Here is a 142,682-nt window from a genome sequence, read left to right as displayed (position 1 = left end):
GCGAGTTCCTCCTACCGTCCTTCCTGCACCCTCATGGTGACCCACCAGGGTCACTACTGTCCTCGGAAGACTTCACCAGTCCTGTCTGCCTTCCAGAGGGCAGGAAGTGACAGCCACATCCCCTGGGGTTGGTCTGAGGCTCAGCCTTCTGTATCTGCATATTCAACCAACCAGACTTAGCCCTACAATAGTTGCCACCATACTGCATCTATACAGGCTTCACTTTTTGCCATTATTCCCTCAACAATAAAATACAACTATGACTTACATTGCATCTACATTGCATTAGGTATTGTAAGTAACCTAGAGATCATTTAAAGTGCACTGGGAAATGTATATAGATTATACACAAATCCTTCTCTATTTTACATAAGGGACTTAAGCATCCTCTGATTTTGGAATCCATGGGTACTCCGAATAAGTACAGAGACTGTACTTGTAAGCCAGCAGGGGAGGACAGCACCTTGTAGGATCTTCCACCTTCCCCCACTCTTCACCATAGTGAGGAGTCCCCTCTAGCTCTGTCCACAGCCGCCATTTAGCCTTTGCTAAACTCTGAGCTTCTCTAGAACCAGTTTCTCCCTCAGGTGGTTCACCTGTGGATACTGTAATGATACCTACTGCTCAGAGCCATGTGTGCAGGCTAAGGGACCCACTGAAGACTCTTCTGGCACCCAGGGTAATGGTTTATATCTAGCTTTCCCCCCGCCCCTAAGCCTCAAGAACTCACAATGGGGCTTTTGGGAAATGGCTAGATCATGGGTGGGTGATAACTGGATTAGTCCACTGACTGGATTAGCATAGTTCTGGGTGTAGGTGATGGGAAAGCCCAGTCTAGGTGTGTGTGGCACCAAGCAATAGCCTGGTATCCTGAATGGGATAAAAAGGGAAAGGAAGGCTTGCTGCTGGCTGCCTCCTGCCTGATACACCATGAGCTGTTTCTCCTCTGCGATGCCCCACTGCCAATGACACCCTGCCTTGGAGCCAGCTGACTATAAACTGAAACCTCTACAAACTGTGAGCTGAAAGAAAACTCCCCCTTGTGGTTATCTGATACTTTGTCCCAGAAATGAGAAAGTAACTAAGAGGGAAGCCATGACCACCCAGAGGCCTACAGGTCTCAGGGTAGAAGGTGTCAAGGAGCCCCTTAGACCTGGACCCTGGGGAGGGCCGCTGTAGTCCTGGAGGGCTGCCACCTCTGCAGAGCAGGGGGAACAGGGACAGATATCCCAGCCTCTTTCTCCTCCTGCTTCAGTCTTCTGCTAAGCTCATTCTGAAGCCAAGTGTGAGGGAACAAGGTAAGACAGCCCACAGGGGTCAGCCTTGCTCTGATAGACATCTGAATGCTGTGCTTATGGGGTATGAGCTAGTGCAAAAGTGTGCATGAAACAGATTGAAATAAATATGTTTGGTAATCCAAAGCAGCAGGCCATTCATCAGAGAAACGGCCTTCACCTTGACAGAGAGCAGACACATTGGATTATACAGTGTTTTTGACAAGATTTAATTATTTGAGCATATACCTATATCAGAAAAATCTTAAACCATGGAAACCATCTGATGGCTTTGAAAAAGAGCCTAGTTTGGAACTTTAAATCTTTATGTTTCTAGAATGTTCTAGGAACTCTGCATCCTATCTTAAATATAGTCATTATAAAAGACAAAAAGGAATATGCAGTGGAATGAATTATGAAGTCTCCAACTTTTCTGAATTTTTCATTCCCCCATGCAGTCTGAATTTGTTTGGTGATGGTGGTTGTTTTACATATCAAAACACACAGGGAATCCTGGCAGGGTGTCTCTGGGTCAGCCAGGGTGAAGGGTAGCTGGTGAGAGAGCTCCTTGTGGGTCCCAACAGTGACGCCCCAGCTGCTTGAGGGATGTGTTTGTGACTTTTGGACTAAGTTCCTGCCCTGTCCAGAGAGTGTTTGGCCAGAAGAATGGTACATGGGAAGAACAGGAAGGCAGCTTGGAATCTGGTAAATAAGAAACAACAGTTCCCCAGCACATAGCTTTAGTTGTCCAACTAGTCCATGGAAGCAGAACACTAAAGGAAACCCATGTTCCCTTGTCTTTGCTTGCCTGTTTACCAGGAGGTATGGCATAGAGGCTATGAGGTCTGCGTTCCCTTCAAATCCAGACCTGGCCAATATTGCTTTACCTCCCCAGCCTCCATGTGCCATCTATAAGATGGGAATAGCAGGTGCACTACTTCACTGGTTAGTAAGATTACATGAGAGCATATAAATAAAGCTCAGTGTCAACTAAGTAGCCTGCATTCATCCCTCTGTACCATTCTCTCCCCTCTTTCACCTGGCCCTGTGACCCAGATCCCATTGGCTTCCAGCTGGGCTTATCCAGCAGGGATTGGAGGGTAGGAGGAGAGAGGGGCCGGAGTATTTAGTTCCCGGCTCCTAGGAAAGTCACAGCAGGCTGGCTCATGCTTCTCCTAAAGTCACAGCTCCTGGAGGGCTGTCCCCCCTCATGCTAGGAACCATGCTTTCCCCTCACTCTTCCATGCATAGGGCCTCTTGACCCAGATCTTTTATTATTTCTTGTTGGTTTACCTGAATTCTGCTCACATTTTTATAAAACATCTCTTTTAAATTTCCCAAATTTAAATTTTCCAGTTTCCAAGGTGGAGACCTGATGGTACAGGGTCTTGGCATACAATTCCTGGCGCATGGTAGAAATCTAATACATGTAAACTGCTCATTTTTGTTACCATCAGATAAGCAAAATCTGAGTACATGTGGAGGTTATGGAGTTGAGCATCTTTCCCAGGAGCTGGTCCACAGGCAACTTGCACTGTTGAATGAAAACCACAGCAGCCTTCCTCAAAGTGTAGTCCATGCTCCCTAAGGGGTCCATGAGGTCAATGCAACTTTCAGAAAAGTCCTCAGACATTGTATGCCTCCTTGCTGTATTGGCATTGGCACTGATGTATCAGTAGGTAAATGCCTGGTGCCTTCCCAGAGATCCGGGCAGCAGTACCCACTGTGCCAGTGGATACTGGGTCCTTTACCACCACACACTCACAGTTACAAAAATAAAATGTTCCATAAGTACCAGCTTCCCTGAAGAATGTGCTGATAAAGCAGGAGAGAGGGGTCCACCAGGAGCACCCAGGCAGCACTGTGCTGCATGACCAAGTCCAGTGGTTTGCACACACAAACACGTTTGTGCAACTGTTGGTGGCAGGGACTGAAGTAGTCATACTGTATGTACATATTTGGCAGATAGCTTGAAAATGAGCCAACCAAGCTGTCACTCAAGGAAAACAATGGACAGGATTTGTTGCTAAATAATATGATCTGAGCTCTCTGGAGGAAATTAAGATTTTTGGAAAACTTGCATCTGCTACCATGCGGTTGACCACTTTGGGTAGAGGGGCACACACCTGAAATGTCCAGCTACTTGGGAGGCTGAAGCAGGAAGATTGTAAGTTCAAAGGCAACCTGGGCAACTTAGCAAGACCATCTCTCAAAATAAAATTAAAAAGGGCAGGGAAAGCACCTAAGAGATGACACACCTTTGGGTCTGACCTCCAGTACTGCAAAACTAGAAAATAGAATAAAATGGCTGAGGGTGTAGTTTAGTGGTAGAACCCTTGCAAGGCCCTGGATTCAGTCTCTAGCATAGCAAATATAAAAAGACTTTACTGATGAGATCACCGGTGATATTAACAAATCTCACCAATAATATACAGCACCTTTTGTGATTAGATGCTCATTTGTATCCTTACTTATTTAATCCCTGTCTCACTCAAATAACCAGCCAGTGCTTTTGTTTTGTTTTGTTCTGTTTTGTTTTGTTTTGTGTTGTGTTGAGAAACATGTTCGCTTTATGTTACCCAGGATGGTATCAAACTCCTGGACTCAAGCAAGCCTCCTGTTTCAGCCTCCTGAGTAGCAAGGACTGCAGATACATGCCAACACACCCAGCCCAGTTAGATTTTTTTTTTTTTTTTGTAGCAGAAAGCAAAATATCCCTGATCTATGACTTAGTGCCTAGCACACAGTAAGAGCTCGATACAACTCACTGGAGAAATGAATTAATGAAATACCTGCTGTGTCACTATAATCTTACCAAAACCTCCTTGGAACATTTCTCAACATCTGTGTCAGTCTGCTCATTATAACAGTTGAGGCCAGAAGTACATAAAAAGCATCAAAAGCAATATCTATTTCACACTCCTAAACAGCAGCTGAAATCATCGTTGAAGAAAAACAACCAAAATAGACACACAGGGAGAACAAGAGAAAAACCAGCGCTGGTTTCCATGACATCTCACTATTTATTTAAAATGTTAGGAAAATGAATATGCCACAAAGGCCTAAAAGAGATCATTACTCAAAGATGAAAAGCCAAACTGCAAATCTGCTAAAAACCACAAGTTCAACAATTGCATTGGCTGAGTTAGAAATGACCTGGCATTAATGATAATCTCAAATGTTCCTGGACTGAGAAAGAAGGGTTAGATGGAAAATAGGTTCTAATTTCTTTAGATTCCTTTTGACAAGGGGGTGGGGAACAACAACACAAAAACCAGTATTTGTGTTCCATGTCAGATGCCAACTGCAATGACTCTAAGTAAATAATTTCCCCATAACTGGAAAGGAAAATAATTTCCCAGTAGTTAGAGTGGAAGTAGACCCTTCCATGCAAGTAGACCCATTCAAGTAGAATCCCAGTAGACCTTTTTGATGACCCTGGAGAAGTACGATAATGAAAATTAAATACCCACCAGAATCTGATCTGAGAATCATAAAGTGGACAGTTTAATCTATCTACCTAACTATCCTCTAGGCTGGAATTTTTTTTTCCCAAGAAGACAAAATCCTTTCCTGTGATATTTGGGCAGAAGTAGAGGCCCATTAACATTGTGGAAGAAGCACAAGGTTCTGAGTTCGATCCCCCATACAGGAAAAAAAAAAACATTTTGGAAGAATTATTTTGCTCATTGTTAAAAGCAAAGTAATCACATAGGTAGGAGGATGGCTCAGAACTTAACTGGGGCTCTCAGGTTCTGCCTTACAGGAAGGCAGATCAGCACTGGGCGTGATTAGCATCTCAGCTACTCTGGACTATCTTTGAGATCTTGGGGAATAGGAGAGGGTAACGGAGTTACTATTTACATTTGTCAAGGGGCTAAACATGAAAGCATATATTATGAAGACTACTTACAATAAAGCTAATATGATTTATACTTGCCCCACAAGAACATTCCAGAAAAGAACATGGGCCAAAATGGCAGGCTTCCTAGAAAGGCAAATTCCCAGGCACACAAGGGTTTACAAATACAATCACAAAAGTCATCATTTAAGCTTGAATGTCATCTTTTTAGAGAATTTCCATGGTTCACCCTCACATTTGGCAAACAATGTGTTCCCTAAAATTGGGGAATATGAGGAGAAGTTTAATAAGTTTAAGTGAGCGGATAGAAAAGATTTCTGTGAAATAACCTCCAGGTTTGACAATTGACTTGTGTTGCACAAAACTGCCCCCCAGGAGAGGAGCAGAAAAAGGAATGGAAATAAGCATGATGAGTATTTTGTAGATGCCAAGAGTATGCTGATGCTGGGGACCCAGAAGTGAAACATGCTGCCTGTCTCCTCAAGGAACTTAGAACGGTCTAGCAGGAGAGACAAAAATGTCAAAAATAGCAACACTGTGCTGCAAGTGCCATGGATTCACTAGGGAGAGACAAGGCAACAGGAAGGCCTCTCAAGAGGGCATCAGTTAAAGTGAGTCTCTGTTGCTGAATCAGAGTTAACTAGGTAACCAGGAGCAGAAGAAAGAAGTACAAAGATAAGCTGCTTCTCTCCATAGATGTCCAAAGTCAGTGAACGGAACTGCACTGCCCATACCGAACCCTGCGAGCCATTGTTTATCCCTCCTCCTCTCTCCCCTCAACGTCTCCTCCTGCCCCAGTGATACCCAACTGTCTCCAATTGAACCCCCATCATCCTGCTCCCATGATAGCGTCCCCTGGAGACTTGTACTAAAATGCTCTCTGGGAAGACAGGGACATAAAGTGTCAAAACTTTGCACATGCATGAGCGTGTGTGTGTGTGTGTGTGTTACTGAGGATTGAACTCAGGGTGTGCTGAGCTATGTCCCAAGCCCTATTTTGTTTTATTTTATTTTACTTTGAGACAGTCTCACTAAATTCCCCAGACTGTCATCAAACTCAAGGTCCTTCTGCCTCAGTCTCTCTAGTAGGTGAGATTGTAGACATGTACCACCACACCCAGCTAAATTGCCAAAACTCTTCTGCAAGTTAATTTAAGTATATAAGAAATGCTTTTAAAACATTCATCCCTTTGGTTCTAACAAGCTATTTCTGGAAATATATTCATAATACAGCATTTTGTGCAATAAAAAATATTCAGTGTTGTTTATACAGAAAAATTTTGGAAATGAGCCAACTAACAAAAGAGGATGATAATTCAGTAACATCAGGGTTGTAGTTTATAATAATATGAATGTATGTGTTATAACATTAACAGAAAAACCAGGAAGCAAATGTGCATATGCTATTTTTTAAAATATAAATAAAAAGACTAGAAAGAATTATATTTTCAAGTGTCAATGTTGTGTTCAAGGAGAGGGAATGGGATTACAGCTGATTTTCTTCTTTCAACCTTCTTGCTTTCTAATTTTTGCTATAATAAATGTGAATGTTTCAAATTTTTAATTACACAAGTAATACACAAACTCATTAAAAAAAACACATTGTTGTTTAAAATTCAAACATCAAATGTAAAGTTCAGTAGATTTCCATCTACAAACCTAGTCTCCCCAATGAACTGATACAGTTAACAGTCAACTGGTGGTGCACTCCTGTAATCCCAGCCCTTAGGAGGCAGAAGCAGTAGGATTGCCGTGAGTTCAAGGCCAGCTTGGGCTACATAGTGAGCTCAAGAACAACCTGAACTGCATAGCAAGACCCTGTCTCAAAAAACCAAAATAGAACCAACAAAAGTCAACTGATTGTCTCTGTAGGCCTTTTTCTAGAAATTTACATGCTGTTATGGTTTAGATCTAGGATGTTCTCCAAATTTCTCCTGTATGTGTGGAGGGTGACTGGATCGTGGGGTGCTATACCACGCTCATGGATGGATTCATCCTCTGCTGAGTTCCATGGCCCAAGTGTGTGGTCAGGAGGTGGGGCCCAGGTAGACCTGGGGGTGTGACCCAGAAGGGTCTATCTCCCTCCACAGCTGCTAACTTCTCTCTCTGCTTCTGGGCCACTGTGAAGTGAGCAGCTTTTCCTCTGCTATGCTCCTCTACCATCCTGTTTCTACCTTGGAGCTGACCATGGACTAAAAATGTGAGTCTAAATAAACCTTTTAAGTTATAGGTGTGAAGTATTATGTCCCGGTGACAAGAAATTATCTAAGACCCATGCATCTAGATATGCGTAGGCAAATATACAATATTGTTTTGTGAATACAGTCATCCCCCACTGTCCATGAGGGATACATTCCCGACCCCTAGTGGATGCCTGAAACTCTGAGTAGTGCCGAGCCCTATACGTCCTGTTCCCTGTACATACAATGCCTCCGATAAAATTTAATTTAAAAACCAGGCAAGGCAAGAAATTAACAATAATAAATACTAAGATAGAACAATTATAACACCATGCTGTAATAAAACTTATATGGATCTGGTCTCCTCTCAATTTTTTTTCCCTTGGTGCTGGGGATCAAACACATGCTAAGCAAGCATTCCACCACTGAGCTGCAGCTCCCAAATATCTCACTGATGGTCCCCACTCTCCTTCTGGTAATGATCCAAGGTGGCACAGTGCCAACATGATGAGATGAGATAAGATGCAAGACACAGGCATGGAGACCTAGAGTCAGGCTACTCCGTCAAGCTCTCGTGAAGACCAGTCCTACAACACCGTGACTGTGACCCGCACTGGAGAGGCTAAGAAGGTGACTCACAGGCGGGCAGCAGAGGCAGTGTGGATTCGCTGGACAATCCCCGGCAGGAGGAAGCAGGAGAGAGCAAGTTTTCATCATCCTACTCAGAATGGTACACAATTTTAAACACATCAATCACTCATTTCTGGAATGTAATATTTAAGGGCTGATGTTGACGGGGAACTGCAGAAAGGGAAACAGCATATAAGGGGGAACTAACGGACAAGGAGGGTAGCACCAACTGGAAGAAGAGGAAGAGCATGACACTGGGAAAGAAGAGGTGCCAGGCGGAGCTGGGGCCAAGGGTATTGCAGGGAAAGAGGAATCTGTATGGAAAGGTGCTGAAACCAGAGAGCAACGGAAACTCTGGGTGATGAGAGCAATAGTCACCTCAGGTGGGCAGAAGTGAACACACAGGAAAGGCATGGGGCTATCGCGTCTCCAGTCCAGTGTACTCAGCCTTTGTCCTTTCATTTTTTTTATATTTTAAGAAATATTTATTAAGCCGCTACTTTTTTTTAAAGAATCTGAGTTAACATCATTAGTTAATGTCAAACACTGTGCCAACCACTTTGCATACATTCTCTCATTTCATTGTCTCAGTGAGCTTAGAGGAAGGTATTATCATTATTATCATCATCATCATTATTATTAATTTTACCTGTCTTACTTATTTTCTCATCACTGAGACACAATACCTAACACCCACCACTTAAAGAAGTAGAGGTTCACTTTGGATCATTTTTTAGGCCATGGTTGGCCAGCTCCAAGACAGGCAGCCATGGTGGAAAGGTCTAGGTGGAGGAAAGCAGCTCACATCATGGAGGCCAGGGAACAGCTGAGGGAGGAACTGGGGAAGGAAATACTCCATACCAGGCCCCGCCCCCAGGGACCCTCCTCTTCCAACCAGAGCCCACCTCCAGCAAGCCAGCAAACTACCTCATCCCCATAATTCAATCATCTTTCAAAGGTTCCACCTGTGAGTGCATGAGGTTTTGCGAGGACATCTAGATAAAAATAATACCCCATTTTATAGATGAGAAGATTGAAGATTTAAGAGAAGTTAAACAATTTGACCTCAGTATGATAGCCAGTAAGAAGTGAGCCAGGATTCAGAAAAGGCAACTATGGCCCACTGTTAATTACTACCCATGTTGTTTTTGTGAAAAATCTTACATATGGTTATTAAAAATTTTTTTTAATTGGTTGCTTAATGTCTCCCAAAATTTTGTGTTCATTTGGGACATATGAATGTAAACTTTTTTTGAAAATGGGGTATTTATAGAAGTTATCAAATTAAAATAAAGTCATACTGGATTAAGATGTTCTAGATCCAAGGACTATCTACTAAGTGCTATTTTTATTTTACAGAAAAGGGAAATGTGGACACACAATCACAAAGGAAGAAGGTTGTATGACAACAGAGATTGCAAATAATGCAGCTGTAAGCCAAGAAACACCAAGGATGGCCAGCAGCCACCAGATTCTAGGAGAGGGGCATGGGACAGATGAACAGCTCTCCCTCCGTGCCCCTGGAAGGAGCTAACCCTGCCAACACTTGGTTCCAAATGCTTTCCACACAATAGTTCCTTCTAAATCAAGGGTTCTCAGATTCCTAACTCCTTCCTGCCTGTGCTGTTAAGATGTGAACCCTCATGGCAGTTCTGACCGCCAGCCTCCTTCCTGACCAAAGGTCAGTCTCAATGGCTTCTCATGACCTGCTGACAAATGGAGGCCATCATACTTCTTGCTCAGATTTGACTATGAGTACATGGCCTGCTGCTCGGTTAAGGAAATAACATGCATGCCAGTGATTGGTATTAGTAATTTTGCTTTCAATAAATCCATGAAAAGGAAAGAAAGCAAGAACCAGGGAGAGTGACCTGATTAAACAGTAAGTGGAGGATGCTGAAGACTTCTGGGCACCATGAGAAGAGGAGGCCCTGGGTTTCTTCAGGAGACCCCCTCCTTTCTACGTGCCTCTAAATAAGCCCCTCGGCTCCCCCCCACCCAAGATGATATTCTGCTGCCCATGGCTCTTCCTCTGAGTTTCAAACTGCACCAAGAAACCAGGGTCACCCTAAGGCTCTGTCCAGAACCCCAGAATATGAGACCCGGAATGAACCTGCTAGGTCAGATTCTAGGCCAACCTCTGCATCTTGCAGATGAGAAAACCGGGCTCTCGAAAGAGGAGATGACTCGCCCCCAATCCACATCTAGCTAGAGGCAGACTGTGGGTGGAAATAGTGCTGCGTGGAATCTTCTTTCTAGCTCACTTCCACCCACTTCATGGCCTGAGAACCCCTCCACCCTTCAGGTCCCTTCTGGGGAGACATGGGCCCTGGGAAGCTCTCCTATGCCCCTTGTCCTGCTAGTTAAAGATCAAGGCGCTGGCCCCTCAGAAGGCACTGTCCCCTTGTACCAGACAGCCCATTAGAGGAGTGGAACCAGGCTGGGACCCTCGGGTTCCTCCACACAATGGGCAGCTTGAATGAGGATCATCACAGTGCTCTTTCCTTCTCCATGCCCAGAGCTTGGAAGGGTACAGTCCATGCAAAATCTAACTTACTAGGTCTCCGTCTTGATCGGCACCCACTACTCAGCCCTTACTCTGTCTAAACAGTGTCTAAACAACTAAGATTCTTGATCTCCACACTGCTCACTTCAACATGGACTGTTTTCTAAATGCTTTTGAGTTCCCAACTGGACCACGGATTCAGTAGCACATGTAGTTGATTGCTCCCAGAAGGCCCAGCACAGTGGTTCGTTCCCAGCCTTGATACATGCTGGTACCTCTGAGAAGCTTCAATCCTACTCCCCATGCATACATCTAGGCCACCCTCCTGGGAGTGAGATCTTGACATCAAATATTTTTAATTCCCCAGGTGATCCAGCCAAAATTAAGAAAACTTTTTCTAGAAAAATATTACACCAGAATCTACTCATTGTTTGCTGGTGTCATTGTGGGTAAGAAAGAGACACACGTGATGAGGAAGACAAAACTTAAAAAAATAAAGCCTAAGTCATAAGTTAGATAAAACCCTGAAGGCCATAATTAATGCTCTCTGCAACCTTCCCTTTAATCCTCCCACTCCCTGTGGCTGCTGTTCTTTGCCCTGACAACTCCGTTCCAATAGATAACAGTTTTGCTACATCCTGCTTTTAAAGGAGCCTGTTTCCCTTTCTTCACTGGTCCAAGGACACCTAGATGTGCTAAGTTACAAACTGTCACTGCTTAAATAATTGCCTTTGTTCTGCTTCTGTATAAAAGAAATCACATAGCTACTGCTTGGGGCTCAGAATTTGGAGTGGCAAACTCCTCTGAGCCCACTGGCATAATAAACCTTGGTTACCCTCCACCTCTCTGAGTGCCGCACAGTTTATTTATTCGTGCGCTGTTCTTATCGTTACACAGAGTGTCACAGAATAAATGAGAAAGAGGCTACTTGGCACTCTGTGGTCTGCATGCCTCACCCTCAGCCCTACTGACATTTGAGGCAGATAATTCTATGTTGTTGGCCCCCTGTGCACTGTAGAATGTTTATCCGCATCCATGAGGTGTGCCAGCCACTATAGTTGTGACAACCAAAAATGTCTCCAGACATTGTCAAATGTTCCCAGAGGTTGAAGAGCAAAATCACCCTGGGTGACAATTGCTGGTGTAGATCGGCCACCAAACAATTGTGTATGTATTTTAATCATCAGTTAGAAGTCACAAGACCGCTTTTCCAAACTGGACTGTGTGCCTGATGATCCTGTACACCAGGGATGAGCAGGACCAAGGGCTTTACAGACTAGGGTGGGAAATGGTTGAGGGGTCAGCAGTCAGTTCTGTGTCAGTGAGTCACAGAGAATCCAGGTCAGGCAGGCAAAAAGCCATTAAGAGGAGTAGGTGGCAGTCAGGCCTGTAAAAGACTGGAACAAGCAGAAAAGCAGCCAGAGCATCAGCAAAATTACAAAGGTGGAGGCAAGAAGAGTGTCGTGTCATGGAGGATTAGGACAGGTGGTGACCACAAGGTTAGAGAAAGGAGGGGAAGGACCCACAAAGCAGGGACTGGGGAGACAAAGTCTACCACAGCCTGCGGGCTGGCCTAGCAACAGGTGGAGGCAGGGACAGGAGGCAGGAAGTGGGGCTGCAACCTTCAAGCCTACCTGCTGCGGATGCCTACGACGCAACAAGGCTCTTACTCCACAGAGCTGGGTGCAGCAGCTTCACAGCCCCTTAGGGTTAGTGGCACCTGGCACAGCAGTGACTGCTTCCCAGGCCCTCGACCAGCTTCCCCTGACACCACACCCACAGCAAGGCCAGGTACACACCACCCCACCCCTGATTCCGGGCATCCCCTCCCTGTCTCTCCTTCCTAAACCTTTGCCCTCGCTCTGTGAAAGTCAGGACAGCTGCAGCCATGGGAGGAGTCGTACACTACGCAAGGGCCGCTGAGAGCTCACAGGGCAGAGGTGAACCCACGGACCAAAGTCAGAGGAACAAGATCAGGGCAGGCATCTGAGGCAGCTGAGCCCAGAGTCTTCTGGCCCAGGCAGATGGTCGCTCACATCAGCTCCCTTAGAACCATTCTGGGGGACCCTCAGCAGCCCACTTGGGGTCCCGGGACTCCCACTGGCCCCGCTATTTCTATCTTAAATACCCTGCTCACAATAAGTGAGTCTAGCTGGCACCTCCAGAAGAGAAAACACGTGTGCAAAGGGTACAATCGCAGGTAACTCATACCTGAGGCCTTCACAGGGCTCCCATCTCCCAGCCCGTGCTGGGACCAGCACCAGGTTAGCTCAGAATGAAAGAGCACATGCATTCATTCACAGAATAGAGAAGATTGGATACAGGACCTTCCCACTGAGCTACATCCTCAGGCCGTTTTTTATTTTATTTTTTGAGACAGGATCTTGCTAAGCTACTAAATTGCCTAGGCTGGGGTGAAATTTGCAGTCTTTCTGCCTCAGCCTCCTGGAGTCCTTCCAGTGGGTTAAGGTGTGCACTACCACAGCCAGCTAATAGCATTTTCTTCAACCCGGCCAGGGCCACACACTCACCCTCATTGGCTCGTCGGGAAATCCAGGCTTGCTCAGCCTGTCCTGTCTCCGGGACCTCAGGAGCCGTTTAGCCTCTTTTTCCTTCAGAATCGGGGAGCCCTCTGAAAAATGAAGGAAGGTCTTTAGGGTCACTCACACCTGAGCTTCTTGCTCCATCTCCATGACCCAACACAAAGGATTTGGAAGTAGAATTTTGTTGCTGTTGTCTGTTTGTTTGTATTTATTTTTCTGGTACCAGGGATCAAACTCAGGACCTTGCACTTGCCAGGCAGGTGCAATGCCACTGAGCTACATCCCCAGTCCTGGAAGTAGAATTGTGGTCAGAACACAAAAGTTCTTTCCCAGAGACCTGCCCCAAAGGGTGTGACATTCCTCACAGAGGAATTTTCAGTCCTTTCTCATAAGGCCAACAAACAAGGGTTTAACAAAAGCTACACAATTTAAATCTATTTACTTTTTGCAATGGCCCTTGCATTCCTTTACAAGTCAGCATTCATTTATTGACTGTGTTCCTTGAAACATATTTTTTCAGTTCTCTAGTCTGCGTTTCTCTTCCTTCAGTTCTGCTTTAATGGGATTTTCTTTTCTAACTTCTCAATAGACAAAATCAGGGGCCTGGGATGTAACTCAGTGGCATTGTGCCTGCCCAGCAAGGGCAAGGTCCTGAGTTCCATTCCCAGTATAAAGAAGGGGGAAAAAAAGAGCTTATTCAATAGACAAAATCAAATTTGAAGTTGTTCCTGGAAGATTCCCAGTCACAACATGATTACATTAAACTCAGTTGTCACAACACTTCTCAAAGAAGAAATTATGATAGTAGAATTAAACTATGATAATAGAATCACATGCAAATGCTAAAAGAATTAACATGGCAAAAGCATATCAGATTTTGGTGATCTATGAACCCTAAAGGAAGGTAGAGTTGAGGATTTAGCAGCATTTTTGACTGGTTGGTATTGGTGCTCCAATACATTTAAAGATTTTTTTAAAAAAATAATAATATGCCTGGGATTTAGCTCAGTGGTTCCACCTCCTGCCTCTCAAGCGCAAGGTCCTGAGTTCGATCTCTGGTACCAAAATAATAATAATAATAGTAATAGTAATAATAATAACAGCAACAACATACCCCTCATGATAGTAATCCTAGAACCCTGCTCTTAAGGAACAAAAGAAAAAGCACTGAAATATCTATGCAATATATACTACATATTATTTGAAATGAGAAAAGAAAGTACCAAATACCCTATTATTGCAGTTTATCATGTTGGCCTAGAAATAGGCTGTGCTTTTTGAGCCGGTTCCCACCTGTCCCAAAAGCCAGCCAGGTGAGGGTGACGAGGACCAGAGCAGCCAGTGTCCCCATCCTGCTGCCTGCTGTCTCCACCTTGGCGGCGGAATGACTTCTCTGGGCGGAGCCGGCCAGGCTGAGGACGCCACTGCAGGCTCACACTTGTTTATACTCCAACTAGCAGCACTGGCCCTGTGACACTAAGTGTGTGTGACTCTGTCTTCCCAGGAATGACTGCTAAAACGTTTTCCTCTGAATTCCTTGAATTTTTAATCCTGGGGAAGGAAATCTGACTTCCGGAAATGACTTTAAGCAGGCTGCATGCAATATCAGCATCATGTAGACAGAAAGATCCAATATGTTCTGGCAGTGGTTTCTGAGTGTTTGTTCATCCATAGCTTTTCATTTCACTGAGGTTTGGGGTTTCTTGTATTTTTGTCTTTTCTGAGACAGGATCTACTATGTGTAGTTCAGGCTGGCCTTGAACTCCTGGTGATCCTCCTGCCTCAGCCTCCCATGTGCTGGGATTACAGGCTGCACCACCACTCCCGGCTGATTTCACTATTAATCATCTCTTGCATTTGCATCTTCTGTGACATTTTTCCAAAGCCTATCCATCAGTCCAGTTTGAACCTTCCCGTTGCCCTCAATAATTTCAGAGGTAGGCAGGGCAACTAGCAAGAGGCATCATGAAGGGGGAAAGCGTTTTCTAGCTGACTTTGGAGCCAGAAAGACCAGAGTTCAAATCCCATCTTTGCCTCTTACTTGCAGGATGTCTTTAGGTAAGTCAGTTACTCCTTCTGAACTTGTGTTTTCTCCTCTGGGAAAAAAAGATAACAGTGCCTGCCTGTGGGGTATGCGAAGGTGGAGGGATGAGTTGTGGGCTCCATGTTAGCTGTGACCCTCTCACATCCATCTGCTTTGCACAGACAGGGAAAGTGAGGTCCAGAGATGTGTAATAAAGTTCAAGTTCACCCGCTGCGGATGCTGAAGGAGAGCTTACTAAGTCAGTCTTCTGTCTTCAAACTTACAACGAGTACTGGGTGTGGTGATGTACGCCTGTAATCCCAGCACTCAGGAGGCTGAGGCAGGAGGATCACCGCAAGTTCGAGGTCAGCCTGGACTACATGGGTATGGGAACCACCTTTTGGAGGTGGTGAAACCTTTAGGATGCGAGCCTCGGGAGAAGCCCAAGGTCAGTCACTACAACTGTACCCAGGAAAGGGGTTATGGGATCCAATCTCCTTCTTTTCTCTCTTTCACTCCCTGGCTGGTGATGAAGCTGTTTTACTCTACCACGCTCTCCTTGATGAGCCAGCCACCTTGCCACAGGCCCAAAACAATGGGTCCAACTGATCATGGACCAGAACCTCCCAAACTGTGTGAAGAAGCGTCCGTTCCTCTTTACAGTGCTTAGTGTAGAGACTCTCAATACGACTATAAGCCCCAGAACTCTAGAATAAGGCTATTTTCATAAAGATAAGAAAAATCTCAATATCCTGAAGTCCTCTTCAATTTATCTATAAATATCACATGAGCCAGGAATAGCGGTACACTGCTGTAATCGAGGCACTGCTTGGAAGGCTGAGGCGGGAGGATCGCAAGTTCTAGGCCAGCCTAGGCAACTTAGCCGCACCCTGTCTCAAAAATAAAAAGGGTTGAGGAATATAGCTTAGTGGTAGTGTCCTTGGGGTTGATCCTCAGTGCCAATCAATCAACCAATCAGTATCACATGATGATGTTATTAAATATATTACAAATAGATCAGGAAGGGATGCAGCATGTATTTGGATAAAGCTCTCTGGACAAATGAGCTGATGTTTCTGTGGCCACTTTGCCAGCTCCAAAGAAAAGAAAACCTGATCTGTAGTTGTCAGAGTTCATGCTAATGCTGTGTAACTGACACCAAACCAAAATGTTCTGCCCACTCAGTTGGTATAAAAATGTTCTGAGAAGATTGTAAACCAGACCAAAAAGAAAATCAAGCATTGTTAGCAAAGTTCCCCTACATGTTAATTCAATTTGGCCTTTGGTTTTATGCACTCCATGCTATTAAAATCCTCTGGTTTCCTATAGATTTCAAGAAGCAAGGAATTTTAGGACCATTATTTTAGGAATATATATATTTGTCACTTCAAAGTCTTGGGTTATGTGCATATTCATATTTTACATTCCTTTTCTAGAACACTATGTTGTTTTGTTATATCAGATAAACACCTTCCATGGGCCAGAAAAAGAAAATCTAATCCTAACTAGAAATTTCTAATGTGGACAATGTAAGTTGACTCTCAAAGTATTTTTTTCTTTTTTCTGTATTTTTTTTTATTTTTTTCCTCTTAAAAGTTTTTGTTAATTTAGAAATTTTTGTTGATATCAAGACTGTCCAATAAAATCATAATACAGATGCGAGCCACATAGATAATTCAGATTTTTCCAGCCAGGCATGATGGTAGCACACACCTGTAATCCCAGCTCTCAGGAGGCTGAAGCAGGAGGACTGCTGTGAGTTCAAGGCCAGCCTGAGCTACACAGCAAGACCCTGTCTCAAAAAACCACCCTCAAAAAACTTTCAAGTAGCCACTTTTTTATTTTTTTCTTTTATTTTTTTTCCTTAAATTCTTTTATTGGTACATTTTAGGTATACAATACATTTACATTTATCATTAGGAACTTGTACCTTTACATGAAGTAGCCACATTTTTGAAGGGTTGACAAAAAGATTAATTTTAAATATTTTTTTAACACAGTGAGTTATCCAAAATATTATTGCTTTTTTTTTTTTTTACGGTACCGGGGATCAAACTCGAGTCCTTTCACTTGTGAGGCAGGCAGTGGCACCACTGAGCTAGACCCCCTCACTACACACGACTGACTTTAGGGTGCTAAACACTTTTTGTGGCAAGTCTTCAAAATCCACTGTGCACCATGCACATTCACATTTTCAACGCTCAGCCGCCCCAGGGGGCTCATGGCTTCCATGCCAGATGACCAGGCCACTGTCTCCTCTCACCCACTTCTGCTCTGGGCTCCTGCTGGCCTCCCAGCTTCCCATCTGTCTCTCCAACTCATCCTCCATGCAGCAGCAATAATAATCTAATAATCATAAAACAGAAAAAAGCTCTTTCCTACCTCAGGACCTTTGCACATGCTCTTTTCATGATTGCATCCTTCTCATCCATCAGGTTTCAATTTGAAATCTCTCCCATTGGGGCAAGTCTGCCCTTCCTTACCTGCCTACTTAATCAAAGTTCCTCCCCCCAGGGCCACCACCATTGCTGTTCTCATAGAACTCACCATAATTTATTATGTATTTAAATTTTTTAATCGGTCTTCTCCATGGGACTATAGCTGTAAGTAAACTTGTGTCACTTTGCTAATGAGCCGGAGAAATGACACTGGGAACTAGTCTTGTATCGCACGCTGGGATGCTGGCACAACGTCTCAGTTGGAAAGATATCCCTCTGCTGTGATACTGGAAGTGCCTTTCAAATGCCCTTTAGCTTGGCCACTGGGGATACTGCCCCATAGCGGGGAGCTCTATTAAGAAGAAAGAACAAGGTCCTTGTGTGCAGTCACTCATACAGAGAATTCCTTGCTACCTCCTCCCCAATAAAGTAGCAGTTGGGCTCTCAGTAGAAGACGCAATTCCCAACAAATCCACAAGGTGGCAGAGAGAGTAGAGAGAAGAATCAGGGACACCCAAGGTCTGGCGAAACAAGCTCAAGGGCATCAAGGTTCACTAGTTGTCGCCGGGGGTCCCAGTGAATCCCTGGGAGTGAGCAGACTGGTGGGATCGTGCCTAAGTCTAAGACTAAGATGTTTTAGTGTGTGCACTACTTGAAAGTTTTCATCACATGCTAAGGCTTGAGAATGCTGTTACCATTTTGACAATCTATAACAATACATAAAGAATGTCACCGCCCATATTCGCAGCACTCCAACCTAACCTAAACTTACGGGGGATGCTAGAGATCAAACCCAGGGCCTTGTGCACCTTAAGCAAGAGCTTTATCACTGATTTACACCCCCACCACTTTTTTTTTTTTTTAAGATAGGGTCTCACTAAGTTGCCCAGACTGGCCTTGCACTTGTGACCCTCCTGCCTCGGCCTTCAAGTAGCTAGAATCACAGGCATGCACCACCACACCCAACCTAACTAATATTTTCATTCATGTGAGTTTCTCATTTATTTTCAAAGAAATTCTCAAATCACACAGATGTTTAAGGATCATCAAAGCAAACACCATATAGGATTCTCCACAATCTCACACTAAATACTGTTTTAACTGAAAAAGACAGTGATTTCAAATTATATAAGCTAAAGAAATTTCTGGGACATCGGAACTTTCTTTTTCCCTTTTTTTTTTTTTGGTATTGGGGATCAAACTCAGGACCATGCAGTGCCACTGAGCTACATCCCTGGCCCTGGAACTTTTTTAATATAGAAAGATATTGCATTTGGAAACTGGGACTGTAGCTCAATGTTAGAGCACTTGCCTAGTATGCATGACTCCTAGGTTTGATCCCCACCAAACAACATATAAAGCTGTGTATATGAAAGAAAGAAAAAGAAAAAGAAGGATACTGAATCTATCCCAATCAAGAGAATTACATGTCCATATTTTTTAGGCCCAGGGTCAATTACACAAATTCTAACAGTTCCTTCCAAGGTTGTTTTTATCTTTTTTTATTATCTACCTTTCCAACTAGATTATAAACTCTGTATTTTTACCTCGGACATATAATTCTTTTCTAATTGTTAAAGTAGTGACAGCAGCTGTGTACCCTGCATACACGAACATGCACACACTGATAGATAACTGCAGGCAGATGTTAGGTTTGGGGAGGCGTAGCAGGCTGCGTTATCAGCATCAATTCTTCACCGCATGCACCTTGACTTTGACCTGGACTGGGTGCTTTGGATGATGGGATGACAGCAGATGTGAAAAACAGGAGCATAGAATATATTTGTGAAGTTAATCCACTCAAGCCAGACCAGCCTAGCTCAACCAGCCTCCGGCAACCACAACTTGAAGCAGAGCCACCATCAATCTGCAGACCTGTGAGAATAAATTATTCTTATTATTCCCACTAAGTCTAGGGATGGTTTGCTCTGCAGCATTGTTCTAACAGTAGCTAACTGATAGAGAAGATTGTAATAGGATGCTTAGTGTGCCCAAATCTGGATGCTACCAGGTCTAAGATATCAGTTGGGTCACCATCCTCATCATCATCAGGTTCTGCAAGAATATCATTGAAAAGCAAATGAGTACTTCCTGTACAGGCCGTGTGGTATCATAGTTGAGGCTGTGGACTGTAGCATCCCCGATAGACCTGGGCTTGACTCCTGGCTCTCAAATGTGTGGCCTGAGTTACTAGGAAACGGTGCACCACTGGACAAATTTCCCAACTTTCCAAGCCACTGATTCTTCTTTTGTTAAAAAGAAGAAGAATTATGGGCCAGGGATTTAGCTCAGTGGTTCCGGCGCCTGCCTCGAAAGCGCAAGGTCCTGAGTTCAATCCCCGGTGCAAAAAAAAAAAGAAGGAGAGTTATAATAACACTTACCCTTAAGGTTGTTTGAAACTTAGATAGTATACTTAAAGAGCATAATGATTGGCGTCTAGGACTCGGAAATCATTATTTCTATTGTAACCATCATTGCTTGAAAGTCTAATACTGTACATAGAAATCATTGTGACTGTCATCATCAAGATTCCTCTCCCTCCTCTATGTGAAATCACCCTGATGTGTATGTACACACTCACCCCCTTCTCATACATGTTACAGAAAATGTGTACAAAACATTGTAAAGGACCAAAGATGGCAGAGATGAATTGCACCTATTAAGATACACAATTTATATGTTGTTTAAATAAAAATACATCTTTATTAGAATAGAAAACATCCTCCCTCCTTAACACGAGCTGCTTTGCCCCTCTCACATCCTGCCCCCATCCTGTGACCCTGGTTCCCCTTTGCTTAGCCTCAGCAGGGTACACACCCACACCTTCCTGTTTGGAGCAATACAATGGCAAGATGTTTGTCCTTGGACAGGGCCCTTTCCTGCCTGCTGTGTGCTTCTGCAGATAGACTTTAATTCTTCCAGTGGGCCCAGGACATTGGCCTCAGTGGGTGTGTATCCAGCCATTGAGGACAGCCAAGGTCAACAATGGGCCAGAGCCAGGCTGCTGTCCAACCTAAACAGAAACACAAGGATGCTGGCAGAGGGGCAGGATGTCAGATGGGAAAAAATGACTTCTGAAGGGGAGGGGAGCATGGACACCATGATTTGTGAAGCCACTTCACAGGCTAGTGTCACTTTACATTTTATTCAGGAAAAGCACTAGGCCTTTAGCAGGAAGAGACAGCATGAGTTCTGGGGAAAGTACTGACACACAGGTTGTTTTTCCTCTGTGGAACTTCTGCTGGGCTGTGAAAATTTCCAAGAGGTCAGGAAGTGCAATGGTGGTTCTCAAACTTTAAAATGTAAAAGAATCACCTAAAGGTTCACAGACATCCGAGGAAGAGAAGCAGAAAGAAAGAAAGAAAGAAAGAAAGAAAGAAAGAAAGAAAGAAAGAAAGAAAGAAAGAAAGAAAGGGTAACATCCTCTAAGAGATAAAAGAAAATTTTGCTTCCACAGAATGTGAACAGCATGATGAAATAAGAGAATACTCAGAAAACAACTCAAAGACAACAAAAAATTCTAGTTGGGTGTGGTGGCACACACCTGCAACGCTCACACTCTGGGAGGCTAAGGCAGGAGGATACCAAGTTCAAGCTCAGCTTGGGCAATTTAGCAAGAGTCTGTCTCAGAAAAAAATAAAAAATAGGCTGGGAGCATAGCTCGGTGTCAAGGCCCTGGGTAGAATCCTTAGTACTAAGAAAAGAAAAGAAGAGAGGAGAGAGGAGAGAGAAAAGGAAAGAAAAGAAAATTCTGAGCTGGACAGAATGGTGCATGCCTATAATCCCAGCTACTTGAGAGGCTGAAACAAGAGGATCCCAAATTCAAGTGCAGCCTGGGCAACTCAGGCCTGATCGAATGAAAGAAAGAAGAAAAGAAAGAAAGAAAGATGGATTCTTAGTAATTTTTCAAAAAAATACAACAGCAGGGCTGGGGATTTAGCTCAGTGGTTCCACCGCCTGCCTCGCAAGTGCAAGGACCTGAGTTTGATCCCCGGTACCAAAAAAAAACCATGGGTGTGAAAAAAATACAACAGCAGGGCTGGAAATGTGGCTTAGTTGTAGAACATTTTCCTTTGCCTAGCACATATGAAACCATGGATTTGATCTGCATCATTAGAAGGAAGGGAGGAAGAGAGAGAGGGAGGGAAGGAGGAAGGAACAGGAATTCAAAACATAATAAAAAGATTTAAGGATAAAACTAAATAAGTATCTTGAGATTTTTAAAAATAAGAGAGAACAAAAGATGGTGGAGTGGTAAAGAGCAGAGAAAGAAGCTCTCTAAGCTTTGGTGTCATCATGAGGAAGAGAAGGAGGAGGGAAGTGGGTCCTTGGAACCCAGCAAGGATCTGAAGCGAGAACTGAAGTCCACAAGGAGAGTGATGAGAGACTTCAACAAAGAAGAAAGGTGGTAAGTGGCACACTCTCTTCCTGAGCCCTGACTCACTGTGTGGGAGAGGCAGCTGGAACCTGCAGATGCACAGTGACTATTGGTGACCCCAGAGGCCTCCACAGAGAGATGAACCAGTGGAACAGAGCAATGGATACAACAGACTGCTGTGGCTAGTGAATTTTTGGGGTTCAGATGTCCCCCCGGAGAGGGCAATTGGCTGGTCACCATCTTGGAGAGAGGCCAGTTGAGCTCAGAACTCAGAGCAGCTGCAGGCTGGCTCCATCAGGGTGAGGCAGAACAAAGTTCAAGTCAGCAGAAGTTCAAGGATCCCAGTTCAGGCTGGCAAGGAGCCAAGTTAAAGCCAACAGGAGACACACCCCAGACTTTCAGCACACCAAAGGCAAACCCAGGGAACAATGAATTGGAACAATTTGAAACCCACACTCCTGGACTCTCTGAAGTGGTAACAGTGGAAGTAACAGAAGCAACAAAGCAAATGAATGGGGCTCTAAAACAATTCAAAGCAGGGGCTGGGAATTTAGCTCAGTGGTGCCGCTGCCTGCCTTGCAAGCACAAGGTCCTGAGTTTGACCCCCAATACAAAAAAAAATTCAAAGCAGAAATATTTTATCAGGTAACAACAGAGATGGTGACCATAAGACTTGATTAGTGACTCTACAGCAGATATAGATTTTAAAAATAGGGCCAGGAATTTAGCTCAGTGGTTCCACTGCCTGCCTCACAATGAAAGGACTGAGTTCGATCCCTGGTACCAAAAAAAAATTTTTTTTAAATAGAGGAACTTAGGGAAATGATGGAAACCATGAATGTCCAACATAGGGAAGAAATGGTCTCCAAGAAACAGGTTCAAACAGATATCCAGGAAATTAAAAGTTTAATAAAAGCCAAGCATGGTGGTGCATGCCTATAATCCCAGCACTCAGGAGGCTGAGGCAGAAGGATTGCTGCAAGTTTGAGGCCAGCATGGGCTACAGAGTGGAATCAAGGCCAGACTGAACTACATAGTGAGACCATGTCTCAAAAAAAAGGTCCATTGAAAGTGTACTCTGTAGAATGAGCCAATGTGAGGATTGTAATTAGTGATCATGAAAAGAAAAATTTCTTTAAAACAGCAAGGGACCATGAAAAAATCAATCCACCAGTTGCTAGATGATACAAAGAGGAATAATATAAGATTGATCAAGTTGATGAAAAAGCAAGAGATAGCTCAAATGACATTTAAAAAATCTGTTCACAGAAGTAATGGCAGAAAACTTCCCAAGCATAGAAAAAGAATTTGACATACAGATAAGTGAGGCATATACAACTCCAATTAGCCATAATCAAAAAAACAGTCTTCACCAAGGCATATAATAGTCAAGATTCCAGAAATTCAACACAAGAATAGAAGACAAAAGCTGTTAGAGAGAAGAAACAAATCACCTATAAAGGAAACCCCATCAGAATCACATCAGACTTCTCAACACAAACCCTCAAGTCAAAGAGAGCTTGGAGTAAAGTATTTCAAACCCTAAAAGAAAACAACCTCCAATCCAGACTGATCTACCCTACAAAACTGTCTTCAAAATTGATGGAGAAATAAGATACTTCCATGAGAAAGAACACCTGAGGAAATTCATGACCACCAAACCAGCAGTACAGAATTTCTAAAGGACATCCTACAAAGAAATAACAAGGACTACAACTCCATGAACTGCAACAAAATGAATCCACCAAGCAAGACAAGTAATTAAACGGAGCAGGGGGGAGGGAACCAACAACAGGAAAATAAAATGACAAGGATAAGTCAATACATATCAGTTATAACCATCAATGTTAATGGTCTCAACTCACCAATCAAAAGAAACAGACTGGCAGAATGGATCAAGAATCAAGACCCAACAATATGCTGCATACAAGAAACACATTTTAATTTAAAAAGAAACTCACAGGCTGAAAGTCAAAGGATAGAAAACAATACTCCATGTGACAGGAACCCAGAAAAAAGTTGGGATAGCTATTCTATTTGCAGACAAAGTGGATTTCAAGCCAAGACTGATTAAGAGAGAAAAAGAAGGTCACCACTTCTTGTAAAGGGAACAATCCAAGGGGAAAAGATAACAATCATAAAGATATATGAACCAAATACTGGTGCACCCAACTATATAAAACAAATATTAATGGACATAAAAAAAATCAAATAAACACTAATATAATTGTAATGAGGGGCCTCAATACTCCACTGTCACAAATAGCGGATCAATTAGACAAAAAATCAACAGAGAAATATCAGAACTAAACCAAACATTTCAACAAATGGACTTAGTAGATGTCTACAGAATGTTCCATCCCATAACATCAGAATATGCATTCTTCTCAGCTGCACATGGCACATTCTCCAAAGTAGACCATACTCTAGCTCATAGAACATGCTTCAGTAAATGTGAATGAATTGAAATTATCATATGCATATTATCAGACCATAGTGCAATGAAACTGGAAATCAATAGCAAAAGAAACCACAAGAATTTCATAAACACATGGAAATTAAATAACACCCTCCTAAATGGGTCACAGATGAAACTGAAGAAGAAATCACACAGTTTCTACAATTAATAATGCTAGTACAACATACTAGAACTTTCGGGATGCAATGAAAGTAATCCTACCAGGGAAATTTATAGTGGTGAATTTCCATATGGGAAAAACAGAGTAAGTTCAAATAAACAACCTAATGATGAACCTCAAGCTTCTAGAAAAAGAAGAGTAAGTCAAGCTCAAAGCTCAGACGAGGGAAGAAATTATAAAGAGCAGAGCAGAAGTTAATGCAGTTAAGACTAAGAAAACAATACAAAGAATCAATGAAATAAAGAGTTAGGGGCTGGGGATTTAGCTGGGCCAGGGATTTAGCTCAGTGGTTCCACCACCTACCTCGCAAGCACAAGGTCCCAAGTTCAATCCCTGATACCAATAAAAACAAACAAAAAAAAGAGTTGGTTCTTTGAAAGATTAAATAAAATTGATAAACCCTTAGCCATTCTTATCCAAAAAAAGGAAAGAAAAGACTCCAATCCATGCAATTAGGAATGAAAAGGGTGAAATCAAAACAGATCCTGAAGAAATTCAGAAGAGCATCAATACCTACTTCAAGAATATATATTCTAGGGCCAGGGATTTAGCTCAGTGGTGGTGTCACCTGCCTTGCAAGCATAAGGTCCCAAGTTCAATACCTGGTACCAAAAAAACCAAAAAACTCCATATTCTATTAAGATGGAAAACACAGAATAAATGGACAGATTCCTGGGTACACATGAATTACCATACCTGAATCAAGAAGATATAAAAATTCTAGTTAAACCAATGTCAGTCAATGAAACTGAAGATGTACTTAAAAACCTGCCAACAAAGGAAAAGCCTGGGCCCTGATGGATTCAATGCTGAATCCTACAAGAAATTTAGAGAAGAACTAATGCCACTACTCCTCAAACTCTTTAATGAAATTGAAAGGGAAGCAAGACTCCCAAATTCATTCCTGGAAGCAAACATTACCATGATACCAAAACCAGAGAAGGATCCAACCAAAAAAGAGAACTACAGGCCAATCTCTCTAATGAACATAGATGCAAAAATCCTCATTAAGAAACTGGCAAACTTGGGACTGCAGGGCGGCCGCTCCTGACCCTCTGTGGTGGGGTGTGGTGAAGTTAGAGGAGCTTGGGGGTGGCACACAGGCTGCAGTCTTCTCTAGAGTCGGGGCTGCACCTGATCACAGGCGCCACCGCATGGGCATTCACCCTCTGAGATCACTGCAGCTGTCGGGCAGACTGAGGTCAAGGACTCCGTAGTGCTTTAAAGAGGACACATGTTTTAATGGAGAAAAAAATAGCTGGTTTCTATTAATTGTACAGACAGTGAGCAAACCTGAGTACTTATGGCTTCTTTTCGGGACTAGTTTATTTTGTCAGTCCTAGTCCTAGATCTACTTACTGCTGGTACAGTTGTACTCCAAGATCTGTATTTGATACTCGACTCACAAGGAGCGCGGGTGGCCGCAGCTGTCAGGCGGTGGGCAGTGGCCAGCGCCACCTCCTCTGCGCATCCCCGCTGCCTGGCGACACACCCCAGGGAGCCGGACGGTGTCTCCCAGCTCCCTGGGCGCAGGCTGCTCCCTCGGCTGACCACAGATAGCTGACAATCTGCGCCATGGCGTTGTGTGCGCTTCCTGGTGCGTGGGGCCAAGGCCGTGTACATTCCTGACTTCAGTTACGACTGCATTTATCATCTGCCATAGCCACAGCTACTAACTAGACATTAGCAGCACCCAAGACAGACAGGGCTGTGGGTGTCTCACAGCTGCTGCTCCTCGTGGTCAGTGAGCGTTTCTGTCCTCGCCCCCAGGGTCTGCAGCCAGCCTGGCCCCCTAGGGGGCTTGGGATGTCACCTGCTCGGGTGACACGGGGTGGCCAGCCCAACTGTGAGGCGTTAGGGGCTTCTCCCACAGAGGGACAACGCCAGGCCCACTGTTGCGTCTGGGGTGTGGGTGCAGGGTTGCCTGGCTCTGGTCCTGCTGGTCAGGCTGCCGGCCCTCACGGAGTGAAAGGAAGCCCCTCTCCAGCCTCCCAGTCACTCCCACTGTACTGGGCTTCCAAGCTTTGGCATTCAGGCCCCTATATTTTCTGTAGGAAAAAAACCGTTGAGAACACTTTTTTTATATAGGTAACTTTAAGACCGTCATTACGCTGTGCGTAAAGAATGTACAGAGAAATTTGTGGGTATTTTTTGAAGAACAATTAATTTGTTAATGATATGTAGCTATTTAATTTTTCCCTTTCCTATCGTAATCATTCATTTTTTTGTTGTTTGGAAAAAAAGTTGATCTTTTTTGGGTCGTGGATGTGTCCGTAAACGTGCAGGAACACAGGTACTCTGAGACCGCCATCCGCATTCAGAGCCACACGTTTGTTACTGCTACAGGCTACTGAGCGCGGGCTGGAGCTGCTGCCGCCGCGGACCCTCCCTCGGCCTCGCGGGGACGGAGGTGCTGGTGGCCGGGTCCCCGCGCCGACCTATCTGGGATAGGCTGTCTCCCAGAGCCGGGCCATCCGCGGCGCGTTCTGACTCCTCTGCTATGTGTAAATCTGTAAGATACCATTCTCTGTGGCCTGTTTTTCCTGGAAGAAGAAGAAAAAACGGTTTGGCAGGCCATCTTTTTTTGTACTTAAAAGTAGCCTTAAGAACAATAATAAAGTGCCCTTAAACCAAAAAAAAAAAAAGATACTGGCAAACAGAATTCAGCAAATCATTAAGTAGATTATACACCATGACCAAGTGAGATTCATCCCAGGAGTGCAGGGATGGTTCAAAATATGCAAATCAATAAATGTAATATACCACATTAACAGAGCAAAGCACAAAAACTATATGATCCTCTCAATAGATGCAGAAAAAGTAACCCAATAGCCATAAAGAAGGTTATAAGCTTGAGACATTTCTAGCTAAATGGATCCACCTTGAGACCATACTTTCAGGGGCCGGGGATTTAGCTCAGTGGTTCTGCCACCTGCCTCACAAGTGCAAGGTCCCAAGTTCAATCCCTGGTACCAAAAAAAAAGAAAAAGAAAAGAGACCATACTTTTAAGTGAAATAAATCAGATGCACATTTAAATATCACATTGTTTCTCTGGTGTGAGAAACTGAAAGTATAAATAAGGACAAAAATGTACAATAGATATTGAGAAATGGGAAGAAAATGTTCAAATGAGAAGGGCAACAAGGGAGGAGGGAAGGGGAGAGGAAAGAAGGGACAAGAAAAAAAGGAGAAATAGAAAGAGAAAAATGGAAACAAATCTTTAGTAAATAAGGAGTGGATGAGGGGTTGAAGGGTGGGTAGGGGATTGGAAAAAAAAGAAGCAAGATATATTATGTACAGGTAGAAAGTCCCTATGATGAATGTTATCATTATGTATATATAAAATGTACAAATAAAATTTAAAAGAGAGAGAGAGAACAAAATATTTTTAAAAGAGAAGACATCAGCAAGTCTTGGTGGCATACACCTCTAATCCTAGCACTTAAACAAAGGTTTAATCAGGAGGACTTGAGTTCAAGGCCTCCCTGGGTAATTTATTAAGAACCCATCTCAGAGAGAGAGAGAGACAGAGAGACAGACAGAGAGAGACAGAGACAGGGACAGAGAATGAATTTACCCAGATGGGTTGAAAACTTACATGTCCACATTAAAAACTGCTCGGGGGGTGGGGGTTCTGTGCCTGGGTGTTCACAGCATCTTTTGCACAAGCGCTAAAACTTGGAGGCAACCAAGATGTCCTTCCAGAGCTGACTGGATAAACTGTAGCACTGACCATAGAATATTATTCAGCACTAAGGGGAAATGAGCTATCAGCACACCAAGAGACGTGGCCAAGGCTCCAGTGCTCGTCCTTAAATGTGTATGAGAAGTGAAAGAGGGCCTGAGGATGCAGCTCACAGATAGAGCAGTTGTGCAGCACGTGCAGACCCTGGGTCAGTGCCCAGGACTGTGGACACACCCGGGCACACACGCACGCACCCACAGGCTCAGTGGTAGAGCACTGGCAGAGACGGTGAAAGGAGCCAGTCTGGGCCAGATGCCTGGTGAGCCTGGTACAGATTCACACCTACATTTGGTGGAGGTTGACAACCAAGAGCTGGTGAGGGCCCTGCTCTCTGACCCCCCAACCCCACACGCTATTCCCTGAATCAGCTTGAAAACAGTCATTTCTCCCTGAGAAGAATCCAGGTTAACCGGTCATCTGAGCGCTTGAAGGAGGTCCTAAAGAGCTGAGATGGGGTTTGCCAGTCGTTGGAACCTCAGCCCATCTCTGATGTGCCTCACGGATGGGCAATCCGCCCAGGACCTGGCCCGCTGGCTTCCCCAGGTGAGAGCTGATCTGGGAAGTCGAATCCAGACTCTGTCCCAAAGACATTGGCTTACACCTTCCGGGGAACAGTCACATAACAATGGCTTTATTGCTATTTCCAGAGAGAGCCAGGATTGGGCTTGCTCTTCAGTCTTTTGAAACAAAACCATATTGTTTAGGGATATTCTCAGGAATGTAAACCTGAAGAAAAGCAAGGAAGCAAAGACGCCAAACCTTAGGCTAGGCAGTCCCTCTCTTGGGGGTGGAGGTAGTAATCAGACGGGCTCAGGAGCGCCCCCTAACGTTCACTGTGTCCCCCCAACCCAGGCAGTGGGTACACAGGTATTTGTTTTGTTACTCTTTGAACTGTGTGCATATATTTTATAAACTCTCCATAGATGATACATTTCAAAATGTAAACAAAAGAACGGTTTGAGTAAATAAATAAAAGAACGACCTCGGCAACGGGTAAGAAAGCAGATTTCTAGCTCCACTGCAATTCGGCTTCCGCGGACCTGCCCAGGACCTGGGAGTTCACATTTTTAAATGACACTGATGCAGTTGGTTCAAAAACCACACCCAACACAACCTGCCTGGGTTAGGAGCGTTTCCGGCTTTGGCTCGAGACAAACCTGGAGCTAAAGCCCCAGTTCACTGGACTCCAGGCTGTGTGAAATCAACCAAGCTTTCTTCAGTGTAAAATGAGGACCATAGATTCAGCTCAGCTTCCAGTGCAGTGGTGGAGAAGCTATGGCATGTGCACCACAGCGGGCTGTTATCATTGAAAGCTCTAAAAGGTTCCCCAACCCTGACCTAGAACCTACTAATCAGCCAACACAGTTGGCTATGATGATAATAAAATAATAATAATAATAGTAATAATAATAATAATAGAGTGGAGATACAGCTTACCGGTAGAGTTGTATCCCCTTAGAATGCATGAAGTCCTAGGCTGGATCCCCAATACCCCCCAAAATTATTATTATCATTATTATTATTATTGCTTTTGGTGGAATGAGAGTGTATTTTCTCAGATGTGGTAAGTTCTTTTCTTTTCGCCTCTCTTTTCTTTTCTTTTTGGCAACACCGGGGATTGAACCAGGGCCTTAAGCATTTGCTCTGTCACTGAGCTACAACTCAGCTTAGATATGGTAATTTCTCTAATTTTGTAAATTTTCCAGATAATTTTCACTTAGGAACAAGAGACTACTGTTAAAAACTTTTTCATAAGCCTTAAACTTTTCATATTTTTAGCTAAATATGAGAATCTAAGAGAATCCTAAAAGGAGGAGTCGTTTACAATTACAAAATACTAGAGGCAACTTAAACTACCAACCACAGAAGTTAGGTTACATAAACTGGGAATTATATTTATAGAATGTAATATTATGCAGCCAGTAAATAGGACTTTTAGAAACATGTAAATTTTATTATATAATAATAAATGTTAAAATAGCCAGACAGAAAAATATCTACTATTTGATCAAAAGTATGTATGCTAAAAAATAAGCCACTATTTCCACACAAAATAGTGGAAGAAAATGGGCCACAATGTTCAAACGCAGTTTCTTGGATGAGAGATGAATGGTTTTTGTTTTGTTTTGTTTTACTTTTCTGAGTATTTTCCAAATATTTTACAATGGGAATGGGGTGAAGCAATGTCACCTGTTAGCCAGACATGGTGGCGCACACCTATAATCCCAGCACTTGGGAGGCTGAAGTAAGAGGATCACTGCCATTTCAAGGTCAGCCTGGGCTACAGAGTGAGATCAAAGACAGCCTGAACTACATAGCGAGACCCTGTCTCAAAAACATTTTTTTAAAAGGCGCCTTCTAAAAGTGTATCCTTGGGTGAGGACCACTCGACACGTCCACCAGCCACCCGCGTAGCAGCGCGGGCTGAGAGGTCCCTGGCCGGGTGGAGCCCCACTCCTTCCGGCTCACCACACCTACCTGCGACCAGTGAAATGGTGAGGACCCCTCGACGCGCCCAGGGCACCTGCAACCCCGCCCCCCCCAACCTCCGGCCTCCTGGCTGTGCCGCTACCTGGTTCCAGACTACAGAGACACAAGGGGTCATAAAGGCCATTGTCCTGAGCTGCCAACGTGAACAACGTATAGAGGGCCTCTCTCAGGCTCCCTGATGAAAACTGAAGCCCACTGGAAAAGTGAAGAGAATCTCTGCAATAAGGGCACACCAGACCACCGTGCTTGGTAAATTGGAGGGATCATCACCTCCCATCAGAACCTGGACTATCTTCAGGGGAAGGGCAGCTGGAAACTGCAGTAGAGCCTTACAGAGTTCAACCCTGCAGGAGAACAGGGAGCTCAACTTGGGACTTGCAGCCAGAAATCTGCCTGAATCTCACGGGTCTGTGACTGTCTTACTGAGACTCACTGACTTATATCTGCACACTGCTGCCCACATTGTCTATTGTGACAGCAGAGACATACCCTGAAGGAAGCCCTTCATTTTTAATTTTATTTGTTATTTTCAAAATTATTACTATTTTTTTTTGTTCTATGTTTAATTTTTTTTCTTTTTCTACGCTCTTCAACTTTTTATTTTTCTCTTTTTTCTTTCTTTTCTCTTATTTCTCTCTCTCTCACTCACTCCCTTGCTATCCCACATTGTGCTTCATCTCCCTTTTTGTTTCTGTTCTGGCCCTAATTCAGATTTCTTCTTTATTTTTCTTTTCTTCTCTTTTTCCTTCTCTCACATGTGTCCTCTGGCCTCACTGCTAACCTTCCCCTATCCTTCTACCTACCTATTCCTCCCTCTCCAACTCCCTCTAACTCCCCATCCCAAAGGGTAAAGTTGCTATATTGAAGAATTTATTCACTATAAACATATGTTTGGTTGGTCCTTGATTTTGATTTAATTCACACAGTTAAAGGTGATAGATTAATAACTACCACAAATTGTCATTTTCTAAGAGGTACTTGATGCTATGGTGTTGCTAATTGTATCACTTGGGCTAAGGTGTTGTGATTGATCTAATCAGTTGACTTTCCTGGTATAATGAAAATGAAATAGCCCCAGAGCCATTAGAGACTCAAAATCTAAACACCTGCTATATCTGGAAGACACCTCTGAGAAGCAATCATTCCATAAGTATTCAAAATACATCAACAAAGATACAATAAGCAACTTCAAAGTATCAACCCAGGAATTAAACCAAGTACAGTACCCAAAACAAAAATGAGAAGACATTTAAGCAAGGCACAAACTCAGAATTCCACCCCACAAAAGGCAAATTCAAGGGGAAATGAGGTGGAAAAGTCAGATAATCAACCACCTGGACACCCTGAACTGATAGCACAGGAAGTAACAAAACAGATGAATGAGGCTCTAGAAAAACTCAAAACAGAAATAATTTCCTGGATAACTACAGAGATGGTGAGCAGAGTGAAAGACACGATTAGAGGCTCTAGAACAGAAATAGATTTTAAAAAAATAGATGAGCTCAGAACCATGCTGGAAGCCATGAATGCTCAGTATAAGAAAGAAATGGAAATCATGATCGCCCAACGTAAGAAAGAAATGGAATCCATGAAACACATTCAAACAGATATTCAGGAGATTAAAAACTCCATTAAAAGTATGCACAGCAGATTAAGGGAATGTGAAGATAGAATATCAGATATAGAAGACAAGATTGTGGTTAATGACCATGAAAACAGAGATTTCTTAAAAACTAGTAAGGGACCATGAGAAATCAATCCAGCAGCTGCTAGATGATGCAAAGAAAAATAACATAAGGCTGATAGGAGTCCACAAAAAAACAGGAGAAAGTACAATAGACATAAAAAAAAACTGTTCACAGAAGTAACAGTGGAAAACTTCCCAGACAGAGGTAGACAATTGTATATACAGATAAGTGAGGCATATAGAGCTCCATCATCAAAAAAATCTACACATAGACATATAATAGTCAAGATCCCAGAAACCCAACAGAAGAACAAAATCCTACAAGCAGAGAAAAGAAACAAATCACCTACAAGGGAAGCCCATCAGAATCATGGCAGACTTCTCAACATAAACCCTCAAATCAAGGAGAGCCTGGAGTGAAGTATTTCAAGCCCTAAAAGAAAATAACTTCCAACCTAGACTGTTGTATCCTGCAAAATTATCTTTCAAAATCAATGGGGAAACTAGATACTTCCATGACAAAGAACATCTGAGAAATTTCATGAACACCAAACTAGCACTCCAAACAATTCTAAGCAATATCCTAGAAAAAGACAATGAAGGTCACAACTTTGTGAGGCCCAACAGAGGGAAGCCACCAGGTAAGGTAAGAAACTAAAGGGAAAGAGGGAAAAATAAATAAAAGAGCCAAAAACAGTAAAACATCATGACAAAGATGAGCCAATATCTATCAATTATAACCATCAATGTTAATGGCCTCAATTTACCAATCAAAAAAAATAGACTGGCAGAATGGATTAAGAAGCAAAATCCAACAATATGCTGTATGCAAGAAACACACCTAACTCAAAAAGAAATTCATAGACTGAAAGTAAAAGGATGGAAAACAGTTCTCCACATGACAGGAACCCAGAAAAGAGCAGGGTAGCAATCTTATTTGCAAACAAAGTAGATTTCAAACCAAAACTAATTAAGAGAGATAAAGATGCTCACTACATCCTTGTGAAGGGAACAATCCAAGAGGAAGAGATGACAATCCTAAATATATATGCACCAAATACGAATGCCCCCAACTATACAAAACAAATATTAATGGACATGAAAAACCAAATAAGCACTAATACAATCGTAGTGGGAGACCTCAATACCCCACTGTCACAAATAGACAGATCATCTAGCCAAAAAATTAACAACGAAATTCTAGAACTGAACCAAGCTGTTGAACAAATGGACTTAATGTTTACAGAATGTTCCACCCCACAAAATCAGAATACACATTCTTTTCGGCTGCACATGGGTCATTCTCCAAAATAGACCACATGCTAGCTCATAGGACATGTCTAAGTAAATGTAAAAGAATTGAACTTAGCCCCTGTATATTATCAGACCATAGTGCAATAAAATTGGAGATCAGTAACAAAAGAAATCGTAAAACCCCCACAAACACATGGAAATTGAATAACACTCTCCTGAACAACCAATGGGTCACAGAGAAAATTACAGAAGAAATTAGATAGTTTCTACAAGTAAATGATAATGCCAGTACAACATACAGGAATCTATGGGACACAATGAAAGCAGTTCTATGTGGGAAACTCATAACAGTGAATGCCCATATTAGGAAAACAGAGAGAACTCAGATAAATAACCTAATGCAGAATCTCAAGCTCCTAGAAAAAGAAGAGCATAACAAACCCAAAGCTTGTACAAGAGAGGAAATGATAAAGATCCAAGTAGAAATCAATGCAATGGAGACTAAGAGAATGATACAAAAAAAATCAATGAATCAAAGAGTTGGTTTTTCAAAAGAATAAATAAAATCGATAAACCTTTAGGCAACCTTATCAAAAAAAGGAAAGAAAAGGCTCAAATCCACGCAATTAGGAATTAAAAGGGTGAAATTACAACAGACCCAGCAGAAATCCAGAGGATCATCAATACCTACTTCGAGAACTTGTACTCTAATAAAATGGAAAACACAGAAGAAATGGACAGATTCCTAGATACATACAAATTGCCAAACTTAAATGAAGAAGATATAGAAATTCTAAACACCCCCAATTACAATGAGTGAAATTGAAAATGTAATAAAAAATTTACCAACAAAGAAAAGTCCAGGTCCTGATGGCTTAGCTGCTTAATTCTACAAGACATTTAAAGAAGAACCATCACCATTACTCTTTAAACTCATCAAGGAAATTGAACGGGAAGCAATACTTCCAAATTCATTCCTGGAAGCAAGTGTTACTTTGATTCCAAAACCAGGGATAAACCCAACCCAAAAAGAGAACTACAGGCCAATCTCCCTAATGAACATAGATGCAAAACTCCTCAATAAGATACTGGCAAACAGAATACAGAGGGTCATCAAGAAGATCATATACCCTGACCAAGTCGGATTTATCCCAGGGATGCAAGGATGGTTCAACATAAGTAAATCAACAAATGTAATACACTATATTAACAGAGCCAAGGACAAAACCATATGATCATCTCAATAGATGCAGAAAAGGCATTCGACAAAATCCAACACCTATTCATGATAAAAAAAAAAACCCTACAGAAAATTAGAATAGAAGGACTTTATCTCAACCTGATTAAGGCTATCTATGAAAAACCAACAGCCAACATCATACTAAATGGTTAAAAACTGAAAACTTTCACGCTAAAATCAGGAACAAGACAAGGATGCCCACTATCACCATTCCGGTTCAATATAGTTCTGGAAACATTAGCCACAGCAATTAGAAAAGAGAACGAAATAAAAGGAATAAAGATAAGAAAGGAAGAAGTTAAACTGTCATTGTTTGCTGATGATATGATACTTTACACAGAAGACCCAAAACACTCTGCCAAAAGACTTCTAGACTTAATCAAAAGATTCAGTAGAGTAGCTGGATGCAAGGTCAACACTCAAAAAACAATAGCCTTCTTGTACACAAATAACAGACTCACTGAAAGAGAAATTAGGGAAACAATTCCTTTTACAATAGCATCCAAAAAAATGAAATATCTAAGAATCAGTCTAACAAAGGAAGCAAAAGACCTCTACCTTGAAAACTACAGCACTCTGAAAAAAGAGATCGAAGAAGATATAAGAAAATGGAAAGACATCCCTTGCTCCTGGGTAGGAAGAACAATATAGTGGAAATGACCATTCTTGCAAAAGTACTATATAGATTTAATGCGATGCCAATTGAAATTCCAACAATATACTTCACAGAACTAGAGAAAACAATCCAAAAATTCATTTGGAACCAGAAGAGACCTAGAATAGCAAAAGCAATTCTAGGCAACAGAGACATGGCTGGGGGTATCACAATCCCCAACTTGAAACTATACTACATAGCTACTGTGATTTAAAAAAAAAACAGCATGGTACTTGGCAAAGAAACAGACCCGAGGATCAGTGGAATAGATTAGAAGAGGCAGAAACAACTCCAGACATACTCAGCCACCTCATCTTTGACAAAGGAGCCAACCACCCTCATTGGAGGAAAGATAGCCTATTTAATAAATGGTGTTGGAAAAATTGGATTTCAACCTGCCAAAGATTAAAACTAGACCCATATCTATCACCATGCACTAAACTAAAATATAAATGGATTAAAGATCTAAATATTAAAACAGAAACACTAAACTTGCTGGAAGATAAGTTAGGTAGAACCCTTGAAGACACTGGCATAGGAAAAGACTTTATGAACAAAACCTCAGTAGCACGGGAACTAGCACAAAGAATCAACAACTAGGATCTCATCTTATTAAAAAGCTTCTGCACTTGAGAAACCACCAACAGAGCTAAGAGACAACCTCCAACGTGGAAAAAAATTTTTAGCAGCTGTACCTCAGACAAAGGTCTACCTAGAATATATAAAGAACTAAAAAAAATCAGACCCCCCCCCAAATTTAAAGACCCATTTCAAAAATGGGCATCTGAAATGAACAGACATTTCTCAGACAAAGAAGTAAAAGCAGCAATGAAAATGAAAATGAAAAAATGTTCGACATCACTGGTCATTTGAAAGATGCAGATGAAAACAGCACTGAGATTCCACCTCACCCCAGAAAGAATGCCTGCTATCAAGAAATCAACCAATAACAAATGCTGGCAGGGCTGTGGGGAAAGAGGAACCCTGCTCCAGAGCTGGTGGGAGTGTAGACTGGTGCAACCACTATGAAAATCAGAATGCAGATACCTCAAAGAACTAGAACTAGAGGACCCATTTGACCCAGCTATTCCCCTACTGGGTATCTTCCCAAAAGAATTAAAAGAATCATACCACAGCGATATATGTGCACCCATGTTTATAGCGACACAGTTTGTAATAGCTAAAGCTTGGAAACAGCCCAAGTGCCCATCAACTGGAAACTGGATAAAGACGTAGTTTTTTTCTAAAATGGAGTACTACTCAGCCATAAAGAACGAGAAACTAGAGACATTTATAGCTAAATGGGTGGATATTGAGGCCATACTCTTAAGTGAAATAAATAGGACACACGTGTAAATACCAAATAGTTTTTCTAGTATGAGAAACTGAAAGTGCAAATAAGGATTAAAACGAATAATTGATAATTTGAAATACGAGGAAAAGAACCAAGGGGGGGGAGGAAAGAAGGGAAAAGAAAAATTATGAGAAAAGAAAAAAATGGAAACAAAGTCTGTGTAAATAGGGAAGGGTGGAGGGGGTGAAGGGCACAGAGGTAAAAAAAAATAAAAACTTAAAAAAAAATAAAAGTATATTCTTTTGTTACCTTTCAAGCCTAAACCAACCTAAGGGACCTGCATCAGCTAGGATGTATAAAAGGCAATGAGGACACTTGCACACACGGCGCTGGCTGTCCAAGCAGCAGGGACACTTGGTGATCCTCCCAATACTCCCATGCGACAGATGAGGGATCCAAGGGATATGGAGACTGACAACCCCAGGAGGTCAGAGCTCACCAGACACTCCTCTTGTTTCACTACACTACCTCTGTCTTCCTAATCGGGCTCCTGGCCTCATCCATGCCCCTGAGAGGAAATTGGGAGTGCAAGGGAATCGGGATCTGCATTTTGGCAAGATACCCAGGGCAAGGTTCTCACAGAAAAAAACAATGTAAGAGAGGGTCAGGGATTTAGCTCAGTGGTTCTACCACCTGCCCAGTAAGTGCAAGGATCCGAGTTCGATTCCAGGTACCCAAAAAAAACCAACAACAACATAAGAGAAATTTCTTTGGTGGTTTAATGTAGACCGAAGCTGACCTGGAAAACTAAATCAAATACAGTTTTTTTGTGGGGGGGGGGGGGGGGTTTCCAGTACCAGGGATCAAACTCAGGACCTTGTGCTTGCGAGGCAGGCGCAGCGACACTGAGCTAAATCCCTCGCCCCAAACACAGTGTTTTTAACAAGTTAGATGTCATCAGCTGCGTGACACAAAGCCTATGCAACCCTCAGCGCCTCGGTGTTCCTTATCTGTAAAATGGGAGTGAGGTATTTAGCATGGTGCTTAGCAAGTCGTGAGACGGAAGCTGGGGTGCAGTAAGCTGTTGGGAACAGGGCCAGAAAGCAATGCTTTTTGGGGGTGAGCTTCAGCAGGTCTGGCACCTTGAGAACTGGGATCTCCTGCACAGTGCGTGGCACACAGCAAGCGCTCAGCCAGGGTGCGTTTAGAGCAAGAGCGCAGGTGACATTTCTCAATTTTTGACCTGAGCCATCCCATTCTCTAAAGTGTAACACTCAAAACAGCCAGTCTTCTCCATTCCAACACGGAAATCATGTCAGCCCCCACGTCCACCAGTAGGGGGAGGGAGGTTGAAGGTCATAGCTAATCTCATACTGTAAATTATTCACACTAGAACTTTCTATGATCGCGAATTTAAAGCCCTGGTCCACTCAGCCACCCTCTCTAAAGCTCGGTCGTCAATCCGCCCATTTTCCACAGCATCAGGCTCCTATTTCACAGTGCCCTGCCCCTCCCAAGTCTGCATCCTCTTCTGCGACCTCAAACCTTTGACCGCTTTCCCCACCCACCTTGAGCCTCCGCCCCGCCCCCAGCCTTGGCCCTGCCCAGTCACGGGGGTCTCTCCCAGTCGTACGTCCCGCCCACCACTGGCTCCGCCCAACCCTGGGAGGGATGCTCTGCGGGCCCCGCCCATCCTTGTCCCCGCCCACTCGTCCGTTGCCCTGCCGCAGGCCTCGCCCTTTACCGGGTCGCCCCGCCGCAGGCCCCTCCCACCCCGCACCGGGCGCCGGGCGTGCCCACTCCGCGCGCGCGACCTCCACGCCATCCGCGCACCCTACGTTGGGCTGCGGCGCGAGCTGGGGTCAGCGGCGGGAGGCCTGGGCTGGAGGCGGGCCCGGGAGTGGCCGGGGCTGAGGCGTGGGTCTCGGAAGGCCCGGCGAGAGGGGCAGCGCGGTGGGCGCGCCGGGAGCCTGGCGGGAGTGCGAGGCGGCTGCCGGCAGTTACGGACTGACGCCGCCTCTGGACGCCTGGCCTCGTCCCCAGAAGCAGCCTGCGAGCCCCTGTGGCGCCCCTCCCAGGGCCAGACGCGTGCCAGGCGAAGTGAGGCGGCGCCGGGGCTCCCTGGACCGGACGCGGGCGAGGGGGCGGGACGACGGGCTCAGTGGGCGCCGACCCGGGAGACTGGACGGGAGCGGAGGGAGCCGAGCCCCGCCGACCCCGCCTGCTCTCCTAGGCGGGCCTGGCCTGCGGAAGATGGACGGCGAAAGGCGGCCGGCGCTCGGCCCGCCCGCCCAGAGCCTGCTGGCCGACGGGCACCTGGTCCTGTGGACGCTGTGCTCCGTGCTGCTGCCGGTGTTCATCACCTTCTGGTGCAGCCTTCAGCGGTCGCGCCGGCAGCTACACCGCAGGGACATCTTCCGCAAGAGCAAGCACGGGTGGCGCGACACGGACCTTTTCAGCCAGCCCACCTACTGCTGCGTGTGCGCGCAGCACATCCTGCAGGGCGCCTTCTGCGATTGCTGCGGGCTCCGCGTGAACGAGGGCTGCCTCAAGAAGGCCGACAAGCGCTTCCAGTGTAAGGAGATCATGCTCAAAAGCGACACCAGGGCCCCGGACGCCATGCCCCACCACTGGATCCGCGGCAACGTGCCCCTGTGCAGCTACTGTGTGGTTTGCAAGCAGCAGTGCGGCACGAAGCCCAAGCTCTGCGACTACAGGTACGGCCTTTGTGGGGACTTGCAGTCCCACAGTCCAGTGCGGGAGTCAGGATTACAAAGGGCGAGGGGGAAGGCCCGCCTTCATCTCAGCAGACAGCCTCAGCTGCTGGCCTGCAGGCACCCCTGGTGATGAGCAGCGGTGCGGGTCAGGATGGCCTGGCCTGCACTCATCAGCCAGCGTGCCCTTCGGGGTCATAAAACGGCTTTTCACTTTCATCCAGAGGTCCCTAAGTGCTGCCTGCCCCCTCGTTCTCCCTCCCCCCTCCATCTCTCTCCATTTTGCATAAGGGAAAATGAAGTATGGACAAATTAACTTTTCCTTTCAGCCACAAAACTAATTCATCCTCGGTTTTGTACTGTGAAAACGAGTGTCATTTGCTAATACAGCTGTTGCTGCCTTAGTGAAATATACTCAAAAGCAACACTGGAAGGAATATTTCTTCTGCAGATGGCTTTTCAGGATGTGTAGCATCTCACATAAATGACCTTAGTTAAGCCAAGAATATTTTAGCGGCTTCTTCATGTCCTCTGGACGACACATTTCAATTGTAGATTTCTGAAATAGGTGATAGCATATCCTCTGCTCATGTTAGCAATTGGTGGAAGGGAATAGTACTTTACAGATCATCTGTTCTTTCTTCACAGTTGAGAAAATTAAAGGTAAAGTAAAACTAGCTTGCAGGATTTCTAGCCCTCAGAATAGGGCTACAAAAATATCAACAACTAGTGTTCTCTGAGCCTTAAATCTGGAATCTTCATTATAGTAGGTTTTATTTCTGACAGATAGAAAGCCCCGTGAACCTATTTTAAAACTGAAATAGAAAGCTGGGACTAGGTAGGCAATTACTTTTTTTTTTTTTACCAAAACAATAATCTTTTACATTAGCATGAGCAGTTATGTCAATACATTGTTTTTAATCTTATTTTAAATTATTTTATGCATTATTAGATTTAGACTTAATAAATTTTCAAAATGATGCATTTTAGGCAACTACAGTTTTGTGTCTGTTCATTTTTGATATCTTTAAAATTTAGTTGTTCTGTCTGTCCATCTGTTTATCAGTGAATGCCAAGTTACCAGTGACTTTAAATAAATTTCATAATGAAGTGTTGTTCTATTTCCTCCCCTTCTCTATGTGCAGAGTTGGATAAAAATGGCTTCCATAAATAACTGTATTTCAGATACTCCTTAACAGATAATCAGTGCTTCTGATCATCTAGCCAAGTGATCATTCTAAAAATCCAACTCTAAGGCCAGGGATTTAGCTCAGTGGTTCTGCCACCTGTCTCACAAGCACAGGGTCCCAAGGTTGATCCCCAGTATCAAAAAAAAAAAAAAAATGCAACTCTAACCCAAGCCCTTTAATTTGCTCCTGATCCTTTATAGTGATGAGTTAATGGTCTCAATGTGAACCCCAGAGGCTTTTTGTTTTGTTTTGTGTTTTTAGTTTTTAATGACAGGGTCTCGGTATATAGCTCAGACTGGCCTTAAACTCACTATGTCCTTAGGGTGGCCTCGATCCTCCTGCCTCAGCCTCCCAAATGTTGGGATTACAGGCATGGGCCACCACACTCAGCTGTTTTAGCCAGTAATTTTATGCAGGATTAGGGTCAGGGTCTGCTGTGACCTTCTGTGAGAATGACATATTTTGGAAGGAGAAAGAAAATACTACTTAGAACCTTTATTTTTTTTGTTATCTTTTTAAATTTTTATTAGTACATGTTTATACTACATAATGATTACATTCATGTGGAGCGCTGGTACATCTACATAATATGTCTTAATTTTTTATCACTTTAGCCTCTCCTCCCTCCCCCCTTCCTCCATCTCCTGGTCCCTTTCCCGTTTTCAAAAGACCTTTGCTCTTTAATTTATTTATACCTTGGATTTTTCATGTAAGAGAAACCATATGATATTTAAGCTTGTGTGTCTATTTCACTTAACATTATGGTCTTAAGGTGCATCCATTTCGCTACAGATGGCTCAAATTTAACTTCCTTTCCTTTTTTTTTTCTTTTGAGACAGAGTCTGACTATGTAGTTCAGGCTGCCTTGAACTCACTGTGTAGCCCTGGAACTCATGGCAATCCTTCTGCCTCAGCCTCCCAAATGCCAAGATTATAGGCCTGCCCCACCACACCTGGCTCAAATTTAACCTCCTTTAAGGCGGAATCGTACTTCATTGTATATAAAGCTCACTTTTTTTTTATCCATTCATCTGTTGATGGACGTGTAGGCCAGTACCAAGATTTAGCTATTAAAGGGTTGTAAGGGCCGGGGATTTAGCTCAGTGGTGCAGTACCTGCCTCACAAGTGCAAGGTCCCGAGTTCGATCTCCGGTACCAAAAAAAAAGAGTTGTGCACCCATCAATATGGATGTGCGTGTATCACTGGAATATGGTGTCTTTAGCTCTTTTGGGAAGACACCTAGGAGGGGAATAGCTGGGTTGAATGGAATTTCTAGTTTTAGTTGTTTTGTTTTTCTTTTTTGGGGGTACTGGAGATCAAACTTGGGTCCTTGCGCTTGTGCAGCAGTCAGCGAAACCACTGAGCTAAAATCCCCGGCCCCTCAAGTTTTAGTTTTTTTGAGGAACCTTCATACTGATTAACGTAGTGGTTGTATTAGTTTATATTACCGTATTAGTTTATATTACCACCAATAGTGTAGAAGGATTGTTTTTTCCCTATAGTCTCACTGGCATTGTTATTATTTGATTTACTGTGATAGCCATTCTTTCTGAAGTAAGATGGAATCCCGGTGCTGTTCAATTTGCCTTTTTCTAATGGCCAGAGATAGTGAGCATTTTTTCATGAATTTATTGACTATTTGTATTTCTTCTGAAAAGTCTTCATTTCAGTTGCCCTTTTTTTTTCCATTTAGTTTATTGGTACATTTTAGGTATACACTACAGTGACATTCATCATTGGGTGTTCATACCTGTACATGACGTATCCCGGTTCTTATTTTTTTCCCTTCCCCTGCCCTCCCCTCACCCCCTCCTCCCTTCCCTATTTACAGAGACTTTGTTTCCATGTTTTTCCTTTTCTCATATTTTTTCTTTTCCCTTCTTTCCTTTCCCACTCCTCCCACTTCCCCTACTCCTTTCGACCTTTTCTTCCTATTTCACAATATCAAATATACATTTTGATCCTTATTTATACTTTTAGTTTTTCACACGAAAGAAACTATTCAGTATTTACACGTGTGTCCTATTTATTTTCAATTGCCCTTTTTAATTGGGTCTTTTATTTAGAGGGGTCTGATTTTTTTTTTTTTAGTTTTTTATATTTTCTAGATATTAGTTCTCTGTCCAGAGAGAAACTGGCAGAATTTTTTCCTGGTCTCAAGGTTGTCTCTTCATTCTTGTTTCCTTTGACATGCAAAAGCTTTTTATTTGATATAATCTTATTTGTTGATTTTTGATGTTATTTCTTGGAAAATTGGAGTTCTGTTTAGAAAGTCCTTGCCTATCCCTATGTCTTCAATAGTTTTACCTATTTTATCTTTCAGCAGATTATTTCTGTTTTAATAATTAGGGCTCTGATCCATTTTTATTTTACTTTAATACATGGTGAGATACTTAGAACCTTTGCACACAAACCAGACTGGTGCTCTCTGGATTTTTCCAGCAGTGTGGAAGACTCCTTCCCCATCTGCTGCATCACATTCTCGGAGAAGGTGGTGAACTCTGGAGATTAGTGAACAGATTAACATTTCTAGAGGGTAATAGCGGTGGTGACGGATTTCACAGCCTACATCCCTGTTAAACTCTCCAGAATAAGTGACAACAGCCTTTTTATATGTGGCCTGTCAGTCTTTATACTCATTAGGCATCTATTTTATGTCAGCCACTGTGCTGGAGTCTGCTTTCCCTGTAGATGTTTTTCTTTGTATGTGTTCCTTCCTCTACCCCCAACTGCTACAGTGTGTTTCTGTACCTGGTATCTTATCACTCCTTCCCTATCCTTCCTTCTGTTCTTTTCATTTCTCTTCTGACCAAAATAGGGAATTAGGTTGTAAAAAGTATTCATTATATGTATTAAACCTCTGTTCCCTGTAATACTGTTTCTCAGGAAGAAAGAAAGAACTTAGTGCTTGTTTTGTTTTGTTTTGTTTTTGAGACAGGGTCTTGCTATGTAGTTCATGCTGGCCTTGAACTCCCTTGTACAGCCCAGACTGGCTTCAGTCCTTCTGCCTCAGCTTCCTGAGTACTGGAATTACAGGCATATTCCACCATACCCAGCAGTGCTTTGTTATTTTATAAGACTTTTCCTTTGTTACATTCTTCCTCTTTTCTACTGCTACACACACTGAGATGCATAAAGCAAACTTTGACTCTTAAAAGAATGATACTGGCCTTTTTCGCCTTGGCTGTGATCTTAAATTTTATGTTTTTCGGGCCAGGCATTTAGCTCAGTGATGCTGCCGCCTGCCTTGCAAGCCCAAGGTTCCAAGTTCGATCCCCGGTACAAAAAAAAAAAAAAATTTATGTTTCTCGCTTCAGTTATTGTGTGTTTATTTGTTATATTAATTATCTGAAACAGTGAAAGATACTAAGTCATCTTCTAAAGCAGAGATAAAAAGCCAAAAAATAAGTACAGTATTTTAGGCTTCAGGAATCATTTGGTCTATTTTTATTACTTAACCCAACCTAGTATAAAACCAGCCATAGACTACATGTCTTAGTCACTTTCTCTTGGCTGGAACACAATACCTGACACTGGCAACTTATAGGAGGAGCTTATTTTGGCTCATGGTTTTTAGACGTTTTGGTCCACCATCAGCTGGCTCTAGGGCAGAGCAGCATTCTGGAGTGGGATAGTGGAGGAAAACTTGCTCACATCATGGCAGCCAGGAAGCAGGGAGCCAGGGAGGGAGCCTGGGAGCCCCTGCCCAGTAACACCCACTGCCACCCACCTCTCTGACCAGACCTCACCTCGGAGCATCACATGTAGCTGTAGCACCCCATGATTCAGTCACCCTTCCAAAGGGCTGAGGATTTAGCTCAGTGGTGCTACACCTGCCTCACAAGCGCCAGGTTCTGAGTTTAATCCCTGGTACCTGGGAACAAAAGTGCAGTCACCCTTCCAAAAGCCCCACCTCTGAGCATCTGAGGCTTTGGGGAGACGTCTAGATATAAACTATAACACTATATGTAAATGAATGACCGGGTGTGGTGGTGTATGCCTATAATCCCAGCACTTAGGAGGCTGAGGCAGGAAGATCAGGAGTGCAGGGCCAATTTGAGATACATAGTGAGACCAGCTGGAACTACATAGTGAGACCCTATCTCAAAAAAAAGAAAAAACAAAAGAAGAAAAAATTTGTAAATGAATGGGAATAGCTGTATTCCAGTGGATTCATTCTGTTGGGTTTCATGGAGTTGTAATCCTTGTTATCTCTTCCTAAAATGTCCTTCAGAGCACTTTAGAGTGCTGGTTCATGAGTTTCCTCAGGTGCTCTTTGTCATGGAAGTATCTTTATTTCTCCATCAATTTTGAAAGATAGTTTTGCAATCAGTCTGAGTTGGAGGTTGTTTTCCTTTAGGGCTTGAAATACTTCACTCCTAGCTCTGCTTACCTTGAGGGTTTGTGTTGAGAAGTCTGCTGTGATTCTCGACTTTCCTTTATAGGTGATTTGTTTCTTTTCTCTAACCACTTTTTTTTTGGTACTGGGGATCAAACTCAGGACCTTGTGCTTGTCAGGCAGGCACAGCATCACTGAGCTACATCCCTGACCTTCTAACAGCTTTTAATATTCTGCTTTTGTGTTGAATTTCTGTAATCTTGACTATTATATGCCTTGGTTAAGACTTTTTTTAATCATGGCTAATTGGAGTTCTATATGTCTCACTTACCTGTATGTCAAATTCTTCTGCTATGCTTGGGAAGTATTCTGCCATTAGTTCTGTTAACAGGTTTTTTATGTCATTTGTGCTATCCTGTCCTGCTTTTTCATTGACTCCCATCCATCTTATGTTATTCTTCTTTGCATCATCTAGCAGCTGCTGGAATGATGTCTCATGGTCCCTTGCTATTTTTAAGAAATTCTTCTCTTCATTATTGCTAACCACAATCCCGTCTTCTATATCAGATATTCTGTCCTCACATTGGCTCATTTTGCTGCATCTACTTTCTTTTTTTTTTTTTTTTTTTTTTGGTACTGGGGATCGAACTTGCAAGGCAGGTGGCAGAACCACTGAGCTAAATCCCCACCTCTGCATATACTTTCAATGGCATTTTTTAATCTCATGGATATCTGTTTGGATATTTTATGGACTATCTGCTTTACAGACTAAACATGTCTTTCATTCTGGTTACCATCTCTGTATTATCTGAGAAATTATTTCTGCTTTGAATTTTTCTAGAGCCTCATTCATTTGCTTTGTTACTTCCACTGTTACCATTTCAGAGAGTCCAGGAGGGTGAGTTTCAAATTGTTCCACCTCGGGCCAGGGATTTAGCTCAGTGGTTCCACCGCCTGCCTCGCAAGCACAAGGACCCGAGTTATTGATCTCTACATAAATGCTGACATAACGACAGGAGAAACAAATTGTTCCACCTCATTGCCCCCTGGGTTTGCTTTTGGAAAGCTGAAAGTCTGGGGAATTGCATCTTTTTAAAATATCTTCTCATTTTCTTTTCTTCTTTTTCTTTTTAAATTCCTGGGAAATGACTACTTCTCAGCGGTGTCTTCCAGGTATAGCTGACTTTTTGGGTTTTGAGTCTGTTGCAAGATTGTACTTCTTGCTGGGTGTGGTAGCTCACACCTGTAATCCCAGCACTTGGGAGGCTGAGCCAGGAGAACCACTGTGAGTTCAAAACCAGCCTGAACTACATAGCGAGACCCAGCCACTGCAGTCTGCTGCATGCATTGCTCCGTTCCACTGGTGCCTTTCTCCACGGAAGCCTCTGGAGTCGCCGGTAGTCACCGTGTGTCTGCAGGTTCAACTTGCCCTTCTCATGCCGTGAGTCCAGACTGGGACAGAGCACTGCCTGCCACCTCCCTTTTTTTCATTGAAGTCTGTCTCTTGACTCTCCCCGTCGACTTCCATTCTTGCTTCAGATCCCTCCTGGGTCCTGGGGACCCACTTCCCTCCTTCTTTTCCTCCTCATGCCACTATATTCAATTTCTGGACACCAAATGCTGGCGAGGTTCTTTGTCTGCTGCTCACCACTCCACCATCTTCCCAGAAGTCATAGCTATATTCGTTTATTCACAGGATCAGTTTGCCAAACCCTGTTCTAGTGTAATTCTCATAAATGACCATCTCAAATTCATATATAATTCAGCTACCTCCTCCAGTGTAGAAAGACAACCATTGTGAACAAGCAACTGTTTCTAGCAAAAATAATAAGCATTGCTGGTATTTTTTTTTCCTTCATAAACTGTTTTTAAAAACTAAGGGCCAGGGATTTAGCTCAGTGGTTCTGCTGCCTGCCTCATAAGTGCAAAGTCCCGAGTTCAATCCGTGGTACCAAAAAAGAAAACTAAACCCAGAAGCCAAGCATGGTGACAACCATCTGTAATCCCAGCATTTGGGAGGCTGAGATAGGATCACCATGAGTTTGAGGCCAGCCTGGGCTACTACATAGTGAGTTCAAGGCCACCCTGAACTACACAAGGAGACCCTGTCTCAAAAAATATTTTTTTTTTGGTACTGGAGATCGAACTCTGAACCTTGTGCTTGCAAGGCAGGCAGCAGCAACCACTGAGCTAAATCCCCGACCCCCTAAAAAATTTTTAATACTAAAGCAGAGCCAGGCACCATGATATGCACCTGTAGTTACAGCTACTTGAGAGGTTGAGGGTGAGAGGGTCACTTGAGCTGGGATTACAGGCGTGCACCACTATACCTAGCTATGTTCTATATCTTGATAACGGTTTTAGTTGCATGAATCTGTTCATTTATCGCATTTTAGCAAATGTATATATTTGTACATTTCATTGTATATAATTTAACAGCAAAGGGCCAGGGATTTAGCTCAGTGGTGCTGCCCCTGGCTCATAAGCGCAAGGTCCCGAGTTCAATCCCTGGTACCAAAAAATATATATATATAATAATAATAATAATTTAACAGCAAAGAGAAAAACCTATTGACAGTTCTGAACAATGATAAACCTTCTTGAGAAATTTAGGGAAAGTATTTTCATATCTGCAATTTTCTAGCAACTGTACCAGAAAAGAGATGGATTAATGAATGCATAGAAATGTGACAAAGCAATTATAGTAAGATGTTAATGCTAGACTATAGGTAGTAGGTATACCAGTGTTCACTGGAACAAAGTTTAAAACAATATATTTTTTAAAGCAAACAGGCTGTCGTTGAGTTGAACAAATACTTACCAAAACTTTGAAAGGCAAACTCAGTATCTGCCATTTACTTTCAAATGATTGGGTAGTATATGAGTTTATATTGAAATACAGAAAGCAAATTGTAGGAGAGCATCTTACGAACCAGGCTGAGAGTATAGCTCAGTGGTAAGTGTTGCCCCAGCATGCCTGAGGACCTGGGTTAGATCCCTAGTTATCTCATACAAGGACAGCAGCTTCTGAAGAGGAACCGCGAGACTGCAGAATGTGTCCCCTCACTGATGTGGGTGTGTGGAGTTGTCACACGCAGGCTCTGGTTATCTGTGCAGTGTGGGTACCACATCTCTAGGCCTAGCCAGCCTAAAAGTGCATGGGCGATTCAGCCCTGTCTCCCACAGACAGGTAAATGTGTTGGTGATCTGAGGAAAAATGAACACGATGAGCTACTTTTCAGTGAATGGTAGGCTAGTCTGTGGAGGCTTCACACTTAACTGTGTAACCATCTTGTACCTTCTCAAGTCAACTTGGAAGCAGGAGTCGGCAGACGTCATCATGCAGGTTGCACTGCAGTTTCCTCTGAACACAGTATACGTGTAACTGTTTTTAGCAGTGACTAGGTCTGAGTGAAGAACAGTAAGTACCTGACAAATCTGAGTATCAGAAGGAAAAAAACACTTCAAAAGAAAGCCAAGCGGGCCAGGGATGGAGCTCAGTGGCACCGCGCCTGCCTCGCAAGCAGAAAGTCCTGAGTTTGATCCCCAGTACAAAAAAAAAAAAAAAAAAAGCCAAGAGAGTTGACATCCAGGTGAAAAAGCATTTATGTTTTGGGGTTTTTTGGAGTACTGGAGATTGACTCCAGGGTCTTTGCCCTGTGCTACCTCTCCACCCCTTTTTCTATTATTTATCTTGAGACAGGGTCTTGCTAAATTGCATTGGCTAGACCAGAACTTGCAGCCGTCCTGCCTCAGCCTCCCAGATTGCCAGGATTACAGGTGTGCAATTTAAAAATTACCTATGTAATTATAACCATTCTTTTCTGGTGCCCTGCTTTGGTCCAGTCAGATTTACCTTACCTGTTAATGGATTAAATGCTTAACAGATTAATAATGGAAACCCTAGACTTTACCAGCACTGTTCCCTGCTTGTCATACACAGAGGCAAATCTGAGTACATATACTTATCTGTATTTCAAAAACAGTGGGCTAGGGCTTTAGCTCAGTGGTGCCGCCGCCTGCCTCGAAAGTGGAAGGTCCCGAGTTCGATCCCCGGTACCCCCCCCCCAAAAAAAAGGGAGCTTATGTATTTCAAAACAAACATACAACTTTTTATATCAACTATTAAAAAGAATTGGGCTATTTTACTTACATTCCAAGTTTAGAGGTTTCCAAGCTGGGCCTGAGAAGGTCTTCACAGCCCTTCACTGGCACATGTAGGCAGCACAGTCTGTAGACCTCGCTCATGTATTTCAGCTAACGCTTAAGCAGCTTATGCATACATCCATTGTTCAAGATCAGCACTTGGTCATGTGGATGATAACATTGATATTTAGGAGGTTATAAATAAGAGCTAAAGTTGTTAAAATATTTATTCTTTTTTAAAACAATGTGTTTTTATGAAAATACACTGAGAAGAATGACATTGTTGCACATTTTTACACATTTCTTTGGCTAAGAAGTCAGCTACATTGACCTGTCTGCTTGTATATTCAGTCTTTTGTGGTAGAACATGTGTCACCTACCTTCCAGGAAACTCTGCTGTACACTTTTGAGAGAATGAGGGTAAAATAATTTTTTAGTATTATTAAAATGATTTGATTCGATCCCCGGTACCAAAAAAAAAAAATGATTTGAACCTCACAGATACCCTAAAAGGATCTCGGAGCACCAGACCACACTTTAAGAACCACTGTTGAATTGCCAAATAATTTGAAACCTTATAGCTCTGTTTTCACTATCAGGTACAGATGCATATGCATATATCTACGTCATAATTTATACTCAACAGATAAAATTACTGTTGCAGGGTTTTTGGAGTTGTTTGTTTGTTTGTTTGGGTACGGGGAATCCGTTGCTTGCAAGGCAGGCAACAGAACCACTGAGCTAAATCCCCAGGACTGTTGCAGTTTTTGACAAACGATAATGGGTCAGAAAGATTGTGGTTTAAAATTAATTAATTTTTGTTTCTTCCTTCTCTCAGGTGCATTTGGTGTCAGAAAACAGTACATGATGAATGCATGAAAAATAGCTTAAAGAATGAGAAGTGTGATTTTGGAGAATTTAAAAACCTCATCATTCCACCAGGTTACATAACTTCCATTAACCAGATGCGTAAAAACAAAAAAACAGATTATGAAGTGGTAATTAGAGTTTATCTTCCTTATATGATTGGTTTTTTAAAAAGTTATTTAAGTCAGTATGTGAGATCATTAATCCCATATATATATATAAGAAAAATCAGGACCAGGAAGAAATTTTAAAAGAAGGTTAACACCAAGGGGAGATACAAAATGTCATTATGGTAAGCTGTGAAATCCTACCCAGTTCCTAGAGCTGTGTCACAGATTTTGGTTCTTGAGTTCTCTCATTCGTAGAGGGAAATTGGACATGTGCTAGTGGTTTCTCATCCACTGCCTGCATCTCAGTTGCTCGCAGAGCTTTTTAAACATAGATTCTTTTTCTTTTTTTGGTACCGGGGATCAAACTTGGGTCCTTGCGCTTGCGCAGCAGGCGGTGAAACCACTGAGCTAAATCCCCAGCCCTAAACATAGATTCTTGAGTCCACCTCTATTGCTGTGTTTGATTTAATAGGTCTCAGGTAGGTCCCAGGAATCCATATTTGTTTTTTAAGGTCCTCAGGTGATTTGCAATGATAGCCAGGTTTGGAATTCGTTATTATTGTCAATGAAAAGAAAACAGATTTTCCTCATGCCATGCATTAAGATAATTTTTTCATGTGGAATTTTGTAAATTGTCTCTAGAGAAAAGTTTACATGGCACATTAGGGACTTCCATAAGTAACACCAGACATTGAAGCTCTTGACAGGGTTGGCGGTATGAACATATATGTATGAAAATTGGTGTAAATATATCTCTCAGTCTTTAGCCACTTCTGAAGGAATAATTATAAAGATTTAACAGATTTATCCAGGTGTAGCAGTACATGCCTGTATTCCCAACACTGGGAGGCAAAGGCCGGAGGATCAAAAGTTCAGCTCCTACCTTGGGGACTTCGTGAGTTCCAAGGTCTGAGGGTGTAGCTCCAGATGAATGCCCTAGGTTCAATCCCAGCACTGAGCCCCCCTACCAAAAAAAAAAAAGAAAAGAAAAAAAAAATTTTTACAGATTTATTTCATACTTGAATATGCCAAAATAATTGAACTATTTTATTTTACAATTAAGTTGTACTTTTTTTCAAGTTAAGAATTTCTATCTTCAGTGTTATCTTTATTGCTATTCCTGCAAAGAAAAGATAAACTTTAAATTTTGGGTTAGGGGATTTGAGAGAGAGAGAAAGTAACTGACTCCATATGTAGTCCGGGCTGCCCTGGGACTCCCAGCAATCTTCCTGCCTCAACCTCCAATACTATAATTACAGGTATGCATCACTATCCATTACCTTGACTGGTGCACTTTAAAAGAAAATGGAGGAGAAAAATAAAAAATAAAATAAAAAATTTTTTAAATTGGGAGGAATGGAGTTTGAGTCAAGAGTCTCAATATTCAGTCCAGGCTGGCCTTGAATTCACTGTGTAGCCCAGGCTACCCTCAAACTCTTACCAGTCCTCTTGCCTTGGCTTCCCAAGTGCTGAGATTTAAACTTCAATGTGATACCTTTTTTTTTAATATACAACCCCTTATCTGAATTCAGTGTGAAAGCATAATCCCAGTACTCGGGAGGCTGAGGCAGGAGGATGGCTGTGCATTCAAGGCCAGCCTCTGAGCTATATAATGAGACCCCCCCCCCAAAAAAAAAGATATCCCATTATGTATGTGCAAATATGCCAAAGTCTTGGGCTGGGGATTTAGCTCAGCAAGGTCCTGAGTTTGATACCCAGTACCCAAAAGAAAAAAAAAATGCCAAAGTCCAAAACACTTCTGGTTCCATGTGTTTCAGATACAGGATATTCACCCTACGAAGCCTCAAGTGTTTGAGCTCTACAATTAGGTGGGAAAATAAGTGATTCCTGGTTGAGTTAGAAGCAAAATTAGAACAGTGAATGACAGATTTTCAGCTCAGGTCAGAACTTCCCACTGATGTGACTTAGCAGGGGAACTGGCTATCTTCTTAGTGAGCTCCCTTCTCATGTGAGCATCCAAGCATGTGCTGGATGACTTAGCTAGAGTGAGGTCGAAGAGAATCCTGCATTAAGTGGAAGTTTAATCTCTAAGGTCCTCTTCCATTCTTAGAATTACTTGATTTTCATGCTGTATTGATAATACTGGCATAGTTCTTATTTCAGTAAATTATAGAATGATTGTTATCAAAGAATAAAAATATGTTGTGTTTGTTATCTCTGAAATACTAACCCCTTTTCATTTGTGTTAATTTTTTCAGCTAGCATCCAAGTTTGGAAAGCAGTGGACCCCATTAATAATCCTGGCCAACTCTCGTAGTGGAACTAACATGGGAGAAGGACTATTGGGAGAATTTAAGATCCTGTTAAATCCAGTCCAGGTAACTAAAGAGAAAAACCTTCTTTTATTAATCTTCATTTTTAGCTCTTCTTTCCTTAAAATGCAATGGTTATTAGTGCTTTAAGTTACTAATCACTTAGTTATAGGAAAGAATAATAATTATAAAAGGATTAAGCTGTTCAAATGTGTGGAAAAATAGAAACCAAATCACCTGGGAATCCCACTTCCAAGAATCTTCCTAAGGAAAATGAAAACACATCCCACAGACTTGCATGCACATGTTCATAGCATTATTCATAGTAGTCTGCAAATAGAAATAGCTTGACTGTCCATCAGGTGGTAAGTGGATAAAGAAGATACCCACACAGTGGAACACTACTCAGTGACATAAAGTAGCCAGCTACATACAGTATTACAGTAAGTGAACTTCAGAGAACATTATGCTGAGTGCAAGAAGATAGGCTCAAGGGACCACTGTTGCCTGGTTCCATCTATGTGACCTACCAGAAAAGGTGTATCCATAGAGATGATAGATTGCCTGAGGCTGGGGCTGGACATGCAGAATGACTGCAGAGCAGTATGGCAGGATCTTATCAAAGCAGCAGAAATGTTCTGACACTTACCTGTAATCCCAGTACTCTGGAGGCTGAGGCTAGAGGATCGCAAGTTTGAGCCCAGCATGGGTGACATAGCAAAACCCTGTCTCAAAATAAAAACTTAAAAAAGGGATAGGGATATAGCTCAGTGCAAAGGCCCAGGTTCAATTTCCAGTGCCACCCTAAACTAGACTACGGTGGTGGTTGCACAACTTGATAAACCTACTAAAAATTATGTATTTGTTCACTTTAGATGGGTACATTTTATGATATAAAGTTATACCTCAGTTCTTTAAGAAAAGGAAGAATCTTGTTATTAAAGTGCACATGGTTTGGAAAACTAACCCATTATGCAACAATCAGAAACACAATAACTTTTTTCCTTTCTATTTTTATGTTTTACTCTTTCAAATTTTATATATAAGAAACATGTAAAGGTAATAAAAAAGGAAAGAGGAAATCTCTTCATTTTTTTCACACAAATACAATAGTTGTTTTCATCTGTCCCTCTTCTTCCTATGAATAGTCTAGGCATCTATTAAAAGTACTCTACCAGGGCCGGGGATTTAGCTCAGTGGTGCCACTGCCTGCCCCGCAAGCGAAAGGTCCTGAGTTCAATCCCCGGTACCAAAAAAAAAAGTGCTCTACCAATAATATAGATACAGATATGTGTGCTATTTCCTTAATGGTATAAATATTTTCCCCATTGCAACAAAGTCCTAATAATTCCATATCTTATGACTAAAATAATTAAACACGTATAATGTATCCAGTTTGTACTATTACAAGTAACACCAAGACTCTGGGTTGCCCAGGCTGGGCTTGAACGTGAGATCCTCCTACCTCAGCCTCCCAGAGTGCTGGGTTTACAGGCCAGATGTGCACCACCACACTTAGCTATTTTTTTTGTCTCTTGAAATTATTTTCCTAGGCCTGCCGTGATGGTACACACCTATAATAGCAGCACTCCAGAGGCTGAGGCAGGAGAATCACCACGAGTTCAAAGCCAGCCTGGGCAACATAGTGAGTTGAAGGCCAGCCGGAACTACATAGCGAGACCCTATCTCAAGAAAAAAAGAAATTATTTTTCTAGAGTCATTTATGGATATCAAGGATTCTTGCATTTTTTTGTCATTCTTTATTTTTGCGAAACTATTTCCCATAAGTCTAGTAACTTGCACTCGTGATAGTTTATTAAAACCATTGAGACCAGGAGGTGTGTGTACCTCAGTGTATGTGTGAGGCCATAGGTTTGATTGATCCCCAGCACTACCAAAGAGAAAACTAGTTAAAGGTACATGTGGTTTCGTGTGAACAGAGGGAAGATAATAATACATAATAATAGCTCGATGTGTATTTCAGCATTTAGTTATCTAAACTAACCCCCCTGTGCCAGTGTCCTAGTTAGTAGAGCACAGTGAGTAGAGTGCAGCACGGGGCCAGGCCAGTGCCGCTGTTACTTGGTCCTGTCAACTCAGGTGAAGGGCAGTGACGGGCAAAAATAACTTTGCCTTGTTCTTTCATTTCTAGGTTTTTGATGTAACTAAAACTCCTCCAGTCAAAGCCCTGCAACTTTGCACTCTTCTTCCCTGTCACTCAGCGCGGGTCCTCGTTTGCGGAGGGGATGGTACTGTGGGCTGGGTCCTGGACGCAGTTGATGAGATGAAGATTAAGGTATTCACCCTCAGAACCCAGCGGGGCCGGGGCAGAGCTCAGGGAGGCGGACCCAGCCAGTGGCCACTGTTGCCTAGCGTGCACACGGCCTGGGTTCTGTCCCCAGCACTGTAAAACTACAGGGCCATTTCCTTTTTTTTTGGTGTACAAGGGATTGAACTTGGGTCCTTGCGTGTGCATGGCAGGCGGCAGAACCACTGAGCTAAATCCCCGGCTCTGCAGGGCCATTTCTAAGATGAATAGACAGTGTTTTTATTGAGGGGGATAGTAGAAGACATTGCTGATTCGAATAGTATGAGATTGTCCTCAAGCAGTTAACACAACCTGCACTTTATGTGTGTCTCTGCTGCTTTGGTCTTTCCATTTTACAAAATATTACTATACTACAACTGGTCTAAAGAGACGTCTGAACTCTATCTCTGTATCGTAGGGACAAGAAAAATACATTCCCCAGGTTGCAGTCTTGCCTCTGGGAACAGGCAACGATCTGTCCAATACACTGGGCTGGGGTACAGGTTATGCTGGAGAAATCCCAGTTGCACAGGTCTTGAGAAATGTAATGGAAGCAGATGGAATCAAACTAGATCGGTAAGGTACACTTTGCCAAAAAGTCTGTTTCTTGCATTTTCAGAATATTATTTGGTTTTAAATGAAAACTTGTGTAGCTCTAAACTTAAACATAATTTAGATGTAAAAGACTTTGTACCTAGATGCTGATATCTTATTTGTTACAGTGAAAGGTGGAAAGTTAAAGATTATGCTGATACTTCCCCAAATTAGCAGACAAGCTTCTGTAAATAAGGGAAAGAGAGGTCAAAGGGCGGGGAGGGGAATGGGAAAAAAAGAAGGAAGATATATCAAGTACAGATACAAATTCCCTATGATGACTGTTATCATTATGTGTATCTAAAATGTACCAATAAATGTTTTGCTTTAAAAAATTTGCAGTCTTACTTAAATGTGGATACTTTCTCAAATGCTATTTTAATAGAAAAGCTACCTATTGGGCATCCAGAGTAAAGATATTTTGGTAAAAAGTACTAATTTTTTAAACTTCTCTTTTATAGATGGAAAGTTCAGGTCACCAATAAAGGATATTATAACCTAAGAAAACCCAAGGTATGTTTTCAGTGCTTCAGTTCTGAGTAGTTTTTTTGTTTGGGGGAGATTTTTGTTGCTTTTTTTTTTTTTTTTTTTTTTTTGACGTAGTGTCACTATGTAGTTTAGGCTGAGCTTAAACTACGTAGCCCAGGCTGGCCTTGGAACTCTTAGCAATTCTTCTGCCTCTGAGCCTCCCGAGCGCTGGGATTCCAGGCACTCACCACCATGCCTGGCTTCCAGAGTAGTTCGAACAAGCACACATGGAGCACCTCCATGGCACAGGTGAAGCACTCTCGCAGGACACAGACCTGTGCTTAGCTCAGGGGAGCTGACTGTGGAGCAGAAGAGACCTGTGTGCCCACCTCTTTAGTGGGTCTCTACAGCATGACACTATGAGAGAGGGAAGGTACAAGAGCACTTGATTCTGCATGGCAGATGAGGCTGGGAAGACTGCAGAGGAAGTGAAGTGCAGGTTGGTTTTAGAAGGCAAATACAACTTAGATCAGTAGAGAAAGGAACTAAGGACTCCGCTGGAGAGTGTGAAGCATGGTTGGTAAGCACAGAGATTAGAGATGTGTTTTTGTCTGCTGGTACTGGCTCTCTACCACTGAGTTATACTCCCAACCCACATCTGTGTTTTAAAAGGATATTCTAGCTGGGCGTGGCAGCACACACCTGTAATTCCAGAGGCTGAGGCAGGAGGATTGCCACAAGTTGAGGCCAGCCTGAATTACAGAATGAGACCCTGTCTCAAAAAAATAAATAAAAGGATATTCTGGAGCTGGGGATGTAGCTCAATGGTAGAACACTTGCCTGGCACATGTGGAAGCCCTGGGTTCAATCCCCAGTACCACAAAATTAAAAATATATTCTGGTCAGGCATGGTGGCACATGTCTATAATCTCAGCACTCTGGAGACTGAGGCAGGAGGATCACCACAAATTGAAGACCAACTTGGGCTACATAATGAGCTCAAGGCTAGCCCAATTTCTTTTTTCCCCTCCCTGAAGTTAATGTGAAAGTGGCTTAAGAGCCTGCACTGCGACAGAAACAAGGGGATTCTTAGGATGAAGACAGTTCAGAGATCTTTCAGAGTTAGAACTGGTCAAGACTGGGCAATCAGTTGGTTTAAAGGGAAAAGAGAAAATATGTATTACTACCGCATTTCTAATTTTTATAATTGGGAATATGGATATGACATTAACCTAGACAAAGATAGGGAGTCTCAGGCTTGGTAGAAAGAAAATGAGTTAGACTGGGAACGTTATCAACACAGACAGCTATGAAGTGTTGACCAAGGAGCTGGCAGTTGGGCTCACTGCTTAGGAACAAGCACAGAGCTGGCCGTGGAGGCCGAGTGGGGAGTGAGGTGAATCAAGGGCACAGCTGGGCCTGGGGCAGAAGCTGAGAGCCCCCAGGAAGGTACAGAGCCGATGCAGCGACACACAAGTGAGGGGCAGGGTGCAGGCAGCAGAGTCCGACCCAGGAGGCCTGGTGCGGTATAGTACGCAGAAGTACAGAGGCTCTTGTCTGTGGTCGTCAGCCTGAAACGGAAGCCCTGTTTCTCCTAACTTCATCGGATAGTGCATTATAGCTGTGTATGGAAAATAGATACGAAAAGTACTCAGTTTTCCAAAAGAACCCAAAACTAAGACTTGCATATTTCAGTAGGACCCCGCTTGGACGGAGGCAGTGTCCGTTACTCACCCTCACCCTTTCTCCCAGGAATTCACAATGAACAACTATTTTTCCATTGGACCTGATGCGCTCATGGCTCTCAATTTTCATGCTCATCGTGAGAAGGCGCCATCTCTGTTTTCTAGCAGAATTCTTAATAAGGTGTGTTGGATAAAATAACATTTCCTGCTTATCACCAAAGGTACAGTAAAAACCAATAGTTCAATTATATTTAGCCCTCTTAAATTTGGATTGAACTAACTTGTGGAAACATTTACCTGCTGTGTTTTGTGTAGGACTGTCATGTTCTTCAATGTATTTTACTAACAGATTTTTTCAAGTCAGAAGTTAGACTGTTTTGTAAAACATTTTGCTTAGATAGAAACTAAGTGAAATAGAGTTGCCTTAAATGACAGCTACAACTGCAAAGAAATTTTAGGCAAAATAAGTTCTTGGTTGAACCATTAATGAAAAGGCATATCATGGAGACCTCCACAGGGAGGTGAGGCCTGAAAGGCGCAGCCGGCTCCCCGCAGCTCTTAGCGAGGCCCCCGCTCCGCTCACTGCCCAGCCGAGCCCTTTAGTGGAAGTCTTGTTTGGGAATCTTTTCAATGACTTTTAGTGACTGAGCAACAGCATGTGAAAAATAGATGTAAAACAGTTGTATTACTGGTTCGGTTTTACAACTATTTCAAATTTTAAAGTTATTCACTTCTATTAATATTGTTAGGAAGGCAATAAATATTGCTGTTTGTAGTTAGTAATTAACATTTCAGGGCCAGGGATTTAGCTCAGTGGTTCCGGCACCTGCCTCGCAAGCGCAAGGTCCCGAGTTCGATCTCCGGTACCAAAAAAAAAAAAATTTCAGTACTTCCATCAACCTTTTTGTATTCAAGAGTGATTAGTAAATGTTTGCTAGATTTATCTACATTTTCCTTAATGTTTGCAAAATTTGTGGGATTGTTTTAATACCTGATTTTTGTCATTTTTTTTCCATAGGCTGTTTATCTGTTCTATGGAACCAAAGATTGTTTAGTACAAGAATGTAAAGATTTGAATAAAAAAGTTGAGGTAAGCTACTAACACTTTTTCTGAAGTTTTACATGATTTCAAACTTAACATTTTGAATAACAATACTACAGTTTCTATTAACATTCTGCTAACGTAAGTGGAGCATATTTTGTGTGCCAGGCTCTTTGCTAAGTGTTTTATACACGTTATCCCTAAATTCTTGCCACACCCGTACAAGTCAAGTATTATTATATTCCCATTATGCAGAAGTCAGTGATTTGCCCACATTCACACAGTTGGTTCCCACAAGATGGGGAGTTGGGATTGGAACCTAGGTTTATCCAGCTCCAGAATCTGGTTAACTCATGTGCTGGACGATAGAAAATTTAAAGTTATGTAGTACAGTGCTGATTCATCATGAACTCTCAGAAGAGGTTTAGAAGCAAAGTGTCATTCATATTAATTTTGTGAGGTATCTCTCTGACATACTAAAACAAAATGAAAATGTACAAGTAGTAAAGGTAGACTATTAGTTATTGCTTATCCCTGCAGTAGCCCTCACGTTGTGGTATGGCAGTCTTGTATATGTTGCTTACTTGCTTCCAAAAAGAATGTGTAATGATCAATAGAAAAACCCACTGATAACTAGTAAGAAGGGAAGAGGTGACGCGCGTCTCGGGAGAGCGAATGGCGTGAGCAGGGTGCGGGGAGCCTGAGTTACCTTAGCCTCGGAGAGCTGCTGCTGTCAAGACACTCGCTGAGAGCCTCTGGGGCACCACACAGCACAGGAGGGACAGCAGGACTCGCCATGGAAACGGCTTTATGCTGCCCTGCTTTATGGCATTTCCTTTCTTCTGGGCTTTCTGTCAGAGGGCGCAGCCACAGCAGATGAGGGGCCAGCAGAGAGGACTGCTCTGAGATCTGAGGGGGTGGGAGAGACCCGATGCCCGGTGAGAGAGGCAGGAAGTCATAGGCGTCACGCAGTCCACCGTAAACGTGTGAGTTGAGAGTGGATGTGTGTGCAGAGAGTGCGCCCTGTAGTAACTGACTGCCTGTACTTCTTTAAAGCTAGAACTGGATGGTGAGCGAGTGGAACTGCCTAATTTGGAAGGTATCATCGTTCTCAACATTGGCTACTGGGGCGGTGGCTGCAGACTCTGGGAAGGGATGGGAGACGAGACTTACCCTCTTGCCAGGTACGTACATTTTCGCTGTGTGACATCTCTCTTTTCTTTAATGCACTCTGTAGTTCTTCGTAACTTTCACATTTCTCGATCAGATTTTCTCTTCTGTATGCTTCATTAATATAAACACTTAATAAATTGATGGCCCACCTGTGTTAAAAAGCAGCTGCCAGGACCAGGGATTTAGCTCAGTGGTTCCACCGCCTGCCTCCCAAGCTCAAGGTCCTGAATTTGATCCCCGATACCAAGAACAAAAAATAAAAAGCAAATGCCCTCAGCAGAGCCTGGTGCCACATGCCTGTGACCCCACACTCTGGGAGGCTGAGGCAGGAATGCAAGTTCAAGCCCCACCTGAGCAATGTAGTCACTTAAGGAGACCTAGTCTTAATAAAAAACTTATAAGGGTCTGGTTGTTTATCTCTGTGCAGAAGCCCTGGGTTCAGTCCTCAGTACTGAAAAAAAGAAATTAAAAAGGAACTGCTGGGCCTGGATTTAGCTCAGTGGTGCCACTGCCTGACTCGCAAGTGCAAGGTCCTGAGTTCGATCCCCGATGCCAAAAAAAAAAATCTTAACCCATAAAAAGAAACTGCCAACACACGGCTGATTTGACCTTATTGCATCACATAACCCATATTCCATCATCCTCTGTCAGGCATGATGATGGGCTGCTGGAAGTCGTCGGTGTGTACGGGTCTTTCCACTGCGCTCAGATTCAGGTGAAACTGGCAAACCCCTTCCGCATAGGACAAGCACACACAGTGCGGGTAGGTGAAGCAGTGCCCTGGCAGGCAGTGCTGCCAAGCATTACCCTTTCTCTCAGCAGTGCATTGTGGCCCTTGCTGTCAGTTACCCTATACCAGGAAACAGACAAGGTCCTCAATCCAGTTGAAGAAACAAAGTGTCCACTGCAAAAGAATCCCTAAACAACCCATGAATTAAGATACATTCAGATTGGTTTCCTAAAAACAAAATGCAGGCATGCATGGTGGCGCACACCTGTAGTCCTGACACTCAGGAGGCTGAGGCAGGAGGATCGCCACGAGTTCAAGGCCAGCCTGAGCTACATAGTGAGTTCAAAGCCAGCCTTGTAAGACCTTGTTTTTAAAAAAAAAAAAAACCAAATAAGTAAACAAAATGCACCAGGATTAAGTGCTCACAGGTGATAGTAGCAAGAACATTTCTGAACTTTCTTGAGGTGACATTTTCTGATTATTTGTTTCCTACCACCAGTTGATCTTAAAGTGCTCCATGATGCCAATGCAGGTGGATGGGGAGCCGTGGGCCCAAGGGCCCTGCACTGTCACCATAACTCACAAGACACATGCTTCAATGCTTTATTTCTCTGGAGAACAAACGGATGATGACATCTCCAGTGCTTCGGACCAAGAGGATGTAAAGGAGGCTGAATACAGTGATGAAGACGTGCAAACTTAGCGTATCATCTGCACAAATGTAGATAGGTGATCCTCCCGAAGGAGGAATTCTGTACCAGCTGTTCATTTTTCATTTCACTCATAGTACAATGGGTACATGTTCATGTAAGTAGCATTCCCCAAGCTGCCAAACTCCCAGCTCCTACAAACTCCAATTTTTTCAGCAAGATACTTTGGTCATGTATTACTAACTCTGAAAAAGTCACAGAAAGCATGAAGGTGAAATTTTTTCACAGCTGTGTTTGAGAGTGGGGCTCTCCCTGAAGTATGCGCTGTCTCATTGCTTTTTCTTGAACAACACATATTGGATGGACAGGATGTGGGTGGAAAGATCATGTCCATCTTAATTTTTAGTGCGGTGACACCATACCACATTACAAACCAATTTGCTTTCTTTGAGAGGAAACTTCAGACCAGCATGGTTGGTGCTGGGTGTCCGTGGCAGCATGCCTCTGCGGACTTCCTGTGCCCTAAACAAGTGAGTCCCCACGGAGTGATTTCCAGAAAACCTGAGAGGAATGTAAAAGAAAGACAAAACGTAAAATGTTTAAGTCCTTCAGTTTTCTTTTTGTGGTGCTGGGGATTAAACCCAGATCCTTACAGATTCTAAGCAAGTGCTGTATCGCTGAGCTACAACTCCAGCCCCAGGATCTTTTTTTATATAAGAAGAGAACCAGATAGGTGAATTGTTCTTAAAAAGCATTTAGAGCACTTTGGATTGAAAGTTACGGGTTCCAAACTGGACAGTTCACCGAATTCTCTTTTGATTAAAAGACAGTGTCCACAACTCAAAAAAATATATAAATGCTTAAACTCAACAGTCAAATGAATTGTTCAAAAAAAAGTCAAGACTGTCATGTTTTCAAGGTTCAGTAGTTCTTGTTGTATTTTTGGAATACAGTAGTCTTTTGTATCTAACATACTTGACAAAATTCCCCCTTGGGGAAGGTAAGTGGACAGAAGCCTCTGCTAAAATGTTTATATCATATTTATTTTACAGTAAGAGAGAGAGATATATTTTTAACTTATTTATTATTTATTGTGGTATCAGACTTGTGTTTAGTGTTTACACTGGAATTATATAGCTTTATTTAGTAAGTTAAATTGGTCACATACATTGTGCAACTGCTACTCCCAGTCAGATAATTAAATCCTAACTTAATTCTCCTGACAGATATACCACCAAGATGTTCTCACTTATCAGTGTTTAGGAGGGAGGCCATGAAAAGCACTGAGCACCTACTGCTTCTGGACGACCAAAAGCTTTGTTCCACTGCTAGTTGTCTCTTGGTTGGCAAATACGTTTTAAAGGGTGGTTCCGTGACTGCCCACTAGAGGGCGCTCTTCGGCTGTTGTCAGCCGCAGCCCCGGCCCTGCAGCCAGGCACACCGAGGCGTCCAGCCTGGAGTTTTTCTGACAGATGGTCCATTTGTGAGCTTGGTGCTCTTTCATGAAATTACTGTAATCTCTGGAAGATAAGAATGTATCCCCCAAAACCATTAGCTTCCTTTAAGGATCCGCTCTGAAGCTATCACCCACGAATTGCCATGAACTTCAGTTTGAGTCACCTCAGGCCCATGCCATGTTTTGAAAGAACTCAGTAAATGTAGGCCGTTACCTACCACGTCATATAGAATACTTTTATCTTGCTAAATTAACCCCTTCCAGATCTCCACAGGTGATGCTAAATTCTAGGATTTGAAAGATTTTGTTCCCAAGTCTGTTTTCAGCTTATTCATTCACATTTTATAGTAGGTAACCCACTCACAGAAGTGGTGGGAAAAGCCAGGCATGGTGGTGCACACCTGTAGTCTCAGCCCTTGGAAGGCTGAGGCAGGAGGACTGCCATGAGTTCAAGGCCAGCCTAGACTACATAGTGAGACCCTGTCTCTGAAATAAAAAAAAAGTTGTTTTGTCAGTTTTCCTTTATGGATGATCATATTTTGAGTATTATGAAATTTATCCTTTAATTCATAATCAAGACAGTTACAGATACCACATTTCATAAATACAGTGTCATATTTACTTTGTTGTAGGCTGTATTATACCTATAACTGGTATTGCTAACTATAGTAGAAACAAAGCAGTTAATTTGGGAAATAAGAATTAAAACAACCAAGAAACTGCATAGGTTTTTTTAATTGCTAAAACTATTCTAACCACAATGTTACACTGGATTTACAACAGATTAATGAACAATGCTTTCATTTATTTAAACAAATTAATTTTTCAGTTATAATCTGGTGAGGTATTTTCTTTTCCGACTGGCCCTTCATAAAGTTTTTCTGCTGCCTTGTTCACTCATTCAGACTTAATTTTTCTTTAGGAAAGTTATTTCAGAATTCTGTGTCATAAAATATAATATTATCTTGTTTTAGCAAAATTCACCTACCTTTTTAGGAACTAGTTACCCACCGTTTCTGATAAATATATAGGCATGTGCCTTGTTTAAATGAATACAATTTGTAAGACTTCATGTTCACAAGTTATATAGTAGAGTAATAATTGTTTATATTACCAGGGATTCTGTACATTACAAAATAATGTAAGATTTTTCCATTTAAAATTTTCTTGGTATTAAATAACTTCTACATTCTCAGGAAAAAATATAAGAAGTAAATCTTATTTCCTTATCTGTTGCCACATTTCTCTCATCTTTTACTGCCCTAATATATTCCTAATTCCTGTAAACTTATGGCTAAAACAGTGAAAACCTGGCAGCTCGTTACATGATAACGTTCAGTGCTTTGTTATATTTAGTAGGAGCCAAACGGCCTTGTGTTTTAGAATACAAATTGCCTATTAAGATGACATAAGTGTTTTAGGTTTTCTGCAACTACTTACTAGCTGTGAACCTTTAATGTGGCTATTGTTTATAAAAATTTTATATTCAAAATTATTTGTCTTTATTTTTTTAGGGTGTGTCAAAACATGTAGTATTTGCTTTTTGAAATACATTTGCCTACGTGGAGTTGTAAAATACACAGAGACTCAGAAACTGCAGTCCTTTTTGCGCTGTAAAAATGAATACTACCAGCATGTCAAAAGAAAAATAATTTGCATTTGTAATATAAACTACAATTGTAGCCAATGTATGTTTTAGGATTTTTAATTTGCGCTAACTGGAAAATTTAACGGTTATGGTAATTTACAGATTAATATGGACCTGAATACCCAATTTGGACGAAAAGAGTCAGTAGAATAGGTGATAGTTTTGTGCAGCTTTCATTCAAAATGATAATATTGAAGCAAGAACCAGCGTTTTATTTTAAAAATACTGTTTTTGTTTTTAAATTTTACCCAATTTAGGACAGTGGAATGTTAGATTTATTTTTTTAAATCTAGAAATTTAAGAAAAAAAAGTTTTGTGACTCTGCCCCAACCCAACTGAAGGTAACTCTCGGCAGCAAGACAGGAGAGGTCGGTTTTGCTTTTCGACCCAGTGTCTGCCTTTCTCTGCCGGTCGGCGGCCGGGTCTCCTGTGTCCGAGGCATCCTCTGCACGCTGCGCAGTGTCAGAGCCAGGCCGGCCCGGCAGGGGGCGCACGTCTGTGATCCCCGCACTCGGGAAGCCCTCAGCGAGTTCAGGGCCAGCCTGGGCTACACAGCGGACCGGACCGTGTCTCAGAAAAGAAAACAAAACAAAAACACGAACCAGAACCAGGCAGGCAGGTGGGAATGGGACCTCGGAATTTCGGTTTTTATTAATAGGCAGCGGGACGATGCTGGTGCGCACTGAAACCGAAACCTGAAAGCTGCCTGGGTGCGCCTCATGCGCTCAGCCCCGGCTTTTGAAAAACTTTAACGGGATGTTTAAGAGTGGTTTTCCTTCACTCTGCTAACTGCCATCTTTGCCCGAAACTGACCTTCTGTAGAAACTGAAAAATGTGTTTGCATCCTGTCCAAACTGACGTGTTTGCTGTTACGTGAAAACTGGTAGCTGCAGTTTGCACGCGGAGCTGGAGTCTTTAGTCCGATGACAGCGAGGAGTTGCTTTGGGACTGGAAGAGGGGACCCCGAGGGGCATGAGCCTGGGAGGCTCCCAGCTTCTCACCTCTTTCAGGCCCTGCAGCCCATGTATGCCAGGTGCCATACAAGATTTTAGCGGCTAAAACACTTCCACTATTTAGAAATGATTGTTTGGGGGGTTTTTTGTTTTTGTTTTTGAGACAAGGTCTCACTATGTAGTTCCATCTGGCCATGAACTCACTGTAGCCCAGGCTCGCAGCGATCCTCCTGCCTCAGCCTCCTGAGTGCTGGGGTTACAGGCATGTGCCACCACACCTGGCTGATTCTACTATTTTTTTTAATGAGTTTGGGAGCCACTGCTTTAATGACTCTTGTCACCTGTTTGATTTTCTACTAATTTTACGTTTTCACACACCTGATGTTTATTGTTGAACAGACTAGGGGTCTCAGTTACTGCTTAGAATGTGGCCACGTGGTCATTTCACAATTTTTAAAGGCATTTTGTTGCATAGTAAAGCACCAAACTTAGCATCTGTTCCTGTTTGTAACTGTGGTATAAAATGATCTGTGCGTTTAACTGGTTTTTATGTAAATACACACATCTCTTTGGTCAGGTAGTCTTGACAGTGTAGTCACCACCTGGGGTTTGCAGGTCTCCAAAAGGTACATTCCGAGGCTCTGGGGAAGAAGTCCGCGGAGCCTTCCTCTGACACAGAAGTCCTTCACACGCGAGCCGTCTGGGAACGGTGACTAGCCGAGTCGCCGCGCTAGACAGCTCCCGGCCGGCCCCTGTGAGGCGCCTCGGGGCCCTCGCCCTCACCCTGGCCCTCCGGAAGGCACAGCGCGGAGTGCACTAAACAGGAAAAGAGCTGCGTCTAGGGAATTTCCATCGTGTGCTTTTCGGTGACTGGCGGATGTGGAAGGGGACAGCTGGAACGTTGGATTGTTTTCCTCGCTCCTCGGGCACTGTCCAGGAGGGCGTCCTGAGGGGTGAGCTGAGGGGCTGAGAACAGTCCCAGGGTCCGGCAGGCTGCGCTGTGGCCGAAGAAGTCTGGAGCATCAGCGCTGGAGCCCGCCCCCGCCCTGTGTGACCCGCTCCCAGAGCCCTGCGGACCGAGTGGCACCGGGCTGGGGTCGCTGAGTCGGCCCTTCGCCCTCCAAGAGGCTGACTGCTGGGGTCTCAGGACCCACGCGGACGCCTCCACTTGAGCAGCCCGTTGCTCTTGCATTCTCCCCCCACCAGCCACAGTGGTCACACCCACCACTGAATTCCCCTGTTCATTGCTTTTGTTGTGTTGGGTCGGTCTTGTGTGGTCGTTCCCTACAGACAGAAATGCAAATCTAAGCACTTGATATGTTGAAGGTGGTTGCTTGTTTTTAATGGAATTAAAAGTGCAGCACTTAAAAAGTGTGGCCTTGGGTTTTTTGACCCACTGTTGAGATAAAATAAGTGGCTCTGAGGTAGTTTCCGACAAATGGGACAAATGGTTCTTGGTCTACAACAGTGCAAACATACTTCGTGGCAAATTCTGAGTTAGATGCTCTTGGGAAAAACAAACTCCTATTGGGTGGCTTGCTAGCCTGGGGCAGAGTGTACACACGACATCAGGAAAACACCGGAATCCAGAGTGCCTGACCTTGGGGAAGCAGCCCAGCTCCAAGAGAGCCGGTTTTTATAAAAAGAAAAAGGAAAGGCAGACCTTTTCTACAAATCATAATTTTTAAGTCTTGATTGGCAGCTAAGTGAGTCTCTAGCGTATCACAGGGCTCTGGCGGTGACAGCTGGGTGCGTGGCAGCACCGCAGTAGGCCTGGCAGAAGTGTGTTTGTCTCCTCCCATTTGAGTCCTCATCAGGCTTTATGGTCCATCAGCTATGATCCAGTTTCACGTAACAGTTTGTGACAGGTGACCTTTTTTTTACTTTATTATATATTAGAGGAAAAAACCGTGGTCCAACTTTATTCATTCAACTTTAGCCAGCAAGTCTTTTTAATTTTTGAATAACAAAATTCACTGATCATTTGCACGCATTTAAATAGTGTTAAGGCCAGGAGTTTTTGGGGTTTTTGTTTTGTTTTGGGGGGGTGGTTTTTTTGAGACAGGGTCTCGCTATGTAGTTCAGGCTGGCCTTGAACTCACATCCTCCTGCCTTAGCCTCCCAAGTGCTAGGATCACAGGCATGTGCCACCATGCCCAGCCCAAGGCCAGTGATTTCCTGATCAAACATTTCAAACATGAATTCTACAACTGTAAAAGCTACTGCAGTTCATGAGGAAAGCTCTCTTATCAAATAGTTTCTTAAATAGCACCAGCACACATGCATTGGACCCTTAGCTGTTGTGCTAGATACTTTATTTTAGCATAACTTTTTTTTTCTTGGTAGTGTTGGAGATTGAACCCAGGGTGGCTGTACCACTGAGCTATCCCCAGCCATTTTTATTTTTTGAGACAGCCTCTGAGTTGCCCAGGCTGGCCTCAAAATCACAGGCCTCCTGCCTCAACCGTCCGTGTAGCTGGGACTGTGGGTGCAATATGGCACTCAGCTCTGCTCTAACATGCTCACTTCTGCAGCGGAGGAGGGCCTAGCTGCAGTGACTTTCTGTTCCACATTAACAGAGCAGCTCACGAATGATGCAGGAGCCTGCTTTAATTTGGCACACGACCGTCAGGGTCAGTGCGGAAGCTTGCCTTGTGGCCATGACTCGGGCGGTGGCAGTGGACTCCTGGACCAATTCGACACCCACCCAACCAGGGGAAGAGGGCACAGATAAGGAGAGGGAGAGTCCATCATTCCCAGATAGCGGGGCATTGTGTAAACGGGAACATACAAACAGCACCATGTGGCCCGGCCTAAGTGGTGTCACATCAGACAACACTTGACTAGGAAACAATTTTAGGTAAAGTAATTCCTGTCACAAACCCAACTGTGTACACGGTGCAGACACCCTTTCTGCTTGCCCGGTGAGTGCCTGTGCCCGGGAGGTGGATGACTGCCAGAGCCACACGGGGGTGGGCACCCGTCCAGGCTTGGGGCTCCAGAAACCGAACAGGGTTTGTTGGCCCTTTCCTTTCATGCCCACGGTTACTCCATCCTCTGCCAAGTTCAAGGCTTCCTGGCCTCTGGTGAGTCACAAGCGGACCCAAAGCGACCTCCTCCCTCCGCCATCCTCCCTCCTCCATGCCTGCAGCTAAGCGCAGACAGCAGAACTTTGCAGCCAACTCCAGGGCTCCACAAAGAAGAATCCCTGAAGCCAGGCCCTATGGGGCACACCTGTGTCCCAACTACTGGCACCTAAGGCAGAAGGGTCTCAGGTTCAAGGCCAGCTGTGAAACTTGGTGAGACCCCATCTCAAAATGAAGAGGGCTGGGGATATAGCTACACAGGAGGCCCTGGGGCTTCAGTCCCCACTGCTGAAAAAGCAAAACTGAACCAAAGACCCCAGTCCTCACTGCGTGTCGCAGACATAGTACAACCTGCCAGTGAACCGGTCCTGCCTGCCCAGTTCTGACTCAGCCGAAAGCCCCCAGAGAGCTCAGTAACCAGGCTCGGGAGAGCTAGTGGCAGAGGAACATTTCAGGGAAAAAGAAAGTGATATTCAGCCTGTGCATGGTGAGATGGCAAGCAGCCAAGGCTGATGTGGAGGATTAGTGGGTGGTGAACTCAGAGAAACAGCAGGTGACCAAGTTGTAGTCTTAAGAGGCTAAAGTGTGTCAGCCTTAAGTCTGAACTTTAGGGTGCCGTATACAAAATGGTACTTCTGCTGGGGATCTAGCTCAGTGGCACCTTGCCTGCCTTGTAAGTACAAGGTCCCGAGTTCGATCCCTAGTACAAAAAACTTACAAACAAAATGGTATTTCAGGATTACTTGGGGAAGAGCCGGTGTGGTGGTGCACCTTGCAATCCCAGCCCTGGGGAAGCTGAGGCAGAAGGACCACCGAGAGTTCAAGGGCACCCTGAACTGCATAGAGAGACCCTGTCTCAAAAAACCAAAGACAAACAAAAAGAATGAATTTGTTCAGTAAATATTGTGTGCACTCTGTGGATGATGAAAATGAGGAAGCACAGTGGCAAGGTCACACATATATGGCCCAGGCCAAATCCTAAGTCAGTAAATTACAAGGCGCTCTCGTAAAACAGACAGTTTAGCAGCTGGGGATGTGGGTCAGTGGCAGAGCACTTGCCTACGATGTATGATACCTCTAGGTTTAATCCCCAGCTCCAGAAAAAAAAATGTTTAATAAATTTATCATTTATATAGTCAGCAAAAGGAATAAGCCAGAGGCACCAGGTCCCCACACCAAAAAGCACACCTCTGAAACGAAGGGGGCCTGCTGACTGCAGCATGACTGGGACCCCATGTCTGAGGGGAGGTGGCCCTGGGCAGGACATCCTCACCTCCACTGAGCCCCAGGAGATGAAAATCTCTCGGGACAGCCCAGAGGGCAGCAAGCACAGGACGCTGCAGCAGCTCCCAGGCCTGCCCACCTCCCACAGCCAAAGATCACAGGGCATCCTGCCAGGACTCACACAAGGTACTGTGCAGAGTCACCCTGAAGCCACCATGCCGCTGTCCCCCACCCAGGGGAGCCAGGCTCTGAGGAACAGCAGAGGGGAGTGGTTGTAGACACAGGACTGTGAAGCAACTCTGGGACACGCAGGTAGAAGTGACAGCGCTGGGTGGCACCAAGGGTAGATTGCGATATTTGCAGAGCAGGTGCTAGGACTGGGTGCACCAGTGCCACAGTCCAGGGTCCTGAGTTCAGGTCCTGGCTGTGTGACTAAGTGTGTGCTGTGGTCACCTCACTATAGCTGCGTGACACATTACCTGAAAACTTAGGAGTGAAAATAACATTCATTATGCACACCCATATTTATACCAGCACAATTCATAATAGCTAAATCTTAGCAGTACCCTGTATGTCCATCAACAGATGAATGCATAAAGAAAATTGGTATCATATGGAGTACTACTCTCCCATAAAGAAGAATAGGCAAGTCATTTGTAGGAAAATGATGGCCCTTAGAACCACTTTTTGTTTTTGTTTTTGTTTCAGAGAGAGTATCTCTGTAGCCCAGGCTGCCCTCGAACTCATGACAATCCTCCTGCCTCAGCCTCCCAAGTGCTGGAATTACTGGCATGCACCTGCACAGCCAGGTTGAGACCATAATGTTAATTGAAATAATTGAGAGGGGAATGGGATAAAAAATTAATTAATTAATTAATTTTTAAAAAGAATGAAATCAGACACACAAGCTTAGATATTGCATAGTTTCGGGCCGGGGATTTAGCTCAGTGGTTCCAGCGCTTGCCTTGCAAGCTCAAGGTCCCGAGTTCGATCCCCGGTACCCACAAAAAAAAGGAGTTATAATATCTCGTATTCATACCAACTCCACATGAGGGATGTAAACGTTGTTCACCACAAACATGTACCAATAGAAATAAAAATGTAATTAAAACAAAGATAAATAACATAGGGTTGGTTTTGTTCATGAGTCTGAGATCTGGGCATTGCATTTTTCAGATGGAAGGAGGATCAGCAGGAGGCCGCCACTTCCTGCCAGCCCTTGACAATGCAAGGCAGCTTCCTCCCCAGGCCGAAGCCCTATCTCTGGGTGCACGGTGCCACTTCTGCCATATCTGCTCACCAAGCCAGTGACAAAGGCTGCCCAGCCTGGAGCCTCTTAGCTGGGTGTGGCCAGGTTCTAGAAGTGCATGTAGGTACAGCAATTGTGTTCTGGTCAGGTTGGTGCTGGGATCACAGGCCTACATCTTGAGCCTGTTTCCTCATCTATAAAACGGGGCAACAGGGCCGGGGATTTAGCTCAATGGTTTCACCGCCTGCTACACAAGCGCAAGGACCCGAGTTCGATTCCCGGTACCAAAAAAAACAAAAAAAAATGGGCCAACAGACCCTACCTCACGGAGGACACACTCGGCTAACACTCTTCAGTCTACAGGTTCCCTGACACACTTCCCATCAAAGGCACATCTAGTCGGACACAGCAGAGCATGCCTGCAAGTCCAGCTACTCAGGAGGCTGAGACAGGATGACCCAGAGTTTAACCCCAACCTGGGACACATAGCAAGACCCTGCCTCTAAAAGTTTTGGAAAAAGAAGCCAAGTGTGGAAGCATTCACTTGTCATCCCAGCACTCGGGGAGGCTGAGGCAGGAGGATCGCTGTGTGTTCTAAGGACACCCTGGGCCACACAGTGAGTTCAAGGTCAGCTGTTGACAGCTGAGGACCTCATGAATCCCTGCATTGGGGGTGTCGTCCCCTTCATGAGCTCTAGCAGAAGGAGGATGACAGATGTCCTCTCCCCCAAGTCATCAGATCCAAGGGTGGTGTCATGGGCATCAAGTGGCGCTGTGTGCAAAAGACTGGAGAACACAGCCCCTCACCCCTTGCCATCAGGGAAAACATCAGCATTCTAGCCCATTATGTCAGCATCTGCTGGCAGAATGGCACTCTGCCCATTGTGGAGCCTGAGACTCCCCCTGGGGGGACCATGACCTGAAGTGCTGTATGTTGTGATAGCCAACCTGACTCCATCTTGAGCCTCACGCCATTTTGTACCCGTGCTTCAGTGAATGAACAAAGCACCCCAAACCCGCACATGCTGTTTGGAAGTAAACCTGCTGCAGTTGCAGGATGTTTTGCAGCTCACCTAGTGTGTGACACTTCCTCATGCCCCACCCCCCACCCCCACTGACCCGGCAGGGTTCTGCTTCTGTAAGATTCCGCTTGCTCTCCCCTGAGCCCTCCCCAACTGAAAGCATGATTTGAAAGGAGAAATCAAACCGTTTTCCATTGCCCAGAGAACTTTCAGGGCGCTACCCCCTGCCCCTCAGCCACGGACTACAATAAAGGGCTGGAACCTGGCAGAGTGTGGTGCATCTCCACTGCTCTAACTCACTCATCCATAACAATGTAATCTAAAGTTCTGGCTGCTGTGCACAAGGGTCCGGGTGACCACATCTACCGGGAAGGTGCATCCCTGAAGCCCAAATGGTCACCCCAGGCCATGCCTGCACCCCGAGTGTGCATGGAGATTGCCATGGCAACTGTACAGCACTGTGTCCCTGAACCATGGCCCTGAGCTTCTCCTACATGGGGTCCTGCCGGCTTCTGCACTAATGGCCTGGGGTGGGGAGAAGCAGAAGGCTGAGCGGGAGGCATATACCAAGCCAGCCCTGGCCAACAGCCCTGCCTGTCAAGGAAAGTGCACCCTAAGTGGTCAGGTGGGGCTGCAGCCTGCAACTCCCTCATTTCTAACCGTGCCTACTAAGCTGAGGTGTTCTGAGGCCGCCCCAAATTCTGCAGGCCCCCACAGCCGGCACCCTTGAAGGGGGGCCTCATGGGGGCTCCTAGCTTCCCAGCACTCTGGCCTCCCTCGTGACTTGGGTGTGTGTGTGTGTAACTCCACCACTCCTTCCAGCCCGCTGCCAACACACAACTTTTAAGGGGGGGAGGAATAAATTTTATTTTGATTAATACATGATGCAATACATAACGATTACATTTATCATGAGGCCTTGGTACACGTACATGACATCTTCATTATAGTCACCACCCTCTCCCCCTCCACAATCCCCTCCCGTTGAACACTTTTTCAGTTTTGGGGACAAAGTCTCCTGTGTACCCCAGGCCAGTCTCCAACTTGCTGTACTGCCCAGGCTGACTCCACAGCTCTCAGGCTTCAGTAAGGGGCTGGCGTGGTGTCATCGGGGGTCAGGGCAGCAGAGCAGTTCTCCTGCCGTGGGACTTCTCGCCCCAGACGCAGGCCTGGAGCTGTCCACACAGGAGGAGCTGGGATCCACGCCCAGTAAGCTTCTCCCAGCTTGGCCTCTGGGGATTCACTCGGGCCCTGGTCCTGGGTGCAGTGAGCTCCAGAAGAAGCCAGAGCAGCTGAGCCACAGGACCAGGAGGACCCGAGGCACCTGCAGGACCACAGCCGCACTCAGGCTGCCGGGGACATGTTCCCCACCTGATGCTGCTCCCGGCCGGCGGCGGCCAGCTCGGCCCAGCTCAGCGGGCGGCTGCGCACGAGCTGCAGCATCGCGTGGCCTCGGGCCTGGCCGCCCGGCTCCCCGCTGCCCAGGCTGCACAGCAGCTCCCACAGCCAGCGCTGCGCCCCCGGGGGCCCCACCACCGTGACGCGCGTCTGGCCCGCCGCCGTGGCCCAGGCCTCCAGCTGGATCAGAGTGTGGCTGTGCTCCTCGATGCGCCGAAGGTCGCTGTCCTCGCGGCCGAACACGAGCTCCTCCTGCTCCGCGTCCACGTAGAAGACCAGCGGGGCCTGGAAGTGCTCGGCCACCGTCCACCAGGCGCGCCCGCCGCCGCCAGCGCCGCTCTCCATGGCCCCTGGAACTGCACACAGCCAAGGTGGGGACGGACAGCACGGGCAGTGAGACAGGGCCGGGCCCTCCAGGGAGTGAGCGGGTGCAGGGGATGAGAACACACAGCTGTGCCCGGGGACGCATCTGTCCGAGGCCGGGCCTTAGATAAAGAGCAGTGCCAGGCCTGCGGCCTCCCCAGGGGATAAGCAGGGATGGAAGATTCGACTGTACCTGGTACCACCCGGTCCAAGAGTCTAGCTGGACATCAGTCACCCCGGTGGGAGACAGGGACCTCCCGATCCATCCCTTCCTACAGGTCCTTCTGATTGCCACGCACACTTGCTACTGACCTGCTTCCCCACTGGATCAGTGTTACCTGCGCAGCACACTCGTGATCTTATTGCCCGATCATAGTTTGGGTCCACGTTGTACCCACCTGTCGACTTCGTACTCACCTCTTGATTTCGCTCTGTGAAGCTTGCTTTGAGAAGTGGGCTTGTTTGCAACCCACTTTCTGGTCCCCTCCTGTCTCTCAGAAGTTCTCTCTCTCGCTCAAAATCTCCCTCCTGTGAACCTCCTCGATTCTGGGTCCCAGGAACTCGGCGTATCCGATATCTACGGGTGGGGAGTTACATTCATTTCCCCTCTATCACCAGGGCTGGGGGGAACAGCCTAGAGCTCTGGATCCTCCTGCTTCAGCCTCCGGAGTGCTAGCACGCACCACCACTGCCTCAGCTCCTTTTTAAATGTTGAGACTGCTGGGTGTGGTGGCTCACGCCCGTAATCCCAGCACTTGGGAGGCTGAGGGAGGATGATCATTATGTTTTGGGGCCATCTGGGCTACTTATTGTATTCAGGGCGAGTCTAAACTACAAGGCAGGACTCTGTCTCAAATAAATAAATAAAGAAGTTCTCCCTAATCTGCTAAATTGTTCAGTCCAGGTGTAAACTTGTGATCCTCCTGCCTCAGCCTCCCAGAGTCCCAGGATTATAGGTGTGTGCCACCACACCTGGTTCTTGGCAGGAACAGTTTGTAAATCAGAATTCAGATAAGGATCAACCAGCCTCTCACCGCCCCCCAAGTAGAATAGGCCTTCAGAACCAGCGCCTCACATCTCTAGCTCCTTAAACCGGAGTTCTGTCCCCGTTCTTCCTTTCTTCCATCTCTGCCAGTTTCTGTCTCCTCACGGGTGCCACTGAGGCATTCTTAAATGCTCAGCCTATGAGTGTCAAGAAGCTACGTAGGAGCTGGGCACGGTGGTACACAGGGGTAACGTCGGCTGAGGCAGGAGGTTTGCTTAGAGCTCAAGTCCAGCCTGGGCTATATAATGAGTTCAAGGCCAGCTTGGGCTATATAGGAAGACCCTGTCTCTTAAAAAAAAAAAACCCAGAGGATGACAATAACCCATGATTCTAGCCATGATGATTAGTAGTCCCTGTCTCAAAATCTCATTTGGGGGAAATAATCCACCCTGAGGCTTCGGGATGTGGCTCCATGCTCCAAAGAAAGTTTAAGCCCAGCAAGGATCACGTTCTTTCCCAGGATGCTGGACCAACTGAGCCCTTAAAATCATCTTCCCAAAAGAGAATCGTGGAAGGGTTCTTTGGATTTCATGTTCATAAACAGCCCAGGAATTCAGCTGACTGGTATCATCCTAGGAACCCTTTGGCAATGAAAGTCATGTAGAACTAAGAACATTCACCTAGGGGCATCAGGTTAAATTTTTTCAAAGGGTACATTATTTAGGTGTGTAACGCTCATGTTTATTTTCTGGGAGTATTTCTAGTGATGAATTATTCATTTTAATTTTGTTTTGTTTGAGACAGGGTGGCTTTAAGGCTGGCCTTAAAGGCAATCCTCAACTGCCTCAAGCTACCGAGTGCTGGGATTGTGCTGGGATTACAGACATGTGCCACTAAGCCCATCTATTAATTTTAATTTTACAAGTTTCAGCATATTTTTTTAAGCAGTAGCAAAGTTTATTCAAAAAAGCAAAACTGAAGAATGGGAAACTCGCTCTGAAGAGCAAGCTTGGGCCAAGTAAAAAGAAAGGGTGAGAGCAAAGATAAAAGCACACATTGCATCTAGGAAACACAGTGTGGGCTATGGTGGAAAGCTACAATAGCAAAGTTTTCACGGCATCGCTATGTCGTCCTTTTGTGCTGTCTAAATCTTGAGGAAGCTTGAGAGAATTTCTGCATCCAGGTCCTGAGAGGCGGTGCTTAGATCCCACGCCTCAGGCTGATGTCAGGTCTAGGCCATCCTATTGAACACCTGCTCCAGTGCTCACCAGAAGTTCACATGCAGGGCTTTGGGAACTGTGCTGCAGATGTGTCCGGGGTCTTGTGGTTAACAGGTCACTTCCCCAGCCAGCTTTTGACACATCCTAATCTCCTAACTCAGTTTTACCCCTGGAAGGACCCTAATAACATTTTCTGACCTAGTTCTAATATTGGATTGTTCAGATATTTCATGACTATCTCATAGCATTTGACTAGTCAAATACTTATTTACATGACTGTTTTATTCCTCATCTGAAACAAAGTCTTCATTCTGCACTTCTCTGTCATATCTTGCTAACTTCTTTGGCTTATGTGATCCAAGTCATCGTTGATAGCTAAATCACCTGATGACTCACTTTCAACCTCCTCCTCCTAAAGTTATAAAAGCGAATTTTCATGTCACACTGTACTGAACTGGGGTAGTTCTACAATGAAAATCAAATGAAAACATGTAATAAAAAACTATAAATACACAAAAATGTAACACTGCACAAAACGTGCATAAAACATGCCATTTACACTTTGATATATGTGCATATACCTTATTGTTTGCCATACCAAGTGAACACAAAGACTGCTTCCTGTATTGGACCAGAGCAGCTACTGAGACACACAGCCAGTGACAGTTATGCTAAAGTACATATTTCCAGTAGAAAAATATCTTGGGGTGTATTTTACCCACCATGATGCCCCGTGGGGAATTCAAGTGACCTGTGTAAGATCCCATATACACACTGGGGCAAAGTGATGGTGACAATGAAACTGTTATAGGCAGCTAAGTTAGATAGAAATTAATATACAATCAGAAAGGGACTGCATTGTCAAAAAAGTCATTGAGAAATAAAGACATCAGAGTTGTGGCTGGAGCTGCATCTGAAGAAGGCTGAGCCTTGAGATTAAAGTCACAATGGTCAGACTTCCATACCTCCCTAAGGGATGAATGGAAATGAGATTATACTGTAATTGGTACCACTCAGTCCATTGAGTCCAGAGGTGCGTCAGACACCCAGACACCTCTGATGTGTGATCAGAACACCTGGACCCATCCTTTCCCCAAAATGTTCCTGTTTTAGGCCTCATAGATAAACCAAGGTTAATGATGTCAATCATATGACCCTGCTATGTGCCTTGCTTCCCTACTGGATCAATATTAGCTAAGTGGCTATACTTGTAATCTAATTTATTGGTTGATTACATCTGTACCCGCATTGTGACTTTGCTGTATAAATTACCCCTGTGGCAACCCTCTCAGGACCCCTCCTGTCTCTCAGAAGCTATTCCTATTCTCCAGTAAACCTGTCCTACTCTCCCCCTGCCCCTACCAGGGATCGAACTCAGGACCTTGCACTTTAGAGGCGGGCATGGTGCCACTGAGCTAAGTCCCCAGCTCCACCTTTGTAGGGAACAGGGAAAGGGGACGTTACTAGAACCTCTGCAGTAAGTCCTAGTCTCCTTCGAGCCACGGCAGCACAAGGCGACTTACAAGAAAGGTAGAAAAATGAGGCTTTGAGAAGAAGCTGAGCTTTGGGTCTGATCAGTGCTGCTCTGAGCTGCAAAAAGGAAAGCCCCCAGTTTACTTTGGGAAAAACAAATGTAACAAATGACTTGCAGAGTTCAGTACATCCACGCAAACAAAATGTAACAATCCAAGAACAATGAGGAATTGAGAAGATGAAGATTTTGTCCCTCCCAGGATGTCTTCAACTGGTGTAATCTTGTCCTGGAGAATCACAGCATCACTGGATCATTGAGGTCTCAGTTGTGATCAGAGGCCAAAATGGAATTATGTCTCAGAATTCCATAGCTGGGCTGTAGGCAGGAGAACTAGGCTAACCAAATGATTTTTCCCTAAAATTACGTAGCACTGCTCCCAACACACCTTTCCTACACTTAACCTTCTTTGTCCTTTGGAATTCATTCATGGAGTTCAGGGAACGTGAGCTCAGCATATCTGACATCCTAGCAGATTGGAGGTTATCTTTCTCCTGTATCAAAAGGACCACGCACATACTATGGGCTGTGTAAAGGGAGACAGGTGCTCAGTTTAGCAAAGCATTTCTCAGTGGGTTTCCGGTGAGGTCAGCATCTTGGTTTTAAATGTTGAGGCTCAAATGAAGGTTTTGTTTGTTTGTTTTTTAATCATTCTATGCAGTTTTAAGACAGTGGAATAATGCAACATTACTATTAATTCCTTATAAAGCACTTTCAACTCTGTTTTGCGGGCTGCAAGCTCTTAGGCTGATTGGGAAACTGATGTAGGATGGGACATTGTCTGAATCCATTTTCTGTTGTTAATGACACCACACAGACTGGGGGAGTTATAAAGAAGGGGTTCACACTGGTGTGCAGTTTCTGAGATGAGAGATGAGGGCAGGACGTGGTGGCAGATCTCCAGGCAGTGGAGTCTCCCAGGCCCCTGCCCGACTTTGTGGTACTGTAACCCTCTGTAGATCCCAAAGACCGATCCCAAGCTCTTGCATAGGGAAAACAAAGAATTGTAAAGTGTACACTCTATAGAGAGGGAGAAGCAGCTATGTTCATTGGAGGTCACGAGCAGAGAAAGGGGTTTGGGGTGACAGAAAGGGAACACTGCAGGCTGTACAGGTAAGGGCAGCTTTCAGGATAGAGGGAGAGGGGCCAGGGGGAGGGGCAGGGGGAGGGGAGGGGAGGGGGGAGAGGGGCAGGCAGCCTGTGCTTTGGGGCGGGGTTATATGGAACATTCTCAGGGTGGCACCCGAAATCAGGTGAGTGGAGGGGTGGCCCTAGGGTGCCGCCCAGGCTCATGTGGGTGCAGGGGAGTGAATTCCGGTATTCTGTCTGCACTAATACTAGGACCCAAACCCAGCACCTTCTCACTGAGCTACATCCCCAGCCCTTCTTCATTTTTTCTTTTGAGACAGGGTCTTGCTCTGTTGTTAAATACCCCAGCCTGGGCTTCAACTTCTTGTTTTTGTTTTTATTTAATTATTTACTTTGGGGGGCAAGGTCTTGCTATGCAGTTCAGCCTGGCCTTGAACTGCAGCCTGGCGATCTGTACCCGAGGCTGACCTCACACTCCAAGCAATCCTTCTGCCTTAGCCTCCTAGGTGCTGGGATTATAGAGGTGTGCCATCACACCTGGCTTTAAGAAACTAAATTCTTAAAATGCCAAACCAAATTAGTGTTTCTTTAACAGAAATATTATAACTTAATTTTATTTTATTTTTTGGGTACTGGGGATCAAACTCAGGACATTGCACTTGTGAGGCAGGCACGGCACCACTGAGCTAAATCCCAGTACCCATAACTTAATTTTTTGAGACAGGCTCTCCCTTTGTAGTTCGGGCTGCCCTAGAACTCTTTTTTTTTTTTTTTTCTTTTTGAGACAGAGTCTCACTACATAGTTCAAGCTGGGCTTGAACTCACTATGTAGCCCAGGCTAGCCTTGAACACATGGAAATCTTCCTGCTTCAGCCTCACAAGTTCTGAGGCTTGGTGTGCACCACTGCACCCAGCTCTTACCCTAGAACTTTGGATCCCACTGCCTTGGCCTCTTGCGTGTTGGAATTGTGGGTGTGCATTATCGTGCCCGTAGAAAAACTTCTTAAAAATAAACACAATGAAAGGAGGAAGGGGAAGGGAATGAAAAAGAAGGAAGATGTGTTATGTACACGTACCAACTGCCCACAAGGAATGTAATTATTATGTACCTCAAATATGTATTAATAACAATTTTAAAACTCTCAGAAACCCCACCATTCTCCATTTATAAGACACTCATTGTTGATCTGTAATAAATGACTATTAAAGTACTGTCACCTCTTTCTTCAATGCAAAGTCAAGAGAAATTTGTGCTGTGATTTTGGATATTTTTAACAATATAAACCTAGGGGCCAGGGATTTAGCTCAGTGGTTCTGCCGCCTGCCTCGAAAGTGCAAGGTCCCGAGTTCGATCCCTGGTACCAAAATATATATATATATGGGGCCAGGGATTTAGCCCAGCAGTGCCACGCCTGCCTCGCAAGCACAAGGTCCTGAGCTCCATCTCCAGTACCAGAAAAAAATAAAATATAAATATAAATATCAATTGATAATATAGGGTTTACCAAATATCACTGGTCACAAGTGAGCAATCTAATCTTATAACGATTCTATGACAGTTACCTTGGCATGGTAGCACATGTCTGTAATCTCAGCACTCAGGAGGCTGAGGCAGGAGGATAACTGTAAATTTGAGGCCAATCTGGACTACATAGTGAGTTCAAGGCCAGCCTGAACTACCCAGCAAGACCTTGTCTCAAAAAAAAAAAAGCAACCCCCAAAAAAAATCTATTCGAGGTAAACAGAAAGCATCTGCATTTCCTTCCCCAAGTGTGGTCTTTGCAGTTTCGTACTTTGTCCTGTGAACAAGAGTTCCATCTGTTAGGCTGAGCAGTTTCTATTTTGCTTCTTGCCTCTTCCTAGTAACTCATGAATGAGGCACAGTATTTTATTGATTTCTCTGAACCTATTCTAACAGTGAAACATGGTAACCTTTCATTTATCAGCTGTCTGGAAAGAAGCCATGAAGTACTCAGCAGTGTTAGGAACCACTGCCCACCTGCAGAGACTCGAAGTTTCTATGAAAGAGAAAGAACCTAGAAGTGCTAACTCCCTGCCTATGGCAGACTGGTGGCTAAAGGTCAAAAATCACCACTAAACCTGGTGAGGTGGTTCACATTTTAATCCCAGCATTTGGGAGGCTGAGGTGGGAGGATCATCTTGAGTTCAAAACAGCCTGGGTTACACAGTGAGTTCAGGCTGGCCTTGACCTCACTATGGAGCCCAGCCTGGCCTCGGGTTCATAGTGATTCTCCTACATCAGGCTCCTGAGTGCTGGGATTACAGGTGTGCGTCACCACGCCCCGCTCCTAAATAGGTTCTTGACTCTTATTTTGGAAAAAGCATTTCTGGAGGCTCCGTGACAGGCAGAGACATGAATCGGAAAAATAAGGAGTCAGGGAGAACAGGGACAGGGTTCCATTTTGAGCAGCTGGGTTACCTGCCTCACTCTGGGTCAGAAGGGCCCAGTGGATTTCCTGAGGTGGGTGAGGCTAGTTGGCCATTATCTGAGTTTACTTTTACAAGATCTTTGTGGGAGGCACTAGGCATGGGGGCACACGGCTATATTCCTAGCACTCTGGAGGTTAGGGCAAAAGGATTCCAAGTTTGAGACTAAGCTAGGTAATTTAGCAAGTTAGATAGATTTGATGGATTGATTGACTCATTGATCCATTGAGAGTCTGGCTTTGGACTTCAGGCTGGCCTTGAACTCACAATGTGGCCAGGCTGGCTTCTAATTCACAGTGATCCTCTTGTCTCACCTAGGATTAAAGTTGTGAGCCACCATCCCCTGCTGCCTCAAAATTTAAAATGGAGCTGATAGTGATGCCTGCCAGCACTTGGGAGGCCGAGGCAGGAGGATCAAGCGTCCCAGGCTGTTTTCCTCCCAGTCCCTGGGATGCCCTGGAGAGCGCGCTGGCAGTGGTGGGTGATGCCCGAGCACTTTTGGGCTCCACGGGTCTTCTGCACGGACACAGGGCAGGAGGAGCACGTGTTGGCCACAGCTGTTGTATTTTCAATCTCCCCTTCCTACCAGATGGTTCTTTGCCTGTGCTGCTAATTTTGCCTCCACGGCCTTTGACACAGCTAGTGTTCATGGAAATGATTCCCTCCAAGTGTTATGGATGGCTAAATTAGACAGAAATTAGCAGGCAGTCAGGGAGGGGCCAGGCCCTGGAGGGATTCGGTGCAGATGAGACCAAACACAGCTGTGGCTGGAGGTGAAAGGGAAGAGAGCCAGGGGTGCTCATCTCCCTGGAGCCAGACAGCAGCTGGCGGTCGTACTGTAGTCAGCACCACTCGGCCCAGTGAGACAGGTAAGGGTCAGATGCATAAGTGGTGACCAGAACACCCTGATCCACTTCTTTCCCAGGATGCCTTTATTCTTTCTACTAAGTTGAAGTCAGCAATGCCCACCATAGACCCTTGCTACATGTCTCAATTCCTTATTAGACCAATAAGAGCTACACAACTATACCTGTAATCGTATAGGGTGATGGTAATACGACCCGGTTACCCAAGTTGTGATTTTGTTGTATAAAAGCCCTTGACAGCCAAGGATTTGGCTCAGTGGTTCCGGCACCTGCCTCCCAAGCACAAGGTCCCGAGTTCAATCCCCGGTACCAAAACAAAAAAAAAACCCTTGACAGAGGACCTCAGCAGCAACCCACTTTCCAGACCCCTCCTGTTTCTCAGGAGCTTTCTCTCAATCAACTTTTGCTATTCTTAACCTCCTTTGCCCTCATAGCCATCCTTCAGGCATCGGGAGAAGTGAACTCGGCACATGTGACACCTAACAGGTGGGGAGTCACTTCCCCATGACAGATCGGAGGTTTCACCCGGATCTCCGAAAGGAAGGAGGAGTTTGTTTTTGTTTCCTGGCATCCTCCTGGCTTTCTTCCTGTGTGCTCCTGACTATTGGATTTTATTGGCTTGCTGGTTCTGGAGCCATTGAGTCTTTTGCTGCTGAAAGTGATTTTCTGCATAGAGGGTCTAAGCTCCTTGGGTGTGATTTTCACTGTTGTCTCCTCTATATTGCTCTTGTAACTGCGAGTACGTTGTGACTTACATTAGACTGTCTTTTATATGAAAGGTCAACATTATCGTATTTGGTTGCAGAAGAGATGAGACAGGTTTTGGCAGTTCACCTTTTATAAGGATGGCTGGTGACTATTATTAGGAAATGGAGCCAGGCATGGTGGCACATGCCTGTAATCCCAGCACTCGGGAGGCTGAGGCAGGAGAATGGAGGATCGGAGGATCGCTGTGAGTTCAAGGCCTGCCTATGGATAACTTTTTTTTTTTTTTTTTTTGCGGTACAGGATGAACTCGGGACCTTGTGCTTTCCGAGGCAAAGGCGTTGCCACTGAGCTAAATGCCCAGCCCAAGGCCAGCCTATGGTATATAGTGAGTTCAAGGCCAGCCTGGACTATATAATGAGACCCTATGTCAAAAAAACAAAATAAGGGCCGAGGATTTAGCTCAGTGGTCCTGCCACCAGCCTTGCAAGCACAAGGTTCTGAGTTCAATCCCCAGTACCACAAACAAAAACAAAATAAAAATAAAATAAAATAAACCTCAGTTACTAGGCTTGTTACATAAAGAAACCAGTAAATAGGATAAAGAAGGAAATATAAAATTACAAGTAAAAAGATATATTTTCGGTGTAAGAAGATTTTACATGATCAGGCTTTTACATACCACCATGGAAAAAGGAAAAATAGCAGCAAAAGTAGGAGGTCTAAGTATGTCAAGAAAAGTTTGTAAAAAAGAACTGAAGTATATCGTGTACAGGTACAAATTCCCTGTGATGAATATGATCATTATGTATGTCAAAAATGTACCAATAAAAGTAACTTTTAAAAAAATAAAAGTTTATAGAAGATAAAGTTTGTGAAAAGATAAATGATTGTTTGGTTATTTTATGCTTTTGCTCTTATTGGGTTGGTTAAACCCAGGCTGTTCCATCTAAACTTTCTTGTTTCTTAAAGGTGGCTAGAGCACTAGCTCTTTATTTTTCTTCTTTTTGAGATAGGGTCTCACTGTATACCCCAGGCTGGCCTTGAACTCATGGCAATCCTCCTGCCTCAGCCTTCCTAGTGCTAGGATTATAGGCGTGTACCACCACGCCAAGTCTTTCTTTTCTCTCTTCCTTCTCTCCCTCCTTTTTTTGGGGGGGGGGGCAGTTTGAGACAGAGTCTCACTGTGTTTGTTGTCCAGGCTGGGCTTACCCTCACTATGTAGGCCAGGCATCCTCCTGCCTCTGCTGCCCCAGTGCTGGGATTATAGGTGTGTGGCCCAAAATCCCAGCTCCTAAGGAGGTTCTTGACTTTCATCACGGAAAAAGGATTTCAGGAGGAGTCAGTCAGATGAATAGGCTTGAAGTAGGATGGAAGTATTAAGAACTGGTTAGATAGGAGACCAGAAAAGTCATAATTTTAACTAAGTTTCAGGACATAAACCCAGTTTGTTTATTTAGTCTCTTCTCGAAGAACACAATAACCCTGGGCAACCCTTTCACTTGCAAATGGATTCACCCAGTGCCTTTTGACTTGCAAACGGTCCACTTTCACAGATCACTTTCCCCCTGTAAGTTAGGCCACCACTGAAAGCCTCAAGATGATTTTACCATTTTGGGGTGCTGGAGTCTCCTTCTGGGGGTGGATTCTAGGTTCCTTCTGTCATGAGCAAAGAACTGGTTAAAACAAGCACAAACAGCAGCAAAGTTTTATTAAAGCGAGGAAAAGAAACAGGCTCTGCAGAACAAGTTTGGGCCAAATAAAAGGAAAAATACACCCTACAGCATGAGGGTGGGCCACAGTGCAAGAGAGAATACAGTGGCAAAAACTCTGTGCACTGTCCTTTCTGAATCATCCACTCCTCTGGCTGACTGGGCCATCCTATCCAAAACCTGCTGGGGCGGGGGGGGGGGCACCTGCTTGAGTTCTCGTGAGAAGTCCACGTGCAGGGCTTTGGGAACTGTTCTGCACAGGTGTTGGGAATCTTGTCATGCTTCCTTTCCCAGGCAGTTTTAGCCACGCCCTATCTTCCCAACTCTTGCCTATGGGTAGCCATCCTGTCCCACCCGTTAGACTACAACCAACACTACAGGTTATCAAATTCCATAGATTTCCACCCCAAAAGCACATGAACATTCCCAGTTCCAAACTGTAATGCATTTCATTTCTCTTTGTGTCCACACCTGACTCTTGAGTGCGCCCTAAATCTCTGCCTGATAAATCCTGTGCTTCTTATTGACACATCCTGACGGGAGTCAGTGAAACTACAACTTCTACGACAGAGTGAGTTAAATTCCGTATTTCAGCTTCCGGACCCTCTCAGACCCAGCCCAGTGACAGACAGAGGAAACAGGCAGACTTAGGAAGAGGGAAGAACACATTCTGAGCTCATGGTGCCAAAAACATCAGGGAATGAAGTCGAGAAACAAAAGAAGTTAGGAGATTTTAACAGAAATGAGAATTGCTCCTGGGGTTCTAGGAGAAGTCCCCAGTGGGGGCCACATGGCCTTCAATCCAGAGATCCTTATAAATCAGCAGATCACAGGAACTGGCTTGGTTCTTTTTGGCCACTTAATCACAGGGTGCTCTTCAGATTTAAAATGACAAATTGGAACTCAGGCTTCTGACCCACTTCTTCAACATGTAATGTTAAAGGAAACTGGGATTTTAGGGGGAGAAAAATGGTTATTTTGCATTTTATGTGCCTCAGAACTCAGGAGGTTAGTAGGGAGTGGGCTGCATTCCCTGCTGCCTGAGGAAGTTCATTCTTTTTCCAAAGTCCTACTTCACTGTCTGTTCTTATTTTAATTATCAATATGGCTGGTCACCGAACTATCTCAGGCCCTTCTCTTATCTACTGTAGCTGCCTGTAAACAATTTTCTACAAAAGACTCCAGCTTGAGGAGCTGGGTTATGGGGCTCTCTCTGATTCAGGGTGGCCCATGGGATTTCCTGGGTTGGTGAGAAGCTGGTTGACCATTATCTGAGTTTGCTTTTACTAGATGTTTCTGGGAGGAACAGGCATGGTGGTATTCACCTATAATCCTAGCACTCTAGGAGGCTGAAGCAGGAAGGTCACAAGATAAGTTTATTAGATTTCTCTCACTTTAAAATGGCTGCTACATAAAATGGCAGCCTTCTCCTTTCTGTAATACCCTGCTTCCCACTTAAAAATATGGCTTCACCGGCCCAAAGACAACCTTCTTCTTCCCAACATGCCCCTCTTCCTGCCAAAAGCATTACCCAATACTTGCTACCTCCCAGCAACTAGTAATGTCACAGGCTCCTCCAATTCCATCACTCAACCCCAATCCAGCTCCTATAAGAAGCACTCTCTGACCAGGCCATATTGCTCTCCTTTGTTTGGAGACACCCAGGGAAATCGTCCCCACAATAAAGGCTTGTTGTTGTTCTGGTCTGGTCTTGGTTTTCGGCTCTTATACCTGACAAAGTTTGGGTGAAGGCTGGGCAATTTAGGGAGTCAGGTAAACTTTGTCTCGAAATGTATTTAGTTACTTATTCTTTGTTTATATAAAATTTGTACACTTTTTTTTTTTGAGGCAGGGTCTCCCTGTGTAGTCAAAGTGGGTCTTGAGCTCACTATGTACCCCGGGCTGGCCTTGAATTCACCAGGATCCCCTTGCCTCAGCTTTCCCAGGGTTAGACATTTATTTTGAGACATTGAGACAAAGTTTCAGGTTGTAATCCACCCTGGCATGGAACTCACTTTTTAGCCAAGGCTAGCTTTGAACTCACCAAGATCATCCCACCTCAGCCTCCCAAGTGCTGGGATTACGGGCGTGAGCCACCACACCCAGCAGTCTCAACATTTAAAAAGGAGCTGAGGCAGTGGTGGTGCGTGCTAGCACTCCGGAGGCTGAAGCAGGAGGATCCAGAGCTCTAGGCTGTTCCCCCCAGCCCTGGTGATAGAGGGGAAATGAATGTAACTCCCCACCCGTAGATATCGGATACGCCGAGTTCCTGGGACCCAGAATCGAGGAGGTTCACAGGAGGGAGATTTTGAGCGAGAGAGAGAACTTCTGAGAGACAGGAGGGGACCAGAAAGTGGGTTGCAAACAAGCCCACTTCTCAAAGCAAGCTTCACAGAGCGAAATCAAGAGGTGAGTACGAAGTCGACAGGTGGGTACAACGTGGACCCAAACTATGATCGGGCAATAAGATCACGAGTGTGCTGCGCAGGTAACACTGATCCAGTGGGGAAGCAGGTCAGTAGCAAGTGTGCGTGGCAATCAGAAGGACCTGTAGGAAGGGATGGATCGGGAGGTCCCTGTCTCCCACCGGGGTGACTGATGTCCAGCTAGACTCTTGGACCGGGTGGTACCAGGTACAGTCGAATCTTCCATCCCTGCTTATCCCCTGGGGAGGCCGCAGGCCTGGCCCTGCTCTTTATCTAAGGCCCGGCCTCGGACAGATGCGTCCCCGGGCACAGCTGTGTGTTCTCATCCCCTGCACCCGCTCACTCCCTGGAGGGCCCGGCCCTGTCTCACTGCCCGTGCTGTCCGTCCCCACCTTGGCTGTGTGCAGTTCCAGGGGCCATGGAGAGCGGCGCTGGCGGCGGCGGGCGCGCCTGGTGGACGGTGGCCGAGCACTTCCAGGCCCCGCTGGTCTTCTACGTGGACGCGGAGCAGGAGGAGCTCGTGTTCGGCCGCGAGGACAGCGACCTTCGGCGCATCGAGGAGCACAGCCACACTCTGATCCAGCTGGAGGCCTGGGCCACGGCGGCGGGCCAGACGCGCGTCACGGTGGTGGGGCCCCCGGGGGCGCAGCGCTGGCTGTGGGAGCTGCTGTGCAGCCTGGGCAGCGGGGAGCCGGGCGGCCAGGCCCGAGGCCACGCGATGCTGCAGCTCGTGCGCAGCCGCCCGCTGAGCTGGGCCGAGCTGGCCGCAGCCGACCAGGGGCAGCCGCAGCTCATTGAACTAGAGGTGGCCTCCCGGCTGTACCCGGCTGTCGCCCTGCAGGTGCCTCGGGTCCTCCTGGTCCTGTGGCTCAGCTGCTCTGGCTTCTTCTGGAGCTCACTGCACCCAGGACCAGGGCCCGAGTGAGTCCCCAGAGGCCAAGCTGGGAGAAGCTGACTGGGCGTGGATCCCGGCTCCTCCTGTGTGGACAGCTCCAGGCCTGCGTCTGGGGCGAGAAGTCCCACGGCAGGAGAACCGCTCTGGTGCCCTGACCCCCGATGACACCACACCAGCCCGACTGAAGCCCGAGAGCTGTGGAGTCAGCCTGGGCAGTACAGCAAGTTGGAGGCCTGCCTGAGCTACTGGAGGATTTTGTCCCAAAAACTGAAAAAGTGTTTAATCTGGGGGGTGGAGAAAGAGAGTAGTTAAAATAATATGTTGTATACATGTACCAAATCCTCACGATAAAATTGTTATGTATTTGCACCATGTAGTAATCAAAATAAAATTTATAAAAGGAAAAAAGTGCTGGGATATAGTTCCATTCCAAGGCCTTGGGTTCAATCTCCAATATTGAGAGAAAATTTTCAAAATCAAAGCTTGGAGGTCCCAACACTGGCCACCTGCCCTGCCATGCTGGGCCAGCTGCCTGCCAGGCTGTGGAGCGGGACTGTGGGGACTCAGTCATGGAGAGATAGCAGTCAGACCTCTTCCCCATGTCTTGTTTGGAGACTTGACCCCAAACTGATGGCAGTAAAGAGCATCAAAGACACTACCACCTTTTACTCCAAGGTCCTGGGCATGGAGGTCACAATTTTCAAGGGAGAATAGAAAGCACTACGTTTCAGAGACCAGAAATATAACTTCCATGAGATGGGATAGAAATTTGAATCCAAAGCCCTAGATATCTGTCTGATCACAGAGGCGCCTCCTGAAGAGATGATCCAGTGCCTCAAGGCTTTTGATGTCCCCACTGAGGAAGGCCCAGTCCCCGGGACAGGGGCAAAAGGGCCAATTATGTCCATCTGCTTCTGAGACCCAGACAGAAACCTGATTGAAGTCTCCAACTACATCTCATGATTGCCATCACCCTCCATGTTTCCCTTCATGCAGACCTGAAGCAGATCAGAACAATACAAGAAGGTTTCCAGTCACCACTTCTACACAACAAGCTAGCCAGAGCAACTAAATGAGCATAACACTAGGTCTCACAAACCAGCCCTTACTTTTTTCTACTATAAATTTTCACTGTAGCTTAATAGTAGCCAGCTATGTGTCTCAGTACGTGTCCCTGAGGGATACAGGAAGCAATCTGCATGTTTATTCACTTAGTACAATGAACAGCAAAGTATGTGCACCTGTGCAAAAGTGTCAAACAGATTTTCACCCAATTATGCTCTGCCTAATAGGTTTTGCATATGTTTACCTGAGCATCACATAGGGTATAATACACCCACACCACTCTAGGATTTTTTTAAAGTTTTCTTTTGATTTTTCTGGTAGAAGTAGCCCAGTTTAGTACAATGGCACATGAAAAACCAGATTTACAAGTTCTGGAGGAAGTCAAAAGTGAACCATCAAATTACTCTTGCGTGGATGATGATGATGATCCATTATAGTAAAATACATGTTTTCATAACAGAAGAGTAGTAGGGCTGGCAATGTAGCTCCAGCACAGCACTTGCTTGGCAAGTGCAAGGCCCTGAATTTAATTCCTGGTACCAAAAACAAATAAACAAAAAAACAGAAGAGGAAACCATAAAAGAAGAAGAATGGTATGGGTGGATGATGATGACGATGATGATGACGACTTTGGCCATGTCAGCCAAAGTTCCTGTGACATTGAAATTGAGCAAGAATCAACTGATACAGACACATGGAATTCAGAGCTCCTTGATTCAGATGCCAAAATAGCAATGTGAGTGCATATTCTGACGAGTTGAAATGTTGCACAATGGCCATGCAACCAAATGGAACAATTCAATGTTAAAACATGGTCCAAAAATATAGCGAGGACCTTGGCAGGGATGAAACCTATTGGACAAAATGCCAGTACTGCCATTCAGTGTTGGAAATTGTAACAGACAAAATGCTACAAGATGTAAAATACACAAAGGCTCAAATACAACTAAAACATTCTGTATGCACCAATAGCCATACTCAGAGATGTATTTATTATGACACCTCATTAGCTGAACTGAAAGCATTTATAGGTCTGCTGTATTTAGCAGTGCTTTCTCATGGTGATCACAGGAATGTAAAGGACTTACGGAAAAGTGATAGGTGTGGGCTTGAGGTTTGTCCAATAACAATGACACTGAGGATATTTGGTTCCTTCAAAATTGCCTGAGGTTTGATGACAAAATCACCCACCAAGAAAGAAAAAGAACTGATAATCTGCTGCTATCCAGTCATTGTTTGACAGATATGTAATTCCCAATAAATTTACACACTCTCTGAATACATGACTATCAACATCTTGCAGCATTTCATGGCCTTTGTAGCTTTAGGGAATACATACCAAAAATTCTTGAAAATATGGCATAAACATTTATGCTCTTGTAGATATGAAGACTTATTATGCTTTCAATTTAGAAATGTATCCTGGAACTCAGCCACCAGGTCCTTGTTCCTGTAGTAATCCTGTAAACCGAATGATGCTATGAACAGACTTGTTTCTCCCATCTCCCAAACTAATCAGAATGTAACATTCAACAATTGGTTTACCAGTTTCCAACTGATGCTATATTGGCTAACAGAGCACAAGATGACCCGCGTAGCAACTGTATGCAGGAACAAAGCAGAAATTCCAACTGAAATGTTGCAATTTCAAAACAGAGAATTGTATAGTACAATCCTTGGGTTTCAGAAAGTTTTACATTGGCCTCCTATATGGTAAAGAAAAACAAACTAGTACTGCTGATGTCAACATTGCACCATGATGGAAACATTGGTAGGGAAATCTCGACAAAACAGAAGCATGAGACGGAAACTTTCTACAGCAAAACCAAAGGCAGAGTAGATGTTGTTGAGGAGTTATGCAGCAACTATGAGGTCACTCAAAACACGAAGCATTGGCCAATAGTTGTGTTTTACTCGGTCCTAAACATATATGACATAAATAGCTTGATAGTTTACAAGGAAAATAACAAGTGCAAAAAACCACAGAGAAATTTTCTTTGAGGATTAGGACTGGAACTCATTAGAGATCATTTACAGCAGTGGAAAAACAAATGTTTCTGTCCAGGGAACTATGCAAAAAGATTTTGGAGTGCACTGGTGAGCTGACAGGTGAACAGGCAGGTGCAGCATCCCAAGACCTACTACAATAACAGGAAAACCAAAAAGAAGTCAGCTGTGCCCTACAAGAAGGAGCAGGAAAAGAAAGCATACGTGCTATCAGTGTAAGCAATACTTGAGTATGGACCATGCAATTTTCATGTGTGAAGACTGCCTTAGGTGTGATAATTGAGTTTTACTTCCTTTTTTTGGTACGGGGGATTGTACTCAGAACCTTGCATTTGAGAGGCAGGCAGCAGGCGGCACCGCTGAGCTACATCCCCGGCTAGGTTTACTTTTTTGTAGCGTGCCATTGGTATTTTCATTGTAGTTCACCTAAGTGTTTATTGTTGATGTTCTTTTTTGTGGTTGTTGTTGTCTATTCTTTTCAGACTTTGTACATCTAAAACCAGTCGGTTGAAAATTTTGATGCTTGTTTATAAACAATAAATGTTAAAAATGCAAAGCAATCAATGCTGCAATTCAGTTCTACAATTGCCTCTTCATTTTTTTTTATTTTTATTTTATTTATGAACTTATTTTGAGACAGGGTCTTACCATGTAGTCAGGCTGGCCTGTAAATCACAGCAGCGACCCTCTTGCCTCAGCCACTGAGTGCTGGGATTGGAGGCATGCACACCATGCCCGGCATAAAAGCCTTTAGAGCAACTTTTTGTAGATACTGCAGCTGTCAACTGTCCGTTCTTCTTAGCATCTCTCCAGGGAGGCGGGTTAACAACAGCTGTTTGCGGAGTAGGTAGGGACATTCTTAACCGCTTCAAATCCTGGTCCTCTGCGTCTGTCTGCAAGCTCCCATCCTCTTAGGTATAGGACCTCAGCTTTTCCTGTGTGCACCAGGTGAAGCAGTGCCAGCAGCCTTCCTTGTTCTTTGCTCATAGTTGGTCACCACCTGCTCTTGTCATAATGGAGGCCAGTGCATTGCATTTTTATGGTTTTATTTTGTTTCCCAAAAGGAGCAAGGGGCTGTGGACAGAACAGAGTTAGTGACTGCACAGGTCTGAGTGTGTGCAGTTTAAAATGTGTTCTGTCCCCGTTCTGGGAGGAGACTTTTTTGAGGAAATGTGTTATAATGAAGGCAAATGAGGTTCAGGGTCGGTTCTCAGATCCATCACCACCTTTGCTTGTGTCAGTCTCATCCGCTGGGCCTGGGCATCCCACTTCCTCCTTCCTGCTTCTCCCCTTCCTTTTTTTAAAAATAAATAATGGGGAGCCGGGGATTTAGCTCAGTGGTTCCACCGCCTGCCTTGCAAGTGCAAGGTCCCGCCTGAGTTCGATCCCCAGTACCAAAAAAAGAAAAAAATAAAATAAATAATGGGGATTGAAGCCAGAACCTTTTGCACTGAGTTATATCCTGAGCCTTTTTTTTTTTTTAAACAGGGTCTTGCTAAACTGTTAAATTACCCAGGCTGGGCTCAAACTTTTGTTCCTCCTGCCTCAGACTCCTAGAATGCTGGGATTACAGAAGTGCACCACCCCTGGCTACCTTTCTCCTCCTATAGCCAAAAGTTGTAGCCACCTGTTTGGTCTCCCTCAGGCTGCTATTGTTATGGGAACGTTGGGGTCCTGTTCCATGGTGCTGAAGAATGAAGCTTAAGACCGATGGGATAGGGTGTAAGCAAATTTATTTAAAAGATACAGAGGCAAGAAAGTAAAAGACATAAAGGCAAAGAAGTGAAGTTCTCACTAATTTAAACTCACTAAGTAGCCACCCAGCTTCAAACTTCCAGCAATCTTCCTGCTTCAGCCTCCCCAGTGGTGGGATTACAGGCATTTCCAACCATGCTCAGCTTCATTTTTTGAAAAGTAATGATTTGAGGGGGGAAAGGACAGCTGATCTGGGTGTCCTGTTATTGTCCAGCCTGTCTTTAAGGGTCTGGACTGTCTCAGTATGTCACGGTATTACAACTTCTTCCATATATTTCTCACCAGGTGGGATGAGAGGAGATGGAGATTTCACTCCCCCATGGGATCGGTTTGTTGTGTTTTCTCAGGAAAAAAACATTTCAGGCTCGTCAGTGGAAGGCATAGGCAGAGTCAGAAATTGGGATAGAAAGCCGGGCTTGATGGTGCTCGCCTATAATCCCAGCACTCTGGGAGGCTGAGGCAGGAGGATTAAAAATTCAAACCCAGCCTGGCTAATTTAGCAACTTAGTGAAACCCTGTCTCAAACTGTTAAAAATGTAATGCTGATTGGAGACATAGCTCAGTGCAAAAGCTCTGGGTTTACGCCCCAGCTCTGAAATAAAGAAATAAAATTCATTAATTAATTACAAAGAAGGAAAGGAAAGGGAAAGAGAAAGAGAAAGGGAGAGGGAGCAAGCAGGCATGAAATGACTTCCATACTCTGATGAAGAGTTCCAGACTGGACCACTCAAGAAAGAAGAAAGGACCAGCCGGGTGTGGTGGAGCATGCCTAGAATACCAGAACTTAGGAGGCTGAGGCAGGAGGACTGCTGTGAGTTTGAGACCAGCCTTGGCCAAGACCCTGTCTCAAAAAAAAAAAAAAAAAGGAGGAGCTGAGCCTTTGTGAGTCTGCCGGGTTGGGTGGCCTTGGCTTGATGGCTCTCAGTTCTGGTTGCGGAGCCCCAGAGAACCCTTATGGTCTGAGGAGCAATTCGGTTTCCAGAAGATAACAATTCTTGCTTGGGGTGCAGCCCTGGTTCCCACTGTGGCTGGACCTGGCGGATGGTTACATCCACCATGGGAGCAACTTCCTGTTGGCCTGGCCTTTGAGGCTCTGCTTTTCCTAGAATCCAAGAGGGTTTAGGACAATGACACGCTGTGAAAGCTGACAATTAGATGTCCCTGCAGACCCTGGAAACTACCTTAGTTACTCTTATCTTGGTCAGGAAGGGGATGAGAAAGATGGAGCAAATCTAGGGCTAATAAAGCCCAGTACTGCAGAGCCTCCTTAACATGCCTGCTCACGGAACTGAGCTGCGATCCAACCCACAGTCATTTTTTGTTTTGTGGTATTTGGGATTGAACCCAGGGCTTCAAACCAAGCTACATCCTCAGTATTTTTTATTATTTATTTACTTATTTTTGAGACAGGGCCTTGCTATGTAGTTCGGGCTGGCCTTGAACTATGTAGCCCAGGCTGGCCTCGAACTTGTGCAATCCTCCTCCCTCAGCCTCCCAAGTGCTAGGATCACAGGCATGTGCCACCACACCTGGCTGACTCAAAGTTTTGTTCTGTTTCGGGGATTGAACTCAGGACCTTGCTCTGGCCAGGCCGGTGTGGCACTACTGAGCTACATCCCCAGCCCTCAAAGTTTTAAGGTAATAAAGGAGATGAAAAGCTTGAAGCCAGAGATGCCAAGATTCACCCTGCTTTTAGCCACCAATTGGGCATCTGCAGGTCCAATCTCTAGGTCCCTGTTATACCTCCGCCTTATCTCGTTCTCAGTCCTGAGGAAATTAGGGTGCCTGCCAATCTGGCTTTGTTAGTTTTCTGGCCAGGTAAAAAACTAGGAGAAGGCAACAAACTGAGTTTGGAGTTCCCAGAAAGCCTGGTCACAAACCTGGGGAAAAAGATATGGGTTCACAGATATGGATAACCTGGGGTAACTTTTTTCCTTATTTTTAAAATTTTTCTAAGTACATGTTTGCAGTATATAATGATTACATTCGTGGTAGGGAGTTGGTACTGTATTCATCACAACCTCAGATAACTTTGATCATGCCTCAGGACTATAGTTTCTGGAGAGGTATGGCAGTGCATGCCTGTGATCTCAATCTTCCGGAAGCTGAGGCAGGAGGATCCGGGCAAATTCAAGGCCAGCCTGGGCTATACAGTGTGTTCAAGGCCAGCCTGAACTACATACCAAGGCCCTGCATCAAGAAAGAAAGAAAAAAAGAAAGAAGGAAGGAAGGAAGGAAGGAAGGGAAGGAGGGAAGGAAAAAGAGGGAGCCCAAGGAGGTAGTTCAGCGTGTGATTATTTTCCTGCCTTCTCTGCCTACCACACCCACATGTCCACTTTGAGGGAGATTTGCTTGGAATTTCCACAGGGCCATGGAGGCACATTGGAATTGCGACTGTTCTCTTTCTGGACATAACCCACACAAGGTTCCTATCTCTGAGGGCTCAAGACCCCAGGGAGTCCCCCTGTCCCTGTCCGGGTGTGTTTGAACTTTGGCCCTTTTCCTCTCTGCCTCCTGCAATCCCTCCTCCCACCTCCCCCCGTTCCTGTTGCTCTGTGCACCAAAGACTAGACTTTCCCATCCGCAGGCTGAGCCCGGGTTGCTGTCCTTGAACTTCAAACTGATTCAGGAGAGCCAGTCAGGCAGGTGTCCTCCTTTGATGGTGTCTAGGGATCGGCCAGCCCCGGAATCCCTTCTGTTCTTTCTCCCATGAGGTTTCAGAAATTTGTTCATTACATAAAACATAAATTCAGTGTGAGGTAGGAAAAAAGAAAGATAGGTAAAATAATCACATGAATAATGTTCTTTTGTGTGTGTGGTACAAGGATTGCACACAGTCTTACACATGCTAGGTGTTACACCCAGTGAGAGAGAACCAACCAGAGACCGATATTAAATCCACACAGTTTATCACCGGCTGGGACCGAGCTGAGAGTCAGACTCGAGCCCCGACTGGGGGAAGATTAACATATTTTATACACCTTTGAGGCCAGCAGTTTCTAGGCCCCTCTATGGGATAGAACTAGTAAAGCAAGCAAAAGGTACAGAAGCGGAACGTCCTGCTGTTAGAACATTTGTAAAACAATAGCTGATTGTTATTTCTAAAGAGACTTTCTAAGGGGAGGAGGTTTTTAAACTTTCTCCTTCTGAGTTCATCTAAAGGGCAGGCAGGGGGGTCAAGCAGCAATATGGAGTCTGTCTTGCTAACTAGGGTCCTTCACTAGGCAAGCGCTTTACCACTAAACTATATCTGGAGCCCTTTTCATGTCTTATTTATTTATTTAGTGAGACAGGGTCTCACTATGTAGCCCAGGCTGGCCTCAAATTCACAGTGATCCTCCTGCTTGAGTGTTGGGATCATAGCCCTGGGCTACCACATCCAGCATTATTTCTTTTATTACTTACTTACCTATTTATTTATGGTCCTGGTGTTTGAACCCAAAGCTACACAAGTGCTCTACCACTGAGCTACATCCTCAATCTTTATTTTGAGACACGGTCTCACTAAGTTTCTTAGGTTGGCCTTGAAGTTATGATCCTCCTGTTTCAGCTTCCTGAGTACCTGGGATTACAGACATGTTCCTCTACATCCAGAAGTATTTCAGTTTGAGATACTTTTTTTTTTTGGTTTTTTGAGACAGTCTCAGTGTATAGTTCAGGCTGATTTTGAACTATGTACTCCAGGCTGGCCTCAAACTCATGGTGATCCTCCTGCCTCAGCCTCCCAAGTGCTGGGATCACAGGCGTGTGCCACCACGCCCAGCTCCTCCTTTCTTGAATGATCCAGTCTGGAACTCTTCATCAAGACGTGGCTGTGCTAGAGTCATTTCATGCCTGTTTTCTTTCTTTCTAATTAATTAATTTTATTTATTTATTGTAGTACTGGGGAGGGAACCCAGGGCCTTTGCACTGAGCTACATCTCCAACCGGCTTGACATTTTTTAAAATTTTGAGAAAGGGGCTCACTAAGTCGTTAAATTAGCCAGGCTGGGTTTGAATTTGTAATCGTCCTGCCTCAGCCTCCCAGAGTGCTGGGATTACAGGCGAGCACCGCTACACCCAGCAGTTTTAGATACTTTTTTTTTTTGGTACCGGGGAGGGAACTCAGGACCTCGCACTTGCCAGGCAGGTACTGTACCACTGAGCTAAATCCCCGGCCCTTGTTTTAGACACATTTTTGCCTCTAAAAGTTCATCTGGTCTTCATGGAACTCTGTAATGGAGACAGAACTAACACGTGACTCAAGAGTGAGCTAGACAGATACTAGAATGCTGCTAACGAGCCTGTGGTTACAGGTGAGGCCCAAGTTAGGATGCCGTCTGGAATTGCCACTGAGGGGCGGGTCAGCTTCCCTTTTGACAGGAGGCCCCAGTCTCTTAAGAAGGAAGGGAGGTGGGTGTGGTGGCCCATGTCTGTAATCCCAGATTCTCAGCAGGTGGAGGCAGGTTAGCAAGTTTGAGGCTAGCCTGGGCAATTTAGCACGATCCTGTCTCTAAAACCAAAAAGAGCTAGGGGTGTAGAATGTACTACGGCACAAGACCCAATACCACACACACAAGATAGAGAGAGAGAGAAAGGGAGCTATGTCATGTCTTTGTTTATTCATAACAGCCTTTTGCAAAAAGGACTTGAAGAAGCAAAGTATATCTAGACAGGTTTTACCTATACTAGTTAAAAATCTGATGTTTCAAAAGGAAAGCTTCAAATGAAATATTATTATTTAGTCCTGGAATTGAACCCAAGGCCTTCAAACTTAGCTACATCCACAGTCCTATTTATTTATTTATTTTGAGATACAATCTTGTGAAGTCACTAGGCTGCCCACACTGAGCTCAAACTTGTAAACTGTCCAGGCTGAGGTGTGATCCTCCTGCCTCAGCCTCCCAGAATGCTGGGATTATAGGCGTTTGCCCCTTGGCTGGCCTTCCTGTGTTTTAGGTACTGGGATCGAGCTAGGTATGGTTCTACAGGCCAGTAATCCTAGCCCTTGGGAGGCTGAGGCAGGAGGATCACACGATGGCAGCCCTGGCTATATGATGAGGTCAAGGCCAGCCTGAACTACACAGCAGGGCCCTGCCTCAAAAAAAACAAAGACAAATGAAAAAGTACAGGTACTGGGGTAGAGCCGCAACACAACACAGCCCAGCACTCCAAGGTCAATCAGGGCTGGGGATCCATTTTCCTGATGCGGTGGCATTTCAGGACCTCATATGACCTGTAGGGGTCACCACGTCCTGGCCAGTGCATCACTCCCTGGACCACGAGGGACATGCACTACCTCAGCTTTACTTTCCTAAGGAGTCACAAATGGCTACCCTGAACTCTTAGAAGAGGCCATGCCAGGACAGGAGGCCGGGAGAGCGTGGACAAACATGGGCAGGTCAGAACCATCTCTGTTCTGGCGCCGGCTGTTGTCCTTCAAGGAAGAGGTAACTGAGCACCCGAGTCACACTGGCACCACCCTTCTGATTTGGCTACAAATCCAAGTTACCATGACGCCCTCAGAGTCAGTCCGCTACAAATCAGAGACTGCAAGAAAGCACTCACTTTTCAAATTGTAATTTTATTATAAAGGATACAAATCAGAGCCGGCCAAAGAAAGGGACATACAGGGCAAGGTCTGGGAGGGCTTTAAACAGAGCTTCTTGCCCTGTACCCATGGAGCCTGCGATCCCCCTCCTGGCCCAGCTGAGGTCACCAACCAGGAACCCCTTGGAGCCTCTCCGTGCACCACCGGATCACAGTTTCATGTTGTTGGCAGGACTGGCTACATGGACGGGCTGAGGGACTGGCCGGGTGCAGGGGGGCCATCCCCAGGGCCCTCCGTCCCAGAGCTCAGGATGGCTCAGAGCCCCAACCCTCAGCCACACCCTGTCCTCCTGAGCAGCCCCGTCCTGGGCCATCCCATCTGCTGCCACACATTCAGATGCGTGGAGGACTCATGGATAACAGAGACACCTATCACTCTGGGAATTCTGAGAGCAAGGACTCAGAGCCACTCTGTCCAGGAACCAGGGACAGAAGCAGCTACCTGATAGACAGCAACCTTGATCTCGCATCTCCTACAACTCCTACTCCCATCCAAACAAAGATAAGACCCCCTGAACAGGGCCTGCTGCTGGGCTCTTGTTTCACTTCTTAGCAGAGAAATGTTCAAGCCTATCCAACAGTAGTAAGAATAGTGAGCCCTCCATTCCCACTGCTGTTGACTGGTCATCTTCCTGTGGTTTCTTCGCTCCCTAATCCTCCCCAGGCACTGACCTGCAGTCAAGCCCAGAAGTCCTATCAGTCTGAGAGCTCTTCATCCACAGCTTCCCACACAGCAGGCCACCAGGCCCCCGCCCAGGCGCAGGCAGCCAGAGGCTCCTGAGCAGCAGCCCTCAGAGCCGGATGCCTCATCCGCCAGGTCCAGGAGCCCTGCCCACTACATCACAATTCCAGAGAGAACATCCGACAGCACTTCAAAGTTCCTGAGCCACAATAGCCAGCCTTGCCCTGGTTATAGCCATGATTATCTCCTGAAAGAATCAATTCCTAAGGAAAACAATAATAATAAGCTCAAGACATAATACTTCAAATATTCTAGATTAACTAAAACCACTAGTGGGTGGGGGAATAAGGTAAAAAGATTACATATCAATATTAGTCAGAGTAAATACAACAGGCACAGTTGGCCAGTCAGTCTTGAATACTACGAGGCTTTTCGTTTGTCATGCCAGAGTGCCTGAGGCAGTGCCGGAACCTGCACCCAGGAGGGGGTTTTATGTTAGTGCTTCTGGGGATTTCAGATACTTCTGCAGGATACTGGGGATTTTCTGCTCTCCCAGTACGAGGCATCTCCACAATGCAATGGGGAGAGTGGGGAAAGAGCCATCCCTTACCTTCTCTCCTGGCTGAGTCTCCAAAATGAGAAGCTTCGTGGATACAAAGGCTCCTGCCACCCAGGGCCCTCCTCTAACTGGGCCGGCAAAGCTGGACCATGAGAGGCCTCACCACTGCAGAGGCAGCGGGGTGTGCACCTCAGCCTGCAACTGCAAAGCTCCTCGCACAGGGCTTGGCTTTGGTGACTCGATTTTCTCCCCAATACAGAGCCACAGGCTCCTCTGTCCTGAGCTTCACATCTGCCAGTGAAGAGCCCTCTCTGTTGTCCCCATCCAGCTGAAGACAGCCCTAGCGGGACCCTGGGATACCTCTGGCATCCTTCTCCCCTGAGCCCAGCTATCTCCCGAGTGTGACTTGGCTTCAGACAAGGCTTCTGTCTCACAAGATCCATGAAGATGCTTCTGGACATCTTCAAGACCAGACAAGCATCCATCACCAGAGAACTTTTTTTCCTCAGAGCAAAGGAAGAAAACCGATCAGTTATGGCAGGGACATCTTCCCTACAAAGATTCTTCCTCTCCCAAGGAACTGAAAATTCTTCCTGGGAGAGGACGCAGGTCACACATCCGTCAGGAATACCAAGGGCTCAGAGCCCTGGCATTCCAGCACCAGGCCGAGTTGTGTTTCATTCTCAGTGGCCACATGAGAAAGCCTGGGGTCCCTCATTTCCCAACGGTGACCTCTTCTCATACCCTAAGATGCTCCAGAAAACCCAGAGCTGAACTCATGTCACAAGAAGTGAAGTTCTTCACATTTTGGGGGTGGGAACTTTACATCCTGACATTAGGTTATAAGGGGTGCGGGGAAATTCTTCCAACCCATCCCCTCCTATCCCTTAGTGGCCCGGCTCATTTTCACTGCATGAAACACCACAGGGATAATAGCCATTTGTCTGGGCCTCTTTCGATCATTCCTTCCCCGAGCCTTAAAAGTCTTCCTGCCCTCTAGCCTGGTCCGTGTGGCATCCAGAATTGGCTAGAGAGAGGAAGACCATGGAAGGGGCCAGGGCCAGCGACAGGCCTCGCACTCCCAAGGGTGTCAGTGCCACGTCTTCAGCCTGTGGCCAGGGATCAACAGAAATATTGCCGTCTCCCACCGGGCTACCTAGGAGGCCCTTCGGGTCATAGACAGTCACCCGATGGTGTCAGCGGCAGCCGCACATGGCCCGGCTGCGTGACAGCACGCTCAGGATAACTGGTACAGCTGGCTGCTTGACTATGTCAGCCATGGAGGCATGGACAGCAGTCAGTCCGATGTGACCACCCGGGAGGAAGGTGACCAAGCCAAGATGCTCTGGGCCGGGGCTCTGGCCCCAGGGCCTTGGCGATGGGAGGTAAGGAGCCAAGGTCTGTGTGGCAGCAGGTACATCTTTGGCAAGATGCCTCTCGTAGCCCTTCGGAGAGGCAGAAAGTTCCATGCAAACTGAACCGGGGTGGCCTGGACATAACACAAAGCCCACACTGCCCAATTCAGGTCATGGAGCCTGAACTACAAAGGTTCCCCTGAACATCTTGAAATCATCAGCGTGGTGTCAGAGGGAGGAGACAGCTCAGAAGGGAAGAGAGCTATTTTCCAGCGGAGGAAGAGGACACGCCTCTTTGGAAGACGGGTCCAGGTGGACACTCGCTATCCACGGCTCCCCTCAAGCACAGAGAATAGCCACGCACTGGAGCCCCAACAGGAGGGGAGCAGCGGGGAGGGGTCTGCAGACCGCTGAAACTCGGCCTGGTGGCACAGCTCAGTGGTAGGGGAGGAGTTTCACAGGCACGAGGCTCTGGATTTGATCCCCAGCACCACTAAAGATAAAATATACACTGAAATTCAATGATTCTGCCAGGCATGGCAGAGTATGCCTATAATCCCAGCATTCGGGAGGCTGAGGCAGGAGGATCACCTCAAATTCAAGGCCAGCCTGAACTACAAAATGAGACTCTGCTCAAAAAAAAAAAAGAAAGGAAAAGAAAATCCAATGATTCTCGAACTTTAACAATCTAGAGAACAATCAAACACCAAGGTCGGAAAGGAGCCCCAGAGAGCTGAAGGGCAGATACCTGTAGCCTGAGAAAGGACCTGACCCAGGTATCGATCTTCTTTCTACCAGAGGAAAAGCGCACTAATGGCTTTACACCCCAAGCCCTGCCCTTCTGCCCAGCACCTGGAGATTTCCCAGGAGAGTGAGGAGGAGGGCAGAAGTCACCTGGTGGGGGCAGCAGACGAGGGACAACACTTCCTGGCCCCTCTCCCCACTCTCCACTGGGGGACCTAGGGACGCGCCCCAGGGCAGTCGCACCTGGCCCTACCCCCCGGGTCTCAGATGCCCCCACAGCTGGTCACCCGCGAATCGGTGCCAGCCCAGCGGCCTGCTACTTGAGCGGGCAGATGGACAGCCTGGCCCCCGCTGAGAACATCCAGAAGGCCGGGTGCAGGGCATCGGTAAAGTTCACCCCCTTGAACTTATACAGCAGGTGGACCTTGTCAGCCACCACAGCGAAGAAAATGAGGAAGCCGTGGTCACAGTTGAGGAGCACGCCCACCCGCGTGGCCTTGGTCGGGGGCAGCGTCTTCTCCACGTTGCTGTGCCACACGGAGATCTTGTTGTTGAACCACTCCACGCACCAGGACACGGCATTGCGGCCCAGGCGGCTCTCAGGGCCCTGGCGCTCCATACTGCTGTAGCACACGCCCACCCCACAGAAGTTGCCCTTCTGCAGCTCTACCTCCCAGTAGTGGATGCCCTTCTTGTAGGAGTGCAGGCCCAGCACCTGCGAGCAGTGCGTGAAGCGCTGTGGGTGCGGCCGGAAGTACTGTGGCACGTCGGCCACGGAGGCCACTGTGTAGTTGTCGGACAGAGACACCTTGTTGTGGGCCGTGTTGTAGTCCAGGATGACTTTCACGGAATCTGAGAAGACATCGCCCCAGGAGTCAGCCCCTAGGAGCTCCCTTTGAGCTCCAGCAGCACTGGGTACTATTTATTCTTTTCACTTTTTGGATTTGTTTTTTTTTCTTTTGAGACAGGCTGGCCTTGAACTCACCATGTAGCCCAGGCTGGCCCCTAACTCACAGCAATCCTCCTGCCTCAGCCTCCCTGCTGGGACTACAGGTGTGTGCTTTATTTTTTTCTTTTATCCACCCATCCACCCACACTTCCATCCACACCACCAAGCTACTCACATTCCAAGAGCTCGGATCTGGACTTGACTAAGAAGTTCTCGAGCACTTTGGCCTTGAGAGACTGAAAGTCCATGGCTTTGGCTGCTGTTGGGAGAGGAAACAGCGGTTGCTGGGACAAACTCAGTGAAGACCCCGCAGGCCCTTAGCCACCGTAACTCACCATCCGGGACAGTCGCTTTCATGTCCACTGCCTGTCCGGGGGCACCGAAGACAAGGGTCTTGGGTGATACAGGGGTCGTGGCAGTAGCTGGAGGCAAGGAAAGGGAGACACAAGTTGGTGCTGGGGCCAGAAGGGACAGGGCGGTGTCACCTCCCTCCCAAGCCAGCTGACAAGAGCCACTGCATAAACACACACCTGAAGGGCCAGGCCTGTGCAGACGTGTCCAGATAAGGCTACAGTCATGTATTGTTTGTTGTTGAGACAGGGTCTTGCTATGTAGCCCAGCTCAGCCTCAAACCTGTGGTGATTCTCCTACCTTAACTTCCCCACTGCCGGGATCACAGGCATGCACCACCACGCCCGGCTGTATTTATTTTTTTAGTGGTGCTGGGTATCAAACCCAGGGCCTCACCCACACTCCACAAATGCTCTACCAACCCTTGCAGTATACAGTCCTAAGACTTGGGCCACCCAGAACCCCGGTAAAATCCATCAACTGCTGCTGCCAGTTTATTTTTTGTTTTGTTTCATTTTTAGTATTGGCGATTGTATCTAGAGTCTCTGCACTGAGCTACATCCCCTGTATGACTTATTTTGAGACAAGGTCTCACTAACTTGCTAAATTGTCCGGGATGGGCTCCAACTTTGATTCTCCTGCCTCAGCTTCCCTGAACTCTGGGGTTACAGGTGTGCGGGTCCAGGCCTGGCTTACTGTCAGCTTTTAGTTCTAGGGTTGGAGGAGTCTCAAGGGCAAAAAGAAACAAAAATGCAAACTTACGAATCTTCTTGGGCTTCTTTTCTTCTGAAAAAGAAAGTTTTCAAAATTCAGGTATTTTAAAGCATAGCACCATGACACTTTCAAAGGACCCGTAATAACATTCACTGGCACCGTTCTGATTCATACAAACAGAGCTAGGCTGTCTGAACTTGAAAAACAGAAAGGCTGGGCAGGCAGAAGGAATCAGCACCGACAGAAACCTCACCAGTAGTGCCGGAGGGGCTGACTCTTAAGGAGTTGGCAGGTGGGCAACATTTTGGCATCGGTTTGTCACAATGTATCTACCTGTACATTTACTGCATGTAAATTGTATCTTTGCAAAAGAAAAAAAAAAGCAAACAAACAAACCAGGGAAGCAAAAAAATCTTGTCAATTATTATGTGAGGTTTTTTGGGGATTTTGTGAGACAGCGTCTCGCTATGTAGTTCATCCTGGCCTTGAAGTCAAGGCGATCCTCCTGCCTCAGCCTCCCAAGTGCTAGGATTACAGGCATGTGCCACCAGAATGGGCATGGCAGTTGTTAAACAATACCCAAAGTGTGTGTCCTTGGGGGGGAAGTGGTTCTCTACATATGGGCCCCAAATTGGCAATATCCATGTTACCTGGAAACCCATAAGATCGTGGGTAACAGCACCCCAAAATGACAAAAATTGATGCTTAGGAGGATGTAAATAAATCTACTCTTTTTTTTTTTTTGGTACCGGGGATCGAACTCGGGTCCTTGCGCTTGCGCAGCAGGCGGCGAAACCACTGAGCTAAATCCCCGGCCCAAATCTATTCTTTTTATGAGGAAAAACACACAGACACCATAAACTGCACATGTGTGGTATTAAAAGTCCATGGTGGGACCAACGAGAAATAACTTTTCTAAAACATCCCAGTGTGTGTGTCTAGGGGGACAATCCTGAAAAAGGCCGAGAAATGCGTGAAGAGCAGGAGCGCCTCCCAGTGGGACACCGAGCTCCCTCCCGAGGGCAGACCCAGCCACTGGGAGCTGCCGTCTGCACCAGGGCTCTGCTCAGGACCGAGCCCTCAGGTGGACCAGCCCCGCCTCCTTCCTGCCCGAGGGGACCCCGCCGCAGCCCTGGGACCTGGACGGAAGGGGCAGGGACCCCCCAGAGTCCCAGCCAAAGCCCCAGCCAGTCACAGCCACAGGGAGGGAGATAGGCCACTTACGCGGGGCCTTCTTCGCAGGCCGTGGGCCTTTGTGGCTGGAGTCGGAGCAGGAGTCTCCAGCATCACCTGCGTCAGGGAAGAGGGAAGGGCTCAGAGTCCGGCTCCGCTCCAGCTGCCCAGAAACCAGCTGTGCCACGACCTCCCCTCCAGTCATTGGCAAAGGACAAAAACAAGGTACTCGAAGCTGCTCCGTGTCCTCTGCTCTGCCTAGCACATAGCTGGGGTGAGCGAGGAGTTAGACACTGGGGAAGATGGTGGAACTCAATCAGCTCTGTGGGCAGTGGGGAGAGATCATGTACAAAGGCCCTGTGGCAGAAAGCTTAGCGTATCTGAGGGACAGATTGCAGAGAGATGAGGGAGGCCCGGGGGCAGAGAGTAGGACAGGACCTGCCCGGGCCTGCAGCCCAGTTCAAGGGTCTGGTCCATAATCTAAGGGCAATGTCAAGTCCCTGAGCAGAGGAGGAAGGCATCTTGACAGACTCTTTGGCTGCAGGAGGGGGCACAGAGGGAGGAGTCAGGAAGCTGCCACAGTCACAGGGCGCAGATAACGACAGCAGACAGCAGGCAGGTGGCGGCTGTGCGGGGACAGTGGGCAGAGTCAGGAGAAACTTAAAAAGCAAGATCTAGGGACAGACTGGGTACGAGGAAGGGAAGGGTGTCAGGGCCTCTAGGTCCCTCAGACCCCCGAACACCCAGACAACCCGAGTCCACTCAAAGCCCACCCACCTTGGCCGCAAGACCCCGGACAGAAAGCCCCATCGAAGCACCCAGAAATCTCTTAGGAAGGATGGCCAAGATGTCAGGGTAGGCAGACGCCACCCCCATGCCCCACAAGATGCCCAGAAAACCCCCAGTTTCAGGCTCTGCCACGGAAGCGGGGAGCTGCTGACGTCACCTGAGCTGCTGGGCTCCTCGGACTTTTTCTCCTGGAGCTGCTGCAGGGCCCGCTTCAGCTCACTCTTGAGGTCCAAGGTGCCCTGGTAGACGCCCCTTAGCAGCTCCTGATCCAGCTCCACCTTGGGGACGTAGACTGGCTTCGTGGTGATCCCTTGCAATTTTGACGCTTTCTGGAACAAGCGGGGGCATTAAGGCAGGCAGCTCCGGGGAATCTGGGAAGCCAGGGCCTGGCTCTGTCCTTTCCCACCCACAGGAGCTGCCAGTGCCCAGGGGTGCTGAGATGGAGGCATCTGCTCAACTTCCAGCCCTGAGGTCACCAGGGCTTAAAGCATCCTTCCGGTAACTCTGCCACCGAGGGGCACAAAAAAGCAGCGTGGACTGACGTCCCCTCCCTCTCCTCCAGTCCTGGCTAGGAAAATGCGGGAACACAGGATCCTTCCTAAAGGAGCGGCCCTAACCCCCTGGTCAGCGCCCAGGCATGTCCCACAGGAAGGGAGGGTCTCACTGAAGGTCCCAACTTTGAATCTAACAGACCTGGTCCTACGCAGAGGACCAGACTCAGAATCCTTTCTCAGCGAGCCCAGCAGCCGATCCCGGGCCCAGGAACATGTGCCTCAGGATACAACACATCCGGCCTGGGCATTCGAGGCATCGTGCGGAGAGAGGAGAAGGTTCCACCCTTCCCGTTCAAGGGGTCTGGGCCTTTGGTGGTAGCAACAGCTCCAGCACACCAAGCACGGGCTCCACATGGGGCACGTGAGGAAGGAGCGGAGTGCCACAGATGGGCTTCCGGTGGAGAAACAAAAGCAGACACATCTGCAATGTCATGTAGCGTCACAGCCAAGGCAGTGTGACATACCCTGGAACAAGTAGCACAATAATGGGACCCTAGGAAAATGCGGGCAACTGGAGCTGGCCTTGGACACAGAACATGATCCACTGGGCGGAGAATGGCAGGTGGCCCTGCCATGAAGCTGCAGACAAAGGAGAGGCCCGGGCACCAAGGACTTCACCAGCCATGCAAGAGCAGGAAGCCAGAAAGAGATGGCTCCAGTGCTTCAGAAGGGCACTTCCGGGGTCACGTAGAGGGAGGACAGGAGGAAGGGGTGGAGGTTCGAGGTAGGTACAGTCTAGGAGGGCCCCAAATTCCTGCTCCTCCCATGTACAAGTCCTGAATAATCCCTCCTCTTGAGGAGGGGGGTGGCGCAGAACAGAGCGCCACACACCCACGGATTAGCTTACATTACATGCCCAAGCGGAAGGAATATTGCAGGTATAATCAAATCAGGTGATTCTGAGTGAGTCAACAGGGTGATTTTCCTGGGTGGACACACACTTATCAAGTAAAAATCCTCTAAAGAGGGATAGGGAGAAATTCCCCCCCTGGCTTGACAAAATAAGCTGCCAAGTTGACAGAAGACCTCGGCTGACAGCCACAAGGGAGTGGGCACCTGGATCCTACAACCATAGGAAACTGAATTCTGCCCAAAACCAGGTGAGCCTGAGGACAGGCCTGAGCTCCAAAACCAGCGCAGGCAGCCCTGTGAGACCCCAGGCACACAACCCACGAAGCCACATCCAGATCCTGGGCCAGGGACTAAGCCCCTAAGCCCAGGCCCAATTGCTGCACAGCATAGAAATACAGTGTGCATCTCAGGGACACTTTATTTATTTATTTTTGAGACAGGGTTTCACTATGTAGTTCAGACAGACCTTGAACTCACTATGTAGCCCAGGCTGGCCAAGAACTTACAGTAATCTTCCTGCCTCAGCCTCCCAGAAGGCTGGGATTACAGTCATGGGCCACCACGCCTGGCTCATCAGGGATGCTTCTAACGACCTCCTCTCCCCCCGACTCTGGGAGGGCAGAAGGGTCCTCAGCAGTGCCCTCTTCAACACCCACCTCCAGAAACTCAAACTCGTCCCCCTTGGCCAGGTTGAGCTCGATATCCTCCTTCAGGGTCTGGATCTCATTCCTCTTCTTGAGGAGAATCTGGTAAATGGTGTCGAACTTGGTGCTGACCCTCTTCTCCTCTTCCTTTATCTTTCGTGTTGCGCTGGCCTCAGAGGAGTCAATGAGTGCCTTCATTTCCTTATATTCCTGTTTCAGCTGGTCGATCTTCTTGCCTGCAGCATCCTAAGAGCCAAGGCAAGAGGGCTCCCATGGACTGCATAGCCACTTTGGCCAGCCGTTTGCAATATCTAGTGAATGGATGTGGAGGTGCCCTATCCCCGTCCCAGGGACGCCAACCCTCGGCATATGCTCCCCTAAACCTCTCAGACCTGCCTAGAGACACACTCAGCATGTTCACAAGCAGCACTGGGCTCTTGTTTGTTTTTGGTTTTTTAGACAGAGTCTCTGTATATAGTTCAAGCTGGACCTGAACTCACTATGTAGCCCAGGCTGGCCTTGGACTTGTGGTGATCCTCCTGCCTCAGCCTCCTGAGTGCTGGAATTATAGGTGTGCATCACCGCACCCAGCATAAGCAGCACTGTTTGAAAAAGCAAAAGTCAACAACAACCTGGATCACTGCTGGATCCAACCTGGATCACAAGACATTTAGAGAAGATCTATTGCCACTACTCTTTAAACTCTTCAATGAAATTGAAAGGGAAGTAATATTTCCAAATTCATTCCTGGACACAAGTGTTACTTTGATTCCAAAAGCAGACAAAGACCCAAACAAAAAAGAGAACTACAGGCCAATCTCCCTAATGAACATAGATGCAAAAATCCTCAACAAGATATTGGCAAACAGAATACAGAGGGTCATCAAGAACATCATACACCCTGACCAAGTTGGATTTATCCCAGGGATGCAGGGATGGTTCAACATATATAGATCAATAAATGTAATACACTATATTATCAGAGTCAAGGACAAAAACCATATGATCCTCTCAATAGATGCAGAAAAAGCATTTGACAAAGTCCAACACCCATTCATGATAAAAACCCTACAGAAAATTGGAATAGAAGGTCTTTATCTCAACTTGATTAAAGCTATCTATGAAAAACCAACAGCCAACATCATACTAAATGGTCAAAAACTGAAAACCTTCATGCCAAAATCAGGAACAAGACAAGGATGTCCACTGTCAGCACTCCTGTTCAATACAGTTCTGGAAACATTAGGCACAGCAATCAGACAAGATAAAGAAATAAAAGGAATAAAGATAGGAAAGAAAGATGTTAAACTGTCATTATTCGCCGAGGATATGATACTTTACACAGAAGACCCAGAAGACTCCTAGACTTAATTGACAGATTCAGTAGAGTAGCTGGATGCAAGGTCAACACTCAGAAAACAATAGCCTTCTTGTACACAAATGACAGACTGACTGAGAGAGAAATTAGGGAAACAATTCCTTTCACAATAGCATCCAAAAAACTGAAATACCTAGGAATCAGTCTAACGAAGGAGACAAAAACAACCTAGACATCTATCAAGAGCAGACTCACAGAGATGGAGAACGACCCATAGAACAGAGTACTAATAGTTATGAAATATTATTAATCTGGACCTGTGCATGCGTAAATCTCCATGACAGAAAAACAACCTGCAGAGGAAGCTTTATAGAAAGCTTAGAAACAAACAGGATGGTGGTGTTGATTACTAAGAAACACACACGTATGCAAAGAAAGTATAAAGCAATGCACAGAATGGATGCATTCAAGAGAGCGGCTGCTTCTGAGGAGAGGAGGAGGGACAGGACAAGGGAGGAGTGGGAGAGGCTGTCCCGGAACATTTCATTCCTTTTTTCCCCCGTACACTACTAGAGATTGCACTGAGGCACATCACACCCCCAGACCTTTTGTTATTGTTTATTTTGAAACAAGTCACTAAACTGCCAGAGCTGGGCTTGAACTCATGACCCTCCTAGGTAACCTCCCAGAGTGCTGGGATTCCAGGCATGCACCATCACACCCAGCCGGGTCACTTTTTTTTTTTTTTTGGTACTGGGGATCGAACTCAGGACCTTGCCCTTTCGAGGCAGCTGGGCAGAACCACTGAGATAAATCCCCAGCCCTATTTCTTAAACTCTAGGCAGTTCCTAAGTAATTATTTTATTTTGGGGGTTTTGGCTTTTTGGGACAGGGTCTCGCTATGTGGTTCAGGCTGGCCTTGAACTCATTATGTAGTCCAGCCTGGACTACAGAGCGAGACCTCTCCCTGGAGCTCCAGCTGGGTACAAAGCTCACCAAGATAGCATTTCCCCAACCCCTCTGCAGCGAGGCTTTGGGATGCGATTAAGCAAATTCTGATGAAGAGGCACAGCCGGAAATGGTATGTGCAACACTATCACTTGTGCAAAAGGAAACTGCTAGTCAGGTGTGGTGCACGCCTGTGCTCCCAGCCTTCTGGGAGGCTGAGGCAAGAAGATCATGAGTTCTAGCCCAGTCTGGGCAACTCAACAATTTAGTGAGAATCTGTCTTAAAATAAAACTTTAAAAGGGCCAGGGATGTAGCTCAGTGACAAGGCCCTGGGTTCAATCCCCAGCACCACAAGAAAAAAAAAAAAAAGGAAGGAAATGACTTGTTTCCCTCCCTACCTCACTTTTCAGACTACAACACGGAAGCTACAGTGAACCAGTGTAGAAACCCAGCTTGACATGGCTGCTGCCATCTTGGTCATGACTGCCAATTCACCTCCTTTGTGACCCAGGCACACCTCCCAACCCCTATAGGACAAACACAGTCATTAAGCCGGCCAGCTGAGTGAATCATACTAACAAGGCCACTGATGCTGGGACATACTGGTAGATTTTGAGAAAGGCCAGAACATGCCAGTTGGCCACTGGCTACTTTTACCCAGCTAAACCCCTCCTCCTGGCTTGGGCCGCAGTACCCTCTGGCTTTGCTGCCACTCACAACGGGCTTCTGTCCCCGAGGCCCTGACACCCTGCACTCCGTCCAATCCCAGACATGTCTGCCTCTTTCTCCCGCACCCTGGCTCCTGCGCCTTTGTGGTGAGTTCTCTTGTACCAGGGCTGAGATTTCCCCAAACACCCAGCTTCAACCAAAGAGAGAAGGACATTGCCCTGTGGAGGAGCAGGACAACAGGAAGCGGGGGGGCCCGGGACCCCTGAATCATCGTGGGGAGCACGGCCATCCGGCCATCCCGCCAGGCTGGTTGATCGTCACCATGAGCACAATCAACTTCCACCTGGCTGGCTGCAATCTCTGAATTCGGGGGCACTTTTGTTTGCAGCAGTTTAACCAATAACACGTTCACCCACCCCACCCATTCAGCCCCACAACCCCCTCCAGAAAAGAGCTAAGACTCTGCTGTGCAGATGGGAAGACAGGCTCGGGATCCACCCACCTGACAGGAGCCACACAGCTAGTGCCTAACTCACTGGCGTCCCCAGTAGAGCCACAGCTGCAACAGACACCCTGGCTCAGGACGTTTAAAAATCCAAGCTTCTTTCAGTCAAAGGTAATTGAGTGTTATAAAAAATTTGGAGGGGCTGGGGATTTAGCTCAGTGGTTCTGGCGCCTGCCTTGCAAGCACAAGGTCCCGAGTTTGATCCCTGGTACCAAAAAAAAAAAAAAATTTGGAAGCCAGGCGTAGTGGTGCACACGCATAATTCCAGCACTTGAGAGGCTGAGGCAGGAGGATCACTGGGAGTTTAAAGCTAGCCGGGGCTATATAGCAAGACCCTGTCTCAAAAAAACCAACTAAAAACAAAAACAAAAATTCCACTCTTACCCTAGAATAGTTCTTTCATGCAATGTTTTCCTACACTTCCTGTGATGGTTATGCAGGCCTGCCAAAGACAGGTCCACATGCCAGAGCCTCTGAACTCAACCTCAGCTAGAACAAGGGTCTTTGCAGAGGCAATTATGAAGGGTCTTGAGATTCGATCACCCGGATCAGCCAGGTGCGCCCTGGATCCAAGGACAAGTGTCCTTATCAAGAGCCCCAGAGAGAGAGGAAGTGGCCACGAGGCAATAGAGACAGAGACCGATCGATGATCGATACAAGGTAGCCACAGGCCAAGGAATGCCTGGGTCCCCGGAAGCTGGAAGAGGCAGGCAGTGTCCCTGGACCAGAGGCATCAGAGGCCCTGTGGCCCTACTGACACCTTGACTGTGGACTTCTGGGCTCCAGAATTGTGGGAGAGTAAAGTTCTGTGAGGCAACTTCTCACAGCAGCCTTAGGAAATGACTGTATTTCCTTTTCCGAGCTAGATGCAGCCCTAGCAGTTATAAACTTTTGCTTCCTATTTTTAATAGTCATCTTTCTACATTACTGTTTTTGGTTTTTTGGTTTTTTGAGTCAGAGTCCTGCTATGTAGCCCAGGCTGGCTTCAAACTCATGGCGATCTTCCTGCCTCAGCTTCCCAAGGGCACCACCACACCCAGCAAGGTTGGGTTTATAGCTGGCCTTCAGTTTGGGTCTGCAGTGAATCTTCCTTGGGCACACGGCCTTCCGCATGCTTTGCCAGGATACCACTTAACTCTGATGCTCGTCAGCATACTCAGCTTTGTCCAGGCCCAGGCCTTGTCTGTCCTGCCTGCAGGCCAAGGTGGTGCGGGGGCAGGGCAGCGCCACTCACCTGCATGGCCTGCTTCCTGGCCCGCACGTCCTCCAGCGCTCGGGATGCCCCGTTGATTTGACCGTACATGAGGCTTAGCTTCTGCCTCAGCTTGTTCTGCACAAGAAACAAACAAGGGTGAGAGGCCCCGGTTGGGCTGGCCAGCTCCCTGCCCGGAACCATCCTGAATCTCTGGCGCTTCTGGCAAAGTGAACAGTGCGGGTGCTGGTGCCCTGGACCGCACTAACGCCAGCCTGTGCAATGGTGAATCCGTTCGCTACGCCCCGTGTTACAGCCGCTGAAATCAAGGCCCAGAGGACAGCAAGGTGGGCCGCTGGGACAGCTGCTTCCACGATGGCAGATTTGGCCATGGGGACAGCCCTCCCCCCACCGGATAGCGGAAAATCAGTCAGAATCCCAAAGAGAAAAAGACACAGGAGAAGGGGACCCCCTGAGAGACAAGCCTGAGTCTGGAACGCTTCTCCAGAGGCCCTGCCAATCTGGAAGGAAGCTGGGACACTCTATCAGCCTCAGGAAGGCAGGGAGCAGAAATCAGGGCCCAAGCGTCATCTGGCCACCCAAGGCTGGGACCAGCTAGTGCTGGGACCAGCTAGTGCTGGGAGTTGGATGAGCCGGGCCCCAGTGGTGAAGCCCAACTGCGAATCAATCCGTCCCCGGGTTAGGCCAGTTCAGATTCACTTGGCTCCCAGAACCTCCAGAAACAAAGAGAAATGAGGCAGGAAGGAAGGAAGTCAGCACCATCCTCCTATTATATCTCCAAGATGTCGTATCAAGCCAGGCTCAGTGGCCCAGGCCTGTCATCGCAGCACTCTGGGAGGCGAGGCAGGAAGGAAAGTTCAAGCAACCTAGCAACTTAGCGACACCCTGTCTCAAAATTTAAAACAATAATAATGAAGGAGCTGGGGATGTCGCTCAGCGTGAAGGTCCTGGATTCAATCCCCAGCAACACACACACACACACACACACACACACACACACACACACACACATCACTTCAGTATCTGAGGCTCCTACATCCTCACTCAGATGAAATGCTGGGGCACAGAAATGAGAAGGGCAGCTAGCAGTTACGATGTACTTATTGGGTGCAGGTGTGGTTCTAGTGCCCTGCACATACTAACTTATTTAAAGCAAGCTAAGAGCGATGGTATGGGGGTAGGAATCTTCCAACCTTTACAGAAAAGAACACTGTGGCACAGAGCAATTAGGTGACAAGTGCAAGCCCACAGTTGTGTCAACTGGCAGAAGTGCTGCGATCCCAGCCCTTGGGAAGCTGAGGCAGGAGGATGGATGTCCATGAATTCGAGGCCAGTCTGGGTTACACAGTGAGTTCAAGGCCAGCCTATAGTGAGACCCTGTCTCAAAGAATAAAAAAATAAAATGATAGACATGTGACCAAACTGAGCATGCCAGAAATTTCTAGGGAAAAAAGAAAAAAAGACATTTCCTTTCTCTAAGTAGCTGGCTCAACATGTCCTGACACCTCCCTTCCACTTTCCTACTTCTCCCACTCCACCAGATAATCGCAGCTGACCCTGACTGTGAATCTGGAGTTGATCAACACATCAACAGTCACGTGTCGGGCTGGAAGCAGAGCCCAAGGCCATAGGTCCCCATCAGGAAAGCCCAAGTCCTTGCCAAGGGTGAAGGCCAAGCCCAGGCAGTGCTGGCCTCAGGTGGAGACCTCGGACACTTAGTGGCTGGACGCTGTTTGACTTCAACAGCGTTCTTCGTCCTGCACCCCGAGCCCTGAATTTTCTTTTTTTTTTGTACCAGGGATCAAACTCAGGACCTTGCCCTTTTGAGGCAAGCGGTGGCACCACTGAGCTAAATCCCCAGCCCTAACCCTGAATTTTGAAAGAGTTTATCTATCATTAGTCAAACAGTCCAGGGACTTTGGTAACTGCAATGATCCCCTAGTCAAAGGTAAAGAACTTTTTTTTTTAGTGGTGGTGGCAGTACTGGGGACTCTTTCTGTTTTTTATTTTGAGACAGAGCCTTGCTAAGTCGCCTAGGCAGGACTTGAATTATCAATCCTCCCACCTCAGCCCCTCAAAGTGCTGGATGACAGGCAGGCGCCACTTCGCCCAACAAGAACTTTAAAGATCCAAGGGTCACGTCCCAGAGGCCAAGGACGCAAGCCAGGCTGGAGGTGCTGCCCAGCTGGGGCTGGCACTGGCACTGCCTGAGCAGCAGCAAGGCTGGAAAACAGGCCCTGGAGGGAAGAGCCCTGGGGATCCTGTTACAAGGATTAAACACCACCGCATGGAGGCGCCCAGGGCTGCTGCAGAGGCTGCAAGCGAGCAGCAGCCCCACTGGGCTGTGCAGGCCCCTCCTGCCCGGTCCTGCCAGTGCCTCGCTAAGTGTCTCCCACGAACCAGGCTGCCCAGGAGCTCAAGGCCTGAGGCAAAAGCCATGCTGGCAGCCAGAGCAGGGGGTCCCTTTTTATCACTTCCCAGCTTGGGAGCCAAGTCAAGATCCAAGCCCCCTCTGGCTGAAGCCCATATAAGCCCTCAGTCCTGCCCTTGAAGCACTTCCCCAGAGCCACCCAGCTGCCCCTGGAGGTGTGGCTTGGTTGCCATTAGGTCCCTGCAAATAAGGAAGTGCAGGCTCAGAGATCTGCAGAGATTCCTCCAAAAGCCAGGCAGATCCAGGGGGAAAAGCCCCATATGGGGCAGGTTCTCTCCTGGAACAGGTGGTGAAGATAGAGTGACTGTTCAAAATTTTTAAAAATACAGTAAAGACACATTGCTCTTAATGTCCCCAAAACACACCCGTTCACTTCACACACACTTGTTCTCTCCTTCTTGCCACTTTGGGAAGCAGTTCTGGAGCCCTCTTGCCATCCTGGCTGCCTCAATGTTCGGAATCAATTCAGAATGTTTACCTCTCACGGTTATTTTGACTTTGGGAAGAGCTGGAAGTCCACAGGGCCAGATGCGGGAATAAGTTGGATGATGAGGACACACGACATCCCTGCCTTTCTGTAGGATGGCACTGGGCAGCAGCTTTCATTGTACTTTGATCCCACCTCATGAAGACACTTGTGAAAGAGGGCGTCCCAAAACTGCTTCAGAAAGTGTCAAGAACGATGGGTGAAGTGTGGCCGAAGGGACGGGGCTGTGTGTTGAGGAGGATCAATGGCAATGTGTGTTCTGGTGTAATAAAGTTTTTAAACATTCATCCATTCACCGTATAATTGGATCGCGCTGTGTATCCCCAAGTCACGGCGACCACAGAGCTCAAAGGACCTGCCCTGAAGTCCAGCTGCTGAGACCCAGGGGAAAACCCCTGAGGAGCTTGGGTAAGGCCCAGAGAGGCAGGCAGGGCTGGACGGGCGTGGCAGAGGAGCAGGGCCTGTACCAGGCCAGGGCACCACCGCACACCTCTCTGACCTCGCCGAGGCTTGTCTCCCGTGACAACACTAGGCCAGGTCATGTTCTCGATGGCAAGAACCCTGGTCTCCCTGGGGTTCATATTTGGGGATCCCTGGGCCTCTGCCTGCCCTCCCTGGCCTCCATTGCTTCCATGACCTCAAGAATGTCCCACCCTCTGGGCTCTCCAGATCTGGTCAGGAATCGGCTCCGTGGGGAGCAACTTCAAACAGTTTCTGGGTTCCAGAGTTCACTTAGTCACTTACTGCATTAGCTCTGGTATGTTAGCCTTTCGGAACCTCAGTTTCCCTGAACTGTGAAATGGAACTAATACAAACCTCCTGAGTGCCGCCAGGGTTTAAGGAGGGGACCTTCAGGGCTCCCATCTGACATTCAAGACAACCACAGGCTTGGGCATGTAACTTTGCCTGAGCCCTCCCTCAGCTGTCCCCTCTGCAAAATGGGCACGTGGGGAGCACTCAAGGGATGCCCATCCCACACACACCATGTCCCCCAGCCCAGCGCCCACGGGTGGCCTGGGACGAGCAGATCCCAGGTGCAGCGACGCCCATCTCCCCAGAGTCCCACCGCCGGCCTCAGAGTGCAACAGCAGATGTGGGGTCGCCGTGCGCCCTCCCGGCCCGGGCCTACCTCCAGGTCGACGCTGGCCTGGCTCAGGGGCACGGGCGAGCAGACCTTGTGCTCCACCAGGCAGATGTGGCAGATGCACTCGCCGTGCTCGGGACAAAAGAGTTCCCGAAGACGGTTGTGCTGGGGACATTTGCGGCGCCGCAGGTCCCCGACCGGCGCCTGCAGCGGGTGGTCCTGGAAGGCGGGGCTGTCGAGGTGCGGCCGCAGGTGCTCCTGGCAGAAGGAGGCCATGCACACGAGGCAGGTCTTCACGGCCGGCTCCCGCAGGCAGTGGTCGCAGGACACCTGCACGGCCGGGCCCGGGGCCGGGGAGCGGGCGGGCGGCGTCCAGTCCTCCGCGGACGCCTGCTCGGCCTGCAGGAACTGGCCCACCACGGCGCACAGCACGGTGTTCTTGTTCAGTTGCGGGCGCTCGGCGTAGATGGTGCGGCACTGGGGACACGGGTAGGGCGCGCCCTGGAAGGCCCACGTCTCCTCCAGGCACGACTTGCAGAAGTTGTGGCCGCACGGGGTGCTGACTGGCTCCTTGAAAAGCTCCAGGCAGATGCAGCACAGCAGCTCCTCGGCCAGCGGGCAGAGCTCGGCCATGGCGCTCGCGGGGCCCCGACGGGACGCGCACCGGCAGCGGTGAGAACGACGCGCGAGCGACCGTCCCCAGCCTGCGCGCCGCGGAAACGAAACCCAGCGGGCGGGCGGGCGGGCCGGGCTTTCAGGAAGTCACGTGGGCGGGGCCGCGGGGGCGGGGGGCTCCCCTCGGTAGTCCGCGTCGCCCGCCAGCTGGCGCTCGGGGGCGGAGTCGTGAGCCACACGGCCCCAGGTCCCCACCTTCCAGTGCTTTCCTGTGGCCACTGCGGGAACTGACACGGAGGGGGACTCGAGGTGGAGAAGCCCAGACCCGTAGGATCAGGACCAAGGACCAGAGTGACACGCTCAGACCTGCGCTTGGAGCAGGTGCCCCCTTGTGAGAGAAGAAATTGGCCCCGCGGTGTCCCTGCGCCCCCAGAGCGAAGCTGAGCGAGACAGGGTTTGTTTTTTTTTTTTGGTACCAGGGATCGAACTCAGGTCCTTGCGCTTGCGAGGCAGGCGGCAGAACCACTGAGCTAAATCACCGGCCCCATTGCTGTCCTCCCTCTGGGCAGGGCTTTTAAAGACATAACTGTAGAGTACTACTCTGCGATAAAGAAGGATAAGCGAGTCATTTGGAGGAAAATGGATGCACCTGAGACCCTGACATTAAGTGAAATAAATCAGACACACAAGCTTAAATGTCTCATGGTTTCTCTTACTATGAGAAACCCGAAATATAAAGAGCAAAATAAAAGACAGATAATAAGAAATAGGGAGTTGTTGGTTTGGGTTTTTTTGTACCAGGGATGGAACTCTGGACCTTGGTTGGGAGGCAGGCTGTGGCCCGACTGAGCTAAATCCCCAGCCTGGGAGATCTTTCTGTCTAGGCAGGGCCCAAAGGTGAGATCCTCCCGCCTCAGCCTCACAGAGTGCCAGGATTACAGGTGTGCACTGCCTTGCCCAGTATAGAACATTTCCATTTTACTGACATTTGGGGTTCACCCAAGTTTAGCAAATGTTCACTTTCCCTTCTACACAGTATTGGAACTTAAAAAATTTTTCCCCAAAATTGTTGAGACTTGTTTATTTTACTTTTTTTTTTTTTAAATTCTGTTTTCCCCCTCTGACCTCGGTGTAGAATTTGTGGGTGGCCAGAAGAAAGCATTTGGGGAGGATAACTTGGAATTTGCATCGGATGACAGGAGATTAGCCAAAAAGAGGAGAGGGTAAATGTCCTGCACTACCTAAGAGAGCTGCTGCTTCGGGACAAGTCACATGTATTATTTCTTACCGTCCCCCTATGCGACAGTGTCACTATGTCCATTTTAGATTTGAGGTCTCACAACCCTCACAAGCAAGCCGGAATTCCACTCCACACTGCAGAAGTCGACATCCTGACTCCTGGTCTCCCAAATCTTATCCTGTGGGCTCCTCCTCCCCCCAGACCCTTTTACTCTACTTGTCCATACCTTGTGGAGGGGTCTGCATGGAGAGGGGGAGACAGAGGGACCAGGAGGGGGCAGGAAATCAAGATTGACTCATAGTATCTCATTTAATGCAAACATGAAGTCCTTGAGGTAGGTAAAATTACTTCATGGTACAGAAGAGGAAACTGAGGGTCAGGGAAACCAAATAGCTTGCCTAAAACACTAGATACTGGCACCCAGCCTATCTGGTTCCAGAAACTGAACATTACCTACTATAAAATGCTGCCTGCCTCCCAAGGGAGGAACTGGAGCCATTTCCAGGAAATAAACACTTAAGAAATCCACCTCTAACCTAGTTATGGGTGAGGCGGCCTGGTGACTCATGCTAGAATGTGGATTCTCTTTCCAGGGTAAAGCTCTGAGGAAGGCTGATTAGACACCGAAAATGACTAGGAGGGCTACGATTTTGTTTACCGATTTTGTTTACCGCATTAGTAGAGATTTACTAAACCCTACTTTGCAACAGGCTGAGTGCTTAAGGAAGGAATGTGAGTCAAAGATGGACCCGTTCCTCCCCCTTTCTCCCTCCTCCTCCTCTTCTTTTGAGGCAAGGTCTCTCTGTGTATCCCAGATCCTCCTGCCTCAACCTCCCAAGTGCTGGGATTACAGGCTACCATGCCTCAGTTTGGACCTAACTTGTAACACAGGGAGAAGACAAGAGGACAGCAGAAAGAAAATGTGGGGAGAGGTCACTCTGCTAGGGATACAGATTCCTCATCTGCAAAACAGGGAGCCCAATACTACATTGTTCTTGTTGTTGTTGGGACTTTGTGAAAAAGCACATTTAAGCCACACTGATGTAGGTGGGAATGGGCCAGCCAGAATGTGAACCCTTAATCATAGACAGCTAAGTTAGGTAGAAATATTGTGGGCAGTCAGACAGGGCCTGGCCCACCGAGAAGTCAGGGCAGAGGATCACATCACAGCTGTGGGTGGAGGCGCCTTGGTTGAAGGCCAGCCCTCAAGACAAAGAGGACATGGCTATACCTACTTCCCCAGGGATAAAGCATAAAGATTGATATTCTAAACAGTCATCAGTCACCTGGGTGGGGGACCAAGACCCTAACCCATCCCTTCCAGGAAAGGTCCTCTCAGTCCATGTATGCTTGCTATGTGACTAGCTTCCCCATTTGATCCCCATGTAATCAATATCACCTAAGGGACTATACTTGTAATCTTATTGGTCGACCATAGTTTTGTCCCACCTCATGCCCACCATGTGATTTTCCATTGGATCAATATTACCTAAGTTACTATACTTGTAATCTTATTAGTTGACTATAATTTTGTCCCATCTCAAACCCCTACCCCCCACCTCTTGGTTTTGCTCTACAAAATCCTCAAGAAGCTGGGTCCACAGGCAACCCACTTTCCGGGGACCCCCTTCTGTCTTAGTTAGAAGCTATCTTTCCCTCAATAAATATTTCCTACTCTTAACCTCTGTTGTTCCTAGAATTTATTCTTCAATTTTACAGAACTCAGCATATCACACATCTAACAGGTTGGGAGTTATAAAGTATCATTTGGAGGCCTTATATCATCCCTATATCATATGCCCTATATCATTTAGACACCAAAAGACTAGGAAGGTTTTTGTTTACTACATTCCATGGGTAGAGATTTACTAAGACCTACTATGCAATAGGCTGCATGCTTAAGGAAGGAATGTGATTTCGCTACCTGCCATGCAAGCGCAAGGACCTGAGTTCGATCCCTGGTACCAAAAAAAAAAATAAATAAATAAATAAAATAGGGCCGGGAATTTAGCTCAGTGGTTCCGCCGCCTGCTTTGCAAGCGCAAGGTCCCAAGTTCGATCCCCGGTACCAAAAAAAAAAATTAAGAAGCAATGTGAGTCAAAGATGGACCTCCTCCCCCCTCCCCTACCTCTTTCCATTCCCCTTTTCCTTCTGAGACAGGGTCTCTGTGTAACCCAGGCTGGCCTCAAATTCATGGTGATCCTCCTGCCACAGCCTTCCAAGTGCTGGGATTACAGGCTACCACACCTCATTTTCTCATTTTGGACCTAACTTCTAACAGGGAGAAGAGAACAGCAGAGAAAGAGCATGACTTGCTAGGCCATGCCTTGCTAGGGATACAGACTCCTTATCTGCAAAACAGGGAGCCCAACACTACCTTGTTGTTGGGACTCTGTGAAAACAGAACGGAGCACATTTAAGCCACATTGGTGTAGGTAGGAATGGGGCAGCCAGAATGTGAACCCTCACGTTGTCAAAGATAGCTCTGGGCTCATACAGGTCCGGGGACACTCCCTGGACTGGAGGGTGTGTTTATTTATCAGTAACTCCAATAGCAGACCATCCAAAGTCAAAGGTGTCAGCCGGTCACAAGGGAACTGTATGGCTCCATCTGGCAGATGGCCAGCAGCCCTAACTGGATCCTCACTCTGTGTCTGGAGGTTGGAAAACAAGGTGGAGTAACAAGCTCATTTGCCTGTAGAATTTGTCCATTGCCCATCATTTCCACCAAGGCCACCCTCCTGAGCTGGAGGTCAGGCTGGAGGTGTGGTTCAGGCACCCAACCCTAGCCCTCCACTCCTTATGAAGGACATCAGTCCTCTTGTCATCCTAGCGACTATCAGAGGGGCAGAAGGGGTAGCCCAGTAGCTCAGCACAATTTTTTTTTTTTTGGTACCTGGGATCGAATTCAGGACCTTGTGCTTGCAAGGCAGGCATGGGGTCACTGAGCTAAATCCCCGGCCTCAGCACAATTTTCTGATAATGTCTTTGTCAAGTTTTTTTTTTTTTTTGGTACCAGGGATCGAACTCCCTTTTGCTTTCAAGGCAGGCGGACGCACCACTGAGCTAAATCCCCAGCCCGTCTTTGTCCAGCTTTGCTATCAAGATCATGATGCCTTCATGAAAACCAATAGAGAACTGTTTCTTCTTTCTTTTCTGAAAGAACTTTATAAATTGGTATTCTTTCTTCAGTGTTTAGTGGGATTCACTAGTAATGCTTTCTTGGCCTGGAATTTTCTTCATGACAAAGTTCTAGTTTGCCAGATGTGGGGACAGACGCCCAGCCCAGCACTCAGGAGGCTGAGGCAGGAGGATCACCATCAGCCTAGGCTACATACTTCAAGGTCAGCCTGGAATTAAAACAACCAAACAAACAAAATATATATGCTCTGTCTCAAAAAAATAAAACAAAACAAACAATAACAACAAAAAAGAAAAATGTTGAAATCCTGTGCCTTTTTCTTTGGTACCGGGGATCAAACTCAGGACCTTGCGCTTATAAGGGAGGCCCAGTGCCACTGAGCTAAGTCCCTGGCTCATCCTCTGCCCATTTTTAACTGGATAATTTGTCTTTTTATTCCTTATATATTATAGATGCTATGGGCATATCCAATATATGATTTGCAAATACTTCCATTCTGTGAACTTGTCTTCACTTTGAGGTAGAATCCTTTGTTTTTTTGCTTTTTGAGACAGGGCCTTGCTATGTGGTTCAGGTTGGACTTGAACTTGGAATCCTGCTTCAGCCTCCCAAGTGCTGGGATTACAGGTACTGTACCACTACACCTAGCTCTGATTTTCATATGTTGTACCAACTTTGCATTCCTGAAAAACACTCCACCTGGTCATGGTGTATAATCCCTCTTACAGGATGCTGGATTCAGTTTTCTAGTATTTTGTAGAGAACTTTTGTGCCTAAATTTACTGAAACAGTATCGTAATGTTTGTGTCCAAGCAATCCTTATTTTACTTAATGGCCCCACGTACAAGAACAATGGGTTGGCGGCTCACACATGCCAAAGAGAAGCACAAAGTGCTCCCTTTAAATGAACAGGTGAGAAAACGTGGTATATACAGGGCTTGGCAGCCTCAACGGTAGGGCGGAGGACGTAGCCTCCACAGACGGGGGAGGGACACTGCAATTAAGTTGCCACCAAGGTGTTCAGGACAAGGACAGCAAAGAAGCGACCAGCTGTGTGAGTGATGTGGATGGGGTTGGAGAGCTAGGGGCTCACACAATGGGATAAAGGTCCCACGGATACTGACTGGTCAAGTTGGGAACAGGGTCCCTCTTTTTCTCTTTTTTTTAAGTTTTTGTGAGACAGGGCCTTGCTATGTGGACCAGGCTGGCCTCAGATTCCCGGACTTGGTCGTCCTGCCTCAGCCTCCCAACTGGATGGGAGTACAGGCATGCGCCACCACGCCCAGCTCTACTCATTTTATGCAGAGTTAAAGCAGCTTAGAGCATAACAAGGAGGAGATGCACTGAAGATGGGCCAGACTGAGGCACGGGCAGAACAGCGGTCAGGGGTCTGCGGACAGCGGTAGCAGAGCAGGAATGGGAGGCAGGTGCCCTAGCTGCTTCTAGTCAAGGCCAGGACAGAGCCACTTTAGACAGCCACCAGCACCTCAAGTTACACTACGTCCCCCACCCCCCACACACACAAGATTTGGACCTTTGCTGACCCCCAAAGGCCACGCACTGAGGCTTGGTCCCCAGCTGATGGTGCTCGTGGGAGCAGTGGATCTGTCAGAGGTAGGGCCTCCCGGCAGGAAGTTAGTCCCTAAGGGGCCCCTTGACAGCACAAGGGCACTTGGCCCTTTCCTTTGCCTCCTCATGTGATCTCTCCTCCACCATGCACTGCCTGTGAGCCCAAAGCCTCGGGCCCAGGCAGGCCTAGACTGAACCTTCTGAAACCAGAAGCCTAAAGAAATTCTCCCTCCTTTAAGCTGTTACCTCAGGTGTTTTGTCACAGCAGTGGAAAGCTGACATGCTCTCCACTGGTTGGGTGGTTTTGGGCAAGTTATCGACACTGGGTTGAGGAGAGTTGGATGACGTCTTGCCTTCAGCCCACAGAATACTCCTACACTGAGAGATGACCTCTGAGAACTATCTTTTTCACCTAGAGCAGCGCTTCTGGAACACCAGTCAGGAGCAGTGGGGCAAAGATTAGGACCTGGCATTTTTCTTAACAATCAGTGCTGGAAATTGTTGAAACACGCCCGGTGCGCATGCTAGGCAAGCTTGCTATCACTTAGCTATACCTCCGACCACCTAAAGTTTAAGATAGGCTGTTGCTAAGTTGCCAAGCTGGATCATGAGATCTTCCTGCCCCGACCTTCCAAGCAGCTAGGATGCTGGGCCTGCACGCTGTGCCTGGGCCCTGCCGTGGACTTCAGGCCAGTACCTTCATTTTCACCCCCTCTCACTCCAGGGCATATAATACTGCTTAGTGCTTCTGAAAGGAAATCCCTGACTTCAACGAACAAGAAACACACGTACATCTTACATGGGCATCAGAACACCTGATGTATGTAAATGAAACACAAGTTTCACCAAGCAAACTGAAAGGCACTGGGTGAGATGCACTTGCCTTCCCAATTAGGAGGTTATTTTTAACAAAGCTGCGCCCGGGGATTTAGCTCAGTGGTTCCACCACCTGCCTCAAAAGTACCAAGTCCCGAGTTTGATCCCCGGTAAAAAAACAAAACAAAACAAAGCTGGTCAAGAACTGTAGACTGATTTCATCACCTTTTTCGAAGATTCTGCGTAAACTGCTGTAACCTGAAAACACACCCTGAAGGCAACACTTCTTTGCAATCTATCTTTGCTTTGTTTTTTTGTTTGAGATAGGGTTTTACTATGTAGTTTAGGCTGCCCTTGAACTCATTATGTAGCCCAGATTGGCCTTGAACTCTCAGCGATCCTCCTGCCACAGCCTCCCAAGTGCTGGGATTACAGGTGTGCACAACCATACCCTGCCAAGCTGTTTATTTTTTGAGACAGGCTCTTACTATCTGAGGTTGGCCTCAAACTCATGACCCTCCTGGTCAGCTGAGGTTATAGGTATGTGCTAGCACACCCAGTTTGACTACTATCTGAATTTGTTTTTCAAACCCTGGAAGAAAAGTATGGCCCAAAGAAACTCTCTGCCAAGATCGAACTCATTTCTTAGTTGGTGTATGAGAGTGGGAGTACTGGAGGCTGAACCGAGGCCTTGGCACTGAGTTAGATCACTAGTCCTTTCATAATTTTTAATGTTGAAACAGGGTCCCATTAAGTTGCCTGGGCTGGGCTGAAACTCACAACCCTCCTGGCTCAGAACCCCAGAGTGCAGGGATTACAGGTGTGTGTCAGCACACCCCGCTCCTAATCTCTTTTTGGAGAGTACTTCGCATTTAAATCAATACCTACACATTGCTTTTTGCAGCACTGTGGATCGAACCCAGGGAGATCCACATGTACAATGGGCAAAACCCCTACCACGGAGCCACATCCCCACCACAGCTGCACACTATGATCCACACCCATGTTGTGTCAATTAAAATCGGAAGGCATCTTCATTCGGCCAAGGACTCCCGATCTGATGCGCTCCACTGGATCAGACTGTGAAGTCAGACTCTTCTGCCACAGCAAACCTACTTGCTTGGAAAAATGACAACCTCTTGGATTACTGTAAACCAAGACAGCCGGGGAGGGATTTAGCTCAGTAGTTCCGCCACCTGCCTCGAAAGCGCAAGGTCCCCAGTTCGATCCCCAGGACACACACAAAAAAAACACCAAGTCAACAGTTTGCAATACTCAACTAAACATGATGGCTCAGCATGGATATTAAGTTCAATATGACTTTATTTAGAGATCTGCAAAGCTGAAGGAGGGATCTGATCTTTTGTTAAAGCAATTTTCACATCATATATTTAGCCATTTTGGTCTCTGAGTAACAGAAGAGGCAATTTCTCTTCCAAATCCTCACTCCGGCACACTGAGCCAGGCTCTTGGCTCAAGATAAACCACTCCCTGCTCACGGGGGGCACGGCGAATCTTCTCCCCGGGGTGCACCACCCGCTCTCCTCCCAACACACACAAGGTACTGTTTTCACTGCTCCACACAGGTCCCTGAGAATCCTTAATTTTTAAGTGGAGAAAAACATGAAAGGATTCCTTAATTCATTGCTGGCAACAAATCCAACTGGTTGTTAATTCTTGGCAACTGCAAGTATAAAATACTTGAAATTTATAAGATGTTCCACATTTAATGGAACTCAAATGTTAAAAAATTAGGTGAAGCAACATGTTTTAATTTTTTAAAAATGTTACTTGATAAAATTTACTGAGACAAGATATGCAGCCTGTTCTTGTACTTAGTATTACAAACTGATGACCAATACTTCAATGGTCAAAAAAACAAAGAAACCAAAGATAAAACAATGCCTGGGGGAAATGTTATGTTTTAAATTTTGTTAACTGAAGTTAATCTGAAGGAAAAAATGGTCTACAAACCAACACCCAATTTTAAATGATGAGGTAGATTTTTTTCCCTATACAGTAAAATGAAGATAACAAACAATACACACAACTTCTAAATCCTCTTAAAAATAAAAAACCTCACATTGCAGTCACTTTCACAGCAAGACATTTATAAGCCTCGGGGTGGAGGTCATGCTCTGATAAGCTCAGTACTGGAGGTGTTACTTGGAGGTTCAATAATCAGTCTTGGATCAATCAACTCTCTCCAGAAAACAGTGATCTGAAGAAAAATACAAAATATTCGGTTTAAGCACTTCATTTTGAGGTCATACAGGTTTTTTTAATGTAGGTTTTAGTAAGTTACAAAATTTTAGGTTAGTCAAGTAAATTTCCATTTGTACAGAATAAAGAACTAAAATAATTTAGTACCATGAAATTGAGTTCAATTAGAGTATAAGAACTCACCTAGAATGCAGCTATATTTTACATCAAACGTATTTCATCTTTCTTTGGTTTACAGCAGGGGTTATAGTGGCTGGAGAGCCCAAGTACTGTGGGAGGTTATAAGGCGCCAGAATTGGCCCTGTGGATCGGGGGCCTGCAGACCCCTGGGAGATGGAGGTGGCCCAAGTTGGCATCAACAGGTTACTGAGGCTTTTTCCGCAGCTCTGTTCTTCCTGTTCTAAACTGCCTAAAAACGGAACTGCTACAACTCACGGAGAAAGTAAGGCACCCTTGGCCACATGGATGGCTAATCGGCGCCATCTAGTGTCAAAAAGTCAATTACGAGCTTTCTCGTGTACTTCAGGCCTCTGTTTAAAGAACAGGGGACTGTCTCCAAAGTTTACTTTCCAATCCAGTTTTCTAGGAATAATTTCAACAAAAAGTAGAGCTTATATTCGCAAATAAAATACAGGAGACTGGACCAAATGTGTCGAGCCTACCAAAAACCCTTAAAATGTACTTCTGGGATAAACCCCTAAGAGTGTCACCTACCTTTAAAAATGAAAGAAAGCATAGTCTGGTTAGGGTTTCTGAAAGTTTACAACTCAAGACAAAATGTGAGTTCTCAATATCAAAATTTACAAAACAATTAACATCACATTCCAAGTACGAGCACCTTAACAGAGCATTTTCTTTCTTTTTTTTTTTTTTTTTGGTACCAGTGATCGAACTTAGGTCCTTGCGCTTTTGAGGCAAGCGCTGGAACCACTGAGCTAAATCTCCAGCCCAAGAGAGCATTTTCTTAAGAATAAATTCTATTTACAAGCCAGCCATGGCTAGCAACTCTGGTAGTTTATCACCTGAAAAAAAGTCTAAACCATATACTGTACTTCCTAAAACAGCAATTTAAAGGACAGAATCATCCTTCTTTGCCATTCTTTACACTACCCCTGCTCTCACAAGTCAGAACTGCAGGGGTGCAGTCGCTGCAGGGCACACAAGGGAGACTTGAGGGCCATTCAGGGTCTGTTTCTTGATCTGAGTCTGGTTCTGTGTGTGTGATCGCCTGGGAAAACCTCAAACTATACACTCTATGCCCTTCTCCAAATGGTATATGCCAATGGAGTGCTGGGATTACAGGCATACCACCATGCCCTGCCTAACTATAATTTTAACTCTATAATTTTTAACTCTACCCCTGTGTTGTCTGGGCACCTTTCCACATAGCCTCTTTGGGGTCCCTGGTGGCACCCTGATTTGGCAGCTGGCACTTGTTACTGCTACTCCACAGGGAATACGAGATGCCCCCAGGGCCTAGATCCTTGGCAGTTTATACACAGGGAGTCCAGGGAGCTGCAGGATCACCTTCCGTACCCCAGGTTATTCGGCAAAGGAGAATGCCGGACCAAGCAACATGGGAAGAGATTCGCACCTACCCTCCTCTCCTGCATCACAGCATACTCCACCACCTCGGTTCCATTTTCACTGTGATAAACCAAGTCAAATTTCCCAGGTTCCTTCACAGCTGAAACCAGAAGGGAAGGAGGAAAGGCAGTAAGTCATTTCTTATGCAGTGCATGGAGAATTTACATCACTGGGAAAATAGTCACAACAAACCCAACTGCTGTGAAGGCTGGAAAGCACAGAGCATTCAGTCACAGAAGGCTCTCAGAGAACCCTGTCCCAGCAACAGTGAGCTTCCTGGCCATTTATCAGAGACAACTTGTCGTTCAACAGAAAGAAAGGAGCTTGAACTGTCACTAGTACTCCCAGAAAAGAATGTGGAGCAACAAGATAATCCCCAAAGATAACTGTTTCAACAAGGACAGTGACATGAAAGGGTGCCCTCTCCTCAGAAACCACACACGCCTACTACCTGGAGCACACTCAGGTTTCAGCCTTGCCCACTAGTATGGGCTCAGAAAAATGACTGTGCAAGTTGAAACCACACCTGGCAGTCTTCATAATCCACAGGGAAAATTACGATTCTCTGACAAACTAAAAATTTGCCATCAAAATATTAAAAACTTTTACTGTATAAGGAAATTAAAAAACAGTAAAAGTATTTTCATGCTACATATTACTTCTCAGGATAGTTGGGACAATGCTTGTGGTCTGGTTGTGAACCATACAATGCCAAGTGAGCACCTTTCCCACGCCTTGAGGAATCATCAGGTTTGGATCAGCTTCCGGCATTTTTATCCTTTGAGCATCTAACATCATGAAACGGTTCTGAAAGTCTGGGTTTTTTTTCACTTTGTGGGCTCTTTGTGAAGATTTTAGCTGGTGTCACTTCTGGGAAAATTCGCAACCTCTTCATTTGAGCCACTGTCCTCAATTTTGTCAGGAAGTCATGGAACCAACAGCAATGGCAGCGTTCCCACCATTTGCTATTTCATCTGCAACTCCTTAAATTCCATTTGTTTTTTGATTTTTTTTTTTTTTTTTTGGTACCGGGGATCAAACTCGGATCCTTGCGCTTGCATAGCAGGCAGCAAAACCACTGAGCTAAATCCCCAGCCCCTTAAATTCCATTTGTATGCACTTCCAATTGCCTTTTTGTTTCTCCACTGAGCTTTCACCTTTGTGGGATAATTCTCTATTTCAGTTATCCGTTTGATGAAAATGTGCATTTACCATCTGGAGACAGGGAGGCAGCACACTCACCCAGCACACTGCTGCCTGCTCACAGATGCGAGATGCACAGCGACAGATCCCTGCTGGACTTTGAAAGGAGAGACGGGAATGGTCAGCGATCACGATGCACTGCCTACTTGGGGCTCACTGCCTGCACTTATCAGTACTTCATGTGGTTACAGTGAACACATCGGGATTGTTGGGGGACTGGTGCTATTGAAACCATGGCAACTAAAATTCACATTTATCAGAACCATGCGAAGCAAGGACTGCTTGTATTTCTCAGAGAGAGGCACTAAAGTCATTTATTTCACAGGGCCCAAAGGAAGAAACTGGATGTCACCACTGTCAATCACCTGACAAGCAGCGATTGGGTTGTCTGTGGAATTTGGCCATCAACAAACCTCTCTGTCCACCATTCCTAAAAATGAGGGCTTCTACAAATGAGACCATACTGGAAGAAAGCTGGAAAACCGGTGTAAATGCCTCTAATCATTTAATTCGTATCATGAAGGGACTTTGCTGAAAACTCTTTTCACTCATTTCTACTGAAATGGTCTATCTTTTACTATGTTACTAATCAAAAACAGAAACAATTAATTGCTTTAGAGTCTGCTGAATGAAAAGGGCTATCTTTGCTCTCGGGCTGGGGACCCCACAACATATTCCAAGTTGAGCTCTCTGTAGTAAAAGCCCTTTTTTCCAGACTCTCAGAACCAGTAACTGGTGGCGGAAATCAGGGGTGACGCAGGGAGACACTAAGACAGCATGCGATTGGCTAGCACATGCGAGGCTCTGGGTTCAATCCCCAGCACCACCATACACAAATTAATCAAATAGTACATGAGAGTGTGTGTATGCGCACATCAGTCTATCCTGACTGAACCACAAAAGAAGGTTCATTTATCGATGTTTTGAAATAGAGATGAGCAGGTCTTATTAAGAGTTCACTAAGCAGAGATGTGTTTTTTTTGTTTTGTTTTGTTTTGTATAAACTATACTCTTAATGTATTGTCCACAATTTCCAGTTTTGAGATTTTCTTTTTTTTTTTGTACCAGGGTCTTTGGATTGAGCTACATCTCCAGCCCATTTTTACTTTTTATTTTGAGGCAGGGTCTTGCTAAGTCACTGAGTTGCCCAGGCTGGGTTCAAATTTGGGATCCTCCTGCCTCAGCCTCCCAGAGTGCTGGGATTACAAGCATGTGCCACGACACTTGGCTGATGTGAAGTGGTTTTTCTCTTTGGTCTCCCTGTGGGTTTCAATTCTCGCTTCAGATCCTTGCTGGGTCCCAACGACCCACTTCCCTCCTCCTTCTCCTCTTCCTCACGTTGCTATACTCCAGCATCTGGACACCAAATCTTGGACAGACTGTTTCTCTGCTGTTCACTACTCCACCATCTTCCTGAAAGTGTTTTTTGTTTGTCTGGTTTGGTTTTGAATTCCTTGAGACAGGGTCTCACTATGTAGCCCAGGCTGGCCTCACTCGAAGTGATCCTGTCGCAGCCTCTTCAGTGCTGGGATTACAGGCGTGCATCATCACACCCAACTTGAAGTAATTTTTTTTTCCTTGGTACGGGGGATCCAACTAGGGACCTTGTGCTTGCAAGGCAGGCGGTGGAACCACTGAGCTAAATCCCCGGCCCTGAAGTAATTTTTTAAAGTGATCACAAATCAAACACTTTGCAGGGCAATCTAAGTGCAGAATCTTCCAAAGTTTTTACTGAATTCCTCCCAATCTTTTACAGATGACCTGCCCACATATAATTTAATAGCACTTTTTCTGTAATGCTCTTGAGTCAGCCTTCAATTTTGGTTACCTAGAAATATTCCTTTTTGCAATCAATTTCACCAGCTTATATAATCTTTTATAAAAGAATGTAATTACAGTGATTAGAACAACTGGTCTGACAGCTTTGAGAACCAATCCAATACCACCACTTAGAAGACATTCACCCCAAGGAGCAGGAGCACACCCCGGGCTGCAGGGCGCTGACTGGCAGTGCAGAGCACCAATCAGAGACCAGACAGAGCAATGAAGAGAACGCCTCTGCCCAGGACTGTTCAGAACCCACTGGAAACATGAGGAGCCTACAGTTTTATTTGTCTCTAAAAGACTCACCAGGTAAGGATGACAGGATTTCTATATCTACTTGCTGGGTCTCTGGATTGTGGCTTAATAGTTTTCCTTCCTTTCAAAAATAAAAATCCACGTCAAATATCAGTATGTAAAACATTGTAAATACACTAAAAAAAACCACACTGATTTGTAGACATTAAAATATTTAATACGGTAAATTTTATGTGATGTGAATTTTATCTCAATAAAAATGCTTGCTTAGCATTGGGTTTGATTCCCGGCACTGTTAAAAAATATATACAGGATGATAATAATAAAAAATTTCTGCCTGAGAGCTATTATTTTCCTTCAAAGTTTAAAGTCACGGAGGGATGGACATTCAAATAAGTTTGTGTATCTAAATTGTTTAGGAAAAAAATGACTAAAAATCAAGATCAGTCTAGGGGAATGGCATATACTTGGAATGCCAGCACCTGGGAGGCCAAGGCAGGAGGATCTTGAGGCTGAGGCCAGCCTGGGCTATAAAGTGGGTTCGAAGCCAGCCGAGACTGCAAAACAACACCCTGTCTCAAAAACAGAAAAGGACTCAGGCTCAGGGCTTGGAAGTAGCTCAGTGGCAGAGCACTTGCCTAGTTATGTGCAAGAGTCTGAGTTTGCTCCCTGGCACCACACACACACACACACACACACACACACACACATCACACATGCACACACGCACACAAAATCAAGTTCATCATTTTCATTCTGTATTCTTCCTAGGAAAAAAATATTGGGAGACTTTATGGTCATATTAACAAGTTTACACTTCGATAATGTTTCTTTGTTGTTTTTCGAAACAAGGTCTCACTATGTAGTCCAGGCTGGCCTTGAACTCATGGCGATCCTCCTGCCTCAGCCTCCCAAGGGCTGGGATTACTGGCGTGTGCCACCGTGCCGGGCTTGACAATGTTTTCATTTTCTACTTTATTATATTATTTCCTTAAAAAAACTATAACATCCACTAGTATTAAATATAACTTTAGTTTTATTATAGTGACAACTCAATTTTTAACAAAATTTCTTTGTATAGACAGCATCTCACTGTATTGCCCAGGCTGGCCGTGAAATCCCTGGCTCAAGTGATCCTCCTCAGCCTCCCCAGAACTACAGGCACACATTACCATACCCAACTAACTTAATTACTTTTAAGTGAACAACCTTACCTTGTAGTCAGAGACATCAGGAGAATAATCAGATGTTAGTTCCAAAAGCTGAAAAAGAACAAAAAACCCCACGAGTGCGCCAGTCCTCTTACACTGCCCTGTTCCACGCTCTTCCCACCACCCCCAAGAAAACCCAAAGTGCCCAAGGTGTCTGAGCCCCCACTCCACCGTGAACCTGTGCGACATTGCAATTCCAGGGAGAAGGGCTTTTCTAAACACGACATATTTAACATCACTTGCTAAGAGAGTCTACTTGGAAGGGGAGCCAACCATTTTCGGTGTAATTGTTGCTGTTTTAAAATATACCTTAAATGCAATCTTTTCTCCAACTTGTGGGGCAGCTGCTAACAGTGGTAACAGACTGTAGTCCTTCTTGGGTAGCTCTACTGGATTCTGAAAAACACCATCAGTCGTGTGACTTGGTGACTGGAGAGAAAACGGGAACGCGAGAGGGGAGTCCAGATGCGCGGTGGGCAGGGGAGCAGGGCGATGCATGAGAAATACTGACCTGGATGATAGTGGATGTGTTTGTCACGGTCTCGCTTAGCGGGATGATAGTGGATGTGTTTGTCACGGTCTCGCTTAGGGGCTGCTGCTTCTGACATTCAGGGTTTTTATTTAAGACACAGGACAGAGCGTGCCCTCGTCCTCGACCTCTGCCCCGCATGCCCCGACCCCTCACCCCCTTCCAAGAAAGAAGGTCCTCTCCTCGGCCCCATCCTCTGCCGAAGCTGGTGGGGACAGACGTGCTGGGCAGAGGAACAGGAGCCTGTGTGCCGTCACTCGACTCAGAAGGCTTCCATCCTGTGGCGCCTGGAGTCTGTGGCGAGGGCCCGGGCCCCGGACAACCCCTTCCTGCCAAGAGGCCAGCTGTCTTTAAGAAGATGACCCCGCGCTCCGGCGAGCGCTTGGATGCCACATTTTCATCAACCGAATCCAAACTGGAATCTGAACTAGCCGAGGACGAGGCCCTGGTGGTCTTGCCCTTGCCAGGGGCAAGGTTCAAGGCGGCTTTTGTGCGCGGTTTGTTTGCAGCTGTGTGTTTCGTAGAGGGCCTGCCCTTTGGTAACTCGGCTGACAGTTTCTCCAAGGAATTTGCAGCTTCCAGCGGGGCCTTGCCCAGAGGATCGCTGCTCGATTCATGAGAAGACTCTGACTCTGAGGAGGACGTGGAACTGTGCTTTGCACACACTCCTCCCCCGACTTTACTTTTGGCTTTGCCAATGCCGTATCCGGCAGAGCCTTTGAGGGGACTACAGTTCGGGATGCTCCATTCTTTTACTGCCTGTGCTTTTGGAGACCTGCGATTCTTGGTCTGTTTCTTACACTCACGTTTCTCCTTCTGCAGTGACTTCCTTCTGGCCTCTCTGTCATCAACATCCACCCTGTCACAAGTTACTTTGTTTTCTCGCTTGGTTTTTTTCCTCACGGGCTGGCCTGGCACAGCTTTTGGGTCCAGATGCGAGGCCTTCTCCTGACTGCTGCTGTTCTCTTGCCTCTTCCAGTGCTTCTTTGAGAATATGTAACCTAGCTCGGTTTCTTCATCTTCCTCCAACTTAGAAGGCCGCTTCTTGGCTTTTACAGGTGAGAAATGAGTGCCGCCACCACTGCTGACTGGGACAGAAAGCTCAGGAATTGCACTCTCTTCTAACTTGACTCTGTCAAAATAGAGCAAATGCTAGAGTGAGCAAGTTCAAAAGCCTGGCTCCAGGATGAAGTTATCTATTGACTGAGATGACTCCACTAATGTCACTACCACCAGTCCAGGAGAAATGTCACATCCCCTAAGGACAAAAGACTCCTTTTGACGAAATGGTCTGTGTAGCATCACTTACAGTCAACTTTCACACGGTCAGTTTAATATCCCAAATATCAGCTGTGCCCCAAGCATTTTCTATACACGTTCTCTGATCTAAATACCATCCCAAAGTAGGTAGCTTTCATTTTACGGGCTACAAAATTACAGCTCACATGGGTAACTTCCCCAAGATTCACAGCTGGTAAGCAGCAAAAAGGCACCCAAATCTCAGTTTGTCTAACTGAAAGACTCACCATCTTTCCATTATACGTATGGCACCTCCTCTAAAAGGTGGCAATGCTAATCATCTGTTTTTTGTTTTGAATATGTGTTTCTTTTAAAATGAGATTTTATTTATTTTTTGTTTTGTTTTGTGAGACAGGTCTCACTACATAGTTAGGCTATGTAGTTCAGGCTGGCCTTGAACTTACTATGTAGCCCAGGCTGGCCTCAAATTCACAGTGATCCTCTTATCTCAGCCTCCCAAGTGCTGGGACTACAGGCATGTGCCACCATGCTTAGCTGAGATTTTATTTTTAATATGGCTAATTTTGGCAAACATGGACTCAACCTAGGGATCTCTTTACAGATAAGTGCTTAAGGAAAATGTGGATGATATATGTACTCATACATACATAATGGAATATTACTCAGCCATGAAGTCCTTCTGCCACTGTTATTAATGTTAAAAATCACTACCTCAATACTTCTCTTCTGTAAAAATGAAAATGATACTAATGACAGTACTCAGATGGGCTACTATACATAACAACATGCCTGGTTCACAGCAAGTGCTAGCTGAATGTCAGCTCTAACTTTTTTTTTTTTTAACACAACAAGTGCTGTTAGTCCTCTGACAGAGACATTGATAGGTTTTTAATGAACGTGTCCTACTGACTGAAGATAAAATTTGACAAGGAAGGTAGGGTCGAGAGGGAGGCTTCCCTCTGGGCCCCAGCAGCTCCCGCAGCCTCCCTCCTGCCTGGCTGAGGCTTGCAGTGGCCATATTATGACCTTCACGATTAGAAGCATGAAACAAAAAAACCAAAACTTCTCAAATTTAGTCTTTTCCTATGATCTTCTCCATTTACCATTGAAGCCAGCTGCAGAGATACTTTCATTTTACAGTGCAGGGGATCAAACCCAGGGTACATAGTAGGCAAGCATTCCACCACTAAGCTACATTCCTGGCCCCCAAAGACGTATATTTTGCCATATGCAATTGTGCATTTGAAGCATTTGGGAAGAATTTGCATGGCATCATGCTGTAATTATTACTTAAAACAGCTTTCATGGCTGTTTCTGACATTGTTACTTTTATAATAGAGAGTATAAATCCCAGATGATTCATAAACTGAAGTATAACTGTAGTGAGCTAGTAGCAAGTCATTAATTCATTAGGCAAAGTTTAGAAAGCAACGTTAATTGGGACATGGCCCTTAATAACATTCATATTTAAAGAGCATCTGAATTACAGAGAGTGTAGACCTAGACAATAAAAAAGGAAAAGAATTCTCCTTTCAAATTGTTATTTGAAACAGCTGAATATTACTAATAAATCACAGTGATCCTGATTTAAGAGTGAGAAATTCCCTGATGTTCTGGAGAAATTTTGTGATTCTGATATACTCTACAGAAAGCAATATTTAACAACAAAGGGAGCCAGTTATAGTGGCACAGGTCCGTCATCCTAGCTACTTGGGAGCCTGAGGCAGGAAGATTGCAAGATCAAGGCATTGTCTCACAATAAATAATAAAAAGGGCTGGGAATGAAGATAAGTGTCAGAATAATTGCCTACCTTGTCCAAGCCCCCGGGTTCAATCCCCCACACAGCAAAACAGAACAAGACAAGCAAGAGAAAGCCTAGTTCACAATTCTAGCATAATTCATCGGGTGATCAGGCCACAATTACAAATCTGATCTGAACTGACATGATCACGTCTCCTCACCTTCCTGAGACAACTCAACTGCGCATGGCAATGCTCGCTATTATTGCTCCTGGATATTCACCTCAGTATCAGTTTTTTATATTTCCAAAAGCATCTTTAAAATTATTTTGTGTGTCCCAAGTCACCGCGGAAAAGGACCCTATTTGAGGGAACCCAAAACCCCTAGGTGAGACACAAAATGACACACACCAGGAGCCTCTGGGGACATGGCAGGGTGCCTAAGGTGAACATCACGCCGTTATGGAGAAATCGCGACTGTCCCTGTCTGTCCTCCTGGTCTCCTGCACGCAACCCCGGATCAGCCCAGGGAAGCCCGGTTTTCCCGCGCAGGGAACATAGTGTGCCTCGCTGAGGGAGCATTCGCTAAACCTAGGCTCAAAGCAGCACCGGGCCTGCTCATGAGCACGAGAGCAGTCCCAGGTCTGGTCCACCCACAATCAGGAGCAACCTGGGGTGGTGGTTAAGGTGCAGATTCCTAAGACCCACCCTAGACTATATCACTCAAAGTCACTGTGGGCGCCAGTGGCGACCCCGGCGTGCGCAGGCGCGTCCGCCGCGCCACCCCCCGCCCCCCGCCCGCCACCCCGCCGCCGCGCGCACCTGAGGCAATCGTTGTCTCTCACCAGGCGCGCGCTCTCGGCGGGAGGCAACAGTCCCCCGTCCAGGTAGAGGCCTAGGAGGGCCCCAGAACTGAAGCCGAAGCGCTGGCGGATGAGACTAATGAGATCCGTGACAACTCGGCATCTGTTCAGGTCCACCAGAAGCCAGAAGACCGTACAATGTGGGGTGATTGGCGGCGGGTAGTCAAATTGAAGCCGTAGCCTAACCATCTCGAAGGCTGCCATCTTGCTCGTGCTCCACGGAAGCCGAGAGAGACCACGGGACTAGCTAGAGGCACGCCCGGACGGCCCGCCCCGGGGACGCTAACGTGCGCCACCTAGGGCTGGCGAGGGGCTACTACAGGCTTCGTCCACTGAGAGAACTGGGGCCCGGTGGACACGTTTTGTTCACGAAGGGCTAGGGAAGATTATAAATTAAATATCTTTATTCCTTTCCTGTCAGGCACTATGTGGGTTCGAATTTCGGCAAGTCGCTGTCCTGTCTTCTAAGATATTTGCTCATACATATAAAAAGTTTTAAAACAATCACTTTGAGTATAGTAAACTGCTTATCATATAGTTGAAAAAGATGTAATTCCTGAAGTATTATCAATATTGACATTTAGAAATAAAACCATTAATCACTCTTCTAAATGCATCCAGTGGAATAGCCTTTGAGAAGCAGGCGGTGGAACCACTGAGCTAAATCCCCAGCCGTGGAATAGCCTTTGATACCCACCACCATTCACTTAGAATATACTAAGTCCTTCTATTCTGATTTATTTAGGTAAATAAGAAAATCTACACCATTTCTTTACTTATTGAACTAGACTCTCCATTTCTCTTATAATACACATTCACTCCTTTAATTTCATGACAAAATATGAATTATGAAGTATATCCTCATTTAGAAGATTTAAAAAACTAAGATCACTAGCCTAGTAAATGGTAGATAGCTGGCTATCAGTAGGTACACTGAAGAAAAATTTTAGCTGGACTTGGTGGCACATGCCTCTAATCCCAGCACTCGGGTGGCTGAGTCAGGATTATCACTATGAGTTCCTGGCCAGCCAGGGCTACACTCAGTGAGTTCAAGGCCAGCCTGAACTATATAGGCAGACCCTGTCTCAAGAAAAATAAAAAGGTTTTTAAGTTTTCTTTTCCTGTGAGTCTAATCTAGCCTTTACTATTATTAATAGCATAGTATTACCATTACCATTACTATTATTAATAGCATACGGTTGATCAAAATAGCATAAAACGGCATACGTAATTATCCATAAATGACGTAGTTAATAAACATATGAAGTAAAATGGTGCCTTGTGTTTTTTTTAATTCAAGTATCCACAGATGACTATAACTACATGAGACAGAGCTCCCAATTAGCTACAATCCTATTTTGTTTTTATAGATGTACAGCCCCTCGATGATTTGTTCCTATTAGTACGTACACAAGAATTGGGGAACTTATGTTTTGACAGTCAGTTCCTTCCACTCCTTCCGTGTGATGTGCTAAAGTCACAGATATCTAGCTCAAAAGAGTATTCTCAGCAGCCAGCAGCCAGCAACTCAAGGTTCTTGTTCCACGGTACTTTAAAACACTCATTGAGAATCACCTGACTTTCAAAAACAGCTCACTCACTTTCTCAGTGTCTGGGAAGGTGTGGGGCTCACTGGGGGAAAGTGAGTTAATTGGCAGGGCAAGTACAGTTCCTGGACACAGCCTCTCGCCCCAGCAGACTCCTCAGAACCAGCGCTTACTGAACGCCCCTCACATCCTGCCCAGGCTAAACCACATGTAAAAGTAAGCAATAAGCACGCCTCAGATGTGAAGCATGCACATTCAAAGGCCTATGACCCTTTGCTCAGCATTCGTGCTCACCAGGAGCCTTCTGTGAGGGCCGAAGCAGTGGACCCTATCAGATTGGCTCCTTTAATGAGCAACTGTGGACATAATACAGGTGCTCCTGTGAGGCACTCGAAGTGCAGCTGACCCAGAGAAAGCCTGTCTGGGATGCTGCTTTGGATGGGCCATAGCCTTCGCATGGCACCTGCAGCTCACTTGCAGGGTATCAAAAACTCTTCACTTTCTGACACACCTGAACTGTTAGTTTGTTCTTTCCCCACCACAGTCCTGGCCTTGCACACGATACACAACTTGTGACACAAGCTTTAGTGTGACTTAAGTGATTGTTATCTGCTGATTCTTTTGTGTAAAGGCACCTGGTTTACAGAGCTAAAATTAGAGAAAACTGGGGCAAAACTGATGATTCTATAAAAAAGGGGACTGTGGGGTTGAGTATTATGCCATTGGCTAAGATCGAAGAGCTATATACTCATGACATGTGGACAGAAAGATAGACAATTGTGCATTGTCATATACAGATTTATTAGCAATTTAACTTCAGAGTCAAAATCAGTTACAAATATGCACTTGGCAGAATTGGGGGATATATCAACATCTAAAAACTGCAAAGAAAGAGGGGCACACAAACTCTGGCCTTTCTGAGTTCTTTGTCCCATCATTTAGAGCCCCTCAGGCCCTGCAGAACATAATAGAATAATTTATTCCAAACATGGAAAAAGGCAAAGTAACTGCTTGGCAAATTGATGTCCTGGCATCTGTGGAGCATTCTGCAATGAGCCTGCCTGGCTCTGCCATGAACCTGTAGTCAGAGTGGATTTGGCCAACACTCAACCTCACGGAACTCACAATTCCTCAAGGATGGTACCATTCAATCAGCACACAATTATTTAAAGGCAATTAAGAGCATGAAGAAAGAGAGATGATGTGTAAAGATAGTAGTCAAAGGGCCCTAGTCTTAACCTAGTTTGCAGTGTTAGGAAAAGCTTTTCTTGAAAGTGATATTAACAAGCAGCTGAAGGCTCAACAGAACCAGACAGGAGCCGGGGAAGGACGGTGTGGCGAGCACTTCACAGTGAGAGGACCTGCCAGTTCAGTTTGCAGTCTTTTTTTTTTTTTTGAGACAGGGTCTTGCTATGCAGTTCAGGCTGGCCTTGAACTCACTATGTAGCCCAGGCTGGCCTCAAACATGCAGCGATCCTCCTGCCTCAGCCTCCAGAGTGCTGGGATTACAGGTATGCGCCACCACACCTGGCTGGCAAACACAGTCTTGAGATACATTCCTCACATCATCTTTCTCCCAGTCTTACCACCTTCTTTACAGCCCTAATATATATATATATATTTGTTTGTTTGTTTTGTTTTGTTTTTAGCCATCCCAAGAGGACAGGTTTACATAACAGAAATGCAATCAAGTTCAAATAGAGCCACAAGCATTTAAAAATGCTGTGGAGCCAGCACCCCATGAGAGAAACTTCCTCTGCCTGTCAGCCTGGATTTTCCCCAGCAGGGCTCTCCATACCCTGTCCACCGCCACGCCCAGTCTCTCTTTCCTTCCCTCTCTCAGGAACAAGACAAAATTCCCTTCAGAGCCCTGAGCAGTGCAGATTACAATTCACCTTGGTTGTCTTAAATAAAACTCCCATACCATCAACTCCACCTCCTAACTTCAAAGAACCAATTATTTTTCTTAAAACCCACTCTAATCCTTAAGATTAGAGTTTTGCTGTTGACTTTGAGATAATAAGTCTTCATGTGGGTTCCAGAATATTTGTTCAGTTCCAGTGATTATAAACTAGTGCCAAAGAAAAATGGTAGTGTCGACCTAATAAAAGACCTGTAGTGTGGAAGGCCAGATATTAGTGCACCGACTCACAGCCTGAAGCACTCGGCAATGCACACACAAGTGGTCCATCATCTGGGGACTCTTGGGTTACAGGAGCACTGTGGAGCTGTCCTAACTTGGTTAGCCTTTGCTTACAACATCAAAAACTTCTACCCTGAAAATAATATTGACTTAGAATATAGGTGAACTAGCATTTCATAGTCAAATGTTAAGACCTTTTAAGAATAGGGTTTACCCAGGTGTGGTGGCAAAGGTCTGTAATCCCAGCACAGAGGAAGCTGAAGCAGGAGGATCACCATGAGTTTGAGGCCAACTTGGGCTACATAGTAAATTCAAGGCCACCTTCAACTACATAGCAAGACCCTGTCTCAAAAAAGAAATAAACAAACAAACAGACAACAAAAAAGGCTTTAAGAATCTACCAGGAGTCTACTATCATTTTTTTCCCCAGTTAATTTTACAATTTTTTGTGAGTTTTGTTGTCATTTGGTTTGTTGGTTTGACTGAGACAGGATCTTCCTATGTAGCCTATGCTGGCCTTGAACTAGAAATTCTGCCTCAGCCACCCAAATATTGGGATTTCACACATGTGTCACTATGCCCAGTTTTTCCTTACTGTATAAAAATTTTCAAATATATAGAAAGTTTGAAAAAACCCACTTTATTATGAGCACTCATTTACCCACTACCCATATTTCACCATCAAGGTCTTACTTTAAAAGTTCTTTTATTGTATCTATTCATTCCTTTGTGTGTGTGGAGGGGTGCTGGGCTTCAAACCTAGCAACTTTGCACTGAGCTACATCCCCAGCCCTTTTTATTTTTTATTTTAAAACGGGGTCTTGCTAAGTCCCTAAGTTTCCCAGGCTGGGCTCAAATTTACAATCCTCCTGCCTCTGCCTCCCAGAGTGCTGGGATTACAGGTGTGCACCACTGCACCTGGTTTATCCATTCTTCTTTCTATTCATCCACCCGTTTTAGATACTAGTTGCACTTCAAAGAAAATTGCTGGCATCTATACACTTCCCCTAAACACTTTAACACCCATATCACTAACTAGAGGAAAATTTTTTGATAACATTTTTTCCTTTTGAAGTAAAATCAGCATATTATGAAGTGCACAAACGTTAAACTTACATTTGCTGAGTTTTGATAAATGTATACATCTGTGTAACACAAACCCTTCTCAAAACAGACACTATTATTATCCTAGGAAATGTCCTCCCATTCCTTCTCAGTCCAATCCTTGGTCCTCAGGGGCAGCATCTAGCCGGTTTTGCATCACTGAGGCAGTTTCCTGTCCTCACGCCTGAAGCATCACTACTGAATAAATCCACTCTATGACTTAAAAAAAAAGAAATTTAGAGTTACATAGTAATATTCATAGCCCTGTATACAATAGTATCATCTTTATTTTAGAGAAACTCAACCAGAAGGACACTTTATGCAAACATATAGATGTTTGTTCTAGTCCCATTTTTGCTGTAAAAAATTGAAACTATCGGAAACAGTAACCTCTGTGTGAGGTGCTGGTGATACAGGACCCACCTGAAGGAATAGCTTAGGATAGTGTTTGCTACATAATTCTTTCTCTTTGACTAAGAGGGTAACTTTTCTGTGTGTATAGGATACTGGAGATTGAACCCAGGGCCTCATATATGCTAGGCAGGCGCTCTATAGCTGAACTACAGCTCCAGGCCCAGGGTGTGACTTTTAAGTATCTTCTATGTGGTTGACCAGAGGACAATCCTCCAAGAAAGGCATTATGGGGTTTCATCTTCTGGGCCACTCTGTGTTGAAGCTGGAGAGAACCTGGATGAGTGTTTCTTTAAAAAAATTTCATTACAGCCTCATGTAGTGGCACATGCCTATAATCCTAGGACTCCCAGAAGCTGAGGGAGGAGGAACACAAGTCTGGGCATAACTTGGGGATTCATTCATTCATTCATTCATTCCAGACAGGGTTTCACTGTGTAGTTCAGGCTGATCCTGAAATCACTATGTAGCCCAGGCTGGCCTCGAACTCACTGAAACCTTCCTGCCTTAGCCTCCCAAGTGCTGGGATGACAGGGGTGCTCCACCATGCCCAGCTAATCTGGGCATTTTAGCAAAGGAGCAAGAACCTGCCTCAAAATAAAAAATGAAAAGAACTGGGGATATACTGTAGCTTAGGGCAAAAGTCCTGAGTTCAACCCTCAAGTCCCACACCGAAAAATTAAAATTATAGCATATCTAATTACTATATAATTATAATAAATATAAATGTATTTATATAGATGAATGGGTTTCACTGCAACATTTACATATACAATGCCTTGATCATGTCCACCCCCACCCCCAGTCCCTTTCACTTTCCCCAAAAGCCCCTCTACTATTTTCAAGTCTCCCCCCTACACACACGTGTAAGAGAAAACACTCTGTCTTTCCATGCCTGGCTTATTTTGCTTAGAATGATACGCTCCGGATCCATCCATTTTCCCGCGACACGATTTCATACGATCCCATTCTTTTATGGCTGAACAGTGCTCCATCGTGTATGGACACAGACACCACTTTCTCCGTCCACACATCTGTCCACGGGCGCTGGGCTGATTCCGCACTTAGCTGCTGTGAGTAGCACAGGTGGGCGGCGTCTCTACAGTGGGCTCCCTTCCTCCCTCTCTCCCTCACCCTCACGTTCTCACTTCCTCTGTTTCTGGGGCTGCCAGAGTCCCTCACCCGCAGAGCAGGGCAAAGCAGGGTACGGCCATGTGTGGGGAGCAGGAGGAAGGGACTCAGGGGCCCAGATATTTGGTCTTCCTGTTTTGTCTTTTTGGGTTTTGCTATATGCACGTTTGAAACAAAGTTATTTAGAAGTAACCTGATCCTCAATATAGCTGGTTTTTTTTTTTTTTTTTTTTGGTACCGGGGATTGAACTTGGGTCCTTGTGCTTGCGCAGCAGGCAGCGAAACCACTGAGCTAAATTCCCGGCTCCTCAATATAGTTTTTATTGTATCTCATTTCCTAGCTCTATAAGGAGAGTTACACACCACACACACACACCCCCCCCACACACACACACAGAGCAGCCACCCACTTTATCATCATGCCC

The 142,682-nt window shown here is 45.8% G+C and overlaps 5 protein-coding genes and 3 pseudogenes across 14 annotated transcripts in view; 4 read left to right on the top strand and 4 right to left on the bottom strand.

Moving 5' to 3' along the window:
* The window catches only part of CUNH17orf67 (chromosome unknown C17orf67 homolog), an 18,785-nt gene extending 4,087 nt beyond the window's left edge, over positions 1 to 14,698 (bottom strand). For 2 of the 4 annotated variants that reach the window (XM_087202581.1, XM_087202578.1), the window contains exons 1-2: positions 14,289 to 14,698; positions 12,984 to 13,084 (exon numbers count right to left, since the gene is read on the bottom strand). In XM_087202581.1, the coding sequence (XP_087058707.1) occupies positions 12,984 to 13,084; positions 14,289 to 14,346 (159 nt within the window). In that variant the 5' untranslated portion in view covers positions 14,347 to 14,698. The remainder of the gene's footprint in view (positions 1 to 12,983; positions 13,085 to 14,288) is intronic. The other 2 variants (XM_087202582.1, XM_087202580.1) reach the window with 2 other exon arrangements.
* A 23,949-nt stretch (positions 14,699 to 38,647) lies between these two features.
* Dgke (diacylglycerol kinase epsilon) lies at positions 38,648 to 66,557 on the top strand. 6 transcript variants are annotated; one of them, XM_004859793.4, is made up of 11 exons: positions 38,648 to 39,556; positions 50,068 to 50,227; positions 52,426 to 52,545; positions 54,632 to 54,775; positions 55,206 to 55,363; positions 55,843 to 55,894; positions 57,602 to 57,715; positions 58,553 to 58,624; positions 59,633 to 59,760; positions 60,401 to 60,464; positions 60,979 to 66,557. In XM_004859793.4, the coding sequence occupies exons 1-11, from the start codon at positions 39,093 to 39,095 to the stop codon at positions 61,180 to 61,182; spliced, it is 1,680 nt and encodes a 559-aa protein (XP_004859850.1). In that variant the 5' UTR covers positions 38,648 to 39,092; the 3' UTR covers positions 61,183 to 66,557. The 6 variants fall into 6 exon arrangements, with proteins under 6 accessions (XP_004859850.1, XP_004859849.1, XP_004859853.1 ...); XM_004859792.4 differs by having other exon boundaries at positions 60,401 to 60,512; XM_004859796.4 differs by having other exon boundaries at positions 59,637 to 59,760; positions 60,979 to 61,070.
* A 2,935-nt stretch (positions 66,558 to 69,492) lies between these two features.
* LOC110344854 (fructose-bisphosphate aldolase A pseudogene) lies at positions 69,493 to 72,439 on the top strand (annotated as a pseudogene).
* A 672-nt stretch (positions 72,440 to 73,111) lies between these two features.
* Positions 73,112 to 74,279, bottom strand: LOC101713539 (KH homology domain-containing protein 1-like). Its single transcript, XM_087202214.1, has one exon. It carries the CDS (start codon positions 73,508 to 73,510, stop codon positions 73,112 to 73,114), a length of 399 nt encoding a protein of 132 aa, XP_087058340.1. The 5' UTR covers positions 73,511 to 74,279.
* A 12,521-nt stretch (positions 74,280 to 86,800) lies between these two features.
* On the top strand, positions 86,801 to 87,606 carry LOC101713889 (KHDC1-like protein pseudogene; annotated as a pseudogene).
* A 192-nt stretch (positions 87,607 to 87,798) lies between these two features.
* On the top strand, positions 87,799 to 88,459 carry LOC147821010 (glyoxalase domain-containing protein 5 pseudogene; annotated as a pseudogene).
* Positions 88,460 to 97,775: 9,316 nt separating this feature from the next.
* Trim25 (tripartite motif containing 25) lies at positions 97,776 to 116,577 on the bottom strand. 2 transcript variants are annotated; one of them, XM_004859798.3, is made up of 9 exons: positions 115,889 to 116,576; positions 111,863 to 111,958; positions 107,200 to 107,433; positions 105,295 to 105,466; positions 104,400 to 104,465; positions 103,224 to 103,247; positions 102,446 to 102,532; positions 102,286 to 102,369; positions 97,776 to 102,013 (listed from the first exon to the last, which is right to left on the bottom strand). In XM_004859798.3, the coding sequence occupies exons 1-9, from the start codon at positions 116,474 to 116,476 to the stop codon at positions 101,478 to 101,480; spliced, it is 1,887 nt and encodes a 628-aa protein (XP_004859855.1). In that variant the 5' UTR covers positions 116,477 to 116,576; the 3' UTR covers positions 97,776 to 101,477. The 2 variants fall into 2 exon arrangements, with proteins under 2 accessions (XP_004859855.1, XP_087058674.1); XM_087202548.1 differs by having other exon boundaries at positions 101,288 to 102,013; positions 102,286 to 102,366; positions 115,889 to 116,577.
* A 7,954-nt stretch (positions 116,578 to 124,531) lies between these two features.
* Coil (coilin) lies at positions 124,532 to 136,159 on the bottom strand. The gene is made up of 7 exons (XM_004859799.4): positions 135,881 to 136,159; positions 132,041 to 133,190; positions 131,839 to 131,925; positions 131,533 to 131,580; positions 130,370 to 130,439; positions 127,048 to 127,136; positions 124,532 to 125,447 (listed from the first exon to the last, which is right to left on the bottom strand). The coding sequence occupies exons 1-7, from the start codon at positions 136,123 to 136,125 to the stop codon at positions 125,358 to 125,360; spliced, it is 1,779 nt and encodes a 592-aa protein (XP_004859856.1). The 5' UTR covers positions 136,126 to 136,159; the 3' UTR covers positions 124,532 to 125,357.
* Positions 136,160 to 142,682: the final 6,523 nt, after the last annotated feature.

Source organism: Heterocephalus glaber, unplaced genomic scaffold (assembly GCF_053883595.1).
Source record: "Heterocephalus glaber isolate CG9 unplaced genomic scaffold, H.glaber_assembly_v1.0 deba00001773, whole genome shotgun sequence".
Classification (NCBI taxonomy): Eukaryota; Metazoa; Chordata; class Mammalia; order Rodentia; family Bathyergidae; genus Heterocephalus; species Heterocephalus glaber.
This window is presented reverse-complemented; position numbering and strand designations above follow the sequence as displayed.

Coding starts and splice junctions, on each gene's coding strand:
- Dgke (XM_004859792.4), top strand. CDS start 39,093: ATGGACGGCGAAAGGCGGCCGGCGCTCGGCCCGCCCGCCCAGAGCCTG. Junction 52,546..54,631: donor TCCTGTTAAATCCAGTCCAG/GTAACTAAAGAG, acceptor TTTCATTTCTAG/GTTTTTGATGTAACTAAAAC. Junction 55,364..55,842: donor GATGGAATCAAACTAGATCG/GTAAGGTACACT, acceptor TCTCTTTTATAG/ATGGAAAGTTCAGGTCACCA.
- Coil (XM_004859799.4), bottom strand. CDS start 136,125: ATGGCAGCCTTCGAGATGGTTAGGCTACGGCTTCAATTTGACTACCCG. Junction 133,191..135,880: donor AGAGACAACGATTGCCTCAG/GTGCGCGCGGCG, acceptor CTATTTTGACAG/AGTCAAGTTAGAAGAGAGTG. Junction 125,448..127,047: donor CTGTGATGCAGGAGAGGAGG/GTAGGTGCGAAT, acceptor ATTTTTCTTCAG/ATCACTGTTTTCTGGAGAGA.
- LOC101713539 (XM_087202214.1), bottom strand. CDS start 73,510: ATGGAGAGCGGCGCTGGCGGCGGCGGGCGCGCCTGGTGGACGGTGGCC.
- Trim25 (XM_004859798.3), bottom strand. CDS start 116,476: ATGGCCGAGCTCTGCCCGCTGGCCGAGGAGCTGCTGTGCTGCATCTGC. Junction 107,434..111,862: donor CCAGGAAGCAGGCCATGCAG/GTGAGTGGCGCT, acceptor CTTGGCTCTTAG/GATGCTGCAGGCAAGAAGAT. Junction 103,248..104,399: donor GCCTGCGAAGAAGGCCCCGC/GTAAGTGGCCTA, acceptor TTTCTTTTTCAG/AAGAAAAGAAGCCCAAGAAG.